Source organism: Drosophila yakuba, unplaced genomic scaffold, assembly GCF_016746365.2.
Source record: "Drosophila yakuba strain Tai18E2 unplaced genomic scaffold, Prin_Dyak_Tai18E2_2.1 Segkk2_quiver_pilon_scaf, whole genome shotgun sequence".
Taxonomy (NCBI): Eukaryota; Metazoa; Arthropoda; class Insecta; order Diptera; family Drosophilidae; genus Drosophila; species Drosophila yakuba.
In genome coordinates, this window is record NW_025048801.1 from 330,990 (window position 1) to 473,727 (window position 142,738).

General features: G+C 41.6%; 3 protein-coding genes, 3 long non-coding RNA genes and 1 pseudogene across 8 annotated transcripts; 4 read left to right on the plus strand and 3 right to left on the minus strand.

Annotated features, from left to right (window-relative positions):
• Positions 1–11,593: 11,593 nt before the first annotated feature.
• On the minus strand, positions 11,594–14,518 carry LOC120322249. Its single transcript, XR_005562009.2, has 2 exons — positions 11,994–14,518; positions 11,594–11,918 (listed from the first exon to the last, which is right to left on the minus strand). It is a non-coding gene; the product is annotated as an uncharacterized LOC120322249 (long non-coding RNA).
• Positions 14,519–18,076: 3,558 nt separating this feature from the next.
• Positions 18,077–20,062, minus strand: LOC26534588. Of its 3 annotated transcripts, none has more exons than XR_005562008.1 (3): positions 19,470–20,062; positions 18,661–19,370; positions 18,077–18,579 (listed from the first exon to the last, which is right to left on the minus strand). It is a non-coding gene; the product is annotated as an uncharacterized LOC26534588 (long non-coding RNA). The 3 variants fall into 3 exon arrangements; XR_001453690.3 differs by having other exon boundaries at positions 18,661–19,152; positions 19,230–20,061; XR_005562007.1 differs by having other exon boundaries at positions 18,661–20,062.
• A 521-nt stretch (positions 20,063–20,583) lies between these two features.
• Positions 20,584–20,971, minus strand: LOC120322246. The gene is made up of 2 exons (XR_005562006.1): positions 20,939–20,971; positions 20,584–20,873 (listed from the first exon to the last, which is right to left on the minus strand). It is a non-coding gene; the product is annotated as an uncharacterized LOC120322246 (long non-coding RNA).
• An 8,461-nt stretch (positions 20,972–29,432) lies between these two features.
• On the plus strand, positions 29,433–30,068 carry LOC122319638 (bromodomain-containing protein DDB_G0280777-like). Its single transcript, XM_043207239.1, has one exon. The coding sequence runs from the start codon at positions 29,433–29,435 to the stop codon at positions 30,066–30,068; it is 636 nt and encodes a 211-aa protein (XP_043063174.1).
• Positions 30,069–68,611: 38,543 nt separating this feature from the next.
• Positions 68,612–69,615, plus strand: LOC122319639. The gene is made up of 3 exons (XM_043207240.1): positions 68,612–68,708; positions 68,936–69,362; positions 69,426–69,615. Exons 1-3 carry the CDS (start codon positions 68,612–68,614, stop codon positions 69,613–69,615), a joined length of 714 nt encoding a protein of 237 aa, XP_043063175.1.
• A 3,770-nt stretch (positions 69,616–73,385) lies between these two features.
• LOC122319640 lies at positions 73,386–96,041 on the plus strand. The gene is made up of 2 exons (XM_043207241.1): positions 73,386–73,807; positions 95,908–96,041. Exons 1-2 carry the CDS (start codon positions 73,474–73,476, stop codon positions 96,039–96,041), a joined length of 468 nt encoding a protein of 155 aa, XP_043063176.1. The 5' UTR covers positions 73,386–73,473.
• A 13,726-nt stretch (positions 96,042–109,767) lies between these two features.
• On the plus strand, positions 109,768–113,561 carry LOC122319641 (annotated as a pseudogene).
• Positions 113,562–142,738: the final 29,177 nt, after the last annotated feature.

The following is a 142,738-nucleotide window of genomic DNA, read 5'->3' on the forward strand; positions in this document are numbered from 1 at the left end:
AGGCGGAACATTTTTTCAATCGGACTTAAACTTAAAACTTTTCTTCTGCTTTTAATGGTCTGCTTATCCAGCAGTATTCACAGAGTGTGCAATGTATATAATGTAAAAGATGTAAAATTTCTTAAAAATAAAAAAAATAATAAAATCGACGGCTTAACGGTGGTGCTGCTGGGATATGAATGACTCTTGGTCCTGAGGGTGTCTTTTCATATTCCTCCTTAGTCTTCTTAGCCGGAATATTAGACCTCACTGGCCAGGCATTTTTGTTTATTTAAACTTCTTGGTGCTTTCTCTAGGGTTTGGCACTGAATGTAGAAAAAATATAAATAATCTACTGCTGCGGATGCAGAATCTCAGTATTAAATCCGTTTTGATGAAAATGATTTTATTTTAAATCACGAACTTTTTACGCGTCACCTAAAGGTCCCGATGCGCTGAAGCATCGGCATCAATAGCAGTAAATCCAACAACGTCTGCTATACATTAAAGCGGATAACGTCACCGGCCGTCTATATCAAGGAAGCCCCGTACCATAGCCAAACGCAGCAAAGTACCTTGGAAAGCTTCTGGATCGCAGACTCACATTTGCCAAGCATGTGACTGCCACAAGAACTCGCTTACGTGCTAAGGTGGCGAAGCACTACTGGCTACTCCGTTCGCGCAGTACATTGTAACTCTCCAACAAGCTGACAATTTACAAACAGATTATAGCATCAAACTGGAAGTACGGGTGCCAAATCTGGGGCTTGGCATGTGACAGCCAAATCAAGAGGATCCAGACTATCAAAAATAAGGTCACAAGACTGGCTGCGAGTGGTTTGTGCGGAACACCACCCTGCACAGGTGGCCCACCAAGGAGGCTCAATATAAGGCAACCGAGGGATCTTTTTTCCCGATCTTCCTTAACAAGGGTCAGCAGAAGCTGACGCTTATCTTAAATGTTATTTGTTATCTGTGATTGTTATGTAATTGTTAGTATTGTTAAACTAGATAAAGCTAACTATAGTTAACAGGCGCGCCCAACTGGGCTGAATTAATAGAGAAGAAGGTCACAAAGGGGTTCCCAGATCTTTTTACGGAACTTTCAGGCACTACTATGCACTCTACTGCTCGCTGACCAAAATCGATTTGAAGACCAGTGGCTACAGCTTCGGGTCGGGACCCCGAGTCTGAATTCTAAAAATCCACCAGTTGGAGAAATGTCTAAAATAATGGGCTTTATTAAAATTATTCCCGTCGTCTAGAACGGCCAATTAACGTGCCTACTTTTAGGCCGAGATCGACGGTAGGTCTAAATTACCTTACCTTTCATTCAGGACTTGACAACGATTTCATTTATAGGATCCCTTAAGCGATTTATTTCCACTCGAGGCAAACGTAGTCAAATTAGGAATGACAATGCCGCCAACAAGGAATTAACACAATTAGTAGTGAGCGACGCTAATTGTTTTGCTATTAGCACATTTTGTCTGGCTGACAATATCGATTGGTGCACTACAAACGTTTAGACGGATGGAAGAAAGTAACACACCTTCAGCAGAAATTTTGGGCTTGTTGGCGCGAAATAGCGGTCTACAAATCAACCTCTTTCCATAGATGATTTGGTGCTGGTCAAGGATGGGAATGACTGAATTAAGGACGGCATTCGGCATCATTTGTAGAGCGATCAGGAAGCTGTGTCAATTAGATGATTCGGTTGAAGCGAGTCTTCTAACGGGAAGATCATGCCGACAGCAGCCAACTCCTTATGATTTTTAACAGAAAAAATTGAATTTCGTAGATACTTAATCCTAAACAGTGTTATATCTATGCCTATTATATTGAAAGGCCGCAGCCGCAGCATTAACAGTTCTCGGCTTTTTCTATGCAATGCATATTAGCCTGTACCTGAGTATCTCAGTACCCTCAGTTATCCACCATTGAAAAGCTGCAATACTTGAGTACCTGTCTGCAAGGACCAGCACTGGATGCCATTAAGTGCTATCCAGTGGCTTTAGATTTACTCAATAATCGGTATTTTAATAAACGTCTTGTTTCTCACGTCAAGGAAACACTAGCATCAAGAAAGTAGATTCGTATTCGGTGCATAAACTTCCACCCTTAAAATCCTTGGACTCACAATCAACTATAAATAAATGCGGAACTCACACATAGCCAAACTAAAACCCGCTCTCACAAAACCGCTAGGTATAATTAAATATAATACTAACTCCTTCTCCCTCATTAAAATCATTAAATTAATTAAAATCTTCATATGAATGCCTTTCCTCCATCTCCTCTATCACCAACTACAACAATCACTCCCACTACTACTGTCAGAAACCTAATCACCAGACACTTTTCAGAAATATCCTCAGCCAACTTCTTATGATTTCTTAACACCAAAATCGTATTCCGTAGATACTTAATACTAAACAATGTTATATCTATGCCTATTATAATGTTAGGCCGCAGGCGCAGCATTAACGGTTTTTGGGTTTTTTATATGCAATGCATATCAGCGGCGGTCGTTTGTATGCTCTCACTCTTCCTTTTATGATCACTAAGCATAGTCATCGGCGAATTCAATCGCAGCCAAAAATTTTTGTTGTTGTCGCCGCTAAGCGTAAATTCACAAGAAATAAAATTTATAAAGTTTCCCAAATTATAAATTAAGCTGCAAAAATGCTGGCAGCGCAAACAATCCCTCATCTCGATCCCTATAGGTATCAAACGGAACGAAAACGCGGATGCTGTAGACAAATCGGCAATCAAACATCCTTTAACCTATGCACCAAACAATAACTCACAAGATATATCCCACTTCCTTAAATCAAAACTACTCTTTAAACCACTTTTACTCCTGAACTTAACCTCAAGCTGGTTCCAGCCAAGCCTTCCAGGACTTAACCCCCTTCCTTGCAATTGCAAACCCTACCCATAAAAATGCCAAAACTGTATTAAAATTCCTCACCAAATCAAGAATTATAAATAATATATAAAATAGTTTATATTAAATGAAACAATTTCTAATATGTAAATACATAATGAGAACAATATATTGTATTTAAAGATATTAAGTTATATTTCTTAGCCGTTGTAATCATACGCAAGAGCATAAGTTGATTTTGATCAAAGTTCATTCAGTCGAGTCTCCCGACTATCGGATACCCGTTACTCAGCTAGTGGATGTACGAGGGAGAGTCTTCCACACTGACAGTTTTTAGTGGTTTGTGGGCGTTAGAGTGGGCGCGACTTACCCTGCTTCTATGTCTCTGGAGTCTGTATGCTTAATCTCAACTTTCTAGCTTCTGTAGTTCCTGAGATCTCGAAATTCATACGGACGGACAGACGGACAGACAGACGGACGGACAGACGGGCATGGCCAGATCGACTCGGCTATTGATCCTGATCAAGAATATATATACTTTATATGGTCGGAAACGCTTCCCGTTATATACTTTTACTGTTACATACTACTTCCTGTCACATACTTTTCAACGAATCTAGTATACCCTTTAACTCTACCAGTAACGGGTATAATAACGATGGCCAAACAAAAAACTGTTAGAGAAACGGCATAGTTCATTGGAAAAATGACGATGGCAGCTTATTATTTTATGTCTCTCCCGATATGGATGAACATGTTCTTTATAAATACATACTACAATAAGATAGAATGAAAAAACATATTTTTGTTATAGTCGAAGGTTTCACAAAATACGTTTATATACAACAAACCACAAATAAATGGAAATTTGTCGCCGCTTTGAAATAATACTTTTAAGCTCATAGTTCTTACCGATAAGCATAATTTCAGACAAGGAAAAATGTTTCACCTCCAAAAAATTGGAAGAGTTTATGGTAGACTATAACGTTAAGCATATTGGCATTGCAAATGGATTAGCACAGACAAAGGCCACCCTATAAGAATTAATAGAAGTGTTGGACCTATGATAGCTAAGCTGATCGAACCAGAAAAAGGTTTATACTGTGATCTTGTGATAGATAAAGTTGAACATGCATTAAACAATTTCCAAGCAAAATGTTATTTGGTATAGAATAAAGAGGACAACTAGTGGATGAGTTAAGAGATAAATTAGAGGAGTAAGACAATGCACCAAAAAAATGGAATTAAAGACAAGTTCTGACAATCGAACACAAATTTAAGAAAAAGTACAAGCATAAAACAAAGGCAATATGATAAGACAACAAAAAGGCCAACATTGTACAAAACAAGAGTTTATGTAGTAATAAGAAATTTTGATAGCACGACAGGCGATTCAAGAATACGAATTCCTAAAAACAAAATTCCATATGTCATATCTAAAGTGTTAAAAAATGATAGATTTTGAAGAATTGAAGGATTTCAGGTATCCAGGTAACACATACATTAATAAATTGACTCGGCTGATTTCAAAAACAAAAGTCCATATGTGATATCGAAAGCGTTAAAAAATTATAGATTCGTTTTGAAAGACGTAGAAGTGTTCCAGGTATCCCGCAACCCATACCAAGGTGTTTGGAGCGTACAAAATATTAGGCATTGGATAGGAAACAAATGCAAATAAACTATGTAATAAAATTACTATGAAAATGTAATAAAAAGAATATAATAACAATAATTGTAAGTTTAAGCAGTGACTAGGGGATCAAACGGTCAGGATGGCCGAATTGTAGTGCCACATATGTATATTGGTGGTATGATAGTCGGGAATTGAAACTAATTTATTTTATACCGAATTAAAACACCTTATGTTTAAATACAACCTAGGTAAATATGTTCACAGTTTCGATGATAGCTGTTCAAATTTGTAACTACCTGAAATAAAAAAAAGAGGGAACACTATAGTCGAGTTCCCCGACTATCTGAAACCCGTTATTCAGCTAATTAAAGTGCGAATGAGAGTCTGCAACACTGACAGTTTTTGACGGTTTGTGGGCGTGGCAAAAAGTTTTTTGAAAAATCGATAGAAATTTACAAGACTAATACAAAAATGAAAAAAAGTGTGGTAGCTTTGGGCGGTTTGTGGGCATTAAAGTAGGCGTGGCAAAAAGTTTTTTTGCAAATCGATAGAAATTTACAAGACCAATACAAAAATGAAAATATATCAAATTATTTTTCAAAAGTGTGGGCGTTTTGTGGGCGTAAGAGTGGGCGTGGCAACATGAATCGACAATTTGCGCTGCGTCTATGTCTCTGGAGTGTGTATGCTTAATCTCAACTTTCTAGCTTTTTTAATTCCTGAGATCTCGACGCTCATACGGACAGACGGACAGAAGGACAGACGGACGGACATGGCCATATCGAATCGGTTATTGATCCTGATCAAGAATATATATACTTTATATGGTCGGAAACGCTTCCTTCTGCCTGTTACATACTTTTTAACGAATCTAGTATACCCTTTTACTCTTCGAGTAACGGGTTTAAATACCTTGAAAATATAATAAGAAATACTTAACAAAAGAAAATACCAAAAATAATATTTTTTATAAACAACCTACTTAGGCCTGCCCTACTTAATAATAACACAGGCCCCAAAACCACAACCTAGTCCAGAGCCTATGGACATATATGAAAGTATGCAAACAAAACAGATAAACTACATGAACAGACCCAAATTTGGACCACCATAAGAACTAAACGGACTGCCAGACAAAAAACAGAGACATTTCCATCTAGATACTTCTAGCGAACAACAATAAGTTACAGAGTACAACAAGAAACCACCAGAAACTCCAGATCTCAAGCGGGATACAGATAAGGTAGAATATACTGAATTACATTTTTTAGTGAAGAACCCTCCTCATAACCCTACTTGCAATCTAAAACAGGTAATGGAGAGATGATAAAAATTCTGATAGACACCGGATCCAACAAAATATCTAACCAAAACAAGAGAGAACGCTATAGTCGAGTTCCCCGACCATCTGATACCCGTTACTCAGCTAGTGGAAGGGAGAAACACAGTTTTTGGCGGTTTGTAGGCGTTATAGTGGGCGTGGCAGAAAGTTTTTTGGCAAATCGATATAAATTTAAAAGACCATTACAAAAATAAAAAAAAATATCAAAACATTTTTCAAAAGTGTGGGCGTGGCAGATTTGGGCGGTTTGTGGGCGTTAGAGTGGGCGGGGCAACATGAATCGACAAACTTGCGCTGCGTCTATGTCTCTGGAGTCTGTATGCTTAATCTAAACTTTTTAGCTTTTGTAGTTCCTGAGATCACAGCGTTCATACGGACGGACAGACAGACGGACAGACGGACAGACGGACATGGTCATATCGACTCGGCTATTGATCCTGATCAAGAATATATATACTTTATATGGTCGGAAACAATTCCTTCTGCCTGTTACATACTTTTCAACGAATCTAGTATACCCTTTTACTCTACGAGTAACGGGTATAATTAGCTAAGAAACCAATAAAAAACAACAAACCCTTTTTCGTTAACTCTGTGGGCGGACATGTTCTTATAATGCATCATACAATCGCCAATCCTATCGACCTAAAAGATACTTTTATCAAATTTTACCTGCTACTCTCCTTAAAGACCTTTGATGCTACTTTCGGAAACGATACACTGCGCGAAGTAAAAGCTCAGATTAATATGTTTCCAAGTTACGGGGCGAGGACTGTCATTCGCTTGCCCCTTGACAAAAGGGGCACATTTCAATACAAGATAAAAAAAGAATTTAAATAAAACAGAAAACCCCACGCGAAATCTATAAATTTGATATTCAGGTAGAACACCCGATAGAAACTCAGAAAAAACATTTAAGAGCCATTTGCTTAAACTTTCAAAATCTTTTTGGGGACCAGACGAAAAACTGACATACACGACTAGAGTAGCCCAATTTACTCAAGACCGTACCCAGAAGCTCTCAAGCCAGAAGTAGAAAAACAAATACGAGAGCTTCTGGCAAACGACCCTCACGGTCTCCATACAACTCTCCCAATATGGATTGTCCCAAAAAAAAATGGACTCATCAAAACAGAAAAACCAGAATGGTAATCGATTATAGGAAACTTAATATGGTTACCATTCCAGGCAGATACCCCATACCGGACATTAACAACGTACTTGCACAACTAGGACAGAATAAGTAACGTACAATGGATTATAGCCTTAGAGAACATATAGGACTTAGGTGTTTCGTATCATTATCTTGACGACATCATTATCTTCAGCAAACATAAGGAAAACCATCTAAAAGACATGAAGTTATTATATAATACTCTGGAAGAAGCAAATATGCAAATTTAACTTGATAAATGTGAATTCTTCAAAAAAGAATTAGAATTCCTAGGGTTTTTAGTGGAGGATACTGGAATAAACAAAAAAAACTCGAAAAGGTCAGGGCCTTCGTAGAATTTCGCGGGCCAAAGACCCTCAAGGATTTTCGTTCCTTATTAGGACTGTCAGGGTTTTACCGTCGCTTCATCAAAGATTATGCAAAACTCGCAATGCCCCTTACAGCCCTTTTAAGAGAGGAAAAAAACCGAGGCCGTATTTCAAACAGCAGAACGCTAATTTGCCTCGACGAAAACGACAGGAAAGCATTCAATAAGCTAAAACAAACTCTCGCTTCCGAAGAAATAATGCTGGCTTATCCAGATTATAGTAAAGAATTCCAATTGACCACTGATTCTTCAGATTATGCATAGGAGCCGTAATAACTCAGGAGGACAAACCAATAATGTTTATTTCTAGAACCTTAAGTAAGGCAGAAGAAAGTTACGCACCGAAGAAAAAAGAAATGCTGGCCCTAATCTGGTCTATACAAACTCTTTGAAATTTTATGTATGGTCCAACCATAATAAAGATATTTACAGATCTCGAGTCTCTCACATACCCAACTAATCCAAAAAGCCATAACGACCAAATGAAAAGATGGAAAGAAATACTAGAATTCACCAACAAACTATTGCACAAACCTGGCAAGGCAAACGTGGTTGCCGATGAATTGAGTAGACCTCCCTTGCAAACACATGGAGAACTAAATGCAATGCCAGCTCTCCCGAAAAACTAATACCTATGGCAGAAGAACCAATAAATGTCTTAAAAATCAAATACTGCTATCTTTGGGAAAAAAAATCGTACAAATTTAAAATTGTTTTTCCAACATATCACAGACACACTATTACAGAACCAATATTCAATTCAGAAAATTTGCAAGAAATTCTAAAAGAAAGGCTAAGTCCGTCCCTCAAAAATGGAATCTATACCGACGAGAAAACCTTAAGGAAGCTTCAAGAAATTTATCCACTTTTTAACAATTACAAAACTTGATTCTCGAATAAAATAGTTACAGACCTGACAGACGAAATTGATGAAGAAAACGCAATTATACCGGAACATAAGAGAGCACACCGCAATAGCAGCGAAAACAACAAGAGAGAACGCTATAGTCGAGTTCCCCGACTATCTGATACCCGTTACTCAGCTAGTGGAAGTGCGAAGGAGTGTCTTCAACTCTGACAGTTCTTGGCGGTTTGTGGGCGTTGAAGTGGGCGTGGCAATATTTTTTTTGGCAAATCGATAAAAATTTACAAGACTAATACAAAAATGAAAAAATATCAAAACATTTTTCAAAAGTGTGGGCGTGGCAGCTTTGGGCGGTTTGTGGGCGTTAGAGTGGGCGTGGCAAAAAGTTTTTTTGCAAATCGATAGAAATTTACAAGACATACAAAAATGAAAAAATATTAACACATTTTTCAAAAGTGTGGGCGTGACAGTTTTGGGCGGTTTGTGGGCGTTAGAGTGGGCGTGGCTCTGTGTCTGTGTCTCTGGAGTCTGTGTGTTTAATCTCAACCTTCTAGCTTTAGTAGTTCCTGAGATCTCAGCGTTCATACGGACGGACAGACAGACGGACAGACAGACGGACGGACAGACGGACAAAATATATGGTCGGAAACGCTTCCTTCTGCCTGTTACATACTTCTCAACGAATCTAGTATACCCTTTACTCTACGATTAACGGGTATAAAAAGCAGCGGCTGAGGACTAAAATAATAAAAGTAGGCAATGGATTTGAAGAGTGTCCCAACAAATAGTTTTTAACGAAATTGTTTATTTTGAGTAGCGTATTATTACCCTTATTGGACAACTTAATCTAATCTGAATTACTTTGAACGAATTTTTATTGATATCTAAGTTATTTACAAAGATAACATTAGGTAGTTATTAACGGAAATGGAATAATAATATATAGTAAAGAATTGAAAGGATTCATATGTAGCAGGTTAAGTCACGGTTAATCAGGTCTTGAGGGTGTTAACGTTTCAGTCTTCTCGTTCTAGTCCGATGACTTTGGGCTGCGATTCTTAGGCGTCTCGCTAGGCTATTGGGATAAGATTCTAGCCTATCATTATATTTTTTTGCTAACTCCTGAATCCTGTCTCCAATTTTTGGCACCTTCAGATCACGTTCAATGTCTCTGGTCCTAATGTACCAAGGAGCGCCTGTGATCTTCCTGAGCGTTTTTGCCTGGAGCGTTTTTGCCTGCGTTTTGACAGCGATCCCGTACACCTGTATGGCATAGAATAGGTCAGTACCTAATATGCTCTTGTAGATATTAACCTTGTTGGCGATGGAAAGTTTGTTGCGGGCAGCAATTAACCACGTCATTTTATAGACCTTGGTCTTGAAAGAGTGCTGTATCGCCGTATTGTGCCTTCCAAATATTAATTTCCTATCTAAGATCACTTCGAGGTATTTGTAAGATGACTTGTGGTAAGGCACTCTTCCTTTTGTTCTGTTTGTGAAAGTTACATTTGCACATTTTTCCGCGTTGATGCAGACGTTCCACATCTCAGCCCAATTCTGAAATGCATTCCAGGTACTTTTGCAGTGCATCCGATGCCTCGGTAATGCTGTTACTCTTTGTCAGAACTGAGGTGTCATCAGCATATGTCGCAATCAGCACATCTTTGCGATCTAGTCCAGTGACTGCTGTATGGGTGGGCATATCCGAGGAGAAGATAGAGTATAAAGTGGGGCCAAACACACTTCCTTGAGGTACTCCCGCTTCGATGACTTTAACGAAAGAGGTGCATCCATAGGTCGTCACACAAAAAGTACGTCCTAAAACAAAAAATTTATATAACAAAGAAAATCATGCGTTAATATAAAATAGTTAAGAAAAGTGAACAACCATATAGTGAATCGGTCAAGTGGTGTAAACTATATAAAAGCAATGATGATTGCGTGATATTAAAGTCAGTGAAAAACAAGAGAGAACGTTATAGTCGAGTTCCCCGACTATCTGATACCCGTTACTCAGCTAGTGGAAGAGAGAACGAGAGTCTTAAACGCAGTTTTTGGCGGTTTGTAGGCGTTATAGTGGGCGTGGTAAAAAGTTTTTTGGCAAATCGATAGAAATTTACAAGACCAATATAAAAATGACAAAATATCAAAACATTTACTTTTCAACGAATCTAGTATACCCTTTTACTCTACGAGTAACGAGTAAAATACAAGAAAATGACGAGAAAATTAAATACGTTTCCAGGTAAAAATCGAGAGTGATCGAGAGTACAAAATCGAAAGTGATCTAAATGCCATCTACCCCTCCCGACAGATTCGCCGAAAGCGCTTTCGCCTGACTGAAAATGGAGAGGTAAGTCTGCATAACACCGAACTAAACTCAATCGGGAAAAAAAACTGATCCGAAAAAAAAAACAAAGTAAAGTAAATGTAGAGTACAACGCAATGTAAAAATCTATATTTTTCTCTCTATAAAGTAAATAACCACTCAGATATCAATATACTAGTGGGCCCTATGCAATGAAAAATTCCTAGAATTTGTTATATGAAAGTCATTTATTTGTTTCGAAAATTTTTATTTTCAATCCAAAACATTTGGATATTTTTCGTTTGTCCATTTGGAGCGAATACAAATAAAGAGTTTGGAATGCCAACTCTTGAACAGGCTACGTATAGTTGCCCATGAGAAAAACACGGCTCTTCCAAATTCAAACCGCATACTTGAAACGTTTGTCCTTGTGCCTTTTTGATGGACATGGCAAATGATAGACGCATTGGGAATTGCAGTCGCTTAAATTCAAACGGCATGTCTGTTGGTATCAACGGAATACGCAGAATGAGCACCATTTCTCCTTTCGCTTTTCCAGTCAAAATCGTGGCTTGAATTAAATTCGGCATCAATTTTTTTTACAACAATTGTGCCATTGCACAATTTTGGTGCATTTAAATTCCGTAGTAAAATAATTGTTAAGCCGATTTTTAAGTTCAAATAATGCGGTGGCATACCAGGCGGTTCTAGGGAATTTAAAAATTCAACTGGATATATGATGTCAGTGCGCCTAGCAATTTTTCTTGAATGTGAAAATTGATTTCATTGACATGTAAATTTTTTGGTGACAATATTGCTCGTTTTGTCAACTATTCGTGATTTCTGTGATTTTGAATTATATATCGAAAAAAAGGTTTCTATTAATTCGCCTTTAGATTGTAAAATTGTACAAAAATTGTTTGGCAAAGTCATTTGTGTTTGGAACTTTGCCACTTCTGATTTCTAATAATTGCTTCGAAAACCGTTCCGCAGATTGATCATTGCTTCGAAAACCGTTCCGCAGATTGATCATTGTGCAATTGAACACGCATGTTTATGTTCAATGTCAATTTTTGGACATATCACCACAGGAAATAATACTTCAAGCACGCATTAACCTGATCCGCTAACGTTGCACGTGGAATGACGGGCAATGTTTGTCGGAAATCTTCTGACAAAAATATTAGTGCACCACCAAAAATTTGTTGATTGCGACGTAGATCTTGCATTGTTCTGTTTAATGCTTCCAGAGATTTTTAATGGTTGTACATTCATCCAATAGAATAATTGCTGCTTGGTACAAAGCTGTTGCCATTGCACAATTTCTTGATATGTTGCATGTAGGATTGTCAATCACCTGTAAGTTAAAAAAAAAATATAATAATTAGCACTAATGTATTTTAAATATATCAATTAATGAATACAAACAAACCTGCACACTTAACGACAATTTTAATGCTGAGTGTGCTGTTCGCCCACCATCCAATAAAGTAGCAGCAATTCCTGACGAAGCAAGTGCCAATGCAATTTTTTGTTGTGGCTGGCAAAATCAATTATACCACAAATGTTTTACCCGTACCTCCAGGCGCATCGAAAAAATACAATCCACCAACATCATTCTGTACTGCTTGCACATGTTTTTGTTGGTCGTTCAATTTGGGTTAATTCCAATTCACAAATTAATATTCATTAATATTGTACTGATGTTCACGTTGCAATTCTCGATCAAACAAATCATGCATTGGACGATTCGGTGAAGGCATACCTAATTGACCTAATGCTTTATTTGCCATCGCAAGGCACATATCTTCAATCGATATCAATGCCTCGTTATACATTTCCAATGAGATCAGCAAATCGTGATTTCTGGTGTGATGATGCATTCGATTTAAAAATTCTTCGGCCATTAAACTTATATATTTATTCCACAAATCAAGTGGATTCGATGGAAAGCATTTCGATAATATTATGGCATATAGCATACGTATTTGATGTGGAGAAGAAGAAATCGATGCATAGTTAAGTGTCAAATCCCAATGTGCATCATTTTCTAACAAATGTAAGTGTTCACATGCTTCGCGATATGTCTGAAATAAATGACCATTAACTGTTCGCAAATGTTGATATAAGCGTGGTCCTACAACGTTTACCAACAACAGTCGCAAATAAATGCACTCTGCGTTGTTTGGATGAACTGTGTACAACCTTCCCATAGTATCTTCATATAAAACGCCTGGATGACCATCAACTGGGGCTCCTCTTTTACGTCGTTGCCATTTATTTTGCAGTCCAAATGAAATAGTACGTCCGAATACACCAATGTTCCTGCAAATTCATCACTTTCACACAATTGGAAGAATGCAGGTAATGTTGTTTCTGGTAACTGTGCCGCTCTCTGCTCCACATTTGAATTAGTAAAATAAACACGTTGTCCATTTTCCAAATGAACAGTCAAATTAACCACAGCAGGATATCGCTCATGCATTGGAAATGAATAAATTCTCCAAAGAGCTTCATTAGTGCTAATGTAACGTCCAATTTGATATTGTGAAATTTCATCATATCTATTGTCACCAGTTACTCCAAAAACAACCATGTCTCTTCCCTTGTTGACATATTTGCATATATTTTTGATTGACTTCACTGAATTCCAATATTCAACGTTAATGTGAGCTTCAAATATTTATGATAATAGCGGTAAATATGGCACTACACAACGATTATCAATGATAGTGATTATGATTTGATTATGAACTCTAATAGTTGTTGTATGGCCAAAATCGTCTTGTGACCGACGTCGATACGATGGGTATCCGTCATTGCCTGTTATTGTTATAATGCTCTTGGATACCGCTTTGAGCATTTTCTATCGATCATGCATGGAAAAATTTAAATTTAGTTCACCGCATGGTCCGTGAATCATGTTTTTCGTAACAACTTGAAATAATTGTGGATCGCTGTTTTGATCTGGAATTTCGGCTGATATAATGCGATCAATCTCACTTGGTGTAACTTTTTGAATCAACCATATTAATATGTGTGCGTGACTTAACATGCCCCTCTCCCCGGCCACAGGGAAACAACACCGACCCGGCAACAAATCCAGAGCCGAGGAGTTTTAACGAAGATTGCCAACACGAACTCGGCCGAAGAGACATTTCGCCTAAGCATACAACTTTTTGCATTAAAGAGAATCATTCTCGTTTCATACCCCGAACTACACAGTTGTTTTTTTTAAAGCTTTTCCTCCCCAGCCACAGGATTGTAACTGGCGCAGCCGGTCTACGGACAAGGGATTAACAATGCCCACTACGCTTATCGTTCTAATTCTAAAGAGGTGATGAACATGTGACGGCAGTGGTTGTGGGGATTTTAGTAGTGAGTGGTAAAATAATAAATTAAGTAAAAAGTTATTGAAACAAAATGACGTCCAAAACAAAAGAAACAAACAAAACCTAGTTCAAATTGCTTAACAGGCGACCGTCTATGTGTACATCAATCTCTCACAAGGCACCGGGATCGCTTGTGCTGGACAATTTACAACAATTATACCAACAAGTTGCTGCGTGTGATGACCATATAAGTGTACATCAATCGCTGATAAGGCACCGGAATCATCCATATACCCCAACTCATAAAATGATACCAATTAAAAAAGAAAAATTTGACATATCAAACTGCTGTGCGTGGTGACCGTTTGTATGTAGTTGGTATGCTTTTTTGGTTATTTCACCAGAATAGTAATTTCATCACTATAGTAATATTGCATCAGCCAATCTTTGCATTGCGAATGGTTGTTGTAGTTCTGTAGTTCTGAGAACAACTGTTTTGCGCGGCGATAGGCTGGCGCCGCTGTCGCTCACTGCGAGTTGTTATACAAAAAAACAAGAGAGAACGCTATAGTCGAGTTCCCCGACTATCTGATACCCGTTACTCAGCTAGTGTAAGTGCGAAGGACAGTTTTTGGCGGTTTGTGGGCGTTAGAGTGGGCGTGGCCAAAAGTTTTTTGGCAAATAGATAGAAATTTACAAGACTAATACAAAAATGAAAAAATATCAAAACATTTTTACAAAAGTGTGGGCGTGGCAGCTTTTGGCGGTTTGTGGGCGTTAGAGTGGGCGTGGCAACCTGAATCGACAAACTTGCGCTGCGCCTATGTCCCTGGAGTCTGTATACTTAATCTCAACTTTCTAGCTTTTGTAGTTCCTGAGATCTCGACGTTCATACGGACGGACAGACGGACAGACGGACGGACAGACGGACAGACGGACGGACAGACGGACATGGCCAGATCGACTCGGCTACTGATCCTGATCAAGAATATATATACTTTATATGGTCGGAAACGCTTCCTTCTGCTTGTTACATACTTTTCAACGAATCTAGTATACCCTTTTACTCTACGAGTAACGGGTATAATAAGTGGTAAAGAGCTAGATCAGTCGAATATTAGACTTCATTGTGACCAGAACTCGCTGCGCAAGAAGTGGTAAAGAACTAAATAAGCCAAATATTAGACTTCATTGTGACCAGAACTCGCTGCGCAAGAAGTGAATATATACATAAGTCGCCGCCAAGGCAACGGGATCCTCCGCACAGTGATTTAAAATAAATAAATGTGAGTTGTGTGATTAACGACCGAATATGTGTACAACATTCGTTGTTAAGGCACCGGGATCGTTTTATTTATCAATTTACATGAACGCAAATTTATTTTACAAATAAAAAAAAATAATAATAAAACCTGGACAATTATTATTCATAACAATAAAAAAACAAGAGAGAACGCTATAGTCGAGTTCCCCGACTATCTGATACCCGTTACTCAGCTAGTGGAAGGGAGAAGGAGAGTCTTAAACACAGTTTTTGGCGGTTTGTAGACGTTATAGTGGGCGTGGCAGAAAGTTTTTTGGCAAATCGATAGAAATTTACAAGACTAATAAAAAAATGAAAACATATCAAAACATTTTTCAAAAGTGTGGGAGTAGCAGCTTTGGGCGGTTTGTGGGCGTTAGAGTAGGCGTGGCAAAAAGTTTTTTGGCAAATCGATAGCAATTTACAAGACCAATACAAAAATGAAAAATTTTCAAAACATTTTTCAAAAGTGTGGGCGTAGCAGCTTTGGGCGGTTTGTGGGCGTTAGAGTGGGCGTGGCAAAAAGTTTTTTGACAAATCGATAGAAATTTACAAGACCAATACAAAAATGAAAAATTATCAAAACATTTTTCAAAAGTCTGGGCGTGGCAGTTTTGGGCGGTTTGTGGGCGTTAGAGTGGGCGTGGCAACATGAATCGACAAACTTGCGCTGCGTCTATGTCTCTGGAGTCTGTATGCTTAATCTCAACTTTCTAGCTTTTGTAGTTTCTGAAGTCGAAAACATAAAAAAAAAACTACAAAGGTGGAAGTAAGCACAGCAGCAAGCACTACACGAATAACATACAATCAACACTAAACACCGGGAAACAAGGAAAAGAGGAAACTGCGTAACAGACACACACATACAGGTTCTCTTTTATTTTCGAAAGAATACACACATATTATAATACACATTTAAACATAGATACGTAAACATAGTATCACAAAATATAATACAATATATTACTACATTAATATACAAACGAAAGCAATACAAACCAAGCAAACACCCAAAATTTTTCCTTTACAAAAAAAAAAGAGAACAAAAAACACATACATATTATTAATATACCTATTTACACCTCACATATTATTACTATTTTATATACACATGCACATTACTTGCAAACAAAAATACAATACACGTAAATGTTAAGAAAAAAACCAACGCCGGTAACACAGTTAGGGGCAGATTAGGGTTAGGAGCGGATCAGGTCTATCTGAGATAAGGGAAGCGACAGGAACAAAAGAGAAAGACCAGTCGGTTCCATCCCAAAACAATAATCCCACCAACCCTATGGATTCCGGTAACGCATCGGGGCCACTAAGTCCCACCGTTAGCAATTCTTCAATAAACACAAACCTTAACCTACAACAACTACTAACCCTTGTTCATCAACTACCAACTTACGAAGGCCCACCTGACAATCTTGATAGATTTATAGACAGAGTAGATCAGCTCCTTTTGTTTTGTGGAACTATCCGTGACAAAGTTAAAGGCAGGGCAGACGAAGCGCTGAATGTCTGCGATGTACTCCTTAGTTTGGATGACATCAAAGCAAACCTCAAGCGACTATACTCTAGCAAGAAAACAGAAGAAATGCTTGTTAGAGAGCTACACAATTTTCCGGACGGACTCACTATGGGGAAATTATATTACTCAACCGCAAAAATAAGAAGCGAACTAATGTCACTCGCCAGAGAAGCAGACCCTAGTGGACAGTCTCTCGCGGCCAAACGTGACCAATACAACAGATTCTGCCTAAATGCATTTAAAGGACCCACTTAGGTCAGCCATTAGGTATCAAAGGCCAGAGACAATCGAGAAAGCATACGAGTACGGACAGATTGAATTAAACTTCTCTAGAAGCCTGAACAAACACCAAGAAAACCGACGACGTGATCACAGAAAAAAGACTGGCTAAATTAAACGAGGTCAGAGAGACACCAATCAAAGTCGAGCCTAATGATAAAATATTTAGAAAAGACAACCGTAGAAACAAGATAGCACCGAGATTTTCACTACACAAAGTAGATAGAGATAAAGGCATCACTTTCCTAACAACTAAAGGTCAAAAGTTACACAAACAAAAAATTAGGAAAACAGTTAAGAAAACAGTGGAAGAAACATAAGATAGACAAGCACTATTCAATAAATATATTATTAACAAGAAACAATCGACAAAAAAAAAATCTAAAAAGGCACAAACATTTTTCTTTAACGAACTTAGGGAAGTCAAAAATAACACATATTCATTATAAAATAGGATAAACTACAATATAGACACTGTCTGATAATGTAAACAAAGTTATTAGCCAGTAAACTAAACATCATCCCTAAACTGTTATTTCATAAGGAACAAATAATAATATAAGATAAATAATAAGTAAACAAAGTGTAACTTTAGCATAAGATATAACGCTTATAAAAACAACACTCATGCTTAACATTAAGATACCCATTAAAAAAAAAAAAACTGTCAAATTCAAAATGTCGTCGGAGTTCGTGGCATACACCAACAACTGGTCACCTAATCACCTTTCTCCGATCCGGCCATTCCCCTTATGGCCTTCTCTTCGGACTGGTGGGGAGGAGTTAACATGCCCCTCTCCCCGGCCACAGGGAAACAACACCGACCCGGCAACAAATCCAGAGCCGAGGAGTTTTAACGAAGATCGCCAACACGAACTCGGCCGAAGAGACATTTTGCCTAAGCATACAACTTTTTGTAATAAAGAGAATCATTCTCGTTTCATACCCCGAACTACACAGTTGTTTTTTTGAAAGCTTTTCCTCCCCCGGCCACAGGATTGTAACTCGTGCGGTAGCCCTCGTTTCTGCCATTCAATCGAATACATCCAGCAACACACGTCTTCAAATATTTTAAATTTGACAATCAAATCTATCAATGCCTTTAATTTCTGTCGAAATACACGCGCAGTTATATCGTGCCGATCAATTGGTTTTTGACCAACAAATAAATTATCATTTATGTCCGCCCACTGTGGATTGCATGTAAATGTTATAAATTAGTCTGGTCGACCATATTTGCGAACGTATGACATTGCATCTTGCGTGTATTCATGCATGTGACGCGCACTGCCGACATATGTGGATGGTAATATTGTTAAACGTCCGATATCATTTGCATTACCATCATTCACTATTGCATCTCGCAAATGTATATATTCTTCCGATCGTAATTTTGTTTGATTGAATCGAAGGTAATTCAGACGTTCTGTTTCTATTTTTGCGTACATGTCAACAGCGTATTGATTGAAAAGTTTGCAACATCTCAAAATGAAATTGTCTTCTTGTGGGCGAATCATGAATCTGTACGAATAATAGTTCATCGCACTAACTTTTTTTTGAATGTCACGACCTGTAATGAATGCATTATCAAAAAATTAAAATATTTTCTTGTGTTAAAATGAACGCATATTGAATTTATATTATACTCTACCGGTTTGTGGATCTATCATTGGTATAAGGATATTATAGGCGTCATCACCTTTCCAGTACAATAATGGATATTGTAATCCATCATAGCTGCGGTGAAGCTCTGAAACTCGCTGTAATTGCTTATTTCTTCTTCTACGATGTCGCGAGATTGAAACTGGTCTCCAACAATTACAATAGCCACATCATCGATTGTCGGTGCATTAAATCGTCTTGCGTGCTCTTCAATGGGTGTTCTATCGGCTTTTATGATGATTTTGTGGTTATCCGATGGCATACGATCGAGAGCGATTTTGAATAATCGAACTAATTCATTGTGTTGATGAAAAATTGTTTGAAGCTCAGAAACAATTTGTCGCCTTGCCCTGGAAGCAATTGTACATCGCCGATCCAATTCGCGATTTTCATTTCCAACGAAATAGATTTGTAAGAATTGACGGTCGGTATCAGGATATGGTAATAATGAGCCAGCGCGGTGGTAAATCTGACCCTGAATCTGTAATATGTGAGACGAAGAAGGAAGAACAAGGAGAAAGAAGAAGGAGGAAGGAAGATGAAGAAGAAGAACCTCACCTTGAACGTCGGCATAAAATTATCTCTTACAATTTTTGTCGCACCAAAAGAAGTCATTTGAAATGATGTATTCTTGAATATGAGACAAAAAATGTGTCGACGTTGATACCATTCCTAAATCAGCGAACGTAGTGGATCAGGCTGAGATTCAAATGTAGGAAATTTCACTTTGCCGTTAGCACAGCACATGCCATCTGTTTCATTTGGAAATTTGGCTGCACCACAATGTGCACATCTCACCGTCATTCCACCAATACAGCCAGATGCACTGTAATCAATCGCACTATCGTAATTAAAAGCAGCAAGGAGAGTTTGCTGCAAAACACGAACTCCCGCTCGCATTGGCCGATTTCGAGGTAGCTGCCTATCAATAGGTCGATTAGGTGAGTTTCGATTTCGTGCATATCGATCTCTTTTATCTGCATTAATTTGTGCACGCTCTTCCTCACTTTGCAATGTTCTATTCGACCTTAAAGTATTAGCATTACGTGTACGGCGACTAATATTAGTACGCCTTGGTCGTGGCATTTTATTTGCTGTATGATGAAATTTAGGGCACGACTAACAAAAGTTGTAATGCATATAATTTGGGAAAAGCTGTAGTGTTTTACATGCAATTTTATCATTTCTCTTGTTTCTAAGTGATTTATTGGTTCTAAACGTGTAACATTGTTGGTAATATAAATCGCTTGTGTAAAATTTGCTAGATTTAGAGATTAGAAATTAGGAATTCATCTATTTGCATGGTACAATTTTTAATTTTAATGATGTTGTTTCCCGATATTAATATTTTGTTGTTTGTACAATCTTGGTTGACAACTGTTTCAGGAATACTCCATGTAAAAAGTATATTTGGTTCTATATAATTTATTTGGAAATTTTTTTGGGTTTTAATGTATTTGCATTAAGTTTGCTCTTGTTTAATAAGTCCAACAATACATTTGTCGAATATTAATTTATCTGTATCTGTATGAAATACTTGGTTATTGAATACATAAAATTTATCGAATACTTGCTCGGTTAGAATATAGTTATGTTCATCTGGGTATGTTACTATTTGAAATATCGGAACTTTAGTGACCTCGCTAGGAACGAGGAAAATATAATCAAAATTTCGTTCGTGTCTGTCTTGAGCCAAGTTGATGTTTTTATCTTTAGCATTTTCTCCGAATTTACGTGTTTCAAATAATCGTGTTTTAGTAATTTTTGGTTAAAGATTTCTAGTCTGGTTAATTGCATACCTAACTCGATATCTATAATGTATTCTGTAAACTGCTGTAGGTTGAATATCAGTATCCCAATTTTTGGTTCTGTTAATTTTCCACCTTGAGCCTATTAATTATGTCTATACCGCTGTTGATTAAGTCGATAATGGGTTTTCACGGAGTCTTCTGGCATGTTATTAATTTTTTCCTTTAGCTCCTCCCTGTCGTCTTCATCTAATGTACCAAATAAGTACTTATATGCCTTCCGTACTACGTTCAAGAGACCTCTTTTGCTTCTGTTAATAATTCTTAATCCATTTATTTCCCGTTTTAGTTTATCGACTAAATATTGTATCTGAGGTACATTGGAATTTCCATCGTTCCGGTTTAGAATATAAGATAATTATTCTTCGCACTTATTGGGTTTACTTTGATGTTGCTGCATTTGAGCATAGTGATAAGTGGTAATATTTAACTAAGCATTATAAGAAATATATTACTTACTTTGCGCTTCTCTGGCTGTTCTGGAGTTATCGTTTTTGTTTCTTGAATTTTGATTTATAATGAACGATTTTCCCGGTTTCTTTCCTCAAAATGTTTACTGTCTACTTGTTCAATTCTTCCTGTCTTTTTAAATGGATTGGTAATTTTACTCTTCACGAGTGGAGCCTGTCTATATTTTATATCAACTTCAAAATCATGCCTATTCTTATTAAGATATTCGATCTTATCAATTTTGTTTTGTTGTACGTTAAAGTCTGGGCTGCCTGCATATAGGAAAATGTCTGCCGGAGATCGTTTTGTACTATTATGTTTAGTTTTATGATAATAGACGTATAAGATTGTTTCGAACCTTGTAAATCTATCTTCGATATTTTGTTCACTACCGATGATTCTTAGCTTTTCGTTTACGGTCTTGTGAAATCTTTCTATATCGGATACACCATTTTTGCTGGTTGTTACAGAAATTTGTACGCCTTCGGATCTTAACCAATTTTGCAAAGCTATGCACATAAAAGCTGAATCTTTGTCTGCTTTAATGTCTTGTGGCTTTCCCATATCATTGAATATTTTAGTAATGGCTCTTTTCGCTTCTAGCCAATCTCTACTTTTTACTTTAACTAGTGAGGCAAATTTTGAATAAATATCAATACAAAACAAGAAAGAACGCTATAGTCGAGTTCCCCGACTATCTGATACCCGTTACTCAGCTAGTGGAAGGGAGCAGGAGAGTCTTAAACACAGTTTTTGGCGGTTTGTAGGCGTTATAGTGGGCGTGGCAGAAAGTTTTTTGGCAAATCGATAGAAATTTACAAAACCAATACAAAAATGAAAAAATTTCAAAACATTTTTCAAAAGTGTGGGCGTAGCAGCTTTGGGCGGTTTGAGGGCGTTAGAGTGGGCGTGGCAAAAAGTTTTTTGGTAAATCGATAGAAAATTACAAGACTAATACAAAAATGAAAAAATTTCAAAACATTTTTCAAAAGTGTGGGCGTGTCAGTTTTGGGCGGTTTGTGGGCGTTAGAGTGGGCGTGGCAACATGAATCGACAAACTTGCGCTGCGTCTATGTCTCTGGAGTCTGTATGCTTAATCTCAACTTTCTAGCTTTTGTAGTTCCTGAGATCACAGCGTTCATACGGACGGACAGACAGACAGACGGACAGACGGACAGACAGACGGACGGACAGACGGACATGGCCAAATCGACTCGGCTATTGATCCTGATCAAGAATATATATACTTTATATGGTCGGAAACGCTTCCTTCTGCCTGTTACATACTTTTCAACGAATCTAGTATACCCTTTTACTCTACGAGTAACGGGTATAATAAGAAGATCTGATTACCCGTGAGATAAAAAACTATCACGAATTTTCCCTTGTGTTAAATATTTCTGGTGTTGTTTCAAATTTCAATTTTGTATCTCGATGTTCTGTTTTTGCCAAATTACAGATTTCACATTCATTAATAATATTTTGAATTGGCTTTTGATTATCTAGGTAATAGTATTTTTCTTTAAACCAATTAATGGTTTTTTCTATGCCTGGGTGTAAAACTTCCTTATGTCTCTTTAGGATTAAATCCTTAAATTCCGCATAAGTTAGTATATCAATTAGCTTGGTGGTACATCTCAATAGTTTTGTGAAATTGTTAGGGCTTATGATTTCGGTAAATGCCCTCTGGAAGATCAGAAAATCCTTATCATTAGGGAAGTAAATTGCGCTTTTCTTTGTGCACACATATTCCTTAATGAGGGTTTTGGCGAGTTCAAGTGTCATTTCTTTATAGATTATTTTAATCTTTAGTTTTTGAAAGTAGTGACTTACACTTGTTGTGTCACTGTCGCCTTTTTCTATCTCTATTTGTCTAGAGAAGAAATTGATTGGTCTCTCCGTTATGGATATATAATTTAAATTATCTTCATTGTTTATGTATAGTTGCGTCTGCGCTGTTTGCGACTTCGCCAACCATGACTTCTTCTATCTTTGTGCGGGAAAGAGCATCCGCGACATAGTTTTCTTTGCTTGGAAGATATTTTATTTTATAATCGAATTCATTAAGTTTGACTTTCCACCTTTGTAATTTCATTTTCGGCTCTTTGATATTATTCAGCCATACCAATGGCTTGTGACCACTCATTATTTCAAATTTCCTGCCGAATAAGTATGACCTGAAATATTTTGTCGCCCAAACTATAGCTAACAATTCTTTTTCAATGGTAGCGTAGTTGATTTCGTGTTCTTTCAGCGTTCTGCTGGCATAACAAACGGGCTTATGGTTCTGTGAGAGCACTGCACCAATAGCTACATTACTCGCGTCAGTTGTTAGAGAAAAAGGCTTCGAAAAATCGGGGTAGATTAATATCGGATCTGAAGTTATAAAAACCTTTAGTTTTTCAAATGATTCGATGTAGTCTTTACATTTAATATCTATTACAGCACCTTTCTTTAGTTTGAGGGTCATGGGTTTAACTATCTTGCAAAGTTAGGGATGCAAAGTTAGGGATGAACTTGCCATAGAACCCACATAATCCTAAAAATGATTTTATATGTTGAGGTGTCTTAGGTAACGGAAAATTTGTGATTGCATTAGTTTTCTTTGGGTTTGGTTTAATGCCATTTGTTGTGACAATATGTCCCAGGAATTCAGTTTCTTTTTTCATGAATTCACATTTGTTTAGCTGCAACTTCAAGTTGGCGTCTCTCAGTTTCTCAAAGACTTTCTTTAGAGATAAAATATGTTCCTCCAATGAAGTGGAGTAAACAATAATATCGTCTAAATAGACTAAACAATCTTTGTAGATCAAATCTTCCAAAAGGTTATTCATACATCTCTGAAAAGTTGCTGGAGCATTCTTTAGGCCAAAAGGCATACGTGTATATTCGTAATGCCCATGCTTAGTTGAAAAAGCTGTTTTTGCAATAGAATTTTCGTCCATCTGGATTTGGTGAAAACCCTTAGCTAGATCAATGGTGGTAAAATATTGGCACCTACCCAATTTATCTAATATCTCATCCATTCGAGGAATGGGGAATTTGTCATTAACAGTTATCTCGTTTAGATTCCTGTAATCAACTACCAACCTAAATTTTTGTTTCCCAGAGGCGTCTGCCTTCTTGGGGACCACCCAAATAGGAGAACAATAAGAGGACTTCGATTTGCGAACGATCCCTTGCTCTATCATTTCTTTGATTTGTTTGTTGACTTCTTGGTCAACACTTTGGGGGTACTTATAGGGTTTACGGTATACTGGATCCTCATGCTGAGTCTGGATGACATGTTTAATAGTACTGGTGAAGGTCAAATTTTCGCCTTTTCTTGTACTGAATGTCTTTATATTCGTATAGAACTTTCTTAAAACATTCAATTACCTCTACATTTAGATGTTCGAGTCTGTACTAACGAGTACATTCGCGTAACTCATTGTTGATCGCGAAGTTGACTATATCGTTGTCAATGGACATGGGATCGAGATGTGTTACATCATTGTCCACTGTGTCACTAACAACTTTTGAAGCGAGGCATTTTGGTAATGCGGTCTCCTTCTTCTGTTGTTGATGCTTTGGTTTAATGCACTTAGGTGCGGTCTTAACCTTTTGCATCTTTGGATTGATTTTCTCCACTGGAGCAGAATCATCCTTTTGCTGTGGGTCGAGACATTTAGATGCCCCTTTTTATTGCCCCTTTAATAGTATACACTGGTATTTCTTCTTTTTCTTCTAAATTTTCAAAATTTTCCCTTATGATATTGATGGATGAACCTGTGTCGATCATTCCCTTGTAAATTTTGTTATGATAACCTATTCTTACATGGGGACTGGTACGTCCTGCTGTGTCACTTGAGGGAACGAGGCAGTTTGATGAAAATTTACATCCATTCTGCTTTGGCCACTTTGACTCTCGCGTTGTCTTTTTACCGGCATCTGACCGTTAGTATTATTTGAAGTTGAAGGTTAGAGATTAAGGGAATTGTTAAGAGGATTGTTTTCTTGGCCTTGTGTGAACTCCCTTCTAAACGTGTAATAGTTTCCCCTTTGATTAACCGGTATGGGACGAGTGAAATACTGATTTTGATTTATTGTAGGTTGATTCGAATTTTGAGGTTACGTATGGTTATTCTGATTCGTTCCAGGATAATAATTGCTGTGATTGTAATTTCTATTATTGTAATATCTTTGATTATCGCTTTGACTATGATTTCCCCTGTTCCTGCGTCTGTTTCCTTCTGATCTATTAGAACTCTGATTTTCTGGACTGGCGTCATAGAGGCCTAGCTCCATTGAAGCTTGTTTTAATTTATAAATAGTATCAATATCTTTGCGTGCCAATGACATATAAATTCTATCCGGCAATTTTCGATCTATTACAGATTTAACAGTTCTTTCTAACATTTCAGTGTAATTTGATTTATCTACAGGGTCGCTTTCTAATTCTAACTTGTCAAACATAATCCAATATTGTGCTTCGAGCTTCTCGATGAACTTACAGATGCTTCCGGGGTATGATGTATCCTCCAGTTGTCTTAAAGGTTTTGTGTAGGGCCTGTGATCCTTGAATGCCATCGCCAGGACCGTCTTTGTATCCAGCCATGTGTTTACTCTTTCATGGGTCACGACCTCCAATGCTGCATCCACTAGTAACCGTTTTACTGCTCCGTAGATAACGTGTGCTTGTCTGGCATCTTGGGTAGGGTATAAGTTGAGTAGCTGCTCGACCTGGTTAACAAACACAAACAGCTTGCCAGGTGTACCATCGTAGTAGTTCAGTTCTTTAATTTGATTTAATAATTGATTTAGGTGGGTTTCCGAAAGTTGCGGAACTGCCATGGTGTATTTGTATAAGAATCTGGATTTTAATTTTTTGTTTTAAGTTACGGAATTTTAATTAAATTTGTTTCCGACCGCACGGGATTTTAAATTGTTTTGCAGATGTTACTGACCACACGGGATTTTTTCTTGAATACTACTTTCACGTAGATTCTTTTGCGGATCTCAAAATAATTTTAGAATGACTGTTTTTAATTCGCCGATCCTGGATAGCTAGTTGTATAGCGTATCCTTCAATGGATCAGTACCGTACTAAAAGGACTCTTTATTTAACAGATCCTACCGACTGCGCCAATAAAATAATCGCAATACTCATATGAAAAAAAATATAATTTTATTTTACTGAATGATTACAATATATTTAGTTGAGAAGAACACCGACCGATTATAATTAGGTCTCAAACTGAACTCTGATAATTACTCTGATTTGATTGACGTTCAAGCCTCGGTTTCGAGCTTTTCTAATGTGGACTTTAGGCTTTAGGGTTCTGATCAAATGAAGAAAGAAAGCTTTGGAGTTGCAACTTTAATAGTCTTCGCATTTCTCTTGGATTCAAGTGCATTCGCTCTTGGATACAAGTGCTCTTAGATTCTTATAATTTTGTTTATTGAAATCTAATACTTCTGTTTTTCAGGATTGCGCGTCCGAGCTTTGAACGTGGGAACGCAACAATGATGCGAAGGCTTAAGCATAGATTGTTTAAATTAGACAACGAATGTATAGGCTGTTAGAAAACGATCAAGACAGTATGCTTGAGTGATCGCCTCTGACAAGTTCGAAACTCGCTACGCTCTAATGGGAGACAAAGATAATTCGATATCAGAAGTGGGATCGGGCTCTATACCTTCAACAGTAGATGGACCATAGCGTACAATTATGGAAATGCAAAATAAAAATTTAATTGAACTTGCGCGGGTTATACAAACAACGGCATCTGATGCGGGGCAAAGTAAAGCGGTGCAACTACCCAAATTCAACCCAGACAAGGCAAGCACAATCGCTTCATAGTGCTGTTTTTTTTTGTTTTTCTTTTTTTAAAATTCCTTTTTATTCCTCTCGGGAACTCAGGGCTTCTACGAAAGCTTTCCATCTAAAGCCGTTTTATGTTTTAAACTTCTCGTATTACTTTCAGTAATCGTTGTGTCTTTCGACCGATCTGGTGATTGGCCAAATGCGGCTTATCCCAGTGGTGGGACTGCCACCTGTCGCCATCGGGGATTGGCGTTTACGGTGTTGTGTTGTTATTCGTAGAAAAGCGAACAGTCTGGTAACGCGCTAGTTACCACCCCACCCCCTAAACCTCCACGCCTCTAACTCTGTCGGACACCGAACCGGGAAGACGAACAACTGGAACACCGCATCCGGCCAAGTGCTGACTTCGCGTACAAAGTTGCACAGCAACATTGTCTGCGAGGGACCCGGCCAGCCGAATGCTAAAGCGGCACAAAATATGTCTCTGTTTACATTAAAAACCTATGTACTCTTAAGAACTACACACTTATGTATAAACTCAAAAACTAAGTAACGAAGAGCTAGAGGAGACTTCTCCGAGACAATAAAATTCACTCTGGTTTTAAACTCCAACGAAAGCAGTCGCAATTTATTTAAATTCTGAAATTCAACTTATAACTAAAAGGATTCATACTTTCTCGACATCTGAATCCAACGTCGGATCTATTCACCTTCATCATCTGATCACAAGCTTCCCCCCTTGGACACACTGATAACTGGCACAGCCGGTAGGATGTACTACCACACTATATTTATACCCGTTACTCGTAGAGTAAAAGGGTATACTAGATTCGTTGAAAAGTATGTAACAGGCAGAAGGAAGCGTTTCCGACCATATAAAGTATATATATTCTTGATCAGGATCAATAGCCGAGTCGATTTGGCCATGTCCGTCTGTCCGTCCGTCTGTCCGTCCGTCCGTCTGTCCGTCTGTCCGTCTGTCTGTCCGTATGAACGTCGAGATCTCAGGAACTACAAAAGCTAGAAGTTGAGATTAAGTATACAGACTCCAGGGACATAGACGCAGCGCAAGTTTGTCGAATCATGCTGCCACGCCCACTCTAACGCCCACAAACCGCCCAAAACTGCGACGCCCACACTTTTGAAAAATGTTTTAATATTTTTTCATTTTTGTATTGGTCTTGAAAATTTCTATCGATTTGCAAAAAAACTTTTTGCCACGCCCACTCTAACGCCCACAAACCGCCCAAAGCTGCCACGCCCACACTTTTGAAAAATGTTTTGATATTTTTTCATTTTTGTATTAGTCTTGTAAATTTCTATCTATTCGCCAAAAAACTTTTGGCCACGCCCACTCTAACGCCCACAAACCGCCAAAAACTGTCGTTCGCTCTTACACTAGCTGAGTAACGGGTATCAGATAGTCGGGGAACTCGACTATAGCGTTCTCTCTTGTTTTTATTGTTTATTTGTTTATTTGTAAGTAAGAGAAAATTCTTTGTGAGAAATGAAGCCAAGTATACTTAAATGTCGGCTAAAGAAAAGTGATTATAAAGAAACCCGTACAATTTAAAGTTGTGATACGCCAAATGTAACTTAACCATACACATCAATCTACACGTTGTAGTTTTCATTCAATGAATATAAACGTGAGTGCTGTCACGGCGACATGAAATCAAACGATGATAATCATGTCACCGGTACGCATACACCCTGGCGGCAGCATCAAAATACTCGCTTGCAAACGACACTATACAATGTAGACACAGCAACACGAAATCAAACGATGATCGTCGCGATGCTGTGCTATATACAAACGTATGCCAAAAGCCTTTTATACACATATGTACACATAATATCAAATTTGACACAACGTACTCATGCACCACGTTCCCGCGTCATATTTCGAAACAAACAAAGTCTCATTCGGCACAACATGACAACAACAAGGCCGCATGTCTGACCGCAGACCCATTTCCAGGGAGTCGAAACAAAGAGTGAATGCTTGAGTATCGTCAAGATATCTCACCTTTTCGCTCCCCTGCGAAGTGCCGCTATATTTATGAAAACACGCTCCAAATAGTAAAAACAAAAAGGAAAAAAAGGGGTCGACATACAAGTATACTTTGTTCTTTTCGTAATATAATTTTACACATAAACAAATATTAATACTTATTACATTGCAGAGCATAGAAAAAAAGGGACGTATATACAAACGTACACACAAATCAGTAAATACATACAAAATTCAAAGTACTTACCCATACACAGGTGGAAATATATCATTACATTTAAAAATATTTTAAAATATGCACACCACCTACGTTTAAACACTCTATATACACATACACCCACTTAAATAAGAACACAAATTACATCTAACTACACTATATACACACATACTTATATAAGCATATGATTTACATCTAAATACATTATATATATACACATACTTATGTAACACTCACGTATTTCCCTGAGGTAAAAAATTTGTTCATTGTTTTTCAGTCATATACGATAAATCGAGAGACTTAAAATTTAATGTCAAAAAAGCTGGTCTATAATCTTAGGAAGATTACGCGTTCCGTTGTGGGGGCTTCATCAACCACTAATAAGCCTCCGCATCCTACTAAACGTTCTGACCCTCTTCCCCCGATTTCAAAAGAACCCAGATCAATTCCCCACCAAAAACCTACAATGGACTCAGGTAATGGTTCTAATCATCCCACTCCACCTCCCTTAACACCCACTGTCAGAATCGATAGACCCGACGAAGCCCTAGAGCTCGCAAATACCCTCTTGGTTTGGGACGAGATAAAAAACAACCTCATCCGTCTCTATTCGAGCAAGAAAAGCGAGGCCAACCTGCTAAGTGAGCTTAGCACATTTTCTGACAACCAGACTTTGGGCCAACTGTTCTTTGGAATATCAAAAGTGAGAAGCCAACTCTTCTCCATACTCAAGAACAGCGAGCACAACAACACCGTTATAGACGCCAAGAAAGTTGTCTATAACGAAGTGTGTCTCAACGCTTTTATCACAGGTTTGCGAGAACCTCTCAAGACGTTCGTCAGGCTTAAGTCCCCTTCTACTCTCAAACAGGCATACAAGCAATGTCAAATAGAGCAGACCTTGTATAGGGCACAAAACAATCGGTCCAATAGAACAGAACAGAGATCCAATGAATCGGACGGTAGAAATTTACGAAATAATAACGACAATAATAACTGCAATGGACGAAACGACCGAAGCGACCATAGAGGACCATATTCTAATTCTAATCAGAACAGATCATCTAACTCGGGTAACTTGGGTACATCCAGAGTTGTGTAGGGTGTGTGGGTGTGTTTGGGTGTACATGTTGTATGTGTATTAGTAGTGTGTAGGCATGCGCTTAAGTCTTAGGGACTTATGGATATGTCACTCCCCCAATCATTGAATTTGGCCTGTCCTCAGGTCGTTAAATTTGGATATATCATTACATTGTTTTCTGGTTGAATATTTTCCTTGACATTAGAATCAAGGTGCGGATGATCTTCTTTTTGTTTACAATATTTGACAATAATTTTCTTAGGTATATTTTTAAACTTATATGCTAAATACAGAGTCAAACTAATTATCATGATGACAAAAGTTGTAATGCATATAATTTGGAAAAGTGTAGTGTTTTACATGCAATTTTATCATTTCTTTTGTTTCTAAGTGATTTATTGGTTCTAAGCGTGTAACATTGTTGGTGATATAAATCGTTTGTGTAAAATCTGCTACATCATTAGAAATAAGGAATTCATCTATTTGCATGGTACAATTTTTAATTTTAATGATGTTGTTTCCTGATACTAATATTTTGTTGTTTGTACAATCTTGGTTGACAACTGTTTCAGGAATATTCCATGTTAAAAGTATATTTGGTTCTATAAAATTTATTTGGAAATTTCTTTGGGTTTTAATGTATTTGCATTGGATTGCTCTTGTTTAATAAGTCCAACAATACATTTGTCGAATATTAATTTATCTGTATCTTTATGAAATACCTGGTTATTGAATACATAAAACTTATCGAATAATTTCTTGGTTAGAATATAGTTATGTTCATTTGGGTACGGAAGTATATGAAATATCGGAACTTTAGTGACCTTGCTAGGAACGTGGGATATAATCAAAATTTCGTTCGTGTCTGTCTTGAGCCAAGTTGATGTTTTTATCTTTAGCATTTTCTCCTAATTTACGTGTTTCAAATAATCATGTTTTAGTAATTTTGAGTTAAAGATCCCTAATCTGGTTAATTGCATACCTAACTCGATGTCTCTATGTATTCTGTAAACTGCCGTATGTTGAATATAAGTATCGCAATTTGTTGGTTCTGTTCTTTTTCCACCTTGAGCCTATTAATTATGTCTATACCGCTGTTGATTATGTCGATAACCATGTTTAGGTCATGGGTTTTAACGGAGTCTTCTGACATGTTATTAATTTTTTCCTGTAACTCCTCCCTGTCGTCTTCATCTAATGTACCAAATAAGTATTTATATGCCTTCCCTACTACGTTCAAGAGACCTCTTTTGCTTCTGTTAATAATTCTTAATCCATTTATTTACCGTTTTAGTTTATTGACTAAATATTGTATCTGAGGTACATTGGGATAGTCATTTGCTTCAGTTACTAGATTTTCGAACATAAGCATTGTCGTTGTTATGTTTATACTCAAATAGTGGTATTCGTAGCTGGTTGGAATTTCCATCGTTCCGGTTTGGAATATAAGGTATCAATTTTTCGCACTTATTGGGTTTACTTCGATGTTGCTGCATTTGACCATAGTGATAAATGATAACATGCAACTAAGCATTATTAGAAATATATTGCGTACTTTGCGCTTCTCTGGCTGGTCTGGAATTATCGTATTTGCTCTTATTAATCTTTTTTTGTTTCTTAAATTTTGATTTATAATGAACGATTTTCCTGCCGCGGTTTATTTCCTCTAAATGTTTACTGTCTACTTGTTCAATTCTTCCTGTCTTTTTAAATGGATTGGTAATTTTACTCTTCACGAGTGGAGCCTGTCTATATTTTATATCAACTTCAAAATCATGCCTATTCTTATTAAGATATTCGATCTTATCAATTTTGTTTTGTTGTACGTTAAAGTCTGGGCTGCCTGCATATAGGAAAATGTCTGCCGGAGATCGTTTTGTACTATTATGTTTAGTTTTATGATAATAGACGTATAAGATTGTTTCGAACCTTGTAAATCTATCTTCGATATTTTGTTCACTACCGATGATTCTTAGCTTTTCGTTTACGGTCTTGTGAAATCTTTCTATATCGGATACACCATTTTTGCTGGTTGTTACAGAAATTTGTACGCCTTCGGATCTTAACCAATTTTGCAAAGCTATGCACATAAAAGCTGAATCTTTGTCTGCTTTAATGTCTTGTGGCTTTCCCATATCATTGAATATTTTAGTAATGGCTCTTTTCGCTTCTAGCCAATCTCTACTTTTTACTTTAACTAGTGAGGCAAATTTTGAATAAATATCAATACAAAACAAGAAAGAACGCTATAGTCGAGTTCCCCGACTATCTGATACCCGTTACTCAGCTAGTGGAAGGGAGCAGGAGAGTCTTAAACACAGTTTTTGGCGGTTTGTAGGCGTTATAGTGGGCGTGGCAGAAAGTTTTTTGGCAAATCGATAGAAATTTACAAAACCAATACAAAAATGAAAAAATTTCAAAACATTTTTCAAAAGTGTGGGCGTGGCAGTTTTGGGCGGTTTGTGGGCGTTAGAGTGGGCGTGGCAACATGAATCGACAAACTTGCGCTGCGTCTATGTCTCTGGAGTCTGTATGCTTAATCTCAACTTTCTAGCTTTTGTAGTTCCTGAGATCACAGCGTTCATACGGACGGACAGACAGACAGACGGACAGACGGACAGACAGACGGACGGACAGACGGACATGGCCAAATCGACTCGGCTATTGATCCTGATCAAGAATATATATACTTTATATGGTCGGAAACGCTTCCTTCTGCCTGTTACATACTTTTCAACGAATCTAGTATACCCTTTTACTCTACGAGTAACGGGTATAATAAGAAGATCTGATTACCCGTGAGATAAAAAACTATCACGAATTTTCCCTTGTGTTAAATATTTCTGGTGTTGTTTCAAATTTCAATTTTGTATCTCGATGTTCTGTTTTTGCCAAATTACAGATTTCACATTCATTAATAATATTTTGAATTGGCTTTTGATTATCTAGGTAATAGTATTTTTCTTTAAACCAATTAATGGTTTTTTCTATGCCTGGGTGTAAAACTTCCTTATGTCTCTTTAGGATTAAATCCTTAAATTCCGCATAAGTTAGTATATCAATTAGCTTGGTGGTACATCTCAATAGTTTTGTGAAATTGTTAGGGCTTATGATTTCGGTAAATGCCCTCTGGAAGATCAGAAAATCCTTATCATTAGGGAAGTAAATTGCGCTTTTCTTTGTGCACACATATTCCTTAATGAGGGTTTTGGCGAGTTCAAGTGTCATTTCTTTATAGATTATTTTAATCTTTAGTTTTTGAAAGTAGTGACTTACACTTGTTGTGTCACTGTCGCCTTTTTCTATCTCTATTTGTCTAGAGAAGAAATTGATTGGTCTCTCCGTTATGGATATATAATTTAAATTATCTTCATTGTTTATGTATAGTTGCGTCTGCGCTGTTTGCGACTTCGCCAACCATGACTTCTTCTATCTTTGTGCGGGAAAGAGCATCCGCGACATAGTTTTCTTTGCTTGGAAGATATTTTATTTTATAATCGAATTCATTAAGTTTGACTTTCCACCTTTGTAATTTCATTTTCGGCTCTTTGATATTATTCAGCCATACCAATGGCTTGTGACCACTCATTATTTCAAATTTCCTGCCGAATAAGTATGACCTGAAATATTTTGTCGCCCAAACTATAGCTAACAATTCTTTTTCAATGGTAGCGTAGTTGATTTCGTGTTCTTTCAGCGTTCTGCTGGCATAACAAACGGGCTTATGGTTCTGTGAGAGCACTGCACCAATAGCTACATTACTCGCGTCAGTTGTTAGAGAAAAAGGCTTCGAAAAATCGGGGTAGATTAATATCGGATCTGAAGTTATAAAAACCTTTAGTTTTTCAAATGATTCGATGTAGTCTTTACATTTAATATCTATTACAGCACCTTTCTTTAGTTTGAGGGTCATGGGTTTAACTATCTTGCAAAGTTAGGGATGCAAAGTTAGGGATGAACTTGCGATAGAACCCACATAATCCTAAAAATGATTTTATATGTTGAGGTGTCTTAGGTAACGGAAAATTTGTGATTGCATTAGTTTTCTTTGGGTTTGGTTTAATGCCATTTGTTGTGACAAAATGTCCCAGGAATTCAGTTTCTTTTTTCATGAATTCACATTTGTTTAGCTGCAACTTCAAGTTGGCGTCTCTCAGTTTCTCAAATACTTTCTTTAGAGATAAAATATGTTCCTCCAATGAAGTGGAGTAAACAATAATATCGTCTAAATAGACTAAACAATCTTTGTAGATCAAATCTTCCAAAATTTTATTCATACATCTCTGAAAAGTTGCTGGAGCATTCTTTAGGCCAAAAGGCATACGTGTATATTCGTAATGCCCATGCTTAGTTGAAAAAGCTGTTTTTGCAATAGAATTTTCGTCCATCTGGATTTGGTGAAAACCCTTAGCTAGATCAATGGTGGTAAAATATTGGCACCTACCCAATTTATCTAATATCTCATCCATTCGAGGAATGGGGAATTTGTCATTAACAGTTATCTCGTTTAGATTCCTGTAATCAACTACCAACCTAAATTTTTGTTTCCCAGAGGCGTCTGCCTTCTTGGGGACCACCCAAATAGGAGAACAATAAGAGGACTTCGATTTGCGAACGATCCCTTGCTCTATCATTTCTTTGATTTGTTTGTTGACTTCTTGGTCAACACTTTGGGGGTACTTATAGGGTTTACGGTATACTGGATCCTCATGCTGAGTCTGGATGACATGTTTAATAGTACTGGTGAAGGTCAAATTTTCGCCTTTTCTTGTACTGAATGTCTTTATATTCGTATAGAACTTTCTTAAAACATTCAATTACCTCTACATTTAGATGTTCGAGTCTGTAGTCGTTACATTCGCGTAACTCATTGTTGATCGCGAAGTTGACTATATCGTTGTCAATGGACATGGGATCGAGATGTGTTACATCATTGTCCACTGTGTCACTAACAACTTTTGAAGCGAGGCATTTTGGTAATGCGGTCTCCTTCTTCTGTTGTTGATGCTTTGGTTTAATGCACTTAGTTGCGGTCTTAACCTTTTGCATCTTTGGATTGATTTTCTCCACTGGAGCAGAATCATCCTTTTGCTGTGGGTCGAGACATTTAGATGCCCCTTTTTATTGCCCCTTTAATAGTATACACTGGTATTTCTTCTTTTTCTTCTAAATTTTCAAAATTTTCCCTTATGATATTGATGGATGAACCTGTGTCGATCGTTCCCTTGTAAATTTTGTTATGATAACCTATTCTTACATGGGGACTGGTACGTCCTGCTGTGTCACTTGAGGGAACGAGGCAGTTTGATGAAAATTTACATCCATTCTGCTTTGGCCACTTTGACTCTCGCGTTGTCTTTTTACCGGCATCTGACCGTTAGTATTATTTGAAGTTGAAGGTTAGAGATTAAGGGAATTGTTAAGAGGATTGTTTTCTTGGCCTTGTGTGAACTCCCTTCTAAACGTGTAATAGTTTCCCCTTTGATTAACCGGTATGGGACGAGTGAAATACTGATTTTGATTTATTGTAGGTTGATTCGAATTTTGAGGTTACGTATGGTTATTCTGATTCGTTCCAGGATAATAATTGCTGTGATTGTAATTTCTATTATTGTAATATCTTTGATTATCGCTTTGACTATGATTTCCCCTGTTCCTGCGTCTGTTCCCTTCTGATCTATTAGAACTCTGATTTTCTGGACTGGCGTCATAGAGGCCTAGCTCCATTGAAGCTTGTTTTAATTTATAAATAGTATCAATATCTTTGCGTGCCAATGACATATAAATTCTATCCGGCAATTTTCGATCTATTACAGATTTAACAGTTCTTTCTAACATTTCAGTGTAATTTGATTTATCTACAGGGTCGCTTTCTAATTCTAACTTGTCAAACATAATCCAATATTGTGCTTCGAGCTTCTCGATGAACTTACAGATGCTTCCGGGGTATGATGTATCCTCCAGTTGTCTTAAAGGTTTTGTGTAGGGCCTGTGATCCTTGAATGCCATCGCCAGGACCGTCTTTGTATCCAGCCATGTGATTACTCTTTCTTGGGTCACGACCTCCAATGCTGCATCCACTAGTAACCGTTTTACTGCTCCGTAGATAACGTGTGCTTGTCTGGCATCTTGGGTAGGGTATAAGTTGAGTAGCTGCTCGACCTGGTTAACAAACACAGACAGCTTGCCAGGTGTGCCATCGTAGTAGTTCAGTTCTTTAATTTAATTTAATAATTGATTTAGGTGGGTTTCCGAAAGTTGCGGAACTGCCATGGTGTATTTGTATAAGATTCTGGATACACGGTGTTTATTTTAATTTTTTGTTTTAAGTTACGGAATTAAAAATTTTAATTAATTTTGTTTCCGACCGCACGGGATTTTAAATTGTTTTGCAGATGTTACTGACCACATGGGATTTTTTCTTGAATGCTACTTTCACGTAGATTCTTTTGCGGATCTGAAAATAATTTTAGAATCACTGTTTTTAATTCGCCGATCCTGGATAGCTAGTTGTATAGCGTATCCTTCAATGGATCAGTACCGTACTAAAAGGACTCTTTATTTAACAGATCCTACCGACTGCGCCAATTAAATAATCGCAATACTCATATGTAAAAAAATATCATTTTATTTTACTGAATGATTACAATATTTTTAGTTGAGAAGAACACCGACCGATTATAATTAGGTCTCAAACTGAACTCTGATAATTACTCTGATTTGATTGACGTTCAAGCCTCGGTTTCGAGCTTTTCTAATGTGGACTTTCGGCTTTAGGGTTCTGATCAAATGAAGAGAGAAAGCTTTGGAGTTGCAACTTTAATAGTCTTCGCATTTCTCTTGGATTCAAGTGCATTCGCTCTTGGATACAAGTGCTCTTAGATTCTTATAATTTTGTTTATTGAAATCTAATACTTCTGTTTTTCGGGATTGCGCGTCCGAGCTTTGAACGTGGGAACGCAACAATGATGCGAGGGCTTAAGCATAGATTGTTTAAATTAGACAACGAATGTTTAGTCTACCAGTGGGTGACTTTTCAGGTATCTGGTATCTGTTGGGTACATCCAGAGTTGGGTAGGGTGAGTGGGTGTGTTTGGGTGTACATGTTGTATGTGTATTAGTGTGTAGGCATGTGCTTAAGTCTTAGGGACTTATGGATATGTCACTATATATATAAATGTCGGAGTATAAAGATTTCGTATGAACTTGTCGGAGTATAAAGATTTTGCAGGAACTCGAATTATTTCATCATATTATGTTTTGCGTCTTTGCATTGTGGTTGTCCGTCGTTTTTCTGCAAGTACCGATAGAACGGGGCGACAACGACGCGTCGCCTGTTTAGTGGCGCGAAGATGCGTCGCGACATTGTCGCCGAGTATGGTTCGAGGTTTCTTATAGGCTGTTAGAAAACGATAAAGACAGTATGCTTGAGTGATCGCCTCTGACAAGTTCGAAACTCGCTACGCTCTAATGGGAGACAAAGATAATTCGATATCAGAAGTGGGATCGGGCTCTATACCTTCAACAGTAGATGGACCATAGCGTACTATTATGGAAATGCAGAATAAAAATTTAATTGAACTTGCGCGGGTTATACAAACAACGGCATCTGATGCGGGGCGAAGTAAAGCGGTGCAACTACCCAAATTAAACCCAGACAAGGCAAGCACAATCGCTTCATAGTGCTGTTTTTTTTTTGTTTTTGTTTTTTTAAAATTCCTTTTAATTCCTCTCGGGAACTCAGGGCTTCTACGAAAGCTTTCCATCTAAAGCCGTTTTATGTTTTAAACTTCTCGTATTAGTTTCAGTAATCGTTGTGTCTTTCGACCGATCTGGTGATTGGCCAAATGCGGCTTATCCCAGTGGTGGGGCTGCCACCTGTCGCCATCGGGGATTGGCGTTTACGGTGTTGTGTTGTTATTCGTAGAAAAGCGAACAGTCTGGTAACGCGCTAGTTACCACCCCACCCCCTAAACCTCCACGCCTCTAACTCTGTCGGACACCGAACCGGGAAGACGAACAACTGGAACACCGCATCCGGCCAAGTGCTGACTTCGCGTAGAAAGTTGCACAGCAACATTGTCTGCGAGGGACCCGGCCAGCCGAATGCTAAAGCGGCACAAAATATGTCTCTGTTTACATTAAAAACCTATGTACTCTTAAGAACTACACACTTATGTATAAACTCAAAAACTAAGTAACGAAGAGCTAGAGGAGACTTCTCCGAGACAATAAAATTCACTCTGGTTTTAAACTTCAACGAAAGCAGTCGCAATTTATTTAAATTCTGAAATTCAACTTATAACTAAAAGGATTCATACTTTCTCGACATCTGAATCCAACGTCGGATGCCGGTAGGATGTACTACCACACTATATTTTTTATTGTTTATTTGTTTATTTGTAAGTAAGAGAAAATTATTTGTGAGAAATGAAGCCAAGTATACTTAAATGTCGGCTAAAGAAAAGTGTTTTAAAAGAAACCCGTACAAATTAAAGTTGTGAAACGCCAAATGTAACTTAACCATACACATCAATCTACACGTTGTAGTTTTCATTCAATGAATATAAACGTGAGTGCTGTCACGGCGACATGAAATCAAACGATGATAATCATGTCACCGGTACGCATACACCCTGGCGGCAGCATCAAAATACTCGCTTGCAAACGACACTATACAATGTAGACACAGCAACACGAAATCAAACGATGATCGTCGCGATGCTGTGCTATATACAAACGTATGCCAAAAGCCTTTTATACACATATGTACACATAATATCAAATTTGACACAACGTACTCATGCACCACGTTCCCGCGTCATATTTCGAAACAAACAAAGTCTCATTCGGCACAACATGACAACAACAAGGCCGCATGTCTGACCGCAGACCCATTTCCAGGGAGTCGAAACAAAGAGTGAATGCTTGAGTATCGTCAAGATATCTCACCTTTTCGCTCCCCTGCGAAGTGCCGCTATATTTATGAAAACACGCTCCAAATAGTAAAAACAAAAAGGAAAAAAAGGGGTCGACATACAAGTATACTTTGTTCTTTTCGTAATATAATTTTACACATAAACAAATATTAATACTTATTACATTGCAGAGCATAGAAAAAAAGGGACGTATATACAAACGTACACACAAATCAGTAAATACATACAAAATTCAAAGTACTTACCCATACACAGGTGGAAATATATCATTACATTTAAAAATATTTTAAAATATGCACACCACCTACGTTTAAACACTCTATATACACATACACCCACTTAAATAAGAACACAAATTACATCTAACTACACTATATACACACATACTTATATAAGCATATGATTTACATCTAAATACATTATATATATACACATACTTATGTAACACTCACGTATTTCCCTGAGGTAAAAAATTTGTTCATTGTTTTTCAGTCATATACGATAAATCGAGACACTTAAAATTTAATGTCAAAAAAGCTGGTCTATAATCTTAGGAAGATTACGCGTTCCGTTGTGGGGGCTTCATCAACCACTAATAAGCCTCCGCATCCTACTAAACGTTCTGACCCTCTTCCCCCGATTTCAAAAGAACCCAGATCAATTCCCCACCAAAAACCTACAATGGACTCAGGTAATGGTTCTAATCATCCCACTCCACCTCCCTTAACACCCACTGTCAGAATCGATAGACCCGACGAAGCCCTAGAGCTCGCAAATACCCTCTTGGTTTGGGACGAGATAAAAAACAACCTCATCCGTCTCTATTCGAGCAAGAAAATCGAGGCCAACCTGCTAAGTGAGCTTAGCACATTTTCTGACAACCAGACTTTGGGCCAACTGTTCTTTGGAATATCAAAAGTGAGAAGCCAACTCTTCTCCATACTCAAGAACAGCGAGCACAACAACACCGTTATAGACGCCACGAAAGTTGTCTGTAACGAAGTGTGTCTCAACGCTTTTATCACAGGTTTGCGAGAACCTCTCAAGACGTTCGTCAGCCTTAAGTCCCCTTCTACTCCCAAACAGGCATACAAGCAATGTCAAATAGAGCAGACCTTTTATAGGGCACAAAACAATCGGTCCAATAGAACAGAACAGAGATCCAATGAATCGGACGGTAGAAATTTACGAAATAATAACGACAATAACAACAGCAATGGACGAAACGACCGAAACATCCGTAGAGGACCATATTCTAATTCTAATCAGAACAGATCATTTAACTCGTACAACCGTACACCTCAATCCGGTAGCAACAATAACCAAGCCAGTACTTCAAACCCCTTCCGAACATCGTCGCATAGTCTGAACAACATAGAGGAGAACCCTCAACCCAACCCGAATTTTCAGAAACCCGCCTCGGAAGGACAACAGGGTACATAAGTCCGGCCACACACAGTCCCTCTCTTCCTTTCATTAGAATCAAACTACCCCATACAAATCCCCTTTATCAACCCAAAATACGTGGATTCTCAAAACTGTGCGACCTAACAAACGCCTATAATACTTAAAACGGCCTTAAATAATTTTACAATCCACCAACATGTATCTATACCGTTCCCACCCACATTTCAAATCACGGGCGAAATGACCCTCCTTCCTTTCAAATTTCACTCCTACTTTGACGGCTTGATAGGAATGGACTTATTATCTTATTTAAAAACAGAAATAGATTTGCCTAACTTAAAACTAAAAACCCCAAGTACCACTAAACCCTTATGGATCCATAATAACTTAACTTCGAACATATTTAATATCTCTGGACACAATAAAGTTGTTTTGCCTCTACCCGTAGAAATCAAACAGGCCGATTTCTACACCAACTCAATTTCAATCAATGATGATTTAATAATATCAGACGGTATTTATAGCTCCCAAGATAATATTGCCAATTTCGTTATCACAAACTACAGCGATGTAGATCAGTTGCTGTACCTCGAAAACCCGATAGAAGGTACGCCATACTCCAAAGTCGATAGCATCGAACTTTTCAATACAAGTTTAGATCCCTTACAACCCCAAGATTCTGCAACATCTCTACGAGCCCTTTATACCGAAAACCTATCCCCTGAAGAGAAACAAGGTTTACTTTCACTTTGCAAGAAGTATTTAGATATCTTCTACAAGGAAGACAAGCCACTTACCTTCACCAACAAAATTACACACGCCATCAAAACTACAGACGAGATCCTCATTCATACAAAATCCTATAGGTACCCCTACATCCATAAATAGGAAGTTAAAAAGCAAATAGAATCAATGCTAAATCAAGATATCATCAAATCTAGCTATTCTCCATGGAGCGCCCCTGTTTGGGTAGACCCTAAAAAACTCCCTCCTACAGGAGAACAAAAATGGCGTCTTGTTATCGATTATAGAAAACTCAATGAGAAAACTATATCTGACAAGTATCCCATACCCAACATTGCAGACATTTTGAGACAGATTGGGCAAAGCTAGATACTTTTCTACACTTGATCTTGCAAGTGGATTTCACCAGATAAAAATGAACCCTGATGATATACCCAAAACTGCATTTACAGTAGAAGGAGGTCATTACGAGTTCGTTAGAATGCCGTTTGGCCTCAAAAATGCTCCAGCCACCTTCCAAATGGTGATGGACAATATTTTCGAGAACCTCATCGGAACCATCTGCCTAGTCTATTTAGACGATATAATAATCTTCTCAACTTCTTTACAAGAACACCTTGTACACTTAAAAACTATTTTTGGAAGACTTAGGTCTGCTAACTTTAAAGTACAACTAACCAAGTCCAATTTCCTCAGGAAGGAGACGGAATTTCTTGGCCATATCGTCTCACAAGAAGGCGTGAAACCTAACCCCAACAAAATCGAAGCCATAAAGAATTTTCCATGTCCTCATGGCAAAAAAACAATTAAGTCTTTTCTCGGTTTGTTAGGTTACTACAGGAAATTCATTAGGGATTTCGCAAGACTTACCCAACCCATGACGAAAAAGTTAAAAGGCAACAATAAATCAATCATAATAGATGACGAGTTCAAAGAAACCTTCGGATCATGTAAAACCCTAATTTCTAATGACCCAATCTTCTAATACCCAGACTTTACTAAACCTTTCACATTGACCACGGACGCAAGTAATTTCGCAATAGGAGCTGTCTTATCACAGGGTCCCGTAAATAGTGATAAACGCGTATGTTTTGTTAACAGAACCTTGTCAACTGCGGAAACGAACTATTCCACAATCGAGAAGGAAATGCTGGCCATTATATGGGCGGTCCAATACTTCAGACCTTACCTCTTTGGCAAAAGATTTACTATAGTCACCGATCATAAACCATTTACCTGGTTAATGAACTTCAAACAGCCAAATTCAAAAATAATTCGGTGGAGACTCCAGCTTCAAGAGTACGATTTTGAAGTTGTCTATAAAAAGGGGTCTCAAAATGTAATTGCTGATGCCCTCAGCCGACCAGAGGTTTTTATCAACCATTCCGAAGTACTACCGACCTCCCAAACCGTTTGCCCTATATCGGAAAAGCCTCTTAATGATTTTAATATTCAACTCCTTTTCAAAATAACCCCAGATACAAACTATATCACATTGACTCCGTTTAAACATAAAATTAGGAGAGAATTTTGTAGAACCGACTTTTAATACGACGACATAGTTAACATTCTTAAACAGTCACTTAAACCAAACAAAACATGTGCGGCATTTGCCCCCGACCACGTATTTCTAATGGTGGAACATACCTACCAGACCTATTTCTCTACGGGCAGTACATTCACACTTATTAGATGTTTGAGGTTCCTTCCTGAAATAACTGATAACACAGAAATCGAGAAAATTATAACCGACTAAATCATCGTGGGGTCGATGAAACATACTTACACTTAAAACGCCAACAAATCTTCCCTCATATGAAGGAGAAAATTACTCGGTTGATCAGAGAATGTGAGATATGATTGAAATTGAAATACGACAAACAACCCCAAAAGACTTTGTACCAAATACCGGAAATACCCTCAAAACCATTGGACATTTTACATATAGACATTTATACGATTAACAAAAATTACAACCCTACCATTATTGACAAATTTTCCAAATTTGCATCTGCATACCCTATAGCTAATAGGAACTGTGTTAACGTAGTTAAAGCGTTAAAACATTTTATTTCCCAATTTGGTATTCCTAAAAAGCTAGTCTATGACCAGGGAGCAGAATTCGCTAGCGACATGTTCAACAAATTCTGTACTCAATTTAATATTGATCTACATGTTACGTCTTTCCAACAATCTTCTAGTAACTCTCCCGTTGAACGGCTACACTCAACTCTAACTGAAATCTACAGAATAGTACTTGACGCCAGAAAACAACAGAAACTCAACACCGAACCTGACAAAATAATGTCTGAAGTCCTAATTACATATAATAACGCAATTCATTCTGCGTCTAAACATACCCCCTTTGAACTTTTAAACGGACGCACCCATGTATTCAATCAGGCAGTTATGTTCAACAGTGAACACGACTACTTGACAAAGTTAAATGAATTCCGAGAAAAATTGTAACCTATCGTTGCAGAAAAACTTTCAAACGACGTAACTAAGAGAACCTTAAAATTAAATGAAACTAGAACAGACCCTATAACCCTTCCGTCTGGAAGGTGTCTCGGGTCTCGGGTTCCCTAATCCTTAGGAAAGAAAACAGACGGAACAAAATTACACCTAGGTTTTCCATACACAAAGTTAGACGCGACAAAGGTAGTACTTTGATTACTTTAAAAAATCAAAAACTACACAAATCTAAAATTCGTAAGATTGTCCCGAGAAAAGAAAAAAGTAATAATTTATCTAACACTGACGACAATTGACCCCATGCCCTCTTAATTTACCATTTCAGATTCACCTTCGGGTCGATTAATGCCATCACTATCCGTCACTTAAATGATAATACCCCTACAGCCAGATTAGAACTAGGTAAAGCTTTACTAGTTGACAGATATAAAATAATCAGTCATGTTATTTATTTACAAGACTATAACAAATGCATGGAGCAATTCTACTTGACTATTAACGGATTTCACCTCGACACTAATTTGGGAGACTCTGTCACTATCCTAAAGGCCAAATTAACCCAAGCCCAGGTCAAGCTCAAAGCCTTAAATCCGTTTATTAGAAACAATTGTGGTTTGGTTAACGTAGAACTATTTACCAATCACTTAAATGACATAACGGAAAGTATGTTATTAGCAAAATTAAATATAATTCCCAAGTTCATCCTAAATGAACAAGAAATAGACAAAATAAAAAACATTTTGGAAAAACAAAATATTACAATAAAGAATGAACAAAATATATACAACTACCTAAGAATTAACACGCTAAGCTACGAACAAAAAATAATTTTTAACATCAAAGTGCCAATATTTAAGCACCCTGACTATGCCCTTGCAAGACTAGTTCCATTACCCATAAATAACACTTATTTTATAATTACCCCAAACTACCTAGCCTATAACACTAATAATAAGAAATATCATATGACACGGAAATACCCTAAGCTGGATGGCACATTCCTGTGCGACGAAGACTTTGTTATCGACACACCGCAAAATAATACATGCCTGACAAATCTTTTAAACGGCGAAAACAGTTCCTGCAATGTGCGAGAAACCGGCCCTGTAACCGATATCTTCGAAGCAGAGAGAGGTTACATCTTCGTGTTCAATGTAAACAACATGAAAATATCACTAACTAATGGCTCTGAGCTGTCCATAACGGGGTCAGCCATCATCAGATATACAAATGAAACGATACAAATTAACGGTATCGATTACGACAGCACGGCTGAGACCTTTCCCGAACAACTGGATTTTGCGCTTCCCCCTATGCGCGAAATGACCAGGAATACCACCATTATGGTATTAAGCCTGGAGAAACTTCATCTCGAAGCCGCTCAAACAAGGAGTAAAATCCTGGCCGTCCATCACAATACCATACGACTTACCTGGACACTCTACATTCAGCTCGGACTGGTAACATGCTTGGCAATAATCTTATGGCTACACCGACGAAGCACATCGTCCACGTCCATGAAGATCATCGGCCGCCAATCTACGCGCCGTCCATACCTTCACTATGGCCATCGCTTCGAACTGGGGAGGGAGGAGTTACCACCCCACCCCCTAAACCTCGCACCTCGAACAGCGAACCGGGAAGACGAACAACTGGAACACCACACCCGGCCAAGTGCTGACTTCGCGTACAAAGTTGCACAGCAACATTGTCTGCGAGGGACCCGGCCAGCCGAATGCTGAAGCGGCACAAAATATGTCTCTGTTTACATTAAAAACCTATGGACTCTTAAGAACTACACACTTATGTATAAACTCAAAAACGAAGTAACGGAGACTTCTCCGAGACAATAAAATTCACTCTGGTTTTAAACTCCAACGAAAGCAGTCGCAATTTTTTTTAAATTCTGAAATTCAACTTATAACTAAAAGGATTTATACTTTTTCGACATCTGAATCCAACGTCGGATCTGTTCACCTTCATCATCTGATCACAACCTTCCCCCCTTGGACACACTGATAACTTGCTCGCCCTGCTGGGTGTTGTTGCTGTTCGCAGAAAAACACAGGGTGCGCTTGGTACTATGTGGGTGCACTCCTTTATTCTCCCATGTAGTGAGGAGGGGGGTGGGGCGTTGGGGCAAGTGGAAGTTGCCGGAAATGGTTGTAATAGTCATTTATTATGTGGAAGAATACTTTCTAAAAGTTAGAAAAGCATTTCAGAGAGGAAGTTTTTGTGTGGCCATGCTCTCGTCATGGGTGGGGTTTGAACCCACGACCCCGTGTTTAGCAGGTAGTTGCGCTATCCACTACACCACGAGGCCCCACACCGTTGAAATTATTTTGAAAGAAATTGCATTAAAAGGCAGCGCGCTGGTGGTGGCATTAAGTTCAGCACCAGAGGGCAGCGTTTCGCAATGGCTCTCCCAAGTGTGTTACGCTGACATGACCTGGCTCGAATTTAAAGAACTGTTTATCCATCGCTTTGATACTATAGAAACACCACCTCCATGTTTCTAAATATGTTGTCTAAACGACCGACTGACGGCGAATGTCTTGCAGTCCATGCAAGCCGCATGGTAACAGAACTAACGACGAAATGGCGCCAAATGGAAACGGAAGAAATTGCTCCGTCACTCTCGCGTTACTAGAAAATGTTTATAACCGTTTGCAGCGCTTGTTTTAGTTACATCAAATTTTCGAACCAGAGGCGATTTACAGTCCGAATCGAAAGCGTTCAGTTTTAATAAACGGAAAAATGGTTCCACGGAGCAACAAACAGAAACTTATCCTAAACGACAAAAGCAGTCATCTATAGAGTGTCATTTATGCGAAAAATTGGACACAAAATGATTGAATGCAGACTTAGGAAACAACAAAATCAGTTTGCCAACAACAAAGAACTATATGACAGACACGATGGTCATCAAAACGGAAAATCAAGTGTAACTTGAGACAAGTGCGGTGAACAGGGTCACATATCTACCCAATGTGCAAAGAAGGAAGCTGATGGAAGCAAAAAATTCAACCAAGAAAAGCGAGTGGAGCAGTGCAGTGTTGCAGTACCTAAGGGATTCATAAATCATACAAGGTCAAATTTTCGAAATCACATTTGATTCCGGAGCTGAATGCTCTCTGCTGAAAGAAAAGCTAAGTACTACATTTCTGGTAAAAGATTTGACAATGTTGTTATGTTAAAAGGCATAGGCGGTAATGGAATATGTAGTACTGTACAGCTTTTAAGTAACGTAAAAATTGACGATTATTGCATTGAAATTTTGTTTAATGTAATAGGCGATGATCATATGCAAAACGATATTGTTATTGGTCGCGAAATATTAAATCAGGGTTTTGATATTGTCATTTTGTCAAACCAATTTAAAATTTCGAGAACCAAAATAATTAATTTGTGTTCCAGCAGTGATTCAGCCGATATTGATACTGAACTTGATGAGCAAGATAAAATAAAACTATATTCATTGTTAACAAAGTACTCAAATTCTCGTATAAAGGGTATCCCATGTACTAAGGTTGAAGTTTGGGAAATGAAAATAAGATTCATTGATCCAAGAAAAACAGTTCAAAAAAGGCCGTATCGATTGGGCTTAATCGCATGGGCTTATGCGAGCGATATTTAGTTCGAGAAAAAATTGACGAATTACAGAAATGCAATATAATTTGACCAAGCTGTTCACCTTATGCAAGCCCTATATTGCAAGTAAAGAAAAAAAAGGTTCGTATAGCTTTGTGTTGACTATAGGGAGTTCATTTCAAACACAGTCGCTGATAAATACCCTCTGCCACTTATACAGGATCAAATAAGTAGACTTCGAGGAGCTAATCATTTTACATGTTTAGATATGGCTAGTGGTTATTACAAAATTCCCTTAAATGCGGATTCAATTGAGTATACCGCGTTTGTGACACCCGATGGCCAGTATGAGTTTTTATCTTTGCCTTTCGGGCCATAAAATGCGCCGTCGGTATTTCAACGATTAGTAATGCAAGCGCTCGGGGATCTTGCAAATTCTTATTTTATCGTCTATATGGACGACATCATGATAACTGCATCAACACAATGTGAGGCGATAGAAAGATTACAAATTGTTTTAGATGTTCTGACAGAGGCCGGGTTTTCATACTACATTACGACGTGTTCCTTCTTGAAAACATCGGTTCAATATTTAGGCTACAATGTTAGTGCTGGCGAAATTCGCCCAAATCCTCAGAAAATTGTTGCGTTGACTACTCTCCCGCCTCCAAAGTCAGTCACATCGCTTAGGAAATTTATTGGATTAGCAACTTATTTCAAACAGTTTTATAAAGGATTTTCACAGTTGATGAAACAGTTATATATACCGACAAAAACAAATTTATTTGAAAAGCGGAACATAAACAGATACGGAAAAAGGTTATTTTGTACTCTTACTGATAAACCAGTCCTTGTTGTTTTGACCCAAAATATCCAATTGAGTTGCATACGGATGCAAGTTGCAGTGGCTATGGTGCAATTTTATTACACAAAATTAACGACAAGCCTCAGGTAAAAGAATACTATAGCAAAGCTACTACACCTGCAGAGTCAAGATACCACTCATACGACCTGGAAACTTTAGCTGTTGTAAACTCCATCAAATATTTTCGGAATTATTTGTTGGGTAGGAGATTTACTGTTTTTACTGACTGTAACTCTTTAAAGGCGTTAAGGAATAAACAAGATTTGACCCCTAGAACCCAACGTTGGTGGGTTTATTTGCATTTGAAATTCAGTATAGAGAAGGGAAAATTATGGTACATGTAGTCAGTCTACTAGTGCTGTAAAGGTGATTGAAGAGAAGAGAGTTAACTTAGCCGAAATTTCAAGCAACTGGCTCATTGTTGAACAGCGTCGAGACTCGGACAAATGTGAGCAAATTAAAAGATTGTTTTCTTGCTGAAGATATTGCAAAAACCTATGAACTAAGGGCAGAAGGTCTTTCCGAAAAAATTACAGAGAAATGGAAGAACACGCTGTTTACCAGTGGTACTACGTTTCTTCAAATGGTCTGTTATAAACCACAGCGTGGCTGGCCTGCGCCAAGCTGTACGCAGGCATGAGATTTTCAAGCAGCATGTGTCTAAGCCACATAGTACTTTCAGCCGACCACCCCCTAAAAGACAGTCGTTTACCTGTCAATTTAAGGATAAACTTGATAGTGAAGACCCAGAAGTTGAAGAAATTGCGGCCATTTAAAATTTGTTTAAAATGTTGGAACTGTGGCATGAACTTTGCCAAGCTGGCTCTGAGCTGTCCATAACGGGGTCAGCCATCATCAGATATACAAATGAAACGATACAAATTAACGGTATCGATTACGACAGCACGGCTGAGACCTTTCCCGAACAACTGGATTTTGCGCTTCCCCCTATGCGCGAAATGACCAGGAATACCACCATTATGGTATTAAGCCTGGAGAAACTTCATCTCGAAGCCGCTCAAACAAGGAGTAAAATCCTGGCCGTCCATCACAATACCATACGACTTACCTGGACACTCTACATTCAGCTCGGACTGGTAACATGCTTGGCAATAATCTTATGGCTACACCGACGAAGCACATCGTCCACGTCCATGAAGATCATCGGCCGCCAATCTACGCGCCGTCCATACCTTCACTATGGCCATCGCTTCGAACTGGGGAGGGAGGAGTTACCACCCCACCCCCTAAACCTCGCACCTCGAACAGCGAACCGGGAAGACGAACAACTGGAACACCACACCCGGCCAAGTGCTGACTTCGCGTACAAAGTTGCACAGCAACATTGTCTGCGAGGGACCCGGCCAGCCGAATGCTGAAGCGGCACAAAATATGTCTCTGTTTACATTAAAAACCTATGGACTCTTAAGAACTACACACTTATGTATAAACTCAAAAACGAAGTAACGGAGACTTCTCCGAGACAATAAAATTCACTCTGGTTTTAAACTCCAACGAAAGCAGTCGCAATTTTTTTTAAATTCTGAAATTCAACTTATAACTAAAAGGATTTATACTTTTTCGACATCTGAATCCAACGTCGGATCTGTTCACCTTCATCATCTGATCACAACCTTCCCCCCTTGGACACACTGATAACTTGCTCGCCCTGCTGGGTGTTGTTGCTGTTCGCAGAAAAACACAGGGTGCGCTTGGTACTATGTGGGTGCACTCCTTTATTCTCCCATGTAGTGAGGAGGGGGGTGGGGCGTTGGGGCAAGTGGAAGTTGCCGGAAATGGTTGTAATAGTCATTTATTATGTGGAAGAATACTTTCTAAAAGTTAGAAAAGCATTTCAGAGAGGAAGTTTTTGTGTGGCCATGCTCTCGTCATGGGTGGGGATTGAACCCACGACCCCGTGTTTAGCAGGTAGTTGCGCTATCCACTACACCACGAGGCCCCACACCGTTGAAATTATTTTGAAAGAAATTGCATTAAAAGGCAGCGCGCTGGTGGTGGCATTAAGTTCAGCACCAGAGGGCAGCGTTTCGCAATGGCTCTCCCAAGTGTGTTACGCTGACATGACCTGGCTCGAATTTAAAGAACTGTTTATCCATCGCTTTGATACTATAGAAACACCACCTCCATGTTTCTAAATATGTTGTCTAAACGACCGACTGACGGCGAATGTCTTGCAGTCCATGCAAGCCGCATGGTAACAGAACTAACGACGAAATGGCGCCAAATGGAAACGGAAGAAATTGCTCCGTCACTCTCGCGTTACTAGAAAATGTTTATAACCGTTTGCAGCGCTTGTTTTAGTTACATCAAATTTTCGAACCAGAGGCGATTTACAGTCCGAATCGAAAGCGTTCAGTTTTAATAAACGGAAAAATGGTTCCACGGAGCAACAAACAGAAACTTATCCTAAACGACAAAAGCAGTCATCTATAGAGTGTCATTTATGCGAAAAATTGGACACAAAATGATTGAATGCAGACTTAGGAAACAACAAAATCAGTTTGCCAACAACAAAGAACTATATGACAGACACGATGGTCATCAAAACGGAAAATCAAGTGTAACTTGAGACAAGTGCGGTGAACAGGGTCACATATCTACCCAATGTGCAAAGAAGGAAGCTGATGGAAGCAAAAAATTCAACCGAGAAAAGCGAGTGGAGCAGTGCAGTGTTGCAGTACCTAAGGGATTCATAAATCATACAAGGTCAAATTTTCGAAATCACATTTGATTCCGGAGCTGAATGCTCTCTGCTGAAAGAAAAGCTAAGTACTACATTTCTGGTAAAAGATTTGACAATGTTGTTATGTTAAAAGGCATAGGCGGTAATGGAATATGTAGTACTGTACAGCTTTTAAGTAACGTAAAAATTGACGATTATTGCATTGAAATTTTGTTTAATGTAATAGGCGATGATCATATGCAAAACGATATTGTTATTGGTCGCGAAATATTAAATCAGGGTTTTGATATTGTCATTTTGTCAAACCAATTTAAAATTTCGAGAACCAAAATAATTAATTTGTGTTCCAGCAGTGATTCAGCCGATATTGATACTGAACTTGATGAGCAAGATAAAATAAAACTATATTCATTGTTAACAAAGTACTCAAATTCTCGTATAAAGGGTATCCCATGTACTAAGGTTGAAGTTTGGGAAATGAAAATAAGATTCATTGATCCAAGAAAAACAGTTCAAAAAAGGCCGTATCGATTGGGCTTAATCGCATGGGCTTATGCGAGCGATATTTAGTTCGAGAAAAAATTGACGAATTACAGAAATGCAATATAATTTGACCAAGCTGTTCACCTTATGCAAGCCCTATATTGCAAGTAAAGAAAAAAAAGGTTCGTATAGCTTTGTGTTGACTATAGGGAGTTCATTTCAAACACAGTCGCTGATAAATACCCTCTGCCACTTATACAGGATCAAATAAGTAGACTTCGAGGAGCTAATCATTTTACATGTTTAGATATGGCTAGTGGTTATTACAAAATTCCCTTAAATGCGGATTCAATTGAGTATACCGCGTTTGTGACACCCGATGGCCAGTATGAGTTTTTATCTTTGCCTTTCGGGCCATAAAATGCGCCGTCGGTATTTCAACGATTAGTAATGCAAGCGCTCGGGGATCTTGCAAATTCTTATTTTATCGTCTATATGGACGACATCATGATAACTGCATCAACACAATGTGAGGCGATAGAAAGATTACAAATTGTTTTAGATGTTCTGACAGAGGCCGGGTTTTCATACTACATTACGACGTGTTCCTTCTTGAAAACATCGGTTCAATATTTAGGCTACAATGTTAGTGCTGGCGAAATTCGCCCAAATCCTCAGAAAATTGTTGCGTTGACTACTCTCCCGCCTCCAAAGTCAGTCACATCGCTTAGGAAATTTATTGGATTAGCAACTTATTTCAAACAGTTTTATAAAGGATTTTCACAGTTGATGAAACAGTTATATATACCGACAAAAACAAATTTATTTGAAAAGCGGAACATAAACAGATACGGAAAAAGGTTATTTTGTACTCTTACTGATAAACCAGTCCTTGTTGTTTTGACCCAAAATATCCAATTGAGTTGCATACGGATGCAAGTTGCAGTGGCTATGGTGCAATTTTATTACACAAAATTAACGACAAGCCTCAGGTAAAAGAATACTATAGCAAAGCTACTACACCTGCAGAGTCAAGATACCACTCATACGACCTGGAAACTTTAGCTGTTGTAAACTCCATCAAATATTTTCGGAATTATTTGTTGGGTAGGAGATTTACTGTTTTTACTGACTGTAACTCTTTAAAGGCGTTAAGGAATAAACAAGATTTGACCCCTAGAACCCAACGTTGGTGGGTTTATTTGCATTTGAAATTCAGTATAGAGAAGGGAAAATTATGGTACATGTAGTCAGTCTACTAGTGCTGTAAAGGTGATTGAAGAGAAGAGAGTTAACTTAGCCGAAATTTCAAGCAACTGGCTCATTGTTGAACAGCGTCGAGACTCGGACAAATGTGAGCAAATTAAAAGATTGTTTTCTTGCTGAAGATATTGCAAAAACCTATGAACTAAGGGCAGAAGGTCTTTCCGAAAAAATTACAGAGAAATGGAAGAACACGCTGTTTACCAGTGGTACTACGTTTCTTCAAATGGTCTGTTATAAACCACAGCGTGGCTGGCCTGCGCCAAGCTGTACGCAGGCATGAGATTTTCAAGCAGCATGTGTCTAAGCCACATAGTACTTTCAGCCGACCACCCCCTAAAAGACAGTCGTTTACCTGTCAATTTAAGGATAAACTTGATAGTGAAGACCCAGAAGTTGAAGAAATTGCGGCCATTTAAAATTTGTTTAAAATGTTGGAACTGTGGCATGAACTTTGCCAAGCTGTACGCAGGCATGCGATTTTCAAGCAACATGTGTCTAAGCCACATAGTACTTTCGGTCGACCACCGCCTAAAAGACAGGTAAACGAATTAGAACCGCAATTTAAGGATCAACTTGATCGTGAAGACCCAGAAGTTAAAGAAATTGCGACCATTTAAAATTTGTTTAAAATGTTGGAACTGTGACATGACAGGGCATAGATACCATGATTGTACGAGGTAACGACGCTACAAACCAGTTCTTCTTATCTCTGACATTACTAAGCCAACAGATCGTTAACATTTCCCGGAAGTATCAATAGGTATTATTTCGAGAAGCGTAAGCAAGAGCGCGTTACGGTGCTTTCAGTCATGATTGGAAATACGCTAGTCGTACGACCATATGCAGGAGTATCTATTTTGGGCAGAACTGTTAGTGGGTTGCAAGACTCTGGAGCATCTAATAGTTGTATAGGCCGAACCTCCGCAACGATCTCTTAAATGACCAGAGCCAATGGCTCAAACCATTTCGATGTTCAGTAAAAACTGCAGATTGAAAGTTCCAGGAGGTTATGGGCAAGCTAACCACAGATTCAGTCTTTAGGAACAAATTGAAGGAAATTAATTTGAATATCGTGCCATCGTTATCATTATCTTTACCTAGGAATTGATTTCTGGATCAGGTTTGATTTGCTACCTTCCTTCAACTCTAATCTTGCTGTTTCAGCAGTATAGGACTCTATGCTGCGACCGTTAACTGCGAACCAGCAAAAGCAACTAAAAGATTCCATTGCACTATTTCCGTCATTTTCTGAAAATGGATTGGGTCGCACTTCCGTCCTTAGTCATTGCATTGATGTTGAAGATTCAAAACAAATAAAGCAGAGGCATTATCCAGTGTCTCCCGCTATTGAAAAAATGATGTACGCAGAGCTTGACCGCATGTTGTCGTTAGGAGGATCGAGAAACCAACAGTGCATGGTCCTCCTGTAGTTCTTGTACGTAAGACAGGAAAAGTCCGCCTTTGTTTGGATAGCAGGCGAGTAAATGCAGTGACTGCTAAAGATGCATACGATATGCCGTTTATTGACGGTATACTAAGCCGTTTTTCAAAAGCAAAGAGGCCCTAACAGCACTAATACATGCTCACTTCCCAGGATATACCGAGATATCCGATGCCAACAAGCACCAGGACCTCGTAACTGGAGAAGAGCATCTCCCATCAGATCTAATATCCTCCAAAAGAATCCAATGGGCTATAGACTCCTTTGCAGGAATAAAAGCTCCGGGACTAGATGGAATATTTCCAGCCATGCTACAGGTGGCCAAAGAAGTGAATATAGCGTGTAGCCATGGAGTACACGCTATATTTACAGCTTGCCTAAGCACGGACTATATCCCTACCCAATGGAGAACCTCTAGGACTGTCTTCCTGCCAAAAGCAGGGAAGTACAGCCATATGAGCCCCAAGGATTACAGGCCGATTAGTCTTACCTCTTTCTTACTTAAGACGCTAGAAAAGCTGCTGGACATATACATCAGAAATGATGAAGGACGACTACTCTCATCCAACCAGCATGCTTACACGAAAGGTAAATCAGTGGAGCCGCACTACACTCATTAGTAGGCACCATTGAGAAAGCCCTGCATAACCAAGAATATGCTCTCGGAGTGTTTTTGGATATATCCGGAGCATTCAAAAACGTGACTACAGACGCTTTAATGGATCGCCTAGAAGCCAACACGCCCCCAGCTATCAGTTTGTGGATAAGAAATCTTCTAAGGTGTAGACGGGTACAATCCGATTGGGGCACCGCCTGCATTGTGAAAGGAGCACACCGGGGCACGCCGCAAGGCGGGGTCCTGTCGCCTCTTCTGTGGAATCTGGTGGTAGATGACCTGATCCAGAGGCTCGAGAGGAAGGCCCCAATTATAATTGCATAAGGGATTATCACGGGAGTCTGTCCATCGACAGACCCGCTCTAATGCAATGGGTTTACATCTCGGTGGATCGTCCAACTCTGATGTATGGAGTCTTAGTGTGGTGGCAGGCTATGGAAAAGAAGACTTACAACAAGCGGCACTGCTCTGCATAACAGGGGCGCTGAGGTCAACCCCGACAAAAGCATTCAAAACTATAGTTGGAGTTGATCCCCTAGATATCCACAGGCAAATGATTGCAGGAAAGGCTGCACAACGCCTAGTTGCATCAGGGAATATGTTTCTACAAGGACTCGGGCATAGTTCAATTGGTCGAGACATGAGCAGCATATCTGACTACATAGTCACCAAAACGTGCCCGGATGTAAAAACAAAAACATTCATGGGACCAGACGACTGGAAAACAGGTCAGGACCATGCTTAACACCTCAATAAATACACGGACGGCTCCAAGATGGAAGGATGAGTTGGAGCGGGCATATACTGTACAGACCCTGAAATGAGGCTGTCGTATAAGCTACCAAGCCAATGCAGCATATTCCAGGCGGAAGTATTCGTCATAGGGAAGGCGGCAGAGCTTGCGCAGAGCATTGATCGCCCACATGAAGCGGTCGTAGACAGTCAAGCGGCGATAATCGTCAGCGGTCAGTTCCAAAAGTGTACTGGCAAGCAGGGAGGCACTAGATATTCTTAGCACGAGCACGTCAGTAAGGATCTACTGGGTTCCATGCCACCAGGGCATCGATGGTAATGAGACGGCAGACGAACTTGCAAAGAAAGGCGTTGGACTGGCGAATGAAAGATCAGAAAACGTTCCTGTCTCCCTTAGAACGCTCCAAAGCGAACTGAAGCAAATGGAGAAGAACTTCCACCACCTGCAAAATTTCAAAAATCATGTGCAAAGAGCGCAACACAAAACTCAGTCACTACGTTCTGCATCTTCCAGACTGTTAGTGGGAATTCTTACAGCTGCGGCACACGCAGTCAAACTAGGCATTACCGACAACGCCAAATGCCGGAAATGTGACGAATTCGAGGCAATTGAAACCTTGGAGCATCTCACTTGCAAGTGTCCGGACCTAGCAAGGGCATCGCTAGAAGATGCCTCCAGGAAGAAGCCAGACTACTATTGCCTTCGCGAAAAATACCTCGATCCTAAACGATTTCGAAAACCGCGAAAACATTCTCTAGGTCCATAAAGAAACATTCGGACAGCTATGGGTCATGTTGACCTATGCGCGGCCCCGTGAGGGCCTTCCGACCAACCTAACCTAACCTAATGTAAAAATCTACAATGCAACGCAACCTACAACGCAATGTAAAAATCTGTATGTTTCTCTCTATAAAGTAAATAACCAGTCAGTTATCAATCAATTATGTAATTTTAAAAGCGGTTTGAATTTAATACCGGCTGAGCTGCTATGTACACTACCGGATTCATTTTTTTTTACCTACATTTACCTTTTGCTGATGATTTTATTTTATACTTAATATTTAATATATAAAGCCTATTCTATCTACATATATATATACATATACCTACCATATTATCTACCCACAGCACCATTCTCACGATATTTCTCACATGTTAGAAAGTAAATAAATTTATTTTAAATTTAGGAATTAGGTTAGGACCCTAAAGTTGGTTAATTTAAATGGATATGTTGAAAAATTAGTATTATAAATAAAATGTTTGAATTTGAGATGAATTGTTAATCTATTGCCGTTGGGTCGCGCCGGTACGAAATATGATAGGGTATTGATAAGTGAACTTGAACTTAGGGACCATTTGGATTTGACTTTTCTTTATTTCCCATAGCACGCGAATTTTGATAATTCTTTTGCATACGACGCCAGCAATTCGTGTGCTGTATTATCTCGTACGTCCATCAGCTGGTCCGAACACCCTAGTATTATTAACCCGTGATATGCTACAGAATAATTAATGGCGCCCAAACGTGTCGGCCAACCGGCCAGCCGAGTTATGTATGCTAACTGGCCATCAATTAGCAGAATCTGAAGCCAACTAGTCCCACACGCGCACTCTTTTCTAAAATAGTTTCTATCTTTTGTCTTATGAAAAAAAAAAAAAACAAAACATGCTATTGCAAATGGACCAGGTGGACGAAAGTATCTTTCAATAGATTTTGAGGCTTTGCAAAAGTATATCGCGCTTCGACCAAAGAGTCTAAGGTTTATAATATTTCAGTCGAGATAAATGGGAAAGTCGAAATAAAGGATTTCTGGAGGCAGTGTAAGCCTTTTCCTTTCTTAAATTATCCCGACTTTTTTTTACCTATTTAATAATTTAGCTATTGAATACGATCAGTTTCAAAATAACTAACAAAGCTAGCTAAATTCGTTATGTTGATTGTTTCCCATTAACTAGAAAAACGCTAGATGAGAATTTTAACTTGGCTCGATATTCGAGCAACTTGTTTGAAGGCGGGGCAGCAGAGTGGTTATGGAGGTATCATAAGACAGTACCAATAATAATTTGGACCGACTTGTGCGTGGCTCTAAGGACGCAGTTCAAAGAGCTCCGTTCATATCTTGTGTAAATGAATCGAGAGTGTTAAATTTATATTTAGGATTTTATTATCTAAGGCGATATACTTATAAGTGCTCAAAAACATTTAATCTAAGTGCACACCACAAGAGTCAGCCACTTGAGATCGTTCCCCAAATGAGCCCCTTAGTGGGAGACCTCAATAAGGCGGGGACTATTTAATTAGGCCTCTGCGTAGGCCATTTACTTCAAGACGCGATTCTCATGTCACCTACTTAAACCGAAGATATTTCTAAATAAAATCAGTTTCTTACAAAAACTCAATGAGGAAAGTCTTATTATTTTGACTCTCTTTAATTTCGGTCAATCGAGCCTTCGATCAATTCTGCAGTTTCCCCCCACCAGAGGTAAGGGACTCAGAAAAAAGGCCAGCTCCCTAAAGCAACGCAATCCTACACTTGCAGCTAAAGGAAGCAAAATAATTAACTCTTGTTTCCCACTACTAAATAAAAAAGCAAAAGGATAGAAAAAGAATCCTTATTGTTTAAAAACAAAATTGTCCAACTTCAAAATTAGTTGGTTAATATGAATTTTGTGGTCGAGAAATCGACCTAAAATATAATAAACAAATCAAAGAACTCCATCTAAGTGACCATATAAAAAAATCAAACTTGCACTGGACAAGTGCAAAAAAAAAATCATCTTTGGTTAGAGAAGGAAGAAACGCACCGCAAAACGCAGCAGCAACAACAGCAGCAGTGAAAACGACGGCAGCTAAGTCAACTCAAATTTTTTTTTGGTTTATATACATACACACATATACATATATATAAATATAGAAAAAAATACACATTCATACATATATATATATACACAAAGAAAATTTATACATATAAGAACAAAATTTAGTTGTATCCAAAAAAAAAATCTTAAACCAGAAGTTTAAATTACAAAAACAAAATAAATATGTTGTCCGCTGAAACGAATGCCCTTATAAAATGGCAAATTGAAATTACCGAAGCCAGTAGATAATTACTAAATTTTCCAAGCCTCAGTTTTGCCTACCTAAATCAATTTGACAATTTAAAGTCGAGATGCGTACGAAATCACTCGGCACTATATTAAAAATAAGCACTTTGAAGAGATGATGGCATGATTAAAGTCATTAAAGAAGAAATTGATATTGCATTAGAAAAGGCAGACAAAACTGAGGCTAAAATAGAAGTTTCTAGTTTGGAAAAGGCACGAACAATTAGAGGGTTATTTAGAAGAAACGCTTAACGCGATTCAGGAAATGAAAAATGATGTGAATATTAAACTTCAAGGAAGTGTGCCATTAAAGGTAGATGTTGGAAATCAAAAAATTGATGTGAATGTCAACTCAGCTAGGCAATTAAGAATGTGTATAGACTCTATAAATGATGATATATTCTTTGCACAAGTAATATTAAAAAAATTTAATAAAGAGGCTTTACAATTATATGAGAGCCATACTAAAAAACCAAAAGAGATCCAATTATTGTCCGACGTTAAAGAATTCCTAGAGCAAAGATTAAGTTCTATTAGCTCAGTTCAGGATGAGAATCCTGTCAAAAAAGAAATTTGAAAAGGTTGGGGACACACAATGGTACAATGCCACACGTTAAAAAATTTAAATCCATCAGATAGGATGGAAAAAATTAAAAAGGCAAGATGGTGTTTTATATTTTTAAAACACACTTATAATAAAAAATGCCTTAGCGATATATCGTGTTCCATTTGTAAATAATAATCATAGCATGCTTCATCAAAAGATAGAAAAAGTATACACACTTAGGTCTAAAATTAAAAAGAATTAGATCTCAAACAGAAATAAGTGGAGTATCTTCCACAGGAAAGTGCATCTCAAAGCACAAAACAATTATTTCGATTAAAAAATCTCCTAATCATTTAGAAATTGAAGCATTAAACTTTAGTTATTAAATTAATGAAGGCCCTTCCAGTCAGGAAAGTTGATGCTGATAAAGAAAAATGGAAGGGCTATAAATCGAATTGATCTTATCATTGGAGCCGACTTATACACTCACATTTTGCAAAATGCAGTTAAAAGAATAGATGGGCTCCTTGGCCAGACAACTAATTTCGGGTGGATTTTTTCTGGATGTAAGAAATCCAACGAAAAGAAAACAATTGTAGCAACAACGATCAAAATAAAAGATTTAGATCGCTACTGGGAAGTTGAAGAGGAAGACAAAAATGATATCGAGTCTAAAATATGTGAAAATAAATTCACTAAAACTACTAAAAAAGATTCAGATGGGCGATACATTGTGTCAATTCCATTCAAGGAGGATGTCACCTTGAGAGATTCGAAAAAACAAGCTATAGCGCGTTATATGAATTTGGAGAAAAGTTAAATAGAAACGAAAAACTTAGGGTTGACTACACTAAATTCATTATATGGATTTAGGACATATGGTTGAAGTGTAGGATGTAGGAAAATATTTCTTACCGCTCCTGGCTGTAATTCGCGATTCAAGCCTGACGACCAAAATAAAAGTAGTGTTGGGTGCCATCCTACGGCAGGCTGCAGGCCCCGGACACGATCCACCCAAAAACTGTTTTTTGGGCGACCGGCATTCCCTCGTCGAAGGTCAGGAATCCTGATGACCTTTTGATAAACGTCCGCTCCCAGGACCATGGAGACGGTAGCAGGCCGATGGAACTGGTCATCAGCCAGCATGATGTCCTGGAACTTGGACACCACTGAGTCGCTCAATGCCCGGACAGGTGTGCGGATCCGCACACTGGGCTCGATCTTAAGTACGACCTCTAGTTTCGTGTTCGACCCTGGAGCGAATCGTCGTCGTGCAGACCTTCTCGTCGCCAACATTGGTCATCGGAAACGTACAGGCTGACCCCAACGAAGCGTCGATGCAGCTCATGGGGGTGCACGGATCCATGAGAGCTGCGGTCTCGAAGGTCTTCGTCACGATCTCCAACTTGACCAGCGCTGTCGGAAGGATGTTCACGCTGTGGCGTTGCAGCAGCGACGAGAGCGATGTGCCTGGCGGGGTCGATTCTGGGCGTCGTGGCGGTAAACTCCTACGCTGAGTTGGCGAATTTTGCCGGCGGGAACGCTGGGACGAGGCCAAAGCTGCTTGCCGGGTTGGCACCGGTTGGAGACGCGAGCGCGCTCGCGACCGCGACGACGAGCTAACCTGCTCGTGCATGTGGAGCAGCGTGTGGTGGGATCGGTCGTACTTCTTGCAACAATCACCGCTTCGGCAGTCTCCCGTGGATTGCTCGTGAGCGAGGCAATTGGCGCAGTATTTTTTAATGAGGACTGCTCGCAGACGCTTTTCAGCGCTGAGCTTAAGGACCCTCGTGCGCTTCCGAAGAGGATGGATCCTGGGCAGAATTGGCAACGGTAGGATTGAATACCTCGGGTACGTCTGCTTTCCAAGGCACGAGCACTGCGTGCGTTTGCTGACGAGGGGCCACGCTGCGGGTAGTTGAATGGCGAAAGGAGATCGAAAACAAAATGAAAAGAAATGGATGATTAGTATTAAGAAGACGGAAAACTCCGTCGGCAAAAGCACCACTTTTGCCACTGGACGTTTAACAATTCCACGTGCAGTACGGATATTTACTACATGGACGTTGCCGTCGGCTCCTGGAAAGACAGACTCAATTCTGACGAGCCGCTACTCATTAGAGGGTAAGTTGTCGTCCTTGATGACGACCATCTCATCGATGCGGATATTTTTGGACGGAGCCTGCCATTTAGTGCGCTTGTGGAGTTTTTGAGGTACTCTTCTTTCCATCGCACACGGAACTGCTAATGGAGAGACTTCAAATGCTGCCACCGATTAAGAATGGATTTCGTTTCTCCCTTTACTTCGGGTTCCACCGTGGACATAAGGGGCCCCCGACAAGGAAATGACCTGGCGTCAGAGCCATCAAATCTGTCGGATCCTCTGACATAGGAGAGAGCGGGCTGGAGTTAAGGCACGCTTCTATTTTTGCCAAGAGCGTGGAGAGCTCTTCGAACGTGTATTTTCGTGTGGCAGTGCATTTGTAAAATAGCGTCTTAAAACTTTTTACGTCTGCTTCCCAAAGACCTCCCATATGGGGTGCCCCCGGAGGAATAAATTGCCATTGCATCTCTTGATGACTATAGGCATTCGTTACCGACTCTTTTACGGCTTGAAGGAAATCGCGGGAAAGCAGGGTGGCAGCGCCAAACAAAGGTTTTGCCATTGTCTAACTGGACTTCACGTGGACACCCTCTTCTGGATACAAAACGAGCAAAAGCGGCAAGAAACTTTTCGGTCGTTAAGTCAGATGTAGGCTCTAAATGGATGGCCTGGGTGAAGAAACAAACAAAAACTTACACATACCTCTTTGTGATAAGACATGCTCTTCCCGTATAGTTCTTTATATCGAACGGACCGGCGTAATCCATGCCAGTATAAACGTGCCAACAACTCTTCAGAAGGAGCTTTTGCGAGATGGACTTTCAGAGCACGCTTCTCCAGGTCGGGCACCGGATCGTTGTCGACCTGAGTTGGCCATTAGTTGCGTGGATTTTGCAACTGGCTATCGGCTAGATCTTGGAGGGAAACTCCACTACTTGCCAGGTCTGCTGGATTATGTTCAGATTGAACATGAGACCAATTCTCTGTTTTTGTGGCCTGGGCGATCTTCGTCACCCTATTGGCTACAAATGTGGTCCACTGGCACCCTGGCTTGCTTAACCATGCAAGCATTATTGTGGAGTCATTCCAGCAGTTCGGAGTTGATAGTAGGCATCTGCGGAATGATGGCTGCAGCCATTTTGGAAAGCAATAACGCTCCGTACAGCTCCAGTTTTGGGGGGGAAACCGTTTTGACTGGTGCTACCCGGGTTTTCGCGGTCAGGAGTTGCACCTTAATGGTGCTGCCCACTTCTACGCGGACATATATTGCCGCCCCATAGGCCTTTTGCGATGCATCGCAAAAGCCATGATGCTCGACCTTGAAATCTGGATGAAAGGAGAGCCAGCGTGGAATGCGTATCTGCTCTAAAATCGAATAACTTTGGAGAAAATTAAGCCATCGCTGAGAAAGCTCATTTGGAATGTTTTCGTCCCACCCAAGCTTCTGTAGCCAAATCTCCTGCATGAAAATTTTTGATCGAACGATAAACAGCGCTAACCAGCCTGCAGGGTCGAACAATTTGGCAATTTGGGACAGGACTTGGCGTTTTGTAAAGGACGTTTCAATAGCCAACTCTGGCGGAACGAAGAAGAATTCGTCGGAGGTTGCCTTCCAGCGAATACCGAGGGTTTTGGCAGTGCTTTCTGCATCGATTTCGAGAAAATCAGTATTTAATAGATGGTCGCTCTGAATGGTCGCTTCTTCCTTTTGGTTGGAGGTTTATTTCCTCAATGGAAATGCGGCGGAATTCAGAGCGTCTCGGAGCTCTTGCACCATGAGCTGAGCTTCTTCCGTGGAGTCCGCTCCGGCTACATGAAATTTCGAATGATATTGCCAGCTTTTGGATGGCTGAGTTCTACGTCAGCTGCTAGCTGCTGCAGTACTCGGATGGCCAGGAAAGGCGCGCAATTGACTCCAAAGGTTACTGTTTTCAATCAGTCCATACACCCGGAAGTGCGACTATACTCTCCATGCGAGGCCGGCTGGAAACAGGTCCCATGGCAAGGTTATGTCCCTGCCAGAGGATGCTGGCAAATGGGCGTCCCGGGCCGGACTAAGGTGTTATTCGACCCGTGCCGAGAGTCAGCCTGACAGCCCGGGTCACAAAATAGCTCAGTTTCAAACGGAAAGCTCAGGGTACCTGGCGACCCCCTGCTCTAAGAAGCCTTACCCGGGCGTCGCGGATCTCCGCCCGGGTGGACCCTTTTTTTCCCCGCAACTCGTGGGAATAACATGGAGTCAACAAAAATAAATAAAAAGGAGTCAGGATCTCCAAAAAAAACCTACCCAAACGGCAGTGACGACTGAGTCTGGCCGTACAAACTTCAAGGCAGCGAAGTTGGCGAGTGAGCCCACCTGCCTGGCCAACACCGCAGGATCAGGTTCGGGTGAACCCCGCCTCAAATCTGAGGCAACTGAGTGCAAGCCGCCCAAAGCCGTCGCCATGGGAACATCTCCAGGCCCTAGTGCCATGATGCCCCCTTCAGGCGCAGCCAAGGACGGCAAGCACTCAGTGGCAACCGGTAAAGGCAAACATACCTACGCAGAGAAACGATCTGCAGGTCAAATTCTACGCAGCCAGAAGAGATCAAAAACGGCTCCTTCGGCTGAGAGGATAAAGAAGGTGGAATGGGCTAAATCTGGGCCAAACTTCGGCAAGGAAGAACCCAAACCACCCAAGCCCACAGAGGTCAAAGCGATCCTTTGCGGAGATCGCGAAAAACCGCATTCTCCTGGGCGTGGTCGACAAAAACGACCCGAGTGGCAGAATTCCGCGTAATAAGAAGAAGTGGGTAGAGGCCGCAGTAAAAGAGTTGGGGGAGGTGTATAGGGCGCCGGACTTGTTGCGCTGCGCTGGTCCGACGTACCTTGCCGACCCCGGGCAAGGATCTGGTTCCCGGCATCCATCAAGGCGCCGGACCAGATCCTCACCATGCTGCAGCGCTGCAACCCGCATTTTCCCACCTCGGACTGGCAAGTGGTGAAGGTCGACGAAATGGAGGGACCAACAAACCAGGCCATCCTCATTATAAACAAGGAGTCCCTAGCACCCATTGAGGCCGCTCACGGGGAGCTAATTTTCGGGTTTAGCTCAGTGACCATAAAGGTCTATAAATCGGACTCCGCCGTGAGGCTTCTGCAAATAAACGTCCACCACAGTAAGGCAGCCTCCACTGCTCTTCAACTCCATCTGGCTGAAGATGGAGTCGACATAGTCCTGATCCAGGAACCTTGGATAGTGGGAGGAAAGGTTTCAGGATTAGGGACTAAGGAACATAACCCTTTAACAGCTCCCAGCGAAGATAAAATAAGGACCTGCATTTTAGCCAAAAACCACCGTGGAGAGTCAGCCATCTCCGTTCCGAGTGCTGTCATCGTACATGGCCTACGAAAGGCAAGAACGGCCGGATGAGCTGGTAAGGATACTGGTTGAAGACAGCGAAAAGCAAAACATAGGCCTACTAATAGGCTGTGATGCTAACGCCCACCATACACAATGGGAAAGTACAGACACAAACGACCGCGGTGAGTCTCTTTTTAACTTAATCTTTAGTTTAAATCTCTTCATATGTAATAAAGTTAATGACCCCACCTTTATCATTAAGAACCGAAAAGAGGTAATAGACCTAACTCTCGTCTCTAAACCACTATTAGATTATAAATCCTCCCTGGTGGTCAGCAAAACTGTCCCCCCTCCGAATAGACTGCAGAACCCTGTGGACCGCCTACAAGAGAGCCCTTGCAAACTACAAAAAAACCATCAGGAAAGCAAAGCGATCCTCGTGGCATTCCTTCTGCTCAGAAATTGAAAACACAGCTGAAGCAGCCAGACTTAGAAAAATACTATCCAAATCGGCCACAACCCTAGGCTACCTGAAAAGAGCAGATGGCCCCTGGACCAGCACGAGTGAGGAATCTCAAGAGATACTTCTAGACACTCACTTCCCAGGAAACAGTCACAACGCTCTAACCCCCAACAGACACACGCCACACTGGCAAGTATTGAACTGTGCATAGACCCAAAGGTCCTCCATTGCGCCATACACCGCCTTAATCCATACAAATCTGCAGGTACAGACAAAATCATACCCGCACAAATCCAGCATGCGGGAAATATAGCCATAAACTCGTGACATTTTTAAACGGTCCCTACTTCAGGGACACCTACCACAATCGGGGCTAGAGTCCCGTATAGTCTTCATCCCCAAAGCTGGGAAACCATCATTCACGACCCCCAAGGATTTCAGACCAATCAGTCTGTCATCCTTCCTACTAAAGACCCTTGAAAGAATCATCGGCCTGCATTTGAGATCAACACGCAACACGCCTACAAGAAAGGGAAATCGACAGAGACAGCACTACACTCTCTCGTTCCAAGATAGAAAAATCAATGTCCCAAAAGGAGTATGCACTAGTAGCTTTCCTGGACATTGAAGGAGCTTTTAACAACGTCATCCCAACGGCGATTACCGGAGCCCTGACAGACCTTGGGGTGGACCGCCACTTGGTGGGACTCATAAACCAACTGCTCACCTGCAGGAAGGTTATGCCTTCACTAGGCGCGTCAACCCTTTCTAGGCACGTCAGCAAAGGTACTCCGCAAGGAGGCGTTCTCTCCCCACTTCTATGGAACATAGCAGTCAACTCGATTCTACGCACATGGAAGGGGGATGCTGCCGAATAATAGCCTATGCGGATGACGTTGTCATCTTCACAGGCAAATACCCCGAAACGCTATGCGATGTCATGAGCGAAAAACTCTGTGTTTTGTCTAGCTGGACCAAAAATAACGGATTAGGAATTAAACCCTCTCTTCACTAGGAAGTAAAATAAACCAGACTTAGTCCCAACTATTCTCAACATTCAAAGACTTTCCTTCAGTAGCAGCGCAAGGTACTTGACAGAAAACTAAACTGGAACTTGAATCTCACAGACAGATATAAAAAAGCTTCAATAGCACTCTTCACGTGCAAGAAAGCAATAGGGCTCAAAGGGGGCATGACACCCTATATAGTAAGTTGGATGTATACGGCCATCGTCAGACCAATACTACTGTACGGGGTCGTGGTATGGTGGCCGGCTCTGAAAAAGAATCCAGCATAAAAATGCTAGCAAAAATGCAAAGAGCTGCGGCACTCTGCATCAGCAGTGCTTTACGCACCACCCCAAACGAAGCCCTAAATGCCATACTCAACCTCCCAAGCCCAGAACTAGCTGGCATGGCACAGGCTACAGTAGCGGCAATCAGGCTTAGAGATACCAAACAGTTGAACCCCACAAGAAGCGGGTCACTCATGTATCCTAAAAAACATTCAAATAGTCCACTCCAACGGAGTACATACAAACCTCAGCACTGCTTTCAACACAATCATTCCAGAAAGGGACGATTGGAAATCACGAACACCTGGCCCCCAAAATGCTATATGCTTCTACACCGACGGGTCAAAACTACAGAATAGAGTAGGAGGAGGAGTTTACTACGAACAGCTAGGCCTACGCATCTCGTTCAGACTCCCCGATCATTGCAGCTTTTTCCAAGCTGAAGTGGAAGCAATAAGGGAGGCCCTAAAACACTTAAAATCACTAAAGCCGGAAGGCTTACATGTAAACATTTCAGTGACAGCCAAGCAGCTATCAAATCGATTGGCTCAATCTCTAGTCACTCGAAAACAGTATCGAATTACCGATCATCTTAACACGAGATGACTCAACAATTCGTTATCAGCCTTATATGGGTACCCGGACACAGGGACATAAAAGGCAACTGCATCGCAGATGAAATAGCTCGAGAAGGCACTACCGCGCCACTCATACTAGAGATGGAGGGCATGAGTATGCCTTTAGCCACTTGCAAACTACTACTTAGGAAAAACCGCAACAAACACACACTGTCGCCTAACACGCCAAATATGGCAAAAAATAAGTTCAAAGAGAACGTCAAAACTTTTAAGATTGACCAGAGCAAACCTCAGCACTGCTATGAGAGTCATTACAGGGCATTGGTTGATAGGCACCCATGCCAGAAGAATAAAACTGCCGTTTGATTGGCAACGCGGTTCTATCCAGACCGCCCACTGCGATGGGTTGGCAGCCCTATCAGCTGAGCCGCCCCAAACAAAAAAAGTGTAAAATAATTAAATTGAAACACCAGCGCACTACCGCTATGTGGCTTCACACGAAAACCAATTATTCCAGCCAGGCCGACACTAGGATAGATAAACTTACGCGTAGTGTAACCTAACCGCGTCCGTATTGGAAAAAATTTTTATTCGACTCCGCGCTCACATAGGTATGTTTGTTCGTGTGTTTGTGACCGAACGCCCGCAAAAGACAGCGAATAATGCATATTGTTTAAACGTTATTAAATAATAACGAAACCAAGTTACAGACTTCGATAAATGCTGAGATCACGTCGGGGTCACCAAAGTTTAAGGGGCAGACAACCAATATGCCACACTTAGGATTATAATAATAGGTTATATTAATGTATTTGTATGTTCTGTTTATTTCGGATATGCTTGGCTACAAAACATAAACCTGTAAGCTTACAAAGTAGCTTTGATTAAAAACTAAATAGACAAGCTTATCCACATCATTCCTATGGCTATGAAAAGTCTGTCGACTCCAAGTGATGTGGACAACTCAAGAAGTGTTTAGCACGGGTCTTCATCGAGCAACGTCGCCCAGAGTGGGCATGGCAACATGAATCGATAAACTTGCGCTGCTTCTATGTCTTGGGAGTCTGTATGCTTCATCTCAACTTTCTAGCTTTTGTAGTTCCTGAGATCTCGACGTTCATACGGACAGACAGAATGACAGACGGACGGGCAGACGGACATGGCCAGATCGACTCGGCTATTGATCCTAATCAAGAATATATATACTTTATATGGTCGGAAACGCTTCCTTCTGCCTGTTACATACTTTTCAACGAATCTAGAATACCCTTTTACTCTACGAGTAACGGGTATAAAAATAAATAAATTGTAAAGCAAAAATTGGTTATTTTTTTTTATTATTTTGTCATTTTTTCATCTATTTTTACCTTATTTTTACAAATAATTAAAAATAATCATTCAATTTTACTTAATTTAAGTAACCCGTCAGTCGGGTGATGGATAAGGGGAATAACGTGTAGTTTCAAGCTTGCTAGAAGAACACGCCGTAATTGTCCATACACCCGGAAGTGCGACTATACTCTTCTCGCGAGGGCGGCTGAAAACAGTTTCCCTGGCAAGGTTATGTCCCTGCCAGAGGATGCTGGCAAATGGGCGTCCCGGGCCGGACTAAGGTGTTATTCGACCCGTGCCGAGAGTCAGCCTGACTGAGGGCCCGGGTCACAAAATAGCTCAGTCTCAAACGGAGAGCTCAGGGTACCTGGCGACCCCCTGTTCTAAGAAGCCTTTCCCGGGCGTCGCGGATCTCCGCCCGGGTGGATCCTTATTTTCTCCGCAACTCGTGGGAATCACATGGAGTCAACAAAAATAAATAAAGTCAGGATCTCCCAAAAAAACCTACCCAAATGGCAGTGACGACTGAGTCTGGCCGTACAAACTTCAAGGCAGCGAAGTTGGCGAGTGAGCCCACCTACCTGGCCAACACCGCAGGATCGGGTTCGGGTGAACCCCGCCTCAAATCTGAGGCAACTGAGTGCAAGCCGCCCAAAGCCGTCGCCATGGGAACATCTCCAGGCCCTAGTGCCATGATGCCCCCTTCATGCGCAGCCAAGGACGGCAAGCACCCAGTGGCAACCGGTAAAGGCAAACACACCTACGCAGAGAAACGATCTGCAGGTCAAATCCTTAGCAGCCAGGAGAGATCGAAAACGGATCCTTCGGCTGAATAGATGAAAAAGGTGGAATAGGCTTAACTTTGCCAAACTTCGGCAAGAAAGCCCCCAAACCACCCAAGCCCACAGAGGTCAAAAAGCGACCTCCACCTAAGACGGAGGGCTCCCAGGACGCCCCCTCCGACCCGTCGGCAAAGCATCAACACGTGCAGCCAGGGCGATCCTTTGCCGAGATCGCGAAAAACCGCATTCTCCTGGGCGTGGTCGACAGAAACGACCCAAGTGGCAGGATTCCACGTAATAAGTGGAAGTGGGTGGAGGCAGCCCTAGCCACAAAATGCTTCGAGATTCTAGCCAAGGAACCTGGCCCCCCTCCTGTCTGCAAAGACGTGGGATGGTTCCAAGGCGGCGTCAAGGTGATCGCCTGTAACGATAAACGCTCTGCGGAGCTATACAAAGCCGCAGTAAAAGTGCCGGGGGAGGTGTATGAGGGCGCCGGACTTGTTGCGCTAAGGTGATTCGACGTACCTTGCCGACCCCGGCCAAGGATCTGGATCCCGGCATCCATCAAGGCGCCGGACCAGATCCTCACCATGCTGCAGCGCTGCATCCCTCACCTTCCCACCTCGGACTGGGAAGTGGTGAAGGTCGACGAAATGGAGGGGCCAACAAACCAGGCCATCCTAATCCTAAACAAGAAGTCCCTAGCTCCCATTGAGGCCACTCAATGCAGATAAACCTCCACCACAGTAAGGCAGCTTCCGCTGCTCTTCAACTCCATCTGGCTAAAGGAACCTTGGATAGTGGGAGGAAAGGTTTCAGGATTAGGGACTAACGAACATAACCCTTTAACAGCTCCCAGCGAAGATAAAATAAGGACCTGCATTTTAGCCAAAAAGCACCTTAGCATTTTTCTGCTCCATAATTACAGCGATACAGATAACGCAGCAGCCACCGTGGAGAGTCAGCCATCTCCGTTCCGAGTGCTGTCATCGTACATGGCCTACGAAAGGCAAGAACTGCCGGATGAGCTGGTAAGGAAAACATAGGCCTACTAATAGGCTGTGATGCTAACGACCACCATACAGAATGGGAAAGTACAGACACAAACGATCGCGGTGAGTCTCTTTTTATACCCGTTACTCGTAGAGTAAAAGGGTATACTAGATTCGTTGAAAAGTATGTAACAGGCAGAAGGAAGCGTTTCCGACCATATAAAGTATATATATTCTTGATCAGGATCACTAGCCGAGTCGATCTGGTCATGTCCGTCTGTCCGTCCGTCTATCCGTCCGTATGAACGTCGAGATCTCAGGAACTACTAAAGCTAGAAAGTTGAGATTAAGCATACAAACTCCAGGGACATAGAAGCAGCGCAAGTTTGTCGATTCATGTTGCCACGCCCACTCTAACGCCCTCAAACCGCCCAAAACTGCCACGTCCACACTTTTAAAAAATGTTTTGAAATTTCTTCATTTTTCTTTTAGTCTTCTGATTTTCTATCTATTAACCAAAAAACTTTTTGCCACGCCCACTCTAACGCCCACAAACCGCCCAAAACTGCCACGCCCACACTTTTGAAAAATGTTTTGAAATTTTTTCACTTTTTTATTAGTCTTGTAATTTTCTATCGATTTACCAAAAAACTTTTTGCCACGCCCACTCTAACGCCCTCAAACCGCCCAAAGCTGATACGCCCACACTTTTAAAAAAAGGTTTGATATTTTTCCATTTTTATATTGGTCTTGTAAATTTCTATCGATTTGCCAAGAAACGTTCTGCCACGCCCACTTTAACGCCTACAAACCGCCAAAAACTGTGTTTAAGACTCTCCTTTTCCCTTCCACTAGCTGAGTAACGGGTATCAGATAGTCGGGGAACTCGACTATAGCGTTCTCTCTTGTTAACTTTATCTTTAGTTCAAATCTCTTCATATGTAATAAAGGTAATCACCCCACCTTTATCATTAAGAATCGAAAAGACGTAATAGACCTAACTCTCGTCTCTAAACCACTATTAGAGACAGTAACTCACTGGAGGGTGCTAGACAAGCACTCTTTCTCGGACCACAGGTACATAGAAACGACCCTTACAATCAATTCCTCAAAACCAGCAATTTTCACAAACCCAAGGAAAACAGACTGGCAAAAATACAAAAATATTATAAGGGAAAAAATACCAACGGATCCCCCTCCACACCCCCAAACAATCTCTAGTGTAAACGAACTAGTTTCAATCTTCACAGAAACCTGCAACTATGCACTAAAAAAGGCCTGCCCCGACAGCAAGCCCAAAAGAAAAAGAAAACCTCCCTGATGGTCAGCAGAACTGTCCCCCCTCCGAATAGACTGCAGAACCCTTTTTAACAGGGCCGAGGCAGAAAATGAGAAGGCCCTGTGGACCGCCTTACAAGAGAGCCCTTGCAAACTACAAAAAAACCATCAGGAAAGCAAAGCGATCCTCGTGGCATTCCTTCTGCTCAGAAATTTAAAATACAACTGAAGCAGCCAGACTTAGAAAAATACTATTCAAATCGGCCACAACTCTAGGCTACCTTAAAAGAGCAGATGGCTCCTGGACCAGCACGAGTGAGGAATCTCTGGAGATACTTCTAGACACTGACTTCCCAGAAAACAGCCAAAACGCTCTCACCCCCCAACAAAAAAACGCCACACTGGCAAGTATCAAACTGTGCATAGACCCAAAGGTCTTCCATTAGGCCATACACAGCTTTAAACCATACAAATCTGCAGGTACAAACAAAATCATACCCGCACAAATCCAACATGCGGGAAATATAGCCATAAACTGGATTCTTGACATTTTTAAACGGTCCCTACTTCTTGGACACCTACCACAATCGTGGCTAGAGTCCCGTGTTGTCTTTATCCCCAAAGCTGGGAAACCATCACACACGACCCCCAAGGACTTTAGACCAATCAGTCTGTCATCCTTCCTACTAAAGACCCTTGAAAGAATCATCGGCCTGCATTTGAGATCAACACGCAACACGCCTACAAGAAAGGGAAATCGACAGAGACAGCACTACACTCTCTCGTTCCAAGATAGAAAAATCAATGTCCCAAAAGGAGTATGCACTGGTAGCTTTCCTGGACATTGAAGGAGCTTTTAACAACGTCATCCCAACGGCGATTACCGGAGCCCTGACAGACCTTGGGGTGGACCGCCACTTGGTGGGACTCATAAACCAACTGCTCACCTGCAGGAAGGTTATGCCTTCACTAGGCGCGTCAACCCTTACTAGGCACGTCAGCAGAGGTACTCCGCAAGGAGGCGTTCTCTCCCCACTTCTATGGAACATAGCAGTCAACTCGATTCTACGCACATGGAAGGGGGGTGCTGCCGAATAATAGCCTATGCGGATGACGTTGTCATCTTCACAGGCAAATACCCCGAAACGCTATGCGATGTCATGAGCGAAAAACTCTGTGTTTTGTCTAGCTGGACCAAAAATAACGGATTAGGAATTAAACCCTCTCTTCACTAGGAAGTAAAATAAACCAGACTTAGTCCCAACTATTCTCAACATTCAAAGACTTTCCTTCAGTAGCAGCGCAAGGTACTTGACAGAAAACTAAACTGGAACTTGAATCTCACAGACAGATATAAAAAAGCTTCAATAGCACTCTTCACGTGCAAGAAAGCAATAGGGCTCAAAGGGGGCATGACACCCTATATAGTAAGTTGGATGTATACGGCCATCGTCAGACCAATACTACTGTACGGGGTCGTGGTATGGTGGCCGGCTCTGAAAAAGAATCCAGCATAAAAATGCTAGCAAAAATGCAAAGAGCTGCGGCACTCTGCATCAGCAGTGCTTTACGCACCACCCCAAACGAAGCCCTAAATGCCATACTCAACCTCCCAAGCCCAGAACTAGCTGGCATGGCACAGGCTACAGTAGCGGCAATCAGGCTTAGAGATACCAAACAGTTGAACCCCACAAGAAGCGGGTCACTTATGTATCCTAAAAAACATTCAAATAGTCCCCTCCAGGACAGACTACTGCACTCCAACGGAGTACATACAAACACCTTTCAACACAATCATTCCAGAAAGGGACGATTGGAAATCACGAACACCTGGCCCTCAAAATGCTATATGCTTCTACACGGACGGGTCAAAACTACAGAATAGAGTAGGGGGAGGAGTTTACTACGAACAGCTAGGCCTACGCATCTCGTTCAGACTCCCCGATCATTGCAGCGTTTTCCAAGCTGAAGTGGAAGCAATAAGGGAGGCCCTAAAACACTTAAAATCACTAAAGCCGGAAGGCTTACATGTAAACATTTCAGTGACAGCCAAGCAGCTATCAAATCGATTGGCTCAATCTCTAGTCACTCGAAAACAGTATCGAATTACCGATCATCTTAACACGAGATGACTCAACAATTCGTTATCAGCCTTATATGGGTACCCGGACACAGGGACATAAAAGGCAACTGCATCGCAGATGAAATAGCTCGAGAAGGCACTACCGCGCCACTCATACTAGAGATGGAGGGCATGAGTATGCCTTTAGCCACTTGTAAACTACTACTTAGGGCAAACCTAAACCGTAATAAACAGACAATATGGGAAAACACCATAACACGACCAATATGGCCGAAAATAAGCTCAAAGAGAACGTCAAAACTTTTAAGATTGACCAGAGCAAACCTCAGCACTGCGATGAGAGTCCTCACGAGGATTGGTTGATAGGCACCCATGCCAGAAGACTAAATGCCCCGTATAATAATTTCTGCCGTAGCTGTAGGGACGAAGTAATGGAAGAAACAGTAGAGCATCTAGTATGCCACTGTCCAGCACTGCAAGCGAAAAGACTTGCTCAATTAGAAAGCAGATTCCTGATAGACACGTCCGACCTGTCCGACACCGATCCACATCGGATACAAAAATTCACCAGCGTCTCTGGCTGGGGAAACTGCTAACTTCACACGAACCTCTGCGGGCTAAAGGGGAAAACATACACGGTATCACAACGGACCTCTAATGGTCTAAGTGCGTCAGATAACCGACGGCCGGTAAAACCTAACCTAACCTGGCAAATTGTATTAAGTGGACTGCGGAGTTTAAGCAAAAAATGTGTTGCGAAAAGAATTTGGCTTGCGTTGAACACAGTGAAACGAGAGCAGAATTTTTGCCACTTTTGGTAAAGCTTTTGACTTCGAAATTTTCACTGAACTTGGCACAAATTATTTTCACTTTTTCACATTTGGAATTTTTCAATTTTTGACCTTTAATTATTTTTCGGGATGAATATTCGGAGATTTGGACTTTGACTTTCACGAATATGGGTGAAAGAGAACGGTGGGTAATATGGCGGCGCCCGTAGGAATGAATAAGTATCTTTAATTGCCTTAAGTTCTTTAATTGCCTTTTGTCGGAGAAATCCGTTAGATTTGACAATAGATCTTACAGCAAATTGAACGAAATTGGATTTGCGAACCTTTTGCTGCAGACCGGCAATTAAAAGGAATGGAAATTTCGTACTTATCTTGTAATTTGTTCCCTGGTGGACAAACTTGAAAATCCAGGTGATCCGGCTCAAAGGACCAAAATGTTGGATGTGATGGGGGCTGCTGTCCTGGAATCTTAAAAAGTTTTAACGACATAATGTGGGTTGGACCACGAGTTCAAGAAGATATTTTTGACATTATTGTTAACTGGAGAAAATGGGAATTTGTTGTTTCTGCGGACATTGAAAAAATGTACAGTCATATTAAAATAAATGAAAATGACCAAATATTTAATATATTTTATGGAGAAATTCTCCAGAAGAAAAAATTATAAACTAACAACAGTCACTTATGGTATGGCATCTGCATATAAATGTCAAAATAAAAATGTAAGTAAAATAATAAGGAACGATTTTTACATGGACGACCTAATGAGTGGAGCCGATTCTGTAGAAGACGCCAAAAATGTTGTCCAACTAATTTCAAACGAATTAAAAAAAAATTGTAGGACAAAATTTAAGAAAATTGATATCTAATAATTCAGAAATAATATCAACAGTAGAGGATACTGGGGATAAAGAGGTTCTTAGTGTTATTGAAAATGAGAGTGTTAAAACACTGGGACTTCAATGGGAACCACAAACAGATTTATTCAAGTTTAATGTAAGCTGCGGGTCAGTCAAATTAACAAACAAAAGGATAGTACTATCGATATTATCTAAAATATTTGATCCCTTAGGATGGTTGGCTCCCGTGACTATTTTAGGAAAGTTTTTCATTCAAAAACTTTGGATAAGGAAAAGTGAATGGGATCAGGAATAAGCAGCATAAGACTTGAAATACTGGGAAGCATATAAGGAAAATTTATTATATTTAAAAAATATTCGAATCCAAAGATGGATTAATTAAGGAAATGGCATAAGTATACAGCTACATGGATTCGCTGATGCCTCAGAAAAAGCATATGCTGCAGTAGTGTAAGATAAAGTAGGAGATGCTGTAACTATAATAGCTAGCAAAAGTAGAGTCAATCCTGTAAAAAATAGAAAAACTATCCCTAAATTAGAACTTTGCGCTCCTCATTTGTTAAGTTTACTGATCCAAAGAATTAAAAAGTCATTAACCAGTAAGGTAGAAATTTATGCTTGGAGTGATTCCACTATTGCTTTAGCATGGATCAAGAGTGGCCAGAGTAAGGTTAAATTTATAAGACGAAGAACGGATGACATTCGGAAATAATCAAATAATGAATGGAATCATGTGAAGTCAGAGGATAATCCAGCAGATTTAGCATCTAGGGGAATTGATTTCAAACAATTGTGATCTTTGGAAAAGTCCAAGATGGCTAGCTAACCCAAAGGAACTTTGGCCTCAGCAGCAATCGGTTGAAGAAACTATACTGGTAAACACAATAATAAATGACGAAACAAATGATCCAATTTATAAATTAATAGAAAAGTATTCCAGTATGGAAAAACTCATACGTATAGTAGCATCTATAAACAGATTTATTCAAATAAAAACCAAAAAAGACTACTATCCATCTTATTTTTCAGTAAAGGAGTTAAAACTCGCTGAAAGGGTTGTTATCAAGAAACAACAAGAACATCAGTTCGGTCAGGAGATAAAGTGCCTGCAAAACAACAAAGAAATTAAGACAAATAATAAAATATTGCCACTAAATCCATTTTTAGACAAAAATGGGATACTAAGAGAGGAAGGAAGACTGAAAAACTCCAATGCAGAATTTGAAGTTAAACACCATATCATTATAGAAAAATGTTACCTAACATACTTATTAATAAAAAATGCCCATACGGAAACATTGCATGGAGGGATAAACCTTATGCAAAATTATATATAAAGAAAGTATTGGATTTTCGGTTTGAAAAATTCTTTAAAAAGTATTTAAGAGAATGTGTAAAGTGTGCAAGGTATAAACAAAATTCAGCTCAGCAAATAATGGGTAATTTGCCTAAATATAGAGTTAGATGGTATTACCATTTATTAATACGGGAATAGATTACGCAGGTCCCTATTTTGTTAAATGTTCAAAGAATCGTGGACAAAAAACATTTAAAGGATACGTTGCCGTATTTGTTTGCATGGCCACCAAAACCATACACTTAGAAATAGTTATCGATCTAACTTCTGACGCATTTTTAGCAGCACTCAGGATTTATTTGCAGACGAGGAAAATGTGCCAATATCTTTTCGGATAACGGAACAAATTTTGTAGGAGCTGCAAGAAAATTGGATCAAGAGTTATTCAATGTAGTACAAGAAAATATAAGGACTAGAAAAGATAGAATGGTTTGGCATTTTATTCCACCGGGAGGACCTCACTTCGGAGGTATTTGGGAAGCTAGAGTTAAATCGATGAAGTACCATCACAAAAGAATAATTGGCGACAATAGTTTGACATATGAGGAAATGTCCACGCTGTTATGTCAAATAGAAGCATACTTAAACTGGAGGAGGAGAGAAAGTCCTAATGTAGAAGAAGGACAGGTTGTTTTATTAAAGGATGACTAATCCAGCAAGATGGCCTCTAGGAAAGGTAGAGAAAATACATAAGGGCATTGATGATAAGGTCCGAGTGGTGAGAATTAAAGTACAAGAAGAATCTATCACAAGGCCAATTACAAAAATTTGTTCATTGGATGGTATAAAGTGTGTGAACAAAAATGAAACTAACCCTGAACCAAAAAGGCCAACTAGAACGACATCAGGAATGTCCAAAATTGGGTTTGTCTTAGCAATGCTGTTATTTATATTATGTTGTCAATTTTCTAACACATTTTCTCCTAATACTGACAAGCCGAAATATTCAATAGAGAAAATAAATAAAAACTCGGCTATTTACTTAGATCCAATGGGCGACGTTGAGATTGTAGCCTCCTCTTGGAACTTAGTAATATACTATAATATGGAAGTTTAAAAAAAGGGAAGCTGTTAATTCCAAAAATGAAAGTAGTTTGCGAAAAATTTTATAGTTTTGAAGATCAGTGTCTATTAATTCTACATAACACTGAAAAACAGATCCCAAGGTAAAATGAAAACTAGAAGAGCACCGTTTGGCTTTATGGAATCTCTTTACTACATTTTGTTCGGAATAATGAATGAGGATGGTAGATTTCAAATGGAAGAAAATATGAGGAATTTTGTGAGCAATCAGCACGAGAATCAACGAGTTGAGTAAAAAACAAACGTCAATTGTCGATTTTACTGCTAATATTCTGAAAAGCACGACAGATGACATTAATACCAACTTTAGTGGCATGAATAAAAGAATTGAAAATATATATGCTCTTCTAAAAGAACCATATTATGTTTACAAGGAATCAACCAATTTCTTCGTGATTGCAAAACAATTAAGCAATTATCTATTATGATTGTGAAAAAATACAGTCCGGAATCATAGGCTTATTAATTAACATCAATCATGGGCGGCTTAATACATCCTAGCCAGTTAAAGGTTGAGATTTCTAAGATTAAAGATTTATTATCCGAAAATTTAGTATTGCCAGGGAAAAGGACAGGCACTGAATTAAAAGAGGTCTATACCTTACTAACAGCTAAAGGACTTTTCGTTGATAGGAAATTAATTATCAATGCAAAAATACCTTTGTTTCAGTACCGATTAAAATTGACGAGCGCTTGATTATGGTTCATCTCGGGTCCCAATATTTAGTCTATAATTTTTAAATAGATGCTTATCATATAATGGCAGAATCCACTCTTAATAAATGTTAAGGGTGGCAATCAAACAAAAGAGTTTGTGAAGGAAGTTGGCCTTGGAGAAGTGCCAACGATAATAGTTGTGAGATAACGCCTCTTAAGCCGACTAGAGTATCAAATTGAGGATAAATCGTACTGGGTTGAATTGGATAGACGAAGCAGTTGGTTGTTTAAGGTACAGAACAACACAAAGGCTCGCGTTCAATGCGGAAGTTTGAGACTGAACAAGGAATTTTAACAATTAGATCAGATTGTACTGCATGGACAGATAATGATATATTAGTGGCTCACCACTCAATTCAGTCAGAAGATCAAGGGACACTATCAATGTCATATATAGGTGAGACTAACGAAATACCTAAAATTGTTTGGAGTAATTTAGTTACTCCAATAAACCACACAATAGAAATGAATATCCTGTTAAACGAAATAAAAGATTTAAAATCACGTTCTTTACACTTTATAAACAGCAGACATGCCTACAGACTATCAGCTCACAACCTCTACGTTGGCTGACGACACCGCAATACTCAGCCGATCCAAATGCCCATTAAAGGCAACAGAAAAACTTGACTGTCATCTTAAAACAGTGGAAAGATTTGCACATTTGGAAAGGTTTGCGGACTGGCGCATTAAGATAATCGAGACCAAAAGCAGACATGTAACATTCACACTGAACAGACAAACCTGTCCACCACGTACCCTAAACAATACACTCATCCCACAATCAGACGTAGTAACATATCTCGGGGTTCACCTAGATAGACGCCTCACTTGGCGGCGACATATAGAATCTAAAAGGACTCATATGAAGCTTAAAGCAGGCAATCTCCACTGGCTTATTAATTGCAACTCTCTGCTTAGTCTGGAATACAAAGTACTTCTCTACAATACCGTACCGAAACCCATTTGGACATACGGCTGTGAATTATGGGGAAACGCGTCCAAAACCAACATTGAAATTATACAGCGAGCTCAGTCAGCGATTCTCACTGGGTCACCAGCGAAAGCATCCATAGAGACTTCAACATAAACCTCGTCAACGACGAAATCCAGATGAGAAAGAGTAAACATCAAGCAAAGCTCGCCGCACACGAAAGTCCTCTCGCGAAGTCGCTCACGCGTGTATGTAGTCACAGCAGACTAAAGCGCAAAGATTCTCCAGCCCAGCAAAGAAATCCTAGGGCCGTCTCTAACTAATACTACTATTTAATATTGTACTTAAGCTAATATATATAATAAGATTTGAATAATTATTGTTAGTCTCATAATTAGAGAAGATCCAGTAAATAATGCAAAAAGTTCGAAAAATAAAAAAAATGTTGCCACGCCCACTCTAACGCTCACAAACCGCCAAAAACTGTCAGTGTGGAAGACTCTCCTTCGCACTTCCGCTAGCTGAGTAACGGGTATTAGATAGTCGGGGAACTCGACTATAGCGTTCTCTCTTGTTTTTTTTTTGTGAAGTGGTTCTTTTCTTGCAGTGCGTGGTGTGCAAAAAGAATTCAACAGAATTTAACAGTGTACAAGCGAACGCGGCGTAAAGCATCGCGCCGCCACTCTGGCGCGACATCAGCTCTTGGCGGCATACCCGTTACTCGTAGAGTAAAAGGGTATACTAGATTCGTTGAAAAGTATGTAACAGGCAGAAGGAAGCGTTTCCGACCATATAAAGTATATATATTCTTGATCAGGATCAATAACCGAGTCAATCTGGCCATGTCCGTCTGTCCGTCCGCCTGTCCGTCCGTCTGTCCATCCGCATCAACGTCGAGATCTAGGAACTAAAAAACTAGAATGTTGAGATGAAGCATACACCCCCAAAGAAATAGACGCAGCGCATGTTTGTCGATTCATGTTGCCACGCCGACACTTTTAAAAAATGTTTTGATATTTTTCCATTTTTTTATTGGTCTTGTAAATTTCTATCGTTTTGCCGAAAAACTTTTTGCCACGCCCACTCTAACGCCCACAAACCGCCCAAAGCTGCCACGCCCACACTTTTTAAAAATGTTTCCATATTTTTATTTTTGTATTGGTCTTGTAAATTTCTATCGTTTTGACAAAAACCTTTTTGCCACGCCGACTCTAACGTCCACAAGCCGCCAAAAACTGCCACGCCGACACTTTTGAAAAATGTTTCGATATTTTTATTTTTGTATTGGTCTTGTAAATTTCTATCGTTTTGACAAAAAACTTTTTGCCACGCCCACAAACTGCCCAAAGCTTCCACGCCCACACTTTTGAAAAATGTTTTGATATTTTGTCATTTTTGTATTGGTCTTGTAAAGTTCTATCGTTTTGCCAAAAAAGTTTTTACCTCGCCCACTCTAACGACCAAAAGCTGTCAGTGTTGAAGAATCTCCTTCGCACTTCCACAAGCTGAGTAATGGGTATCAGATAGTCGGGGAACTCGACTATTGCGTTCTCTCTTGTTTTCTATCGATTTGAAAAAAAATGTTGTCACGCCCATTCTAACGCCTACAAACCGCGCAAAGCTGCCACGCCCACACTTTTGAAAAATGTTTTGAAATTTTTATACCCGTTTCTCGTAGGGTAAAAGGGTATACTAGATTCGTTGAAAAGTATAACAGGCAGAAGGACGCGTTTCCGACCATATAAAGTATATGTCGGAGAAGGAAATGTTATTTTGAAATGAGCGCCTTATCCATGGTTAACTTGTTTACGATACTAATCGATAGGACGGTTTGTATTTGGTTGTGAGATCTTGGCATACAAAAAGATCGAGTGTGGCCCTGGTTTAGCGTGGTGGTTCTTCTAAGGAAAATGTTAAGAAGAAACACACAAGCAATTGGAAAAGCTATCAAGGGACTCGCTACACAATCATAGAACAACTTATAGCACTCCGTCATCAGAAGTGGGATTGTACTTTCGTCTACTAACCATGGAAGACTAACTGCGCATCTTGATGGAGCATCAAAGCCAAAGTTTCCTGGAATTGGCAAAAACTCTGCAAGCGTCGGTACGAGAACAGGCACAAACTTGCGTCGTCACATTGCCGAAATTTAACGCCGACATTCCTGGCGCCGACGCTACTCAATGGTGTGCTACGATTGACATTATTTTGGTTGAAAAACCGCTGGAAGGCAGTGCTCTAATATTGGCCTTAACAAAATCGTTGGAAGGAAGCGCGTCCCAATGGCTTTCTGAAGTGTGCTATGCAGGCGTGACTTGGCCGGAATTTAAACAGTTATTTCAACAACGCTATGCAAATACTGAAAAGAGAGCGGAACGAAAAGAGAGCTGAGCTGTGTGTGGTGGATGAACCGAAGACAAGTATGCTGTTACGAGGTGAGGACTTTCCAATCTTTTTCGATTCTGGAGCAGAGTGCTCTTTGGTTAAAGAGAGTTTTGCAGAGAAGCTAAGCGGTAAAAAGTAAATAACGTAGTAAGCTTGAAAGGTATCTGAAATGCAAATGTTTGTAGTACAATGCAGATTGATAACAATATTCTTATTAATGGAAATAGTTTAAGTGTAACATTTCATGTTGTACCCGATGACTGTATGTCAAATAATATTGTACTGGGACGAGAAGTGTTGGCTCAGGGATATGCTGCAGTAGTATCTTGCAAAGGGGTTGAAATAATTAAGGATGAAACAAAAACTGTTAATACGTGCTCTAAATTCATAGACAACTCATTTGATATAATAGAAAGCAATGTATATGGAGAAAACAAAAACGAAATAATAACATTGTTAAAATCCTACTCAGATTCTTTTATACAGGGAACGTCTCAGACTCGCGTCAATTCTGGTGAAATGCAAATTCGATTGATTGATCAGACCAAAACGGTACAGAGAAGACCATATAGAGTCCCAGCGAGAGAGATGTAGTTCGACACAAAGTTCAAGAATTGTTAGATTGCAAGGTTATCAGACCGAGCAGCTCCCCTTTTGCGAGCCCTGTTCTATTGGTGAAGAAGAAGAATGGATCAGCCAGACTTTGCGTGGATTATCGAGAATTGAATTGCAATACAGTTTCCGACAAGTTTCTTTTGCCTTTAATATCTGATCAGATAGCCAGGCTGCGCGGTGCAAAGTTTTTCACCCGCTTAGACATGGCAAGTGGATATTACCAAGTTCCTATGCATCCGAACTCTGTCGAATATACGGCATTCGTCACCCCTGATGGACAGTACGAGTTCCTGTCGATGCCATTCGGACTCAAGAATGCACCGTCAGTTTTTCAAAGAGCAGTCATAAAGGCCTTGGGTGATCTCGCCTTTTCGTATGTCATTGTGTATATGGACGACATAATGATTGTAGCTCCAACCAAGGAATCGGCACTTGAAAGACTAAAAATTGTTTTGGATATTTTAACAAAGGCTGGATTCTCATTTAATGTTGAAAAATGTTTCTTTTTACGGACTTCTGTCCAATATTTAGGATTTGAAGTACGAGCAGGGGAGATTAGCCCAAATACTCGCAAGGTAGAATCTTTGAATGCTTTGCCCCCTCCGAGGTCTGTAACAACATTGAGACAGTTTATTGGGCTAGCATCGTACTTTCGACAGTTTATTCCCGGATTTTCTCAGCTAATGAAGCCTTTATATTTTCTCACCTCAGAGAAAAATAAGTTTGAGTGGAATACAGAACACGAGGCAATTCGAAGAAAAATTATTAACATTCTTACAAATAAACCAGTCTTAATTATCTTTGACCCGCAGTATCCAATCGAATTGCATACCGATGCCAGTGCAATCGGATATGGTGCTATACTCTTACACAGAATTGAAAATAAACCGTATGTAGTGGAATATTATAGCAAGACAACAAGTGTATGTGAATCCAAATATACCTCATATGAGTTGGAAACACTTGCCGTGGTTAATGCTGTTAAACATTTTCGGCACTACTTACATGGCAGAAAGTTTGTAATATTCACTGACTGTAATTCGTTAAAATCATCACGAAATAAGATTGAGTTGTTGCCTAGAGTCTATCGCTGGTGGGCTTATTTGCAGACCTTCGATTTTGATATACAGTATAGTGAAGGCAAGCGTATGGCCCATGCTGATTTCTTTTCCAGAAATCCACTTCCTCCGGAAAATTCCCCTGAATATGCAAAGGTCGTTGAAAAGCGAACCGAATTAACTGAAGTATCTGAGGATTGGATTCGCGCAGAGCAACAGAAAGATCAAGATATTGTAGAAATCATTACCAAGTTGAACGATGATGCATTACCATTCGAGTTGTCTAAGACATATGATTTGAGATGTGGAGTTTTGTATAGAGTAATACAAAGAAATGGCAAGACGCAGTGTTTGCCAGTAGTGCCTCGCGGATTTAGATGGTCGGTTATTAACCAAGTACATGAATCCATAATGCATCTGGGCTGGGAGAAAACACTCGACAAGGTATACGATTACTATTGGTTTGAGGGCATGGCCAAATACGTTCGAAGATTTGTTGAAAATTGCATAACGTGCAGTGTTTCCAAATCATCCTCTGGGAAAGTACAAATGGAATTACATCCTATTCCCAAAATAATCGTTCCATGGCATACTATCCACATAGACAAAACAGGCAAGCTTAGTGGTAAAAGCGATCGTAAGGAATATGTAATTGTACAGATCGATGCATTTACCAAGTACGTTTATCTTTACCACACTTTCACATTAAGTGCAGAAAGTTGTGTAATGGCGTTGAAATCATCAATTTCTTTGTTTGGAGTCCCTATTCGTATTGTGGCTGAATAGGGAAAAAGTTTCACAGGCGCCAAGTTTGTTAAATTTTGCTCTTCCCAAAACATAAAACTACATTTGATAGCAACAGGAGCAAGCCGAGGTAATGGACAGGCTCAGAGGGTTATGAGTACCTTAAATTAATTTATTGACAGCTGTTGAAACAAGTTCTAGATCTTGGCAAGAGGCATTGGGCGACGTGCAGTTAGCTATTAATTGTACTGCTAATAAGTTAACCAAAGCGAGCCCGTTAGAATAATTAATGGGAAAGGTTGCTCGTCCTTTAGGTCTGGTTCCAATTCATGATCCAGAAACAAAAATAGATCTGACCAAGATAAGAACTCAAGCTTTAGAAAATATAATAAGATCGACAAAGTATGAGAAGGAAAGATTTGATAAAGGCAGAGCTAAGGTAGTAAAATTTAGTGTTGGAGATTTTGTGTTGCTTAATAATAGTGAGAGAAACCAGACTAAATTAGATGCTAAATATAGAGGTCCATTTGAGATTACAGTATTGGATAATGACAGATATACCCTAAAGAGTATGAAGGGTAATAGACGTTATAAGTATGCGCATGAAAGATTGAGAAGATTGCCAAATGGGCAGGTGCCAAGCGAGCTGGAGATCGATGTTAGCCCGTCATAGGAAGCTGTTGAAAGAGACAGTAGTAAAGCCGTTGAAAGAGACGGTATGGAAGCTGTTGAAAGAGACAGTAGTAAAGCCGTTGAAAGAGACGGTATGGAAGCTGTTGAAAGAGACAGTAGTGAAGCCGTTGAAAGAGACGGTATGGAAGTTGATGAAAGAGAAAGTGAATGGAGATGTTGAAATAGAGAGTGGAATGGCGGAAGGTGTATGGAAGTACACAGTTGTCGATGGCTACGTAGCGGTACCTGACCCTAGAGTGGTATTATAATGATGTTATTGTTTGGAAAGAAAATAAAAAAAAGAGAATGATTAAAAGTTGAGATAAAAGAAGAGAGAAATTAAGTAAGAAATGAAACGAATGAAGTGAATTGAATTCAAATTAGTTGAACTATGGAGATAAAAATTTAAAGAATTATTTAAAGAAAGATTTGAGTTGTATTATGAAAAGTTAAGAAATACTTTGATTTGAAATATAAAAACAAAAAATTTAAAAACTTTAACGAAGGATTTAAGTAGAAAGATGTAGAAGATGTTCTTCTAAGGAAAAAATTAAGAAGAAACACACAAGCAGCGGAAGAACAATTGGAAAAGCTATCAAGGGACTCGCTACACAATCATAGAATTAATCAGGATCAATAGCCGAGTCGATCTGGCCATGTCCGTCTGTCCGTCCGTATCAACGCCTAGATCTCAGGAACTACAAAAGCTAAAAAGTTGAGATGAAGCATACAGACCCCAAAGACTTAGACGCAGCGCAAGTTTGTCGATTCATGTTGCTACGCCCACTCTAACGCCCACAAACCGCCCAAAACTGCCACGCCCACACTTTTAAAAAATGTTTTCATATTTTTTCATTTTTGTATTGGTCTTGGAAATTTCTATCGATTTGCAAAAAAACTATTTGCCACGCCCACTGTAACGCCCACAAAGCGCCAAAAACTGTCAGTGTTGAAGACTCTCCTTCGCACTTCCACTAGCTGAGTATTATTTATAAATAATAATAAATCCTAAGCTCAGCCTAGAATGTAGAAAAATAATCGCTACATATATATTTTGCGGAAAACACAAGCATCATAGCCGACCGCTGTAGTCAAATAATATCGATTGGAAATTAAAGCGCTACCTTCACAACAACATTTTGTAGGGAGTCGCCCTACATAAGCTGTGCGCATCAGCTGCATTTAAGAGGCACCGCACACTGTACTATTCGCAGAGGCTCCTTGACGAACTTGACACGATTATTTCTCGTTATATACAATGGGCAATATAAAGACGAACGATATTCCGCAACCTAAAGGTCATCGTCAAAAAATATATAGCGCCAGCTATATGAACGCCACCAGGAAATATTGACCTTGTAAAATAGCCCATTATATCTGGAGTAACCGTGATCGTCTGTTTATTCATTTAACTCTAGCAAAAGGTTCGACGTCAACACGGTCTGCAAGTCCGGATGGTTTCAAGAAGTCCAGGAACCTCCTCCACTTTGGCAAGGGAGGAGTTAACACGATTGTTGCAACAGACGTTGTTTAACAGGCCCTGGATCAGCAGGGTATAGGGCTACCTATCGTTTTAAGAACTTTAGTTCGTGGCCTCGCAGGTAAATCGACCGGACACATGTGATTAGAAATAAAACATTTAAACTGTCAACTGTATAAAGGTTTTTATTAGTGTGACTGCCTTTTGGCGTTTCAAAAAAAGATATATACGTGCGGCGAAGCGCAACGGAAATACTAAAATTCGTATGTAATAAGTTTAACATCAATATAGACGCAATTCATTCATCTATATCTCGGCCATCCCTGAAACATGGTTTCTGAAAAAGGGAGTAATGCTAGCTTCGTGATCGGGCGAGTTATCTCTACAGTTTTTATCTTTAGCCTTACAGAGCGCACGAGTTCATCTGGTCCAGGTTGTCGGCAGATATATTGGCTTCCTTGTTATTTCACTTGTGACGTTGTTGCAATGTTGTTAAATACTCTTGGTGCCTTCTTTTCCAAAATCCTTGGTACATGTAAATGCTGCCAATAGTCCAAGTGATTAAATGCTAAATGGCTCAGATCTCCTTCTGAAACGATTGTGAATGGTCGACCGATTAAAAAATGGGCTGGAGACAGGTGTGTTATGTCTGTGTCTTGGGTATAACACAACGGTGGAGGATTAACCACTGCGCCTATCTGAGCCAGAAGAGTGTGCATCTATTCAAAGGTTAAGGTCGTCTTTCCTACGATACGAGGAAGATGCAGTTTGTCCTGGCGTACAGATGACTCACATTTTCCTCACCAATGTGATGGTAAGAAACTCCATTTGATTCCGTCGTTGGCCAAGGACTGTGCAACGGCGTGTTTATGGTGCTGCAACTGAAAAAAGTGGTGAATTTTATCTAAAACGCGTTTTGCACCCACAAAAAGTGTGCCATTGTCGAAGTGCTATAATACGACGAAGATATACTAAGAAAGTGTATGTGCTGAGATCCGCGGCCAATTCCATATTTTTGGCCTATGTGACAAGGCAGACACAGACATACCATATGTATCCCTTTTATTTAGGGAGATTGCGTCCTATTCATTCCTTTAGCATAAATGGCCAGCGTAATCTCATCCCGAGTGTTGGGATGGCAGTGCCTCTCTCATTCCGTCACTTATACCGTCGTGGACCAGATTAATTATTACATTGCGTGCGCCAAAGCTTCAATATTTTAACCGTACAATGACAAACAGTGCAGAAACTCCTGGATGTAGGTTTGCCCAGTGCTAATGCTCTAGAATCCTCTTTGTGATGCGATGAGGCTTTGGCAGCGAGGACGAGAAGTTTTCATCTCTTCTTGTCCGCGATTTTCTGAAAAGGATGAACAGAACTTTGAGGATTTCAACTTTACCGCAAGCCTTTACGGATCTCCTAACCACGATCGGCCCGTCGACCAAAGGTCGAAATTGAGCAGGTCAGATGCGTGACGCACAGTCGGTAGGATTTTTCTTGGTGTGATGTGGCATCGCCGAACCCGTCGTCATCATCATCGTTTGATTTTTTGTCGGTCCTAGTGGAGGGCTCCCGTACCTACCCGCCCTAGGGCTTGAAGAGATGAGTACGCTTGCAGGTACTTATCTTCGTCCAGTTTGAGGTTATTTTCTCCAATGTATATCCGCCACGGGGATTCAGTGAGCAGGTGCGTTATGGTTCACTTTGCACGACTTTAGGCTGACTTAAACACTTTTAACTGATCTATGTTGAAAAGTTAATCAAAGTGTAGTTTGTACAGGATCAGCAGATGCGACACCGAATGACCAAATTTATGATGAAGAATAAAACACTCAAAGTTCACGGAACTCTTAAAAATGCTTTATGTAGGGTCGTGTGCGTGTTAACTGTATCAAAGTTTTTTATTAGTGAGACTGCCCTTGGCGTTTTAAGAAGAATATATACGTGCGGCGCAGCGCAACAGAAATAGTAAAATTCGTATATAAATTGTTTAACATCAATATAGGCGCAACTCGTTCATATATATGATAGCTAGAAAATCATTTTGCGATTCATCACCTTTATACCTCCTAATAATCCGAAAATAATCACACTAGTACATTTAAATTATTTCAGTTATTCATAAAATTATTTTTTTAAGTAGACCATATTATTAATTTATTATTAGGCATAACAATCCCGAAATTTTGGGCGTCTTCTTTTCCTACAGCCAGCTTCTTTTTAGCATGCGTGTTTTGTCATGTGAAGTATGTAACATGCAATGGCATATAGTTTTGTCGGAAGATCTAAGCTTGCGGGGTACGTTTTAATTTCCGGCTCTATCTCGTCGGTGTTAGGGGTGGTGGTCTTGCTTGGCCAGATCTTATTCTCGCTACACTAACTTATTACTATCAAGAATAGAAATAAACATGCTGCCACATTAAGAAAGCTAGTAAAGAGAACGAAAGAGCTTCATAATTGATACAAAAGATAGAAGAGACAGTGTTAAGGATCGGAAAACGAAAAAAATATACTGGCTAAAGCGAAGCCACAGGTGTTGTTGTGATCGCATGTGCCCACCATACCATAGCTTTGGTGACCCCTTTGTCCCATACAACTGCGGAATCATCAGCATGAGTTGCTAGTAACTTAGCTGAACGACATTATCATCCTAGATTCGGTGCAGTGTAGGAGCACAAGGAATCATCCATCAGAGTGGATGGGCTACGGAATAGCGGACACACCTAAAAACAAGAGAGAACTCTATAGTCGAGTTCCCCGACTATCTGATAGCTAGTGAAAGTGCGAAGGAGAGTCTTCAACACTGAAAGTTTTTGGCGGTTTGTGGGCGTTAGAGAGGGCGCAGCAAAAAGTTTTTTGGCAAATCGATAGAAATTTACAAGACTAATACAAAAATGAAAAAATACTTAAATATTTTTCAAATGTGTGGGCGTGGCAGCCTCGGGTGATTTGTGGGCGTTAGAGTGGGCGTGGCAAAAAGTGTTTTGTCAAAACGATAGAAATTTACAAGACTAAAACATAAATGTAAAAATATCAGAACATTTTTTAAAATTGTGGGCGTGCAGTTTTGGGCGGTTTGTGGGCGTTAGAGTGGGCGTGACAACATGAATCGACAAACTTGCGCTGCGACTATGTCTTTGGGGTCTGTATGCTTAATCTTAACTTTCTAGCTTTTGTAGTTCCTGAGATCTCGACGTTCATACGGACGAACAGACGGACGAACAGACGGACGAACAGACGGACGGACAGACGGACGGACAGACGGACATGGCCAAATCGACTCGGCTATTGATCCTGATCAAGAATATATATACTTTATATGGTCGGAAACGCTTCCTTCTGCCTGTTACATACTTTTCAACGAATCTAGTATACCCTTTTACTCTACGAGTAACGGGTATAAAAATGAAAAAATATTTAAACATTTTTCAAATGTGTGGGCGTGGCAGCCTCGGGTGATTTGTGGGCGTTAGAGTGGGCGTGGCAAAAAGTGTTTTGTCAAAACGATATACATTTACAAGACTAAAACATAAATGTAAAAATATCAAAACATTTTTTAAAATTGTGGGCGTGCAGTTTTGGGCGGTTTGTGGGCGTTAGAGTGGGCATGACAACATGAATCGACAAACTTGCGCTGCGACTATGTCTTTGGGGTCTGTATGCTTAATCTTAACTTTCTAGCTTTTGTAGTTCCTAAGATCTCGACGTTCATACGGACAGACAGACAGACGGACAGACGGACGAACAGACGGACGGACAGACGGACGGACAGACGGACATGGCCAAATCGACTCGGCTATTGATCCTGATTAAGAATATATATACTGTATAAGGTCGGAAACGCGTCCTTCTGCCTGTTACATACTTTTCAATGAATCTAGTATACCCTTTTACTCTACGAGTATAATTACAAGACCAATACAAAAATGAAAAAAAATATCAAAACATTTTTCAAAAGTTTGGGCGTGGCAGCTTTGGGCGGTTTGTGGGCGTGGCAAAAAGTTTTTTGGAAAATCGCTAGAAATGTACAAAACCAATACAAAAATGAAAAAATATCAAAACATTTTTCAAAAGTGTGGGCGTGGCAGTTTTGGGCGTGGCAGTTTTGGGCGGTTTGTGGGCGTTAGTGTGGGCGTGGCAACATAAATCGGCAAACTTGCGCTGCGTCTTTGTCTCTGGAGTCAGTATGCTTAGTCTGAACTTTCTAGCTTTTGTAGTTACTGAGATCTCGACGTTCATACGGACGTACAGACATACAGACGGACATGGCCAGATCGACTCGGCTATTGATCCTGATTAAGAATATATATACTTTATATGGTCGGAAACGCTTCCTTCTGCCTGTTACATACTTTTCAACGAATCTAGTATACCTTTTTAATCTACGAGTAAAGGGTATAATAATGTTTATTTATTTCTAAACCAGCTCTGGCTTGGTTCTAAAAGCTCTCTGTAACGCGATATATCATCTTCTGCACTGCAGGTACTTCTGGCCTGCATTTAGGTGCAACGTATAAATTGAATTTTGATTGTTAGTTGGATTGTGTATTGGCTAAGCATCTAGTATAGCATGTTAAATTTGCAGGTGTTGTTTTAAGTCACAAATGTTTAATTTAATGCTGTTTTATTGATCCTATCAGCTCCTAGATGTTGACCTCCATGTGCTTTGATACCGATTTGGGTCCTATAATAAAAGGGGGGAACATCTTGTTAAGGTCGCAGCTGTTCAAAGGCTGAATCCGCTAACGGCAGCCTCATCTTTTGCAGCCTCACACAGTGGTGTGATTTATCGTTTTTTGTTTAATAAAAAAAAAACCAAGTTTAACCTCACTCTAGAAAGAATGAAAATTTACTCACAAAAAATGTACTCAAAAAGTATCTTCAGGCGCCGCTACAAGTATTAATTCAATCCTCAGGGTAGCAGTGGTCACAACATAGAGGAAAATTTCATTGGATTTCGACAACATCATTTTTTTGAGCAAGTTCGCCATAACCTCTAGGCATAGGAACCGGATAATCGCATAATCGCAGGGCTACGCTACCGGACGTCGGATTAGAAGTCCGGGGCGGCCTCCCCTAATTCCACAAGCAGTTGCTTGACGCAAGATCAATTAGCCTTACTTTTCTGAGCTTAAATTTTTTCCGCTGCAAGAAGAGTACGGAAAAAGTACAACGCTTACTCACGAGTTAGAACGTCCATTCTTCTCCCTTAGAGCTCCTCAGATTAGACCATTCTGTACGTATTTACATACGTCCGTTTATTCGTCGTTTGTTTGTATTCTAATCTTTTGTTTACCTTTTTTGATGACTAGAGATCGTATTTGCCTCGTGCTGTGTGACGTCTTTAAAACAAACAAGAGAGAACGCTATAGTCGAGTTCCCCGACTATCTGATACCCGTTACTCAGCTAGTGTAAGGGAGAAGGACAGTCTTAAACACAGTTTTTGGCGGTTTGTAGGCGTTATAGTGGGCGTGGCAGAAAGTTTTTTGGCAAATCGATAGAAATTTACAAGACCAATACAAAAATGAAAAAATATCAAAACATTTTTCAAAAGTGTGGGCGTGGCAGCTTTGGGCGGTTTGTGGGCGTTAGAGTGGGCGTGACAAAAAGTTTTCTGGCAAATCGATAGAAATTTACAAGACCAATACAAAAATGAAAAAATATCAAAACATTTTTCAAAAGTGTGGGCGTGGCAGCTTTGGGCGGTTTGTGGGCGTTAGAGTGGGCGTGACAACATGAATCGACAAACTTGCGCTGCGTCTATGTCTCTGGAGTCTGTATGCTTAATCTCAACTTTCTAGCTTTTGTAGTTCCTGAGATCACAGCGTTCATACGGACGGACAGGCAGACGGACAGACGGACATGATCATATCGACTCGGCTATTGGTCCTGATCAAGAATATATATACTTTATATGGTCGGAAACCCTTCCTTCTGCCTGTTACATACTTTTCAACGAATCTAGTATACCATTTTACTCTACGAGTAACGGGTATTAAAACCGTTCGTTTGTTTTAATAATATGTTTGTTGTTAATAAAAGAATAATTGATAATTCATAAATTAAATTAAGATATTATTAGCATTTTCTTAAGTACTTAAACTCGCGGCTGCTAATTACAAAAATCAATTCGCAAGTGAATAGCGTGCCTTTAAAATATAAACCTATAGGAGGAAGCTTACAAAGTAGCTTAGCTAAATAGACAGCTTAATCGAGAGATGAGTGATGTCAGGCTCAGGAAATTTTAAAACCCTTTAGGAATAGCGCCGGCGTTGGCACCTCAAGACTTTTACCATTTTGTGAAATTGGACAGAGTGAACGGGAGTTTTGGATGACAGAAATCTTATACGCTTTTAATTCTTCGATGGCTAAGATGGAAAGACCGATGAAATTGAAATTTAGCCGACTTAACAGCAGCCTCCCATTAACCACCGATGTTCGAGGAACGCAGAGGAATGAACGTTAAAGTTCATCAGCTTAGCAGATATTCTCGGGAAGCTTTATCTTTGCACCGACAAAGTGTGTAGCTTTGTCTCAGGCCTGCGATGAAAGAAGCCGATGTGAGATCCTGGACACCTTCCAAATGACCGGCCTTCGTGAACAGAATGCAAATATTTGTCATGATAATAAACCATAGGTGCCTTGGTGACTGGATGATCTTTTGATAAAAGTATCGGATGCCTCGTATCGTAGTCCAGGCTTGCGTTCTAAAGCCTTCCATCGACTCAAACCATCAAAACCGACTGTAGGCCTCTAAGCGAAACCAGCATGATTTTCTGTGGAAACGGCTTGCCCTGGCTAGGACATCCACACTCTTTTATAGCTGCTTGCTCGTAAAGAAAAAGTTCCCAAGGTGATCTAGTTCACTTAAAGACGGTTTTTAATGGCATAGATTTCGCTCTGCAATTTGAAATGAAGCAATGAAAGACGGCCTTTAATGGCATAAATTTCGCTCTGCAATTTAAAATGAAACAATGAATGTATGCAAATACTCGCTGCAACTTGTAGAAAATCTGAGAACTTTAAAACTCGATGAATTGTCAATGCAAACGCTTTCAATTAAAGCCGCAGAACGGCGCTCTGGCAAATCCTTTAGTGCATTCAACAGGGACAGCCAATTCGACGAGCGAAAGTAATGAAATTCCGTTAGACCAAAGCGAATGCTCCATCAATTCTCTCAGAGTACATCGTTGCGATACGACGTCTGCCATGTTTAATTTTGTCGGATGCCAAGTCATCTCCTTAATTTAAGTGATTCTGTTTGATACGAATACGTTAAACTCCCTCGAAGGTGGCCAAATCCACGCCAACACGAATCTGACCAGCAATAAAAGGCTCAATCGAAATCAGCTCAGCCAATAAAAGCGTTGCGGAAAGTTCTCATCTTGGAATTGTCAAGGCCTCAATTAGTCTTCGATCGCAAGTAAAAGCACACTCCATAAGCTAATATGCTAGCATTACGAATCGTGAAAATTTTTAGTTATGTATGACCGACTGTGACGTCAGCTTTCCCAATGACGAAGGAATTTGCTCTGGCAATTCGGCATCCCAATCCCCAATAGCACTCCATAGAGTTTGCAGAAAGGTCTAAGATTTTGTGACAATTGTGGTTACTAGACCAAGTGGATCATAAAATTGTTATATTTTTGACAATGCAATTTGATTTCCTGCTCCTGTCGCAGCCAGACTCTTCTTCAAGGGCTGCTGACTTATTCGAACGGGTTGGAAAGTTCCTTCACACAACACCTTCTCAACTGAGTCCCCTTTAGATATTAAATCATCCATATAGAAATCTTCACGAATAATTTTTGCTCCATTTGAGTTTTTTGTGGATGGCTTGATTACTGATGATAAGGTTGCGTTAATAAATGAGAGCATGATCGCGTTGGATCCTGGGTGTTGCTATATATATATATATATTGTGATGGAGTTATACAGTTCGTGCACCAATAATTGTAACCGAACAATAATAAGATATACACAAACAAATAAAAAAAATACACAAAGTGGTCATCTTTCTTTATATATATGAATGAATGAATGAGTTGTTTTTCTGCGGCACGCTTCGGTTGCTATTCGACTCTCAGATTACTTGGAGTAAGCACTTGTTTGGAAAGTCCACGCTGTTGTTTTGATATCCACATTAACGAAAACGCACCGGTTCACTTGTTCTTTGTTTATTTGTTTTGTCGTTTGTGTTTTAATTATGCACTTTGTGCATATTGTCGCTCCTCGACATTTTTCCTTCGACTGAAGTTATGCCGAGTGTTGGCTTTCGGCTAGTCGCTTCGAGTCTTTCAGGATTTTCACTTTCGGATGTTCCCTTTGAGTCTTCCCGGCTATAGACTGACGGGTATTGATGTACTGGTATTTACCCGGATATTGACTATTTTATCGGTGGGCCACGTTCTTTTTATATCGGCATAGAGCTTTTCTAATCTATTGGTCTTCTACGCCAAGTGTTCCCACCTAGGAGTCATTTTTCTAAATATCCCCTATTTTGGGAACTCGGTGAACTGTGCCCGTAACTGGAGTAAATTTTTTTCTGTGATCCATTGCGACTTTATTGTCGACTTGCATTTTCTTTGTCGCAATCCGTCTGACTCAACGCGATGATAGTTCGCCTTCCCCTGCTTTAGATTCTGATTGTGAATCTTCAAACTAGTATGATCTCACGAAAAGGTTGTACGTAACAAATGGCGGTGTGTATATGTACATATATGTGTATATGTAATATTCGCTATTAACGAAGATTAAATGCGATTCACTTTTAATAATCATTTTTTGAACAACACAGTTTTTGGGTTTTCACATAAGCAGCCGGCTGTGCACTTCTATATGCGTTTATATATTTTTTTGTATTGTGTATACGGCAGAAAAATGAAATCTTCTAAAGATACCAACTACCGGTCCATAGCTGGCATGCACGATACATGACCCTCCAAGGAGAGTTATGCTCTAAGCTGATTCGTCAATCGCCCTCGTTATGACTCTTGCCTCCTGGTCTGCCAGGGCATGCGCTGCGTCATCCGATATGGTTCTAAAGCCATCGTCTGGAATTGCACGCGTACTATCCAAGTACGATGTTTTGCTGGTAAGACAGCTCCAGATGGGGGCAGCATATAGCAGTGTTGCCTGCGTAACCGCCGCAAGTAATCCCCTGGGTTTTCCCACATTGCGCATGATTCTTGCCAGAGGTGCAGCTGTCATTGGTGCTTTTCTGCTGACATACACTGTGTCGTCCTTGAAGAAGAGCCTACGGTCTATTAGGACTCCCAGATACTTGCTGCTAAATCGCTCCACAGTCTTTCTGCTGCTCAACAGAACCACTTCGGTTTTTTTGTGCAGCAATTTCTAGGCCGAGCTTTCTCGAGCCATTCTATGATCGCCCTGATCGCAATATTGCTCTTCTCATGGAGATCCGGTATTGTTTTGGCAACCGCTGATGCTCAATATCCCATCATACATAATTTTCCACAAGATCGGTCCAAGTACCGACTGTTGAGGAACTCCTGCAGAGACTTGGTGACTACTTGGACCGGCGTCTATTGCATATGATAGCACACGGTCTCTGAATTAATTACCAATTAAGCTTCGTACCGGGTATGCCCATGTTGTGCATAGCGCCGAGGATGTAGGACCATCTCGCTGTGTTAAAAGCGTTCTTGACGTCCAACCGTGATGATGGCACAGTACTCTTTACTGCCGCCTAACCATCGGTCACCGTCGTGAGCGGTCTTGGCTACGTCTGTGTCAAAAGATACTTGAAATATTTCCCCGACGACCTCCAGTCTTGCGGTGCCAGCTGCTTTGACGATTAACGCCGGGATACCGACGATGCCAGGAGCCTTGTTTGGCTTTATCGATTCACGATTTTGCATGCTGCGATGCACGGAAAGTCGGAGGCAGGGGGTTCTAGCGCGGGCTGCCATAGCGTACCTTGTCTTGGGAATACTTCCGATATAATGCTATCCAGAGCGCCTGGATCGTGCGGAGTTCTCGCACCAGTGGCATTACTGCTCTGTTTGCAAGACCCCAGGAGTCGTGGTCTACGCTTACAAGAGAGTCCTTAAAAGCATTCGCTTTGGCTGCAGATATGCCGTTCCTTAACTTGGATCGCTTTGCTCTCATTGGGCGTGGTGCCCTCTGGATCGCTACGCTTGCTTCATTGCCTTGTCGTTCAGTCCGAAGCTGGTGTGTTCCACCAGTGGAAAGGGGATGGAGTTTCGCATTCATTTTTCTCTGCATCACTGCATCGCACGTTGCTTTGAGAATATCCATGAGCGCTGTCTCCGCGTCGCCATTTGTGTTCTCCATAAGAGCGATCGGCTATGCCAAAATATCTTCATCCAGTTTCTGATGTCCCATGCTGGCCCTAGTGCACTTCGCCGCTGTCTGGGCATCGGCCCCATCGTTCGGACACTGAACGAGATCAGGTTATAATCGCTCAGCGTAATGTCCTCTTGCACCACTTGCATGGTCAACAAGCTTTCTATTCATGTCCTCGAAATGCTCCGGACAGTCGCTAGGTGCGACATGGGAACTGTAAAAGTGAACTCCTAAAATCTTCCCGTATGCGATGCCGGGCATTGCCGACTCTTCCAAAGATAGGCAAGATAGGCCGCGTTACCTAGTTCATCGACGAGCACACCTGAGCTTCCCACACCATGGTTCGTTCTAAAGCACTACATGCGCATGGCGCTTCCTCACTGTCTGAACTAACCTGTGAAGCTGGATAATGCTAATTAGGTCCAGCATCATAATGGCGGCTATTAGCTCCTTTTATGGTACTGGCTTTATAGGTGGGGCATGCGAAACCCCCTGTCGCACGGTTCTTGTCCCGGCGCTGCTGCAGAGCAGGCATCTTGGCGGCGCTATGCATCCTTTTGCCTTATGTCCATACTCGCCGCATCTTATGCAGCAGTCCGAGCGACCTTCAGTTAAAAGTCCGGTGGCCATGTTCCAAGCACCTGAAGCACCAGTATATCCTGGACGATGCGGCACCGTGTCCATCCTACGGTTACCGTACCCTGTTTTAGTACCGAGATTGCATCGTTCATGCTTGACATCACTGTCGCGGATTGAGTTCCGTCCCGCATTTTGCGCCAACCGTGAACATCCTCTGGATGTTCTGCTCCGCCAGCTTGCACTCTCGTCGCAATCGTCCGCACGTCCGCAAGTGTCAGCAGATCTCACAATCTGAGCGCACACACACTATGCATGCATATACATCCTCTCTTGCCCTCTTTTAAGCATAAGAATAGATGTATAAGCCGGCCGCTGCCAACGCTCTGCAAGCGGCGCAACCGAAAACAACTAGCTGTTAAGTCCAAAATATGTAAATCTAAGAACATTAAATAAAAACCTCATTCTTGGGAATCTGGAAACCTCTTGTTACATCACAGATTTCTTCAAGGCGTTGACTGCTGGGTGTCTCTACACGGTCATTAGAGAGGATGATTTTTGGTCTGTCCGCGACCTTTGTGCCGTCCCCCTTTCCATAAGTCGATCTAGGCCAAAAATTTTAATATAACGTTAACGTTAAATTAACTTACTCAAAATGGGTCCTCTCGCAAAACAGATTCGAATTTTTTTCCGCCCTATCGAAACTTCAACACCTATCTGGCCGTTTGACTGGCAACGCGGTTCTATCCAGACCGCCCACTGTGATGGGTTGGCAGCCCTATCAGCTGAGCCGCCCCAAACAAAAAAAGTGTAAAATAATTAAATTGAAACACCAGCGCTATGTGGCTTCACACGAAAACCAATTATTCCAGCCAGGCCTACACTAGGATAGATAAACTTACGCGTAGTGTAACCTTACCACGTCCGTATTGGAAAAAGATTTATATTCGACTCCGCGCTCACATAGGTATGTTTGTTCGTGTGTTTGTGACCGAACGCCCGCAAAAGAAAGCGAATAATGCATATTGTTTAAACGGTATTAAATAATAACGAAACCAAGTTACAGACTTCGATAAATACTGAGATAACGTCGGGGTCACCAAAGCTTAAGGGGCAGAAAACCAATATGAAACACTTGGGATTATAATAATAAGAACGCACAAATAGGTTATATTAATGTAATTGTATGTTCTGTTTATTTCGGAGATGCCTGGCTTCAAAACAGACACCTATAAGCTTACAAAGTAGCTTTGATTAATAACTAAATAGACAAGCTTATCCACATCATTCCTATGGCTATGAAAAGTCTGTCGACTCCAAGTGATGTGGACAACTTAAGAAATTTTTAGCACGGGTCTTCATCGAGCAACATCGCACAGTGGCGCCTTAAATACTTTTGGGTTACAACAATTTTAGTACCTTTCGATTAAGTGGTCATACAATATACTCGAAAATTAATGTTTTTGGAGGCAGTTTTCGACAAATACTTTTCATTTCATTTCTCTGAAAATGCTAATATGGTACATATTTAATATTTTTAAAACAAAAAATACATAAATTGTAAAAAAAAATTGTTTATGTTTTTTTTTTTATTATTTGTCATTTTTTCATCTATTTTTACCTTATTTTTACAAATAATTAAAAATAATCATTTAATTTTACTTAATTTAAGTAACCCGTCAGTCGGGTGATGGATAAGGGGAATAACGTGTAGTTTCAAGCTTGCTAGAAGAACACGCCGTAATTGTCCATACACCCGGAAGTGCGACTATACTCTCCTCGAGAGGGCGGCTGGAAACAGGTACCCTGGCAAGGTTATGTCCCTGCCAGAGGATGCTGGCAAATGGTAGTCGGGCGTCCCGGGCTGGACTAAGGTGTCACTCGACCCGTGCCGAGAGTCAGCCTGACTGAGGGCCCGGGTCACAAAATAGCTCAGTCTCAAAAGGAGAGCTCAGGGTACCTGGCGACCCCCTGTTCTAAGACGCCTTACCCGGGCGTCGCGGATCTCCGCCCGGGTGGACCCTCCTTTTCTCCGCAACTCGTTGGAATCACATGGAGTCGATAAAATAAATAAAAAGGAGTCAGGATCTCCCAAAAAACCTACTCAAACGGCAGTGACGACTGAGTCTGGCCATACAAACTTCAAGGCAGCAAAATTGGCGAGTGAGCCCACCTGCCTGGCCAACACCACAGGATCGGGTTTGGGTGATTCCCGCCTCAAATCTGAGGCGACTGAGTGCAAGCCGCCCAAAGTCGTCGCCTTGGGAACATCTCCAGGCCCTAGTGCCATGATGCCCCCTTCATGCGTAGCCAAGGACGGCAAACACCCAGTGGCAACCGGTAAAGGCAAACACACCTACGCAGAGAAACGATCTGTAGGTCAAATCCTACGCAGCCAGGAGAGATCGAAAACGGCTCCTTCGGCTGAATGGATGAAAAAGGTGGAATGGGCTAAATCCGTTTTGCCAAACTTCGGCAAGGAAGCCCCTAAACCACCCAAGCCCACAGAGGTCAAAAAGCGACCTCCACCTAAGACGGAGCGCTCCCAGCACGTCCCCTCCGACCCCTCGGCAAAGCGGCAACGCGTGCAGCCAGGGCGATCCTTTGCGGGGATCGCGAAAAACCGCATTCTCCTGGGCGGGGTCGACAGAAACGACCCGAGTGGCAGGATTCCACGTAATAAGTGGAAGTGGGTGGAGGCAGCCCTAGCCACAAAATGCTTCGAGATTCTAGCCAAGGAACCTGGCCCCACTCCTGTCTGCAAAGACGTGGGATGGTTCCAAGGCGTCAAGGTGATCGCCTGTGACGATAAACGCTCTACGGAGCTATACAAAGCCGCAGTAAAAGTGCTGGGGGAGGTGTATGAGGGCGCCGGACTTGTTGCGCTGAGCTGGTTCGACGTACCTTGCCGACACCGGCATCCATTAAGGCGCCGTACCAGATCCTCACCATGCTGCAGCGCTGCATCCCGCACCTTTCCACCTCGGACTGGCGAGTGGTGTAGGTCGACGAAATGGAGGGGCCAACAAGCCTGGCCATCCTCATCCTAAACAAGAAGTCTCTAGCTCCCATTGAGGCCGCTCACGGGGAGCTAAACTTCGGGTTTAGCTCAGTGACCATAAAGGTCTATAATTTGGACTCCGCCATGGAGGATCAGGAAGGCAGTGGATGAGTGATCGAGGAGATTGCCTCCGAGATCGAGGCATCGGAAACCGAGGACGGCTACTCGACCGATGCCTCAATCCTCCGCAGCCTTGCGAACATGGGTCCATTGACGGACCTAGACACATCGGACGGGGAGGGAGCCGATACAACCGTGGTGGAGATGCCCACAGCAGATGTCCATGAGGCTTCTGCAGATAAACCTCCAACACAGTAAGGCAGCTTCCGCTGCTCTTCAACTCCATCTGGCTAAAGGAACCTTGGATAGTGGGAGGAAAGGTTTCAGGATTAGGGACTAAGAAAAATAAGCTCCTAACAGGTCCCAGCGAAGTTAAAATAAGGGCCTGCATTTTAGCCAAAAAGCACCTTAGAATTTTTCTGCTCCATAATTACAGCGATGCAGACAACGCGGTAGCCACCGTGGAGAGTAGGCCATCTTCGTTCCAAGTGCTGTCATCGTACATGGCCTACGAAAGGCAAGAACCGCCGGATGAGCTGGTAAGGGGACTGGTAGAAGACAGCGAAAAGCAAAACATAGGCCTACTAATAGGCTGTGATGCTAACGCCCACCATACACAATGGGAAAGTACAGACACAAACGACCGCGGTGAGTCTCTTTTTAACTTTATCTTTAGTTCAAATCTCTTCATATGTAATAAAGGTAATCACCCCACCTTTATCATTAACAACCGAAAAGACGTAATAGACCTAACTCTCGTCTCTAAACCACTATTAGAGACAATAACTCACTGGAGGGTGCTTGACAAGCACCCATTCTCGGACCATAGGAATATAGAAACGACCCTCACAATCAACCCCTTAAAAACAGCAGTTTTCACAAACCCAAGGAAAACAGACTGGCAAAAATACAAAAATATTTTTAGGGGAAAAATCTCAACGGATCCCCCTCCATACCCCCAAACAATTTCTAGTCTAAACGAACTAGTTGCAATTTTCACAGAAACCTGCAACTATGCACTAAAAAAGGCCTGCCCCAATAGCAAGCCCAAAAGAAAAAGAAAACCTCCCTGATGGTCAGCAGAACTGTCCCCCCTCCGAATAGACTGCAGAACCCTTTTTAACAGGGCCGAGGCAGGAAATGAGGAGGCCCTGTGGACCACCTACAAGAGAGTCCTTGCAAACTACAAAAAAACCATCAGGAAAGCAAAGCGATCCTCGTGGCATTCCTTTTGCTCAGAAATTGAAAATACAACTGAAGCAGCCAGAATTAGAAAAATACTATTCAAATCGGCCACAACCCTAGGATACCTTAAAAGAGTAGATGGCTCCTGAACCAGCACGAGTGAGGAATCTCTGGAGATACTTCTAGACACTGACTTCCCAGAAAACAGCCAAAACGCTCTCACCACCCAACAAACAAACGCCACACTGGCAAGTATCAAACTGTGCATAGACCCAAAGGTCCTCCTTTGGGCCATACACAGCTTTGAATCATACAAATCTGCAGGTACAAACAAAATCGTACCCGCACAAATCCAACATGCGGGAAATATAGCCATCGGTCCCTACTTCTTGGACACCTACCACAATCGTGGCTAGAGTTCCGTATTGCCTTCATCCCAAAGCAGGGAAACCATCACACACGACCCCCAAGGACTTTATCAGTCTGTCATCCTTCCTACTAAAGACCCTTGAAAGAATCATCGGCCTACATCTGAGATCAACTCTCAACCCTAGTCTTATCACAGACACGCAACACGCCTACAAGAAAGGGAAATCGACAGAGACAGCACTACACTCTCTCGTCTCCAATATAGAAAAATCAATGTCCGAAAAGGAATATGCACTGGTAGCTTTCCTAGACATAGAAGGAGCTTTTAACAACAACATCCCAACGTCGATTACCGGAGCCCTGACAGACCTTGGGGTGGACCACCACTTGGTGGGACTCATAAACCAACTGCTCACCTGTAGAAAGGTTATGTCTTCACTAGGTGCGTCAACCCCCACTAGGCACGTCAGCAGAGGCACTCCGCAAGGAGGCGTCCTCTCCCCACTTCTATGAAACATAGCAGTCAACTCGATACTATGCGACATGGAAGGGGGGGAGGCTGCCTATGCGGATGACGTTGCTATCATCTTCACAGGCAAATACCCCCAAACGCTATGCGATGTCATGAGCGAAGAACTCAGTGTTTTGTCTAGCTGGACCAAAAATAACGGATTAGGAATTAACCCCTCAAGAGCTGGTTCTCTTCACTAGGAAGTATAATAAACCAGACTTAGTCCCAACTATCCTCATCATTTAAAGACTTTCCTTCAGTAGCAGCGCAAGGTACTTGACAGGAAACTGAACTGGAACTTGAATCTCACAGACAGATATAAAAAAGCTTCAATAGCACTCTTCACGTGCAAGAAAGCAATAGGGCTCAAATGGGGCATGACACCCTATATAGTAAGTTGGATATATACGGCCATCGTCAGACCAATACTACTGCACCACCCCAAACGAAGCCCTAAATGCCATACTCAACCTCCCAAGCCCAGAACTAGCTGGCATGGCACAGGCTACAGTAGCGGCAATCAGGCTTAGAGATACAAAACAGTGGAACCCACAAGAAGCGGGTGACTCATGTATCCTGAAGTGGAAGCTATAAGGGAGGCCCTAAAACTCTTAAAATCACTAAAGCCGGAAGGCTCACATGTAAACATTTCAGTGACAGCCAAGTAGCTATCTCTAGTCACTCGAAAACAGTACCGAATTGCTGATCATCTTTACACGAGATGACTCAACAATTCGTTATCAGCCTTATATGGGTACCCGGACACAGGGACATAAAAGGCAACTGCATCGCAGATGAAATAGCTCGAGAAGGCACTACCGCGCCACTCATACTAGAGATGGAGGGCATGAGTATGCCTTTAGCCACTTGCAAACTACTACTTAGGAAAAACCGCAACAAACAGACAATATGGGAAAACACCACATACTGTCGCCTAACACGCCAAATATGGCCAAAAATAAGCTCAAAGAGAACGTCAAAACTTTTAAGATTGACCAGAGCAAACCTCAGCACTGCTATGAGAGTCATCACAGGGCATTGGTTGATAGGCACCCATGCCAAAAGACTAAAACGGCCGTTTGACTGGCAACGCGGTTCTATGCAGACCGCCCACTGCGATGGGTTGGCAGCCCTATCAGCTGAGCCGCCCCAAACAAAAAAAGTGTAAAACAAATAAATTGCAACACCAGCGCACTACCGCTATGTGGCTTCACACGAAAATTATTCCAGCCAGGCCGAGACTAGGATAGATAAACTTACGCGTAGTGTAACCTTACCACGTCCGTATTGGAAAAAGATTTATATTCGACTCCGGGCTCACATAGGTATGTTTGTTCGTGTGTTTGTGACCGAACGCCCGCAAAAGAAAGCGAATAATGCATTTTGTTTAAACGTTGTTAAATAATAACGAAACCAAGTTACAGACTTCGATAAATACTGAGATCACGTCGGGGTCACCAAAGTTTAAGGGGCAGACAACCAATATGCCACACATAGGATTATAATAATAAGAACGCACAAATAGGTTATATAAGCTTAGGCCTATAAGCTTACAAAGTAGCTTTGATTAATAACTAAATAGACAAGCTTATCCACATCATTCCTATGGCTATGAAAAGTCGACTCCAAGTGATGTGGACAACTCAAGAAGTGTTTAGCACGGGTCTTCATCGAGCAACGTCGCACAGTGGCGCCTTAAATACTTTTGGGTTACAACAATTTTAGTACCTTTCGATTACGTGGTCATACAATATGGTGTGATAAATAGTAGATTTTATACTCGAAAATTAATGTTTTTGGAGGCAGTTTTCTTAATTTTTATCCAATTTCGACAAATACTTTTCATTTCATTTCTCTGAAAATGCTAATATGGTACATATTTAATATTTAAAAAAAATAAATACATAAATTGTAAAAAAAACATTGTTTATGTTTTTTTTTTATTATTTGTCATTTTTTCATCTATTTTTATCTTATTTTTACAAATAATTAAAAATAATCATTTAATTTTACTTAATTTAAGTAACCCGTCAGTCGGGTGATGGATAAGGGGAATAACGTGTAGTTTCAAGCTTGCTAGAAGAACACGCCGTAATTGTCCATACACCCGGAAGTGCGACTATACTCTCCTCGCGAAGGCGGCTGGAAACAGGTTCCCTGGCAAGGTTATGTCCCTGCCAGAGGATGCTGGCAAATGGTAGTCGGGCGTCCCGGGGTGGACTAAGGTGTCACTCGACCCGTGCCGAGAGTCAGCCTGACTGAGGGCCCGGGTCACAAAATAGCTCAGTCTCAAACGGAGAGCTCAGGGTACCTGGCGACCCCCTGTTCTAAGAAGCCTTACCCGGGCGTCGCGGATCTCCGCCCGGGTGGACCCTCCTTTTCTCCGCAACTCGTTGGAATCACATGGAGTCGATAAAATAAATAAAAAGGAGTCAGGATCTCCCAAAAAACCTACTCAAACGGCAGTGACGACTGAGTCTGGCCGTACAAACTTCAAGGCAGCAAAATTGGCGAGTGAGCCCACCTGCCTGGCCAACACCACAGGATCGGGTTTGGGTGATTCCCGCCTCAAATCTGAGGCGACTGAGTGCAAGCCGCCCAAAGTCGTCGCCTTGGGAACATCTCCAGGCCCTAGTGCCATGATGCCCCCTTCATGCGTAGCCAAGGACGGCAAACACCCAGTGGCAACCGGTAAAGGCAAACACACCTGTAGGTCAAATCCTACGTAGCCAGGAGAGATCGAAAACGGCTCCTTCGGCTGAATGGATGAAAAAGGTGGAATGGGCTAAATCCGTTTTGCCAAACTTCGGCAAGGAAGCCCCTAAACCACCCAAGCCCACAGAGGTCAAAAAGCGACCTCCACCTAAGACGGAGCGCTCCCAGGACGTCCCCTCCGACCCCTCGGCAAAGCGGCAACGCGTGCAGCCAGGGCGATCCTTTGCGGGGATCGCGAAAAACCGCATTCTCCTGGGCGGGGTCGACAGAAACGACCCGAGTGGCAGGAAGTGGAAGTGGGTGGAGGCAGCCCTAGCCACAAAATGCTTCGAGATTCTAGCCAAGGAACCTGCCCCCCCTCCTGTCTGCAAAGACGTGGGATGGTTCCAAGGCGGCGTCAAGGTGATCGCCTGTGACGATAAACGCTCTGCGGAGCTATACAAAGCCGCAGTAAAAGAGCTGGGGGAGGTGTATGAGGGCGCCGGACTTGTTGCGCTGAGCTGGTTCGACGTACCTTGCCGACACCGGCATACATTAAGGCGCCGTACCAGATCCTCACCATGCTGCAGCGCTGCATCCCGCACCTTCCCACCTCGGACTGGCGAGTGGTGAAGGTTGACGAAATGGAGGGGCCAACAAACCAGGCCATCCTCATCCTAAACAAGAAGTCCCTAGCTCCCATTGAGGCCGCTCACGGGGAGCTAGACTTCGGGTTTAGCTCAGTGACCATAAAGGTCTATAAATCGGACTCCGCCAAGGAGGATCAGGAAGGGAGTGGATTAGTGATCGAGGAGATTGTCTCCGAGATCGAGGCATCGGAATCCGAGGACGGCTACTCGACCGATGCCTCAATCCTCCGCACCCTTGCGACCATGGGTCCAATGACGGACCTACCCACATCGGACGGGGAGGGAGCCGATACAACCGTGGTGGAGATGCCCACAGCAGATGTTCTGTGAGGCTTCTGCAGATAAACCTCCACCACAGTAAGGCAGATTCCGCTGCTCTTCAACTCCATCTGGCTAAAGATGGAGTCGAAATAGTCCCGATCCAGGAACCTTGGATAGTGGGAGGAAAGGTTTCAGGATTAGGGACTAAGAAATATAAGCTTCTAACAGCTTCCAGCGAAGTTAAAATAAGAGCCTGCATTTTAGCCAAAAAGCACCTTAGAATTTTTCTGCTCCATAATAACAGCGATGCAGACAACGCAGAAGCCACCGTGGAGAGTAGGTCATCTCCGTTCCGAGTGCTGTCATCGTACATGGCCTACGAAAGGCAAGAACTGCCGGATGAGCTGGTAAGGAAAACATAGGCCTACTAATAGGCTGTGATGCTAACGCCCACCATACACAATGGGAAAGTACAGACACAAACGACCGCGGTGAGTCTCTTTTTAACTTTATCTTTAGTTCGAATCTCTTCATATGTAATAAAGGTAATCACCCCACCTTTATCGTTAAGAACCGAAAAGACGTCATAGACCTAACTCTCGTCTCTAAACCACTATTAGAGACAGTAACTCTCTGGAGGGTGCTAGACAAGCACTCTTTCTCGGACCATAGGAATATAGAAACGACCCTCACAATCAACCCCTTAAAAACAGCAGTTTTCACAAACCCAAGGAAAACAGACTGGCAAAAATACAAAAATATTTTGAGGGGAAAAATCCCAACGGATCCCCCTCCATACCCCCAAACAATTTCTAGTCTAAACGAACTAGTTTCAATTTTCACAGAAACCTGCAACTATGCACTAAAAAAGGCCTGCCCCAATAGCAAGCCCAAAAGAAAAAGATAACTTCCCTGATGGTCAGCCGAACTGTCCCCCCTCCGAATAGACTGCAGAACCCTTACCCGGGCGTCGCGGATCTCCGCCCGGGTGGACCCTCCTTTTCTCCGCAACTCGTTGGAATCACATGGAGTCGATAAAATAAATAAAAAGGAGTCAGGATCTCCCAAAAAACCTACTCAAACGGCAGTGACGACTGAGTCTGGCCGTACAAACTTCAAGGCAGCAAAATTGGCGAGTGAGCCCACCTGCCTGGTCAACACCACGGGATCGGGTTCGGGTGAACCCCGCCTCAAATCTGAGGCGACTGAGTGCAAGCCGCCCAAAGCCGTCGCTATGGGAACATCTCCAGACCCTAGTGCCATGATGCCCCCTTCATGCGCAGCTAAGGACGGCAAGCACCCAGTGGCAACCGGTAAAGGCAAACACACCTACGCAGAGAAACGATCTGTAGGTCAAATCGTACGCAGCCAGGAGAGATCAAAAACGGCTCCTTCGGCTGAATGGATGAAAAAGGTGGAATGGGCTAAATCCGTTTTGCCAAACTTCGGCAAGGAAGCCCCTAAACCACCCAAGCCCACAGAGGTCAAAAAGCGACCTCCACATAAGACGGAGCGCTCCCAGGACGTCCCCTCCGACCCCTCGGCAAAGCGGCAACGCGTGCAGCCAGGGCGATCCTTTGCGGGGATCGCGAAAAACCGCATTCTCCTGGGCGGGGTCGACAGAAACGACCCGAGTGGCAGGATTCCACGTAATAAGTGGAAGTGGGTGGAGGCAGCCCTAGCCACAAAATGCTTCGAGATTCTAGCCAAGGAACCTGGCCCCCCTCCTGTCTGCAAAGACGTGGGATGGTTCCAAGGCGTCAAGGTGATCGCCTGTGACGATAAACGCTCTGCGGAGCTATACAAAGCCGCAGTAAAAGAGCTGGGGGAGGTGTATGAGGACTTGTTGCGCTGAGCTGGTTCGACGTACCTTGCCGACACCGGCATACATTAAGGCGCCGTACCAGATCCTCACCATGCTGCAGCGCTGCATCCCGCACCTTCCCACCTCGGACTGGCGAGTGGTGAAGGTTGACGAAATGGAGGGGCCAACAAACCAGGCCATCCTCATCCTAAACAAGAAGTCCCTAGCTCCCATTGAGGCCGCTCACGGGGAGCTAAACTTCGGGTTTAGCTCAGTGACCATAAAGGTCTATAAATCGGACTCCGCCAAGGAGGATCAGGAAGGGAGTGGATTAGTGATCGAGGAGATTGTCTCCGAGATCGAGGCATCGGAATCCGAGGACGGCTACTCGACCGATGCCTCAATCCTCCGCACCCTTGCGACCATGGGTCCAATGACGGACCTACCCACATCGGACGGGGAGGGAGCCGATACAACCGTGGTGGAGATGCCCACAGCAGATGTTCCGTGAGGCTTCTGCAGATAAACCTCCACCACAGTAAGGCAGATTCCGCTGCTCTTCAACTCCATCTGGCTAAAGATGGAGTCGAAATAGTCCCGATCCAGGAACCTTGGATAGTGGGAGGAAAGGTTTCAGGATTAGGGACTAAGAAATATAAGCTTCTAACAGCTTCCTTTTAGCCAAAAAGCACCTTAGAATTTTTCTGCTCCATAATAACAGCGATGCAGACAACGCAGAAGCCACCGTGGAGAGTAGGCCATCTCCGTTCCGAGTGCTGTCATCGTACATGGCCTACGAAAGGCAAGAACTGCCGGATGAGCTGGTAAGGAAAACATAGGCCTACTAATAGGCTGTGATGCTAACGCCCACCATACACAATGGGAAAGTACAGACACAAACGACCGCGGTGAGTCTCTTTTTAACTTTATCTTTAGTTCAAATCTCTTCATATGTAATAAAGGTAATCACCCCACCTTTATCATTAAGAACCGAAAAGACGTAATAGACCTAACTCTCGTCTCTAAACCACTATTAGAGACAGTAACTCACTGGAGGGTGCTAGACAAGCACTCTTTCTCGGACCATAGGAATATAGAAACGACCCTCACAATCAACCCCTTAAAAACAGCAGTTTTTACAAACCCAAGGAAAACAGACTGGCAAAAATACAAAAATATTTTGAGGGAAAAAATCCCAACGGATCCCCCTCCATACCCCCAAACACTTTCTAGTCTAAACGAACTAGTTTCAATTTTCACAGAAACCTGCAACTATGCACTAAAAAAGGCCTGCCCCAATAGCAAGCCCAAAAGAAAAAGATAACTTCCCTGATGGTCAGCCGAACTGTCCCCCCTCCGAATAGACTGCAGAACCCTTACCCGGGCGTCGCGGATCTCCGCCCGGGTGGACCCTCCTTTTCTCCGCAACTCGTTGGAATCACATGGAGTCGATAAAATAAATAAAAAGGAGTCAGAATCTCCCAAAAAACCTACTCAAACGGCAGTGACGACTGAGTCTGGCCGTACAAACTTCAAGGCAGCAAAATTGGCGAGTGAGCCCACCTGCCTGGTCAACACCACGGGATCGGGTTCGGGTGAACCCCGCCTCAAATCTGAGGCGACTGAGTGCAAGCCGCCCAAAGCCGTCGCTATGGGAACATCTCCAGACCCTAGTGCCATGATGCCCCCTTCATGCGCAGCTAAGGACGGCAAGCACCCAGTGGCAACCGGTAAAGGCAAACACACCTACGCAGAGAAACGATCTGTAGGTCAAATCGTACGCAGCCAGGAGAGATCAAAAACGGCTCCTTCGGCTGAATGGATGAAAAAGGTGGAATGGGCTAAATCCGTTTTGCCAAACTTCGGCAAGGAAGCCCCTAAACCACCCAAGCCCACAGAGGTCAAAAAGCGACCTCCACATAAGACGGAGCGCTCCCAGGACGTCCCCTCCGACCCCTCGGCAAAGCGGCAACGCGTGCAGCCAGGGCGATCCTTTGCGGGGATCGCGAAAAACCGCATTCTCCTGGGCGGGGTCGACAGAAACGACCCGAGTGGCAGGATTCCACGTAATAAGTGGAAGTGGGTGGAGGCAGCCCTAGCCACAAAATGCTTCGAGATTCTAGCCAAGGAACCTGGCCCCCCTCCTGTCTGCAAAGACGTGGGATGGTTCCAAGGCGGCGTCAAGGTGATCGCCTGTGACGATAAACGCTCTGCGGAGCTATACAAAGCCGCAGTAAAAGAGCTGGGGGAGGTGTATGAGGACTTGTTGCGCTGAGCTGGTTCGACGTACCTTGCCGACACCGGCATACATTAAGGCGCCGTACCAGATCCTCACCATGCTGCAGCGCTGCATCCCGCACCTTCCCACCTCGGACTGGCGAGTGGTGAAGGTTGACGAAATGGAGGGGCCAACAAACCAGGCCACTCTCATCCTAAACAAGAAGTCCCTAGCTCCCATTGAGGCCGCTCACGGGGAGCTAAACTTCGGGTTTAGCTCAGTGACCATAAAGGTCTATAAATCGGACTCCGCCAAGGAGGATCAGGAAGGGAGTGGATTAGTGATCGAGGAGATTGTCTCCGAGATCGAGGCATCGGAATCCGAGGACGGCTACTCGACCGATGCCTCAATCCTCCGCACCCTTGCGACCATGGGTCCAATGACGGACCTACCCACATCGGACGGGGAGGGAGCCGATACAACCGTGGTGGAGATGCCCACAGCAGATGTTCCGTGAGGCTTCTGCAGATAAACCTCCACCACAGTAAGGCAGATTCCGCTGCTCTTCAACTCCATCTGGCTAAAGATGGAGTCGAAATAGTCCCGATCCAGGAACCTTGGATAGTGGGAGGAAAGGTTTCAGGATTAGGGACTAAGAAATATAAGCTTCTAACAGCTTCCTTTTAGCCAAAAAGCACCTTAGAATTTTTCTGCTCCATAATAACAGCGATGCAGACAACGCAGAAGCCACCGTGGAGAGTAGGCCATCTCCGTTCCGAGTGCTGTCATCGTACATGGCCTACGAAAGGCAAGAACTGCCGGATGAGCTGGTAAGGAAAACATAGGCCTACTAATAGGCTGTGATGCTAACGCCCACCATACACAATGGGAAAGTACAGACACAAACGACCGCGGTGAGTCTCTTTTTAACTTTATCTTTAGTTCAAATCTCTTCATATGTAATAAAGGTAATCACCCCACCTTTATCATTAAGAACCGAAAAGACGTAATAGACCTAACTCTCGTCTCTAAACCACTATTAGAGACAGTAACTCACTGGAGGGTGCTAGACAAGCACTCTTTCTCGGACCATAGGAATATAGAAACGACCCTCACAATCAACCCCTTAAAAACAGCAGTTTTTACAAACCCAAGGAAAACAGACTGGCAAAAATACAAAAATATTTTGAGGGAAAAAATCCCAACGGATCCCCCTCCATACCCCCAAACAATTTCTAGTCTAAACGAACTAGTTTCAATTTTCACAGAAACCTGCAACTATGCACTAAAAAAGGCCTGCCCCAATAGCAAGCCCAAAAGAAAAAGAAAACTTCCCTGATGGTCAGCAGAACTGTCCCCCTCCGAATAGACTGCAGAACCCTTTTTAACAGGGCCGAGGCAGGAAATGAGGAGGCCCTGTGGACCGCCTACAAGAGAGTCCTTGCAAACTACAAAAAAACCATCAGGAAAGCAAAGCGATCCTCGTGGCATTCCTTCTGCTCAGAAATTGAAAATACAACTGAAGCAGCCAGACTTAGAAAAATACTATTCAAATCGGCCACAACCCAAGGCTACCTTAAAAGAGCAGATGGCTCCTGAACCAGCACGAGTGAGGAATCTCTGAAGATACTTCTAGACACTGACTTCCCAGAAAACAGCCAAATCGCTCTCACCCCCCAACAAACAAACGCCACACTGGCAAGTATCAAACTGTGCATAGACCCAAAGGTCCTCCTTTGGGCCATATACAGATTTGAATCATACAAATCTTCAGGTACAAACAAAATCAGACCCGCACAAATCCAACATGCGGGAAATATAGCCATAAACTGGCTTCTTGATATTTTTAAAAGGTCCCTGCTTCTTGGACACCTACCACAATCGTGGCTAGAGTCCCGTTTTGTCTTCATCCCCAAAGCAGGGAAACCATCACACACGACCCCCAAGGACTTTATCAGTCTGTCATCCTTCCTACTAAAGACCCTTGAAAGAATCATCGGCCTACATCTGAGATCAACTCTCAACCCTTGTCTTATCACAGACACGCAACACGCCTACAAGAAAGGGAAATCGACAGAGACAGCACTACACTCTCTCGTCTCCAATATAGAAAAATCAATGTCCCAAAAGGAATATGCACTGGTAGCTTTCCTAGACATAGAAGGAGCTTTTAACAACGTCATCCCAACGGCGATTACCGGAGCCCTGACAGACCTTGGGGTGGACCATAAACCAACTGCTCACCTGCAGGAAGGTTATGTCTTCACTAGGCGCGTCAACCCTCACTAGGCACGTCAGCAGAGGCACTCCGCAAGGAGGCGTCCTCTCCCCACTTCTATGGAACATAGCAGTCAACTCGATTCTACGCACATGGAAGGGGGGTGCTGCCGGATAATAGCCTATGCGGATGACGTTGCTATCATCTTCACAGGCAAATACCCCCAAACGCTATGCGATGTATGAGCGAAAAACTCTGTGTTTTGTCTAGCTGGACCAAAAATAACGGATTAGGAATTAAACCCTCTCTTCACTAGGAAGTAACTATCCCAACTATCCTCAACATTCAAAGACTTTCCTTCAGTAGCAGCGCAAGGTACTTGACAGGACACTAAACTGGAACTTGAATCTCACAGACAGATATAAAAAAGCTTCAATAGCACTCTTCACGTGCAAGAAAGGTATAGGGCTCAAATGGGGCATGACACCCTATATAGTAAGTTGGATATATACGGCCATCGTCAGACCAATACTACTGTACGGGGTCGTGGTATGGTGGCCGGCTCTGAAAAAGAATCCAGCATAAAAATGCTAGCAAAAATGGAAAGAACTGCGGCACTCTGCATCAGCAGTGCTTTACGCACCACCCCAAACGAAGCCCTAAATGCCGTACTCAACCTCCCAAGCCCAGAACTAGCTGGCATGGAACAGGCTACAGTAGCGGCAATCAGGCTTAGAGATACCAAACAGTGGAACCCACAAGAAGCGGGTCACTCATGTATCCTAAAAAACATTCAAATAGTCCCCTCCAGGACAGACTACTGCACTCCAACGAAGTACATACAAACACCTTTCAAACACAATCATCTCAGAGAGGGACGATTGGAAATCACGAACACCTGGCCCCCAAAATGCTATATGCTTCTACACGGACGGGTCAAAACTACAGAATAGAGTAGGAGGAGGAGTTTACTATGAACAGCTAGGCCTACGCATCTCGTTCAGACTCCCCGATCATTGCATCGTTTTTCAAGCTGAAATGGAAGCAATAAGGGAGGCCCTAAAACACTTAAAATCACTAAAGCCGGAAGGCTCACATGTAAACATTTCAGTGACAGCCAAGTAGCTATCTCTAGTCACTCGAAAACAGTACCGAATTGCCGATCATCTTTACACGAGATGACTCAACAATTCGTTATCAGCCTTATATGGGTACCCGGACACAGGGACATAAAAGGTAACTGCATCGCAGATAAACTAGCTCGAGAAGGCACTACGGCGCCACTCATACTAGAGATGGAGGGCATGAGTATGCCTTTAGCCACTTGCAAACTACTACTTAGGAAAAACCGCAACAAACAGACAATATGGGAAAACACCACACACTGTCGCCTAACACCTCAAATATGGCCAAACATAAGCTCAAAGAGAACGTCAAAACTTTTAAGATTGACCAGAGCAAACCTCAGCACTGCTATGAGAGTCATCACAGGGCATTGGTTGATAGGCACCCATGCCAGAAGACTAAATGCCCCGTATAATGATTTCGGCCGTAGCTGTAGGGACCAAGAAATGGAAGAAACGGTAGAGCATCTACTATACCACTGTCCAGCACTGCAAGCGAAAAGACTTGCTCAATTAGGAAGCAGATTCCTGATAGACACGTGCGACCTGAGCGACACCGATCCACATCGGATACAAAAATTAATCAGCGCCTCTGGCTGGGGAAACTGCTAACTTCACACGAACCTCTACGGGCAAAAGGGGAAAACATACACGGTATCACAATGGACCTCTAATGGTCTAAGTGCGTCGGATAACCGACGGCCGGTAAAACCTAACCTAACCTAACCTACTTAATATTTTTAAAGAATAGGTAATCATTATACATTCATTTAAAATCATTACAAAGTCAGGGATTGAAAAACAAGCCGCCAATACAGGAAAAAATGTATGCCCGCCATACAATTTCGTACTGCGCAGCGACTGCTCTTGTAGCAGAATTTGCACTATATATATTCCATGCAACGATCCGTTGTCATCAAAAATTTGATTTTTGTATAGTATCTGTATCTTTTGCGCCATTGTGCGTCGACAAATCTTCATCTTCTAACTTTTTCGGTTGTCCAGCACGTTATGTGTCATCTAAGTCAAAATTTTCACTTTTAAACCGCGAAAACCACTTTCTGCTTATTAGTTCAGCGAGAGCCTATTCATACTTCCACTACAATACGATAACTTTCCGCAGCACTTTTCTTCATGTTAAAATAGTGAAGTAACATTCCCCGCAAACACGATTTTTCAGGCACAAACATGTTTCATACTGTACAACAATTGCTATGCACAATAACGAAATGTCATTTGCTGGTAAAGTTGCGCTATGTCAGTAGCTTCCTTTTCAGACATTACACATTAGCGCAAAAATACAGCTTGGACATAACAGTTCCTACTATTTTAGGCCCCCTGACAATAAAAACAGATACTTATTAGATACAGATAAAATGTATGTAGAAGTTTCAGAAAATACTGAAGTAAAGTAAATTTTAACGACCTTAGGCAGTGACATGGGGAACTATTGACGTAATTTCACAAGTGAAATAATTTCTACCAGGGAAAATATCGCGGCTTAGGACAATCAACCCAATAATAAATATTGAGGACTGGGAAAATACCAAAATCGAAATTATTACCAATACAGAAATAAAAATAATAACAGAGAACATCAAAGAGCTTTCTCTTAATAAAAGACCTGTCGTAGACGAAATTATAATAAGAGAGGCATTAGAGCAGAACAGGAAATCTTAGAAACTCCCTTAAGAAAAGAAAGCCACACAAAACAACGATATATCACATAAAAAAAACCTTTTTTTTTGGTTAAAAAAATTCTGATCAAACTTTTATCAAGAGTTTAATATTCCAATATTCCTCAAAAGAGATATTAATTAAAAATCAAAGTTGGGTAATTATATTAGGCACACTAGCCCCAATAGAATCATGAATTATAAACCATAAGATAACTATTAAGAAGCACAGAATACAGAAAGGGAAACTGGAAAAACAAGTGTCATCCAAATAAAAAACAAATTTTTATAAAATGTTAAAAATACCTACAATAAACTATGCATCGAATTAAAAACTATAGAAATAAGGTGGTTTATAAAAATAAACATAAACATAAAACTAAATATAATAGAACCGAACAAATACTAGCTTATATTCTACTTTACGGATGCACAGCTATGAGTCCCAGACGACTAAGAAAATATAAATAAAAAACTTAATGAGAACCGAAAAAAATTATGAATTATGAAGTTTAAAATTCCTATAGGAAATAAGGCAGAATTGAACAACTAGGTAAAAAAACATTAAAACAATTGAGGCCAAAATGAAACACATTATAAAAGTAAATTTAAAAAGAAAAAAATTACCGACCGACAAAACCCAATAACCATCTCATATGGGAAGAGTTTCAATTAATAATAGTTTCAACTATAAGCTTCCTATAAGTCCTCTTAGATTCTATATGTCGCCGTCAGGTGAGGCGTCTGTCTATGTGAACGCCGAGATATGTTACTACGTCTGCTTGTGGGATGTACAGGGTGAGCAGGTTTGTGTATTCAGTGTGAAAGTTACATGTCTGCGTTTAGCTTGACAGGCAAGTTGTTCTGGGGGGAGAGCACATGTGAGTACAAACATATTTCACGTACCTTGCCATGCTGCCTTGCCGCTCATTTATATGTGGTCGAGCTTTTTTTGAGGCTTTTTGACGAATTGTATATAAGACAATACATCAGATGATGTTTGATCAGAAGAAAGTCGAGAAACGAAAATATGTTTCTGTATGTAGTCCGTACTCAATATTCCCTTGTGGTAGTAGACTAATCGGGACAGGTGGAATCGCTTGCTGCGAAACCGGAAAAGAAAAATCGAATTCTTAAGCAATACCGAACTCTCTCCACGATTGATCACATCGCTCCGAATCGTTTTTAGCTTCCGATCTTAGACACATTTGGGGATTTGCTGCGATCGAAGGCTTATCATCTGTGGAATCCTGTTTATCACTTGCGGGAGGCTGCTGGGCGTTCTCTTAGACAGCTTACCACCAGCGTTTTTTACTTTTCACTTTGGAGATTCCTTAAACAGCTTAAATCTGTTGATCAGTCTCTTAAAGCCACCTTTAGTTTGGCGCATAAATGATTTCACATCGTTCGCAACCCCGACGCAAGCATATAAGCATATGTACAAGAGTATACAAAAATTGTATGTAAAACGATTGATCGCTGCAGCAATGTATTGTATTGCCAAACATTTGTCTGTCTATACCTAAAAATAAACAACGCTTGAGCGTTAGGTATAAACGCCTAGGAAGACAATTATCAAAAGTGTTACTTATAACATGCAGACGAATCCTTGTGGTTTTTAATATGTGTTTGTGATCTTCGAATGTTAAAATTAAAATGTTAAAAACTGTGGTCTCCCAATAATCTTCAGTAAGTTCTAACCCTAATAAAAAACAACTTTTGTAGTGTATTCTAATTTTTAAATAGAGCTACAAAGTGAGTCCGGCTCACTCCGTCTCTAAAACCTGTTATATGTTGTAGAGTTATTATACCCGTTACTCGTAGAGTAAAAGGGTATACTAGATTCGTTGAAAAGTATGCAAAAGGCAGAAGTTAGGGTTTCCGACCATATAAAGTATATAAGTTAACACGAGCAAGTCAGAGGGGTGCGACGACCCGCCGAAATGCCATCCAAGACCGGATGGACCAACAATAACATCGGCGACGCTGAGCCAGCCCAGTACCGCATTTCGCTTTAGCGAAAGCGATGTGCAAGGGTCAGCGTAATGCGAGGCGGGCATGTGCGCGCTGGGTGACCGTCGAAGGCACGGAACTCCAGACGGCACGGGGCGCTGACTAAGCGCTCTGCTGGGTCCGCTGCCTCCAACCGAAGACTTGGCGGCCTTAATAAATTTGATTTGTATTTAGTTCGTAAGATTCCAGAATTCAGAGCAGTTGGCTCCAATAAAAAGAACCATACAAACGTATTTGGTTTAATTGACGCCCAACGCGCTTAAGTGTCGTAAAACCGTAAAATCCGTAGTAAAAAGATCTAGAAATCAAGGTCTCGTAATCGGGTTTTCTTTGAAAACACTTCGGACTCGCGCGCTGCACAATAATAGTGAACAGCAACAAACAAACAAAATTATCTAATACAAAAACAAAACAACGCTGCATATCAACAGTAATCAGCTAAATCAACGACAGCCAGAGGATAAACGGATCAACCAGCTACCGTCTTCGATGCATTTTTATTATACCAGTATACCAATATAACATGTAAGTGAGATCTTTATTTTCAATTTACCTCTTTTAACGTCAACCAGACATGTGTGCCAATTTTTGAAAAAAATACACATAATAAGTAACGAAATAAAACAAAAAAAGAGTGATTGCAATTAAAAGTTCAGGTATAGCGATTTTCATTTACAAATTTTTAAAAAAAACAAATGATGAAGAAGGAAAATTAAGCTCTTTCTCATACAAATTATAAAAAAAAAAAAATTTAAAAAGTATCATTGTCCGATGTATAGAAACAGTAACGAAAACAACGACAGTGACGAAGACTTAATACAGAGCTATAAAGACATAAGAAATAATAGCCATCAAGGGGGTTACATTGACGGTGCTGAGACCGACGAAGATATAGAATTAAGTAACTTAATTGACGGCTTTACAGACAAAGTAAAAATGGTTAACGACCAGGAATTTCAAAATCAACATCAGGACCTTCAACAAGAGGCAACAGCAACACAAGAACAGGCGAAAACCTCAGGTACCATTAGTAATAAAGATGTAATTAGACTCATGGAAGCGGCCGTAAATGGCGCACTAGAGCATCAACAAAAAATATTTTCAGAAAAGCTTAAAGAGGTTGAGAATAGGCAGAGAGTAAATGAGGGTGGACCCCTAGTGGTATACGAGCAAATACCACATAACTCAGCTATCTCTTGTAATGAACCGCTAGACTTAGTAAAGTCCATACCAAGTTTTGACGGAAAACAAGATGAGTATGTGGCATGGCGAACCGCAGCAGTTAACGCCTACGAAATCTACAAACCATATTTGGGTAGCTCTAGAACCTACCAGGCCGTAGGAATCATACGTAACAAGGTAATAGGCCCCGCGGGAGTAATGCTTACGTCACATAATACAGTACTAAATTTTGATGCTATAATAGCTAGAATGGACTGCGCTTATGCAGAACAAACTCCAATCGAGGTAACGCAACAACAAATGGTTACTATGCGTCAGGGAGAACTCCCCTAATGACTTTTTATAATGAGATTAAGAGAAAACTAACTCTTATTATTAGTAAGACTTTGTTGTCTTATGACACAAATACTGCCGCTATCTTAAATAATAGATCACGGCAGGACGCTTTGACCGCTTTTGTGACCGGGTTAAAAAAATCAGTCCGACATGTAGTTCTCTCAGCTGCGCCCAAAGATTTGCCATCAGCATTGGCTGTGGCTCAACGGGCAGAGTCTTGCAATGAACGAGCCTGGTTCGTTGCAAGCTTTAATAAAAATTTAGAGGACAAATCTTACAATTCAGAAAACCGTCGCCAGGGTAACCGTTTTCATAACACCCCACAAGGTAATAACCACAACAACTCCCAGGGTGTTTTCCAGAGAAACCAAAGCAATAATGCACCGGGCACTAGTAACCAAACTAGAGGCTCTCAATTTTCTAAAAACCAAGGACATAAAGACCAAACGCAACAGAACAGTGAATCAAATAATCCTCGTAAAAGCTATTCTCAAAATCTAGGTCCTGAACCAATGGACGTTGATCCCACATCACGTTCTAAATTTAGGGGCGGGCAGACAGCTCGCAGTCGTCAATGGTTGAACCATACGACCCAAGAGCAGTCAAATGACCAGGAGTATAGGGTAAAGTCATCCTACGAAGCAGCGGAAATCGAGGCAGATAACACGTCCGATTCCGAATCATGTAATTTTTTAGAGGAACGTCCCTGCTCCCGTACATAATTCGTACGATAGCGGGGCGGGAAATCAGGTTACTGTTAGATACAGGAGCCTCCAAAAATTACATAAAACCTTTATCTGAATTAAAACACTTCAAACCAGTGGAAACACCATTTGAAGTTACATCAATCCATGGGCACACAAAAATAAAACAAAAGTGTCTGATCCATCTATTCAATGTTAAGTCATACTTTTTCTTGTTAAACAACCTGAACGGATATGACGGAATTGTTGGACTAGATGTACTAAAAAGGGTCAATGCAAAAATTGATCTAACAAAAAACATCATTGAGCATGATCATGGTACAGAGCAGATTTTTTACTCAAAATGCAGAAATGTAAACTTTATTAACATCAATGACGTGGACGTGCCAAACGCCGTCAACGATGATTTTAAAAAGATGATCAAAAACAGATCAAAAGCCTTTGCGGACCCAAACGAGTCCCTCCCCTTTAATATAAATACGGTCGCCACGATCCGCACTGACGGAGAACCTGTATATTCAAAACTTTATCCATATCCGATGGGTGTAGCCGATTTCGTCAATTCGGAAGTTAAACAACTTCTAGCAGACGGAATAATAAGACCATCCCGGTCGCCTTACAATAACCCAATTTGGGTTGTTGATAAGAAGGGTTTTGACGAAGAAGGTCATAGGAAGAAACGTCTCGTTATTGACTTCAGAAAACTGAATCAGAAAACAATTGATGACAAGTATCCTATACCATCCATATCGACCATACTGTCGAACATTGGAAAAGCTCAGTACTTCACGACTCTTGATCTGAAGTCGGGCTTCCATCAAATTGAGCTCGCGGAGCGCGATCGAGAAAAGACAGCTTTTTCGGTCAACAACGGGAAGTATGAATTCTGCAGACTTCCCTTTGGTTTAAAAAATGCACCTAGTATTTTCCACCGGGCCATAGATGATGTTCTGAGAGATCACATCGGAAAAACTTGCTATGTCTACGTCGATGACGTAATCATTTTCTCCCAAACAATGGATAGTCATGTCAACGATATAAACACGGTCCTAAAAACTTTGTGCGATGCAGGCATGAGAGTGTCTGTAGAAAAATCTATGTTCTTTAAGGAGAACGTAGAATATTTGGGATTCATAGTGTCCCGAGGGGGAATTAAAACTTCGCCTGAAAAGGTTAAGGCTATAAAAGAATTTCAACCTCCATCAACACTGTTCAGTCTCAGGTCATTTCTGGGACTGGCCAGTTATTATAGATGTTTCATAAAGGGGTTTGCTAGCATCGCAAGACCTCTGACGAATATTCTAAAAGGTGACAATGGAAAAATTGGTGCAAACCACTCAAAGAAAGTCAAACTAGAGCTGACCAACGAGCAGCGAAAATCATTTGAAAAACTTAGAAACATCCTGGAGTCTGAGGATGTCATGTTGGCATACCCAGATTTCACTCAGCCATTTGACTTGACCACTGACGCCTCTGGAAGCGGCCTAGGGGCTGTTCTTTCACAGAAAGGTCGTCCAATCACCATGATCTCTCGTACGTTACGCGGAACCGAGATTTCAATGGCAACAAATGAACGAGAACTACTAGCAATAGTATGGGCACTCCAAAATCTCAGAAGCTATTTATATGGCGTAAAGAAGTTAAACATCTTCACCGACCATCAACCACTGACCGGTTCAATGTCGGATAAAAATCCGAATCCCAGGCTCAAAAGGTGGAAAGCGTTTGTTGATGAACATAACGCACAAGTGTTCTACAAGCCGGGTAAAGAAAACCACGTAGCCGACGCCTTGTCGCGGCAAAACGTAAATGCTTTAGATAACGATACACACTCCGACATCGCTACTATCCACAGCGAGGAGTCGTTGACCTACACTATAGAGTCAACGGAAAAACCTGTAAACTGTTTCAGGAACCAAATAGTGATCGAACAGGCAGATTTCCCGTCTATAAAATCAATCATCCTTTTTAAATCAAAAACGCGTCACATTGTGCGATTTACAGACCGCACAACACTGCTTCGCTCACTAGAAGATTTAGTAAAAATAGATGTCGTCAATGCAATCCACTGCGAGCTACCTATACTCGCCTTCATTCATCACGATTTAATCGTCGCTTTTCCCTCGACGACATTTAGACATTGTAAGAGCTTGGTCACCGATATAACAAACAGTACCGAGCAAAGGGAAATTATGACCACGGAACACAATAGAGCCCATAGAGCAGGACAGGAAAACGTAAAACAGGTCCTTCGTGACTACTTTTTTCCCAAAATGGGCCAGCTAGCGGCAGAAATCACCGCAAATTGCAGAACATGTTCCAAAGCAAAATACAATCGTCACCCAGTGCAACAAGCCATAGCGGAAACACCAATTCCCGGTTATACTGGGGAAATTATCCACATAGATATATTTTCAACTGATCAAAAGCATTTTCTAACCTGTATCGACAAATTTTCAAAATTCGCTATAGTCCAACCAATCGATTCAAGAGCAATCGTAGATATCAAAACTCCGATACTACAACTAATAAATCTGTTCCCTAAAATAAAAACAGTTTACTACGACAATGAAAGGTCTATCAACTCACAAACCATACGAACCATCCTAGAAAATAGGTATGGTATACAGGTCTCAAATGCGCCCCCCTTGCACAGCACGTCTAATGGCCAAGTTGAGAGATTTCATAGCACCCTAGCGGAAATCGCACGGTGCATCAAGATAGATCAAAACATAACCGAGACGACCGACCTCATTCTATTTGCAACAATAGAATATAACAGAACTGTCCACTCGGTTACAAATAAAAAGCCTCATGAAATAGTTCACGCTATTCCACCAGATTTTGCGGGCACAATAAGAGACAAGATTAAAGAGGCTCAAGAAAAAACACTTAGGTACTCAAATGAACACAAAGACAATAAGCAGTACCAAGTAGGCGAAAAAGTCTGGTTAAAAACCAACAGACGCCTGGGTACCAAATTAACGCCACTCTGCTCAGAAGAGGTCATTGAGGCTGATCTGGGCACGACAGTGCTTATTAAAGGGAGGGTGGTCCATAAGGACAACCTTCGTTAAGAGGGTGCCCAATTTAATTTAAAATTTTTTTACATTTTTTTATATTATCACTTTTTTATACTTTAGTGACGTTTGTTACTCTCTATATTTTATATTTTTCGCACTTCGGTTAGGAAACTTGCTACTCCCGTTAGTCCTACTGACAACTCCCTCTTGGACCATAAAACTAAACGAATACTCACACGCTAACCACATACCAATAATGGACGGAGATATTACTTTATGGGACGAGTACGGTTACATGGGACATACAACGAACGTTACATCGTACGAGACTTACGCAGACGAGACGAAACACGCGATGGACTTCTTCGTGAAGGAGCACATGAGACGGGTACTTGAAACGGACTTGGAACGAATAGAGACTCTTCTGGACACACTAAAGGTACGTCACCGACATGCCCGTAGTCTTAAATTCATAGGGACTGCTTTAAAAGCAATAGCGGGGACACCTGACTCTGACGACTGGGACCAGGTGAGGCTTAGACAGGGACAGCTAACGGACTCGGTAAATGGACAGATAGAAATAAACGACAAAATACAATTGCAATTAAACACACTGACCTCATCCATGAACTCTATTTTAAAATCGGACAACTTAGACACAGAACATTTGTACGAGACAATTTTGGCAAAAAACCGTGTTGTAATCCAAGAACTTGAAAATTTAATACTTGCAATCACCCTTTCCAAATTAAACGTAATAAGTCCAATAATCCTGAATGACGTTGACGTAAAGGAGATTGAAAGTAAACATCCCACAAACGTTAGCGTGTCAGATATTTTAGAGGTAGCTAGCATAAAAACTTTTCAAAATCGAGACCTATTGTACTTTTTAATAAAATTTCCGAAGCCTTTGTTAACTTGTAGAAAAATAAGAATATTCCCAGTACAGCATGAAAATAGAATCTTAGATTTCGAGGACGGTAGCACGGTCGCGGATTGCGGTACGGAAACCTTCGCGGTCAAGGACTGCAATGTATCAGCGGGCACCACCTTCTGCAGGAGATCGAAAGCGCCAACCTGCGCACAACAACTCATCTCTGGCATGGTCGCCCATTGCAACACCCAGCCTGGACACTTGGACCCAGTCACCATGATCGACGAGGGAATGCTCATCACCAACGATGTAACGATAAATATCACCGACGAAAAGGGAATAAGCCGGATGATATCAGGAACTTACCTGGTATCATATACCGAAAAAATTAAAATAAACGGCACCCTTTACGTCAACAATATCGGAACATCAAAGAAGAAAGCCGCAGTTTCAGCCATGGCTCAAGTAAACGTTCTGAGGCACCTAGAGCGCCTTAGTCTGTCATCAATTCACGGAATGAGCGTTAAAAATCTGCAGCACATCAACCACCTCCAATCCCGACTGCCATCAGGCAACACCTGGATCTTTTGCTCTGTCTCCTCCACAGCCTCAATAACCCTGGTCATCGTCTTTCTTATCTACCGTCTGAAAGCCAAACGTCAACAACCATCTAAGACCATTGAATCCGGGGACGACTTCATCTTAAGACAAGGAGGAGTTAACACGAGCAAGTCAGAGGGGTGCGACGACCCGCCGAAATGCCATCCAAGACCGGATGGACCAACAATAACATCGGCGACGCTGAGCCAGCCCAGTACCGCATTTCGCTTTAGCGAAAGCGATGTGCAAGGGTCAGCGTAATGCGAGGCGGGCATGTGCGCGCTGGGTGACCGTCGAAGGCACGGAACTCCAGACGGCACGAGGCGCTGACTAAGCGCTCTGCTGGGTCCGCTGCCTCCAACCGAAGACTTGGTGGCCTTAATAAATTTGATTTGTATTTACTTCGTAAGATACCAGAATTCAGAGCAGTTGGCTCCAATAAAAAGAACCATACAAACGTATTTGGTTTATTTTATATATTCTTGATCAGGACCAATAGCCGAGTCGATATGACCATGTCCGTCTGTCTGTCTGTCCGCTGTGATCTCAGGAACTACAAAAGCTAGAAAGTTAAGATTAAGCATACAGACTTCAGAGACATAGACGCAGCGCAGTTTGTCGATTCATGTTGCCACGCCCACTCTAACGCCCACAAACCGCCCAAAGCTGCCACGCCCACACTTTTGAAAAATGTTTTGATATTTTTTCAATTTTGTATTGGTCTTGTAAATTTATATCGATTTGCCAAAAAACTTTTTGCCACGCCCACTCTAACGCCCACAAACCGCCCAAAGTTGCTACGCCCACACTTTTGAAAAATGTTTTGATATTTCTTCATTTTTTTATTGGTCTTGTAAATTTCTATCGATTTGCCAAAAAACTTGTTGCCACGCCCACGAAACGACGAGTAATGTAAAAAAAAAAAACGCAAGTTTTAATGGCTTTAAAGCTTTAATTCGTGTATGACGATTAACAATAGGTGTGAAACATAAATAAATTTATTACAATAAAATTCTAGTTCCTTGAATTTTATGTTTTTCGGGAAACATTAGTTTTTAAACATATTTATGCTATTTTTAAGAATAAAAGCTGTGAAGCAAGAAGTAAAACTTCGATATTTTTTAAAAACAAGGTAAGCAACCCCCATATATATAATATAATATGTATAATATATATACTTTATATGTTTGGAAACGCTTCTTTCTGCCTGTTACATACTTTTTAACAAATAAAGTATTTCCTTTTACTCCACGAGTAACAGATATAACAAGAGAGAATGCTCTAGTAGAGTTTCCCGACTATCTTATACCCGTTACTTAGCTAGTGAAAGTGGGAAGGGAAATTTCAACACTGACAGTTTTTGTCGGTTTGTGGGCGTTAGAATTGGCGTGGAAAAAAGAGTTTTGGCAAATCGAGAGAATGGTATAAGTCTAACAAAAATGTGAAAAAAAATATTAAAACATTTACCATCGCTTCATTGCGAACGTATAAAAGTTTAAAAAGGGTCTATCAAGCTTATAATATAATATAAGTGGACAGTGGAGATATTTCCTTTTTTTTTTATTAATATTGATTAAGTAAAGAATCCGTACATCATAATATTGTATCTGAACATCACCGGGGTTAGAAATATTCTTAAGAATTACCAAACACTATATACAAATAGTGAAGTAGTAACATAAGTGAATAGTTTTTACTGCTGTCCAATTGTCTTGGCAAAGCCTTGCCGTTTGAGTCGTCTTAGAGATCGATCGTTGATATGACGTCTTGCAAGAAGGCTGCTATGACTCAGTAATCTGTTACTGTATCGACTTAAAGATTGAGGTCCAATGAAGAGTTTCGTACACACCAGGGACAGTTGGTTATTTGTCGTAATGCTCGATTGTCATGAGCCATCTCAGCTGTTATAATCTGTGACCACATTTCTTTACTAGGTTTTTGAGTTGCGACTCAAAGGTCAGGCGTTTATCCATGGTGATACCTAGATAGGTTGCTTGCAGAGGCTGATTCAGGGTAACTGCTTCTACCCGGATTGGAGGCGTGTTTGGGATGAGCGTTTTCCATGTGAAATTTGGATTTGTTGTCTTCAGTGCGTTTATTTTTAGGTTCCACCGTTTACACAAGGATGCCAGAGCATTAATATATTCTTGTAATCCGTAAGCTGTCTCATGTCATCTGCACAGCTTGCCATAAGAGGCTTGTTAGGTTGTTTCATGTGTTCGAAGTTCGGGCAAGGGATATCAGCAGTGTACAAGGATTATAGTAGCGGTCCAAGAACACTGCCCTGTGGGACTCCAGCTCTCATTGGATATATAAAGGACTAGTTATTCCTCACAGTGATTTTTAATTCTCGTCCTTCCAGACTTTAAAATATGGTCATTATCTTGCATAATAATAAAACATGCCATACTTTGTCGAAGGCTTGTCTATAAAGACAGCGTTGGAGTACTCGTCGTCAAAAGCCTGTAATATATGTTTCACCAGTCTATGGACTTGTTCTATAGTGCCGTGTCTCTTTCGAAATTCAAATTGATCATCGAAATTGTTGTTGATCCGATTGACAATAAGTCTCTCCCATAATTTAGAAAAGGTGGGTATGAGGCTTATAAACCGATACGACTCAGGATCAGCTTCTGGTTTCCCAGGATTGTGGATTATTAGAATAACAGCCAGTTTCCACTGTCTTGGGAACACTTGGACCCTTAAAATAGCATTGAAAATTAGTCTATATAGCACTATCGGTTATCGGTTACCATTGTCGGTTTTTTCGGTAAAACATTTAGCTTGGCATGATTTGATTATTTCAGATATTTCTTCCTTCCTTAGTGTCTTAATAGGTAAAGACATCTGCAATGGCATTTTTAGGTACTGGTAAGTCTCCCTTATCTGCTCTGTCGTGGCAAAGTCATAAGGAGTGAAGTGATTTTCTAGGTGGTAGCCGAATGCATTAGCCTGTTCCACATCAGTTTTTGCAATTTCACCACCTGGATAACGTACGGTTACACTTCGAAGTGGTTGTCGTTTAAGCGCTTCTATGCACTTCCACAATAGTTTGCATCAACGGTGTAGTCCATGGAAGATAATTTTTGCTCAAAGAAATTCCTTCTGAGTTCCCTTAAGTTGATTTTGAGTTGCTTTGCCGCTCGGTTTTACAAGATTCTGTCCGTGGATCCTGAGTTCGAATTGCTCTTATTCGAAGACGTCTTTTAGTTCTGATTAGTTCACTGGCCTCTTTGGTTAGTACAATGCCATAACCTGGGGCGTGCCTCAGGCTCAGACGGCGTAGAAGCAGAAGCGGCTCTATGTATATTTTGCGCTAGAATGCCTACTGCGTTCTTGATGTCTTCCTTAGAGCTCAGGTCCGTATTTAGTTAAAATGAGTTTTCAAAATGTTGTCTAAAAACAAAAATATCAGTTCGGCTGTTTATTAACCGAGAACATGGCCTAACATAGGCACCTTCTGTTTGTAGAGTAGCAACAAGGGCTACATGATCGGAGTCTAGATCCCAGTTTTCGCAAATGCTTGTTCTGTTTAAGTTTATCCCATGGTAAACAGGAAAATCAATGCAGGTAGGTCTGTGACTGGGCACATGTGGGCATCTACCATAGTTGGTGAATCTGATGCAAGGATCTAAGCTTCTCTGGCTTAAATAGCTTCTGATAGTTCTCGACCCTTGGTTAAATTGTACGTATCACACCATAGCCAATGTCGGGCGTTCCAGTCCCTCCCAACAAAATACCTTTGGTATTGTGACAAGTATGTCACTGAAGTGCCTTTCTTCAATTTTATTTCTTGGTGGACAGTATTCCATATCTTCCATCCCGGTGGAAACCTTATCTGATTACATCTAAATAGTTCTCTTTTCAATAATTTGTTGCGGAAAATGACGAAGAGTGCTCCTCACCAGTACTGCTGCACCTCCCATTCCGTGATAATGGCTTAAAGGTTTGTATGAGGGATAAAAGCTATAAATAAAAGATACGAGTCTTCAGAGGGTTCATTGCGATGTAAAGGGTTACAATGGAGTTGGAGAGCCGATGTATCTCCAGTCCTCTGCAATGGAGTTGGAGAGCCGATGTATCTCCAGTCCTTTGCCTCAGAATATTGGCCATTTCAAAAACCTGTAGCCACGACAGGAATTGCTGCTGTTGAAGCTGTTGTTGCTAATTCATAAATTGTTCATGCTGCTGTGCCAATATTGACTGAACGTAAAGCGGGGGTTGCTGTTTAATATTATTTCCCTTTAATAGGCTGGGTTGTTGTATTGCCATTTCTTGCAATAGCTGCGTAGGACAAGCTCCCAGTATGGACTTTGGAAGTTCTAGCTATTGATTGCAGCTTAGTTGCATGCTGCTGTTGTTGCTGGGGTATTTGCTGGTTTGTTGCACTTTTATCTAACGTGGTTTGTTTAGGTTGTTGCTTCTTTATTGATCCCATTGATCGTCGAAGATACTCCTGGTACCACTGGCAACCTTTGTAACTTGCCGTGTCATTTTCCCCGCAGTGTATACAGATAGGCTGTTGATCATTGGGACGCGCGCATAACTTTGTTTAACGACGAAAGAATTCGGCTGTGTGACCAAATTCCTGACAGCGTATGCATTGGGCAATTTTTGATGATATTCCCATGTATTCTATCCGCACTTTGTGTCGGCATAATGTGTTAATATCGTATATGTCATTAATTTTTTCACATGGTTTTATAATAATGAGAAGGAGAAATTTTAACAATGACATGTTTTGGCGGTTTGTGGGCGTTAGATTCTGCGTGGCAAAAAGTTTTTTGGCAAATCGAGAGATATTTACAAGACTAACGAAAATGTGAAAAAATATCAAAACATTTTTGAAAAGTGTGGGCGTGACAGTTTTGGGCGGTTTGTGTTCGTTAGAGTGGGCGTGGCATCATGAATCGACAAACATGCTCTGCGTATATGCTTAACTTTCTAGCTTTTGTAGTTCCTGATATCTCAGCGTTCATACGGACAGACAGACAAAGACACAGACACTGGTTCAAGAGTTATGATTTTAGTAAAGCAAAAGTATCTAATGCGCCACTGTGCGACGGTGCAATTAGTTGGTGAAAAATTCTATTTTTACTAAAGTATTATCAAATACGCGTGGGCAGTTCCCTAGAGGTCATGTTTAAATATTTTATATGTACATGATTTGGGCCAAATCAGCTTAAAAAAGAAATTGAAAAGATTCAGAAAAAAATAATTTCTGAGAATTTAGTAATTCCATGAAAACGGTCAGGAACTGAACTTAAGGAGGTGTATAAATTGTTAACAGTCAGGGGTTTACATATGGATAAAAAAGGGGAATATGCAAAGGAAGTTGGCCCTGAAATTCTGCGCATGATAATGCATGTCATATTGAGCATCTAAGCCAGATAGTTCGGAGAATTGTATCTACAAAATAGAAGTCGGCTCTAAAAGTTACTGGGTAGAGTTGGTTATTTACCGTTACTGTTAATTCCAAAGTCCGACTGCAATATATAGGCTCTCAAATTGAGTTGATTGATTTTCCTCAGCAAGGAGTTATGGGAGATATTGTACGGCAAGAACCGACGATCAATTTTAGTGGACCACTATAATATTCAATATGAAAGCGAAGAAGCACTATCAACAGCTATCAAGAAGCTAGTGCAGATTCAAAATTTAATTGGGATCCGCTGAAACGATCAATGTTACATCATACTGAAGAATTTGCACGATTGAATAATGATAAGAAATACAGAAAAAAGCATCATCACAAATGATGAATATAAAGATTTGGATTTTTGTCATATATCCGCTTTGGTTTAATTATTGTAATAATAATCATGGTAATATATTTCATACGAAAATGTATAGACAAAGAATGCAAGCAAAAATATTCGCCTGTCCATTGCCAATACCATAAATGTTAACAGTTACAGTTACAGTTATAGAATAAAATTATATAAAAAACAAGAGAGGACGCTATAGTGGAGTTCCCCGACTATCTGATACCGGTTACTCAGCTGGTGGAAGTGCAAAGGAGAAATTTCCACACTGACTGTTTTCTCTCGATTGCCCAAAAATCTTTGTCTTTGTCTTTGCGACGCCCACTCTAACGCCCAAAAACCGACAGAAACTGTTAGTGTTGAAATTTCTCATCAGAAAGTCGGAGAACTCGACTATAGCGTTCTCTCTTGTTTTAGCTGCCTTACTGAAGGAAACAATAAATTTATTCTAGTAATCTGATCGATTTCTCTGTAATGATAGAAAAATCAGAAAAATTGTCTTAAATAATTCTTAGTCAATAATATTGGACATATATTTTCCGTTCTGAAAACAGAATAGAACTGTCAAAAGCCTGGATTCCTGGACACAGCACTAAAAATTGTGGTAGATGCCCTCGATTTCAAAGATTTAGAAAGAAGATAATTTAAGGAATTAAAACTGATCAAAGTAACGAATAATACAGAAATGCAAAGATCGAATTCTAAGAGAAGAAAAAAAATTGACACTCCTCACTTGTACGAGAAGCTGTTGTTCAGAAGCAGAACATTAATGACTGAAATTAAACATTTTATGCTTACAGTCACCGTAGTTCGAATTATTAATTAATGAAACAATTTGTGACCCTTATAATAAAGAATCTGTATTTATTAAACACCCCACCGAGGTATTAATGGTGAGCTTATTAAAAGCGTTTATAAGTAAAATCCTCCAGTCCAAAAATATCATTAACATATTTATTGAGTACCCTTTTTAAAAACGTTAGCTTTTTTCCAGTATCCCATAATCATACTATACTTCTACGACAAGAAGACATTCGATCTGAAAGCGGCGAAATTTTGAAATTGATTCAGCCCAGTCTGAAAACAGTAACGCTTCTCTACGCCTCATAGATCATCTCCTTGCCAGCAATCCTGTGTGCCAATAGCTAGTATTAGCGGAAGCAAAAATCACTCAAGCAGACTGATCTGTACACTCCCAACTTGCCTGCTTTTTAAGGAGTGCATTCAGCGGTTGTCCCAGCGTCGTAAAATCGGGTACGAAACTGTCGCAGCTCCTTCACGTTTCCCGTGGGCTTCAGCTGTGCTATTGCCGCTACCTTCTCCGGCTCCGTTTCAATGCCTTGATCTGTCACGCGGTGACCCAAGTATTGTAGCTCCTTCCTAAAGATCTTCCACTTATCCGCATTTAAGTAGAGCATATGCTCTTGCAGTGTCCGGCCGATCACTATTATATCGTCCTTATACGCGAAGGCGTGCGGCATCATCTCGGGTCCTATCACTTGGTCCAACTCCCGTTGGAGCGTTCATGACGCGGAGTGAAATCCGAATGGCATCACATTGAAACCGGCCCTTTCCCGGCACCAAAAATGCCGTATACTGCCGACTTGCCGATATCAACTTCAACTGGATTCCGTCCAGGCTCCTTATATACTTCGCCTCCTTCGCGTCCTTCACGGACTTTGCGCTTAAAATGTTTTGGAGGATTAGCAGTTGCATTCGTACGGTCCTCTCCCGCCGCCCGCAACCTGTCCGCAACTCTACGCTAATAAAACTAGCCGTGGCTCCGGTGTCCATCGTTGCCTTAATTTTCACTCTGTCTATAAGCACTGTGGCGAACAGTTGCCTTTCTTCCGCCTTCAGCTTGCCCATTAACTTTGAGGCGCAGCACCTTGCGAACCCTCGGTCTGTGTTTCCCGATCTCCCGCACGTCCAGCAAAAGCTGATTGGTCGGTTCCGGCACTACCGCGTCCAGTGATCCTGGCTTCCCCACCTATGACAGGCTTGTGTTGGGTTTAACATGAAACCCCGCCGCGCCGGGTTCGGCCCTATCCCGTGAGTGTCGAGCCTCGACGGTCCCGTGGTGTTCTCTTGACGTTTAGATTCTTTCTCGAAAAATCCCGCTGGTGGCAGTCTCTGTGAGTCCGCTCCGACTCGAACCGTTCCCTTTGGGTGTCCAGCTCTTCAAACTCATCGGCCGGGGCCATCAGGACATACAGGTGCCAGCACTTGTACGGGCGGACAAGCATGCGCGGGACTGGAGTGCTGTTTTCCCTTATTCTTTCCAGCGTCTCTTTCTGGGACATCCCCAAGGGTCTGCATGTCCACCATATAGTCTTTGAAGCACACGCCATGCCGCTGCTTCCTCTCCCTGACCTGGGGTGCAAGTTGTGTCATGAAGCCCCTGGGCAGGAGGATTCCTGGAAGCATTGAATGAATTCTACCCACGCTCTCCCAGAATCTATTGTTGGCGATGAACCATATTAAAGCCCTGCCCTTCAGCACTACTGACATAGCCCGTGGGATTTGGTTAATGTTCAGAGCGTATGTCAGTCAGCACTCCACCTGTTTCTGGAACTCCAACTGCTTTTCGTGCCCGTCGTACAGTAAGCACCACTCTCGCACCTGTTTCGGACAGATTTCTTCTTTGTTTGTTCTTCCCACCATCTTCTTTCGTCCGCGAGTAAAGCTATCGCTCTTCCCCGCACCACCTGTGCCGACCAATGACCCCACCGTCCCTTCTTTGTATGCCAGGCACTTGTCGTCTCTGCCAACGGACCACCGGCCGGCTCGACTGGGGCTTAGGATGTTATGGATGGCTTAGTTATGTTATGGATGTAGGGTTAATCGTCCGCGAGTCAAACTAACGCTCTTCCCCGAACAACCTTTGCCGACCACTGACTTCACTGTCCCTTCTGACCACCCCAGGTCCTTGAGTTCATTTGTTCTTCGCTTATAGATTTCCTCCTCAGGTGCGCGCTTCGACTCTCACTTGTCGTTCACTTATTCCGGGCTCACTCTCCGTAATTTACCTGACTGTGTGAGGTACATATGTATATAGTTAATTAAGTTAGTATTTAATAGTTAGGGTTAGTATGTAAGTGACAAGCCAAGTCCCACGAAGGGCACCTGTAAATAGGTAGGTTAGTTAGGAAAAAAACCAGCGCCCGCTCGACATCACCGGCACCAGACAGCAACATCGACATCGCAAGCGCCAGCCCGCCACATCGACATCACCGGCACCAGCTAGCAACATAGACACCGCCCGCCAGCAACACCGAGAGCGCCAGCAACATTGCCGGCAAAAACACCACCACTAATAAAAGGAGAACAACGGACAAGAGAGAGAGAGCAAAGGAGCATAGCAACAAGAACGGCAACCCGAAAGCTCAAGAGAGCGACCGATCGGGAAGCTCGCATGCCAGAGCGAGACGAAAAGAATACGCGCCGCAGCAGAGATTGACAGCTACTGCGTAGAAACGCCGGCAGAGCAAGGGCACGTTTGTCTTCTCTTGGCGAACCTGGAAACGGTCAGACGTGCGAAGTTATAACCCGCAGGAAAACCAGACGCAAAACCACCGACGGGATTTTCGCCTCAGGCCACATGGACATGGAGTCCCGCGCCCAGGGCTAGAAGGGAGAGCCGGACAAGCGGCCTCCCACGACGTGGGAGCCGGCGGTGCGGACTTAGATAGAGAAAACTCAAAAACTCATGGTAAACAGGTCTCAGGTTCCGAAATCCCTCCGGGAGTGGTAACTGGGACGCGGGTGACGCGCCCGGCCACCGTTTTCCCTCGGATCTGGGGCGCCGGCACCATGGTAAACAGGGCCGGCCCCCGGGTTCCGAAATTCTTCCAGCGGCGGAGACCGGGACGCGGGTGACGCGCTCGGCCACCGTCTCCTTCTCCTCCTTTCCCTCTCCCGGATCCGGGATGCCGGCACCATGGTAAACAGGGCCGGTCTCCAATTTCGAGACCCCGCTCCGGGATCGGGACGGCCGAGACGCGGGTGACGCGCCCAGCCATCTCGGCCTGGACATCCTTCTCGGCGGAGTCAGCGGCCCGCACCATGGTAAACAGGGCCGGGTACCTGGCCACTTCTCGTGGGCCCCGACACGGCCCGCCGGAGCCCCGGGCCTTCGTGACCGACCGGCCGCTCGAGCCACCCCTCTCGCCACGGCAGTCCCGCCACATGGTCGACGTGGGCTGGATTTTTTCCCCCAAGAAAAGCCTGGATTTTGGATCCCAAGTGCAGCCCTACACGGACCGCCCCTTTCCCCGAACTATTTCACTAAAATAAAATCCGCGCTTCCACCAGCGCATCCCCGTTTTCCTGCCTGTCTTAATATATAAATAATGGGAGGACTCCTGAGCCGCTGAGGGTATCCCAGCCTGAGAACGCTTCCTCACAACTGTATAAATTTCCGCGTATTCTCACTGGTTGATTGTCGATCTCCGCTTACTTTCACTGGTTGATTGTCGATCTCCGCTTACTTTCACTGGTTGACTGTATGGATCTAAACGTACTTTCACTGGTTGACTGTCCCTATCCCAGATGCGCCTGCGCCGTTCCTGTTAGGTCGCGGGGATCCCGCATTACCCTTTTTGGGCACGGCTCGCTCGGGTACAAGGTCCAACTCATGACCCGTTAGTTCACGGTGCGTCCTCTTAGTGCTCGTCCAAAAATCACACCGTTACCGTTCAACCTCTGTACCCTTGGCCGGCTCGAGTCCAAGGTCCAGGGCGGTACCGTTAATTCACGGTGCTTACTCTTTGCCGGGGTCCAGGGTCCATTATTTAACGTTTGACCTGGCCGCCTTTGACTCCTCTCGCATGCCAGCTGTCTTCGCTGTTTCTAGGCCGTTCTTCTGCACCCGGATTTGTGGGGAGTTTTAAGACTCCTCACACACATTTCTCCCACCCATAGTAACTATAAAAATGTATATATTATATTATATATTATATTTATATTTAATTATATTTAGCCCGGAAGGCTCCATAAACGGACACTCACATACAGGCGCACCCAACAGAACGGTTCACAAAAAATGGTCATATGACCGACGCTAAGATGAGCGAGAGACAGAGCGCGAGATCACGACAGCAAAATTTGGCAAAATTCTGGAAGCAGTCAAAAACTCGGCGAGAAGTTTGGCGAGGCAAAACGATAAAATAATTTTTTCGGCACCGGGTGGAGAAGGACGTGTTGTCGCGCGCAAATAAGCTGCAAGTGAAATAGGAGATCAAGGCCGCCAAGGAGGAGCTACAGGCGCTGAGCCAGGAGTGGACATCGAGTGAACCCATAGGAGCCGACCTCAGAAGCCGAGTGGTCGGGGACCGAAAAAGTGTGACGATTTCGGAGAATATGCGATGGCGAGATGGGTGAGTGACAACCTCTGAACCGCAACGAGGTTGATTACGTGTGTGTTTAATACAATATCGGCAAGGTATCACCTTAGAGTATGGCCAGACCGACTCTATTAAAAGTTTAAGAAATAGCTAACCCTTAAATGCAACGGTGCTGGGAAAATTTGGAGATGAACAGCTGCAAGGGGTTAGGATACACTGAGAGAATTCATGAGCAAGAAAAAAGGTTAAATAATGCAATGATTAGTGTAAAATGAAATGTTTGAAAATAAATTGCGAGAATAAACTTAGAAAATATTATATTGTGAAATATATTAAAAATGTGACTGAAAGGGAAAATAAATTAATAATAAATAAATAAATCGGCACCCTGAATATTTACTCCCTTGGCTGACAATCTCCACCACAAGTCAGCCCACCGTCTTATCATGACCCTTGTCCCATATCTTTATACATTTTTTTGTAAAGAAATCCTAGCTGGACTGAGCTCTATCCCAGCCTAAGTACTACTTCACAAATGTTAGCTAGATATTTGGGACGAATGTACATAGAAAATCGCTGAAGGCACAGGATCGAACGTTGGAAGATTTGCGAACAATAGCAATCCGTTTGGCGGTGCAATTTGTTATCAGGAGATTTTTGCCAAACGTTGCCAGCCATTCCAAGATCAACAGCTGCAGACGAAATTATTGCTTGCTTGAAGTCTTCAAATTTGTGACGATATGTGAAAGTTCCACCACCAATATGCGTGTTGTCCTGCAGAATAATCAAACAGCAGAAATGTTCTCAACACAATTGATGGACTTTGGCAATGGCAAAATACCAGTTTATTGTGCGACGGGATTGATATCATTTCCTGACATTCCGAAAAATATTAAGCATTCATGGTTGAGTACACAAGCAATATTTGCGGCAAGGTAAAAAAAATGTAGACGAAATAAATTTGTCGATTTAAAATGAAATACCAGGCGATATGCATTTCTACAAATCAGGTTGACACAATCACTGAAGAAGACGACGTTGTCAATTATCCAACTGATATTATCCCACATAATTTGCAGTTAAAAGTTGGTTCGGTGATAATTTTGTTGAGTAACATCAATCAGCCACGTCTTTTCAACCGTAAGCAAATAACAGTGAGGAAATTACAGCCGAATGATATTGAAGCAACCATCTTGAAATCAATCAATCTCTTCCCTGAACTCCTTGATGAACTCCAAGTTTCGTTCACTCAGACGGTGAAGATACGGGAGGCTGAGGACATCTTGGGTGGCGGTGATGTTCAATAAGGGAAGACTTGCTGTCCCTGGAGCTCCCTTCTGGGTGTTATTGTGGTTGATGAAGATTGTGTCATTTATAGTGGCCTGTTTGTCAAAGGTTATGAGGTGTGTGCCATGAGTCCAGATTTCTGTGCCGTTGTCCACTCGCACTTTGGCAGACCTATCGTTGATAATAATGATTCCTTCATCTACGTAGGCTATCGGATGCAGGTCACTTTCTTGTACTCGGCAGTGTGCTACCCCACCGGCGTGCAGTTCTTTGGCGCACGAACTCTCTGAAGCTAGGCGGCAGAATGTGGCTCTCGGTGATTCGGAGCAGTTTTTGATGGCGTAAACTTCTCAGCTGCATTCGGCTATGACATTGTCTATGATCTGCAACATCGTTCCACCATGGGCAACTGGGAAAATAGTGATCTTCTTGCAGGCTAATTTAATTTTGGGGAATTTAATGATAAAGTGTAAAATGTTACGGGACTGTAAAATCTTTACAGACGAGACGGAAAAAAGATCTCCTATAGGTGTGTCGGTGGGTTCCTCAAGCCAAACTGTTTTTAAGTCTTCGTGATCTAAAATGTTCGGACTAACAATGTTAATCCTGGCTAGGGTTATTGCAAGCATTAAATTTTTTAATTCCGCCATCAACATGCGGTTTCTAGCAAGCAGTGTTTCATATAGGTGTCCAGTGTCTATTTGTGAGGTTTTGGCTGATCTCAAAATTGAATTGACGGTAGAGGTAAGTTGATTAATTTGATTTTGGGTTTTGGTGTTAATTTGGATCTGTCTATTGCTAGACTCGAGTAATTTCATTTCGGAAAACCTGATTTTTTCTAAGTTGCCAGTGTCCCTGCTACAACCTTTAGCATAGATCCTAAGAAATTCAAGCTCCTAGCTACCCTGTGATGAACGCCCAACGACTCTAACAAGTCCTGGAGGTGGGCGGTATCCACGCTCAGAAGCTTCTTCATATGGGATAGCGGAAACATGTCTATCATGTTGGTTGTCTCCTCTATTACGCGCCCATATTCTGAGAGGTTTGCTGTGTGCGTGACGTAAGCAAACTCCTCCCATACTAGGATTTCGCCATCTACAACGGGGATGTACCTGGCCTGTGAATAATCGGTAACGTGGGCCGACGCCAAGGACAAGAGTATGCAAAATGTTGGTCCGATCCTGTGAAATTAAACTTTAGCTATTTTTATGCTTATAGAGGGTTTTCCCACCTCCGATAAAATGAACTTAAAACAACTATGCCAGTGGCTATGAACCTATAGTAAAAAACAAAGTGCGCCAAGCGGCTTGAAGGTGTAATAACTAATGAATATAAAAAATAAAGTGCGCCAGATGGCTTGAAGGTGTGATAAAAAATATAATATAAAAAATGAATAATAAAAAAACCATTAAGGACGTTGTCGGTTATATCATTTAAGATTCTCCTTGTGGACCACCCTCCCCTTAATGAGGACCGTGGTCCCCAGGTCCGCTTCTACGGCTCTCTCCTCGCACAAGGGTGTGAGTTTATTTCCCAGCCTTCTATTGGATTTAACCAATACCTTCTCGCCGACTTCGAATACTCTGTGTTGTCGGGAGGCGTTTTCCCTGGTCTGAGCGTGTTTTGTGCCTTAATGATTCTGTTCCGGACTTCCGTCTGTGGGTCATCTGGGTGCTCCTGCACGATGTCAACTGGTCGTTTGTCAACGACAGAGTGAATTGACTTATTATATTTGGCGGTTGCCAACAAAATAATTTCCACAGTATCGGTTAGGCCCTTGTCGATTTTTAGGCAACGAGCAAGCTCAAAAAGGGTGCTATGAAAGCGCTCCACTTGCCCATTTGACACGCTATGGAGTGGCGGTGCATTGGCAATGCTAACGCCAAAGTGATTGTCAAGCATGGTCAAGATAGTATGCGAATTTAATGAAGGTTCATTATCGCAGTAAACTACTCTAGCCCTAGGGAAAAAATTCATAATCTGTAGTATGGCCGGTTTAAGGTCTTCGATTGTCCTAGAGTGGACATGTTGCACAATTGCGAACTTCGAAAACTTGTCAATACAAGTGAGAAAATACTTTTTATCCGTAGAAAAAATGTCGATGTGCAGTAGTTCTCCCACATGAGAGGGGATCGGAGTCTCGCCTAGCTCATGTTTTTTTGGGTGCCTATCGTATTCGGCTTTCGCGCATGTTTTGCAGTTTGCTACGATTTCGGTAGCCAACTTGGTCATCTTCGGAAAGTAGTACTCGGAGAGTACCTGCTTAACGTTTTCTTGGGCCGACCTGTGGGCCCTATTGTGTTCTACGGTAAGAATTTCCCGTCTCTCAGGGACTGCAAAAATATCCGTTACACGGTTTTTGCAGTGCCAAAATTTGGTGGCTGGAAATCTCCGAACCAATTCGTCCTGTATTAGTGCCAGCGTGTGCAGGTCACAATGAATGGCGTTTACGCCCTTCGGAACGATTACATCTGAGAGTTCATCAATCAATGACTCTTTGCAGGGGAAGTTAATCGCATGCCGTCTCTTGTTTCCAAAGAGGACGAAGCTGCGCTTTAACGGAAAGCGTGCCTCCTCTAGAGTTATCTGGTTCTGAAAGCAGTTTAGGGGCTTATCCGTCGTTTCGATAGTGTGCGTCAAGGAGAGCTCGCTGTGAATAGTGGCCACGCACGATTGAGCTTCTTGCTCCTCCATGACGTTAATTTGTTGGCGTGACAATGCATCGGCGACCAAGTTTTCTTTGCCGGGTTTGTAGAAAATACGCGCCCTGATTCATCAACGCGCGCTTTCCACCTTTTAATCTTTGCATTCGGATTGGATTCCGATACTGCAAAGGTTAGCGGCTGGTGGTCGGTAAAGATGTTGATGTCTTTAACCGCATACAGGTAATGCCGTAGCTTGGCCAAAGCCCTGACTATGGCTAAGAGTTCCCTCTCGTTGGTGGCGTAGTTAACCTCCCTGTCTTTCAATGTCCTTGAGATCATTGTTATTGGGCGTCCCTCTTGGGACAATACTGCGCCAATGCCATGGGCCGAGGCATCTGTCGTTAGATCAAATGCCTTTTTGTAGTCGGGGTACCTTAGCATCACTTTGTCGGATGCCAAGATGTTTCGTAGTTTCTGGAACGCTTGTTGCTGCGTCTCCGAGAACTGAACCGGAATGTTTCGTGACCTGTGTCTACTAACTGTTCCGTTTTCCCCTTTTAGGATGTCTGATACAGGCCTTGCTATTGCCGCGGAGTCCTTAATAAAACATCTGTAGTAGCTGGCTAGGCCTAGAAATGACCGTACCTCAAAAACACTTTTGGGTTCCGGAAATTCTTTTATAGCCTTAACCTCTTCTGGGTCTGTTGTAGCACCGTTACAAGTGACTATAAACCCAAGGAAGCTCACACTTTTCTTAAAAAAGCTGGACTTTTCTACCGATACCCTCATGTTCGCATCGTGCAGGCTCTTTAGAACCCAATCTACGTGCTTGATGTGAGAGTTTTCGTCTTCGGAGTAGATAATTACGTCGTCAACGTAAACATAGCAGAACTTGCCGATTTGTTCCCATAGGATGTCGTCGATTGTCCTCTGAAAAATGCTGCCTGCATTTTTGAGGCCAAACGGTAGTCTGCGAAATTCGTATTTTCCCCCATTCACAGAGAAAGAGGTTTTTTCCCTGTCGCGTTCTGCAAGAATGATTTGGTGATAGCCAGACTTGAGGTCCAGCGTGGAGAAATAATTCGCATTGCCTAGGTTGCTCAATATCATGTTAATATTTGGCATGGGGTATTTATCGGGCACTGTTTATTCGTTTAGCTTGCGGAAGTCGATAACTAGTCTCTTTTTCCGGTTGCCATGGTCATCGGTCCCTTTTTTATCTACAACCCATATCGGGTTGTTGTAAGGGGATACCGACTTATGAATTATTCCGTTTTTAAGCAGATCTTCAATCTCTTTGTTGACGAAGTCCGCCGCCCCCATTGGGTACGGGTATAATTTTGCGTATATGGGCTCCTCACTAACTGTTCGGATGGTAGCTACCACCGATGTGTTATAGGGCAAAGCCTCGTTAGGGTTTGCAAAAGCCTTCTTCCTAGTCTTCAGCATTTCTAAGAACGCGTTTCTGACTAAGGGTGGCGCATCTGAGCAGTCCACTTCGGTAAAATTGACGTCGGGGCATGGGTGGAATTCAATTTTCTCTTCTCCATTGCCCCATCTGAGGTGGCCGGAGGCCAGACAAAGCGATGCCCTTGCCTGTTTAAGTAGGTCGAGGCCAATGATCGCGTCGAAGGAAGACAAATCAGGTAAAATGAAGAACGTGGCCTTCAAATCAAAAAGTGACACGAAGCATTTTTTCGTGATCGTGGTAACACCATAGAGTGAATGGATTGTGAATGGGGAATCGACGGGGCGAACGCCTTTTAAGCCTTTGTGAGGCCGGATAAAATTTTTTGACGCACCCGTGTCGATGAGGAACTTCATCTCTTTGCCCGCTACTCTTCGTCTGATGACGGGCAGCAGGGATTTTCCCCTAAAAAATTAATCACTTCTAAATCATATTCAGAAATGGTGTCGTCGTCGACTTTGTCCGCCGCACTGGAGGCTGTGGTTGCGTACGTGCGGGCTTCCCGTTTTGGTAGGCCTGTGCCTGAGTGGGTTGTCTCAACCTGGACATAGACGGGTCAACCTCCATGGGTTCTGGTGTGTTTTCACGACGCCTGTCGTTATGCGGAGCCGAGTGTACCTGAGCCTTAACCTGTGGTGGCTTTACTGGTAAGGAAGGTGAGCTTTTTCTCGACCTCGTCGTAGTATTGTAATATAGTCAGGCTCCCCTGTCTGAGGGTGCCCATCTCCTGCTCGATGACGTGAATCGCGCGTTTGTCACTATATGTGAAATCGAGGCGATCTATGATCGCATCGAAATTCAATACAGTGCCGAACGAAGATAGCACCGCATCGGCAGGGCCTCTTATTTTCTTCTGATTATAACGACCGCCTGGTATTGGCGTGAGGTATTTACATAATTTCTAAATATGTAATATGCGGCTACCGCCGCCTGTCGCCTAGAGACATATGTCTCTTGTGCTCCCGTAAATTCGGGCAAGCATTTTACGGCATCCAGAGGCTCGTTGCACTCGACGTTGCCCGTGATATCAATGGGTTGGTATACCTTGATTATAGGGGCTGCCGCTTGTGTGGGTGCGATTTGCACTGCTGCAATTTGGGTAGCCAACTGTTGTATAGTTTGACGCATTTCTTCTTCTCTGCGCATGGCTTCACCGGCCGCTTCTGCCAAGGCATGATTAACGGCGGCCTGAATCACAACCTTAAGCTGATTTGGGTCCATGGTTCTAACTGAAGGGGGGTCAGCTGGTGCCCGTATTGGGGTGGAAGTGCGCGGGAGCTTTTCACTGTCGGAAACTGAGCCGCTAGCGTACCGTTTATTTTCCCTATATTGTGTAAACGGGGAGCTCATATTGAGCTTAAGTTAAACTGCACTGGTATGCAATGCCCGCTCAGCTATTTTGCCCATGAAGGCAGCTGGCAATGCAAGAAGTACGCGGGGACGGGGCCGCCGCCTTAACAACTATGTATGTGAGCTCAGTTGCCGCCTTTCCAAGTACCAACACTGGTAAGGTGAGGGGTGCGCGGGGACTGAGCCTCCGCCACAATAAACAAAGAAGCACCGGTAGGGTGAGGGGTGCGCGGGGACTGTAGCCGCCGCCTTTGCAACGATGTATAAAGCTGTTCGAACCAAGCCGTCGCCTCGCGGAGCAGCGGCAAGGTAGGGGGTATGCGGGAGCTGAGCTTCCGCCACTATAAACAAAGAAGCGAAGAATAAATAATTGAAATACAAATGCATGCGCGGCCGTATCGGGTTCACAGCGGTGGAGTGGGGACAATAAAAGATACAAAGTGGACTGCGAAGCTAATACCAAGAATTTCTACTCGAGCGATGTGATATACAAAACCGAATTAAATATCAAATAAAAATTCAAATCTGGTATATTAAATTGTGAGAGCCTTGGCTCTGATATTTAGCCCCCGCAATATGTTATTTGTCTCACCAAAAATATTTCCAGTGTAACAGCATATAATGTCTGTTGGGTGCACAATGCGAAAAAAATTAAACTGCTGGGCGAAATAGCAATGCGCCGTAACACAAACTGTGAGCGAATTAAATTAAATTAATTTTTTATACGCCGTATTTGCAACGGATTATGATGTTAATTAAATTTTTTTCGCAGTGAAAATATGTGATAATATTATAATATTTATTTATTAAACAATGGGGTTTCGGGAAAATCTCCTCCACCGGATAAAAAATTGGAATTAAACACCAAACACCTATTAGTCGTCACATTTAATATTGAGATTTTTGAAAAACACTCTTCAGACTGGTTTATTTTAATATTTAAATACTGGTCTGAACTATGGAATATGTATCGAAGACGTAAAGGGTTTGACCACTTACATGTTTTGTAATTATTTTGTTTATTATGTATGATATGGGCGGGTGCGTGTTTCCCGCTAGTTGAGCGCCAATTAATTAGAATTCGTGTGGCCACAGGGGGATCCCTCGCTGCAGTCTCCGATGATGTGCCGGTTGGCTGATGGTGTCCCTCGCACAGGGGAAGAGGGTGATAAATCCACTTGGAGATTTATGACGATTACGTTGGGAAGATGACTGTCTTCCTTAATGCAACTGGCCTAGGAACTCAGATTGCTATGATCAATATATAAAATTAACGACAGAATGCCGGAGTTGTTGGTTCATGAGCGATGGCTCTTTATTTTATGAATGTCCAAAACGAACTGAACTTAAGGCTAACAAAATATGAAACTCATAGCGGCCACTCCAACGGGTAGTGTTTGCCGGCTATGCACGGGCTTCCGGCCAGACGCTGTGTCAGCAGTTTGGCCGGAGCGAGTCTTCGGACGATCGGTCGTAGCC

What these genes read in the sequence shown, in the direction of transcription:
- LOC122319640 (XM_043207241.1), top strand. Translation starts at nt 73,474, where the DNA reads ATGGGAAAACACCATAACACGACCAATATGGCCGAAAATAAGCTCAAA. An exon ending in GATACAAAAATTCACCAGCG is followed by an intron (nt 73,808 to 95,907) that starts TCTCTGGCTGGG and finishes AATGCTATCCAG; the next exon opens with AGCGCCTGGATCGTGCGGAG.
- LOC122319638 (XM_043207239.1), top strand. Translation starts at nt 29,433, where the DNA reads ATGGACTCAGGTAATGGTTCTAATCATCCCACTCCACCTCCCTTAACA.
- LOC122319639 (XM_043207240.1), top strand. Translation starts at nt 68,612, where the DNA reads ATGGCAGTGACGACTGAGTCTGGCCGTACAAACTTCAAGGCAGCGAAG. An exon ending in CACCGCAGGATCGGGTTCGG is followed by an intron (nt 68,709 to 68,935) that starts GTGAACCCCGCC and finishes TCGGCTGAATAG; the next exon opens with ATGAAAAAGGTGGAATAGGC. An exon ending in GTAAAAGTGCCGGGGGAGGT is followed by an intron (nt 69,363 to 69,425) that starts GTATGAGGGCGC and finishes ACCCCGGCCAAG; the next exon opens with GATCTGGATCCCGGCATCCA.